Below are 144179 nucleotides of genomic sequence, written 5' to 3'. Positions count from 1 at the left end.
TATACTGGAAAGGATTTTGTTTGTTTTTATAAAACCTGTGATTTCTTCATTGTAAGGAGCTGCTGGTGAGAAATTTCCTCTACCAACTGAGATCAGCAGTGACTCTATAACTTAGTCATAGACAGTTGCCTGGGATATTGAGAGGTTCAATGACTTGCTCAGAATTACATAACAAGAATGCATCAGAGATGGAGGCCTGAACCAAGGTACTGCTGACTCAGAGGCCAGTTCTCTAATCACTTGACCATGCTATCTCACTCAAAGAACAGAATGCAAGGTAATTTGAGAAAAGAAAGAATTAACAATTCGAGGACTTTATGGAGGAGATGACCCTTGAAAAAAGAGAAAAATTTTGATACATGGTTCTGCACTCTTGGCACAGGATAATGGCTTGTATAAATGCACAGAGGTGGTATAGGGAGACGATGGAATGTCAAGTTCAGGAGATAGTTCAATTTGACTGGAACATGGAGTGTGTGAAGGAAAGTAATGCAAAATAAGATAGAGGTGATGACATTAGATGGTTGCCCTGGGGCCCCAACTTAAATGAAGGATCTGGGAGAAGTTGTCTGGTGTCTACTCTCTACTCTCTCTAATCAGAGTGAGAGAGGTACCCTAAGGGTAGCTGGTATGGAGGAGGTACAAATTTCAGAGTTGATGTGAATTTTCAGGATTCTGGAAACAATGATGATGTCCTGGAAAGCAGGCAGGTGGCAAATGATTATTAATAAAAAGAGATGTCCAAAAGTTATATCCCCATAAGGATTTCATACTTGGAGAATCAATAGCCAAGTTAATTTTTATGCACAGTGCAGGGAGGCCCTATGTGTTAAAAAGAGCTGTCCTCTACCCAGGACGTAGGGGTATCATTGTGTAGTTTGAAGGGAGGCAGAATAGACATCTCTAGCCTATTCTTACCCAGTCTTCACCAGAAGAGACTTTAATTCCTGCCAGGAGGGGAAGCAAGAAGCAGGGACCGTAGGCCACTTTGCTTTCCTCAGAGAGAGGGGATACTGGGGTAGAATTATATTTATCTGCTCTCTCAAATGTTATTTGTCCAGGGGTTAAAGGTTTTAAGTTCAATGTAACTTCCTGATCACTGCTTAAGAAAGAAAAACAGAATCTGGGGTGTGTTGTTTTGTTTCAGTTTTTCTTGACTCCTGTACTTGTTTTCAGAGTTTTTGCTCAGCTCTGGTTTTTTAATCGTACTTAGATGTCCTTTATCTATTCATCTAAATGCCATTTTTTCCCTCTAGGATTATATTCGGTCTTGTGGGGTGTTGTTGTCCATCCTTTGTTTTTGAAGAGGATCAATGACATCATGGGGTGATTGATGATTTGTATGTCATCAGCCTTACTCTCTCTTCCTGAGTCATCAAAGACCAGTGGCAGGACAAATGTCAAGATGAACGGTGATGACCCAGGATGCAGTGGATGATCTTGGTGTTGTCGATGCCTGATCAATCTCTAAGGGCTCCAAAGTGCCTGCTTCAGCTGCCTTTGTGTCTATTCGAACAAATTGTTCTCCCCTGCCCATTGTGCTAGGCGAAATCTTCACATGTTTGGGGTAGACATCCCCTATTACAGGTTTGAGGCTTGTTGGCAACTCTCAAACTGGTTTAGTCCATCTGCCAAGATGGATTTGCATGCTACATTTTCCTGGAGCTGGGTGAAGGCGGACAATGAAGGCAGATGAGAAGCCCAGAAAAGGGCTCCGCAAGCCCTCATACCAGAGGTGCTAGTCCTCCTTAAGTACCCTATAAACCGATATTGTAGGATAAGTCTTGCTTGTAAGCTTTTGTATTTTACTTTTTGGAATATTATATTTCAAGTTTTTAAAAAGCCTTCTTGTCTTTTATGGCATTGCTGTATAAGTCTCTGTGATCCTGAATGTGGTTCCTTGGTATTGGAACCCTTTCTTTCTTGTTGCAGTTTTTTTTTTTCTTTTACATGGAAGCTCTGGATTTTAGCTATGATATACCTAGGAATTTTCAATTTGAAGTTTCTTTCAGGATGACTGGTAGCTTCTTTTTTATTTTTACCTTGCCTCTAATTTTAATAAATCTGAGTAGTTTTTGCTTGTTTGTTTTTTGTGATTTCTTGAAACATAGCATTCAGGTTTTTTGCTTGGTCATGGTTTTCAGGGTACCTGTTAATTTCTAAATCATCTCTCCTCAATCTATCTTCCAGGCAGCTAGGTGGTGCAATGGATAGAGCCCTGGGCTTGGAGATTAGAAAGATTCATCTTCATGAATTCATATCTAGCCTCATGTACTTAATAGCCATGTGACCTTAGGCAACTCTGTTTGCCTCAGTTTCTCATCTGTAAAATGAACTAGAATAGGAAATGGCAAACCACTACAGTATCTTTGCCAAGAAAACCCCAAATGGGGTCATGAAGAGTTAGATATTACTAAAACAAATAAAAGACAACCCTACATTTTCTTCTTTTAAAAATCTTTTATTATTTTGGCTTTGTTCTAATATTCCTTATTACCTCATGGAACATTGAGTTCAATTTGTTCCATCTATTTTTTAGGGAGTCTGCTACCTAGGTAATGTTTTCCGCCTTCCGTGGTAAGCTATTTATTATCTTTCCAATTTTTTCCTACAGAGCTCTTATTCACTTTTCATCTCTTACTTCATTTCTTCCTGGTAATCTTGTAGTCTTTGAAGCTAAGCCATTTTCTATGAGGCTCCACTAGTTGTTCTTGTGGGGTTACTTTCTTCTCCTTGGCTTACCTCTTGAGTATCTATTAACCGATAGTTTTTTGTTGTTGTTGTTGTTGTTTGCAACCTGAGTTCCAGGTCTGGGACTTTGCTGAGAATAGACCCTACCTCCTTTGACTTTCTTAGGTGGAGTGGTCAGGCCATGTTTGAAACTTTTCCTGACTTGAAGTCCTTTCTGCTACTTTCTACCACTAGCCCTGGTAAATCGGCACTTAGAGGACTGGCAGGCTTCAGGTTCCCCTAGAATGTCCCTAGAGAGAACTGGAATTTCAGGACTTTCTGGAGTGTTACTGGATCCAGCCACGCTTTCATTCCATTACTTCGTTTAAAGCCTTCCTCCCCAGCCTCCTCACCAATTGCCTTGTCTCCTCTCTCCTTCCAGAGACCGTGCCCTGAAGAACTTCCATTCTGGGGCCCTTCACTTATAATTTGTCACTGCCTCTCTTGGAAAACCCCAGCCATGCTTCACTTTACTCCCTCCTCTCAAACCACTTCCAACATATCCTCCTTAGAGATTTCCTGGTGACTGTGTGCTTAACCTGTCTTCCTCCTCTTCTCCTACCTCCTTCCAACTCTCAAATTCTGGAACCACAAACCATGAGGAAATCAACTCTGCAATTATTTCTAGATGGAGCATGTCAATCTACTCCCCTATACTCCAGCTACAGCTCCAATTCTGTAGTCCCTGTAACCTTACCAAATCAGAAGACTACTCTCTGGATACCACTCCCCAATGGGTGTTGTCTCCTCTAACAGAACATGAACTCACTGAGAGCAGGAACTGTTTTTGTTTTTTGTATTTGAATCCCCAATACTTAGCACAGTGCTTGGCATGTAGTAAGTACATAATAAATTCTTTTTCACTCATTCATTCAGGTCCCTCAGAGTACTACCCCCCAAGTCAAAAGCACTGCAGGCTTTCAGCTCATCGGAGTGTACCAGTCAGGGACTTCTGGGCTTCTGGTCCCTCTGGTATATCCCTAGTCAGATTGTTAAGGACTTCAGGTCCTACTGGAATATTCCTGGCAGGTTTTACATCTGTGTGAACTGATTCTGGCTTCTTCAGCATGACTCCTCTCCCAGTGTTCAAATGTTCCTGATTATCTTTTTGTATAGTGCTGAGCTGTATGGAGGTGCTCTTTAGATTTCATGATCACTCTTAAATCATTATTCAATCTTTGCTGGAGTCCATATGGGAGAGCTGGGTTCCTCTGTGACTTCGCAAAACACCATCTTAATCAAAAATCCCTTAATTTGATTTTTCAAATGATTCCTGTCTTGTAAAGAATGTGTTGATCAGCTGACACAAATATTCCAGTAAGCTTGGTAGTAATTTATTAGGCTATCAGTTTCTATTCTTTTAAATCAGTCTCTTACAAGTTTGTGAACCAAGGAAATTAAAATTTTGTGCCTACAAAATAGGTGCTTTATTCTTTCAGACTAAACACTGGAGGGGAGTAGAAAAGGACAGTTTTTCTGAAGTGTCAGTAGTAGACCTCCCCATCTGTTTTCACTGTTTCAGATATTATTTTGAAAAGCATTGGGTACATAATCTACATCCTTATTCTCTAGAATATCTGAATTCAGAATATCTGAATTCTTGTAGGGTGATTATTGCCTGTAGCAATGCAAATCACAACAAACCTATATCTGCCCACCCTATGCAATTTTTCTCCATATCCTTCTTAAATAGACTCAGGGATTCTACCCGATGCAGTGAGGGCTACTCTTGAGTTCCAGTTTGGGGATATCAATGAAGTGTGTGTGGTCTTCCTCACTCCCACCACTTGGACAGCCCAACTTTTTTATCATACATTTATTTGATGATATGCTATCTTTTATAATGCTTATCCTTTGTAATTCCTATATTGCAATGTATTGTAGCCTGCTTATGGCCACAATGTACTTCTTCATTGCCTTTTGGGTGACAGTCAACTTACACGTTTTACTGACATATAACATTACCAGAAGAATATTTACATTATGTTTTGTTCTTTATTGCTGTTTCTGCTTTTATAAACTTATTTGGGGCTATGAAGTTAGAGTTCAGATGTGGTACCTCCACTGTCCTTGATAATGACACATTTTTTAAATTAATTTATTTTGATGATAATGAGACGTTTGTAATACAAGTCTTTGCAAGTCTCTTCCATATCTATTCTCTTTGTGGTCCTTTTTCCAGTTTTGTCTTTAAATGTTCTCAGTTCTGCTACTTTCTCACTATTTTATGAGGCAATGCTACTTATAATCTCCCAGCATCCTCATCAATAAGATTTTACAAATCAGCTGTTTCTAAACTTGTGCTGCACCTGGTTGACATCTGTCTATGCTTGTCAAATAAGTAGATTGTTTGCTGACCATAGCAGTTTTTAGGCTTTGGGGTTTCCTTATTATGGAGCACAATTCTTCTCACCAAAGAGTATTTTCTATTATTTTCAGGCAAATGAACAAACTACTATTTTCAGGAATGAAACTGATCAGAACAGAAGGGTATTTTAAGTCATTAATGAAAAGGTATATATTGAAAAGACATTTGTCTCAATTTGGGACTGTCATTTTTGCTAGCTTTAAAGAAGAAAATTAAGTCCTTGGTATTTTATAGACAATTGTCCCTACTACCAAAATAAAGGAAAGTACATAGCCATTCATATGAATATGTTTTGGGGCTCATGGTCCAAAAGAGGTCATATTTCTCAGGAGTTTCTGCATTTTAACATTTTAAAAAATGTTTTAAGCAAAAGGAATGACCCTCTAATTATGAAATTTCAGTCATCATGAACTGATAGGGGGAGTTCAGTTTGGAAGCCAAGAGTCTTCCCTGAAGTCATACAATTTAGGTATCCGCCTTCTCCACCTATTTGTAGGCTTGGCCTCTGTCAAAATAATACTGTTGCTTAGTAAGCAGTACTGCCAAATATTCAATGTGAGGTCAGAAGGGAGAAGGATTATGACAAATAGCAATGGATATGGAATTCTGATTTTCAAAGGTTTATCAATCACTAGAATCATGTACCAAGACACACATTGTGGTTTGGCTGGAACACAGAGTTCGTGAAAGGGAACATTTCTAACCTATAACATCCCATGCTTTTCTCTGACAATATTTTTCATAGTAATTGCTCAAAAACACTTCTGAAATGGAGCCAAAAAAGGGAGAGTGAGTGAGTTTGAATTTGTGACTTTTTCCTACATATCTTTAAAGATATAGAATGTAAACAAATAAATGAAAAAGCATTTATTAATTCCTTACTATGTGTCAAACACTATGTTAAGTAATGGGAATAGAAACAGAAATTGAGTTAGTCTCTGTTCTCAAAGAACTCACATGCTAATTGGGGGAAATAATATACATAAAAGGGTTCAGTTGCCCCACAGATGGAAAGGCTTGGGGAGTCCTCAGAATACATTGTTAAGTCAGATAGTAGTGTCTACAGGTTTGGAGGGTGTTAGGAACAGATGGTAAGGCCTAGTGGTTCTCCAACATCCCAAAAGTATTGTATTTGGTGACTGCTCAACCAAATGATAACTAATGGGAAGGGAGAATTGACTGGATGATCAATGAAGCCAGGGCTCTGGGTTCCCTCAGCATCCAGCTGGGAAGGGGAATGGGAAAGGAAGTATTGGCAGATTGGGAGGGAGGGAGGAGGCTCCCTAGGATCTTCTACTGCTGTGTCCTCCAGAACCAGATGAAATCTGGTGCGGGGAATAGGGAATGCTCTTCACCTCATCTGCTCTTCTGGGCCTAATATCTGGATATAGATGGGGGTTCTTTTTAACCTGGTGTTACTAGTTTGGCTGTCTCTGATCCAGATCAAGCTGAAAGTACAAACTTCCACTTTTTGCCTAGTAAGTTTGCCATAATTCATTCATTCAGCTTGATTCTCTACTCATGAATCATATACTGAAAGAACAAGGCCACAAATGAAATTCTGAAATGCAGTTAACCTACTGAACTTGGAATATTCTCTTTATTACCATATTGCATTGGAAAGGACATCAAACTGGTGCCTATGACCAAGACATGCTTCAGGCCCAAGTGCTGGGAATTCCTGGAGACAGCTACCTAAAGACAACAGATTTAGTAGTGGCTGTATGGAATGCATGGAGCAAGGAGTCAGCTTCCATTTTGGCTGATGGCTTACAGAGGACATTCTCTTCCCTTTTTTGAAAATAGGGATACTTGCAGTTCCCCAGTCCTATAGACCCCCTCCCATTCTCCATGATCTTTCAAAGATCATTGTCGGTGACTCAGATATCATATCTGCCAGGTATTTTAGTACCTGAAGATGTACAGCAGTTCATTTGAGTCTGATGACTTGAAATCTTCAAACCCACCTTTACCACTTCCTATGTTAAGTTACATATGTTTGTATATAGGTACGTATGTAATAATAATAATAATAACAATAATAGCATTTATATAGTGCCTACAAGGTGCCAGGCACCATGTTATCTCATTTGATCCTCACAACAATTCTATAAGGTAGGTGCTATTATTATTCCCATTTTACAGCCAAGGAAACAGAGGCAGACAAAGGTTAAAGGACTTGCCCAGAATCATACGGCTGGTAAGCCCCTGCGGCCACATTTGAACTCGGGTCTTCTTGACTCCAGGCCTAGCACTCTATCCACTGTGCTACCTAGCTATATGTAACCCTTGCCCCAAAGCCAGTTGGCATGTGACTCTTTCCTTATTGGTAGAGAAGAAGGTCTTTCTTTGTATGACTGGAGGAGTGAAGTTGGCGAGAGCTTGAGAGATCTCCAACCTTCACCAGTTTCCTTTGAGTCTGCCTTAGGGACTCTTCAAGGCCAGTATCCTTTGTGACTCATCAAGCTTTGGGAATTTCTGGCTTCTAGTTTCAAGAGAGTAGATGAAAGATGCCACCCCCACTTCAGGTTGCTGAAGAAAAAGACTCTGGGAACACATGAGAGGAGCTGGTAGTCTTCATTATATCCCTATTCCTAGCTTGTTACACAAGAGACTGCGGGGTGTTTCCCCTTGGGTAGATCTGGCACCCTCTCGGTTGAGCAGAGTTACTTTACTCCCAATGGGAGATCTCCTTCACTCTATATTATCTAGTATATATTATCCTGGAAAAGGAAATGGTAAACTACTCCAGTATCTTTGCCAAGAAAACCCCAAAATAGGGTGATAAACAATCAGAAACTCCTGAAACAACTCAACAACAAAAATATATTCTCCTATGTATAACTTCTCTGGTTTTCTGTTTTGCTACTGATTTGGATAAATGGGTTTCTTTGCTATTCTTTGTGTGTGGTCATTGTAGAACTAGTATTTGCTGGGAAAGGGGTTAAGCCTTGGACACAAAGCTTGGGGTCATTCTTCCCTCCAATAATAAGAATGACAAAGCAATCAGAAGTTAGAATGAACCTGATCATACTTCCTAGATTAATAGTATTTGATGGAACAAACAGATATAATTCTAATCTGATACCTCCTCTCCCTCTGAAGAGACAAGAGTGGTGGCCTCTGGCCCCAACCTTCTGCTTCCCCTGCTAGCAGGAATGAAAGTCTTCTTTGGAGAAGAGTGGGGGAAGAAGACACTACACATGTCTATTCTGACTTCCTTTGAGTCACATGATAGACCTTTCTACACATGAGGCACTATTTTGAGTTCTTAGCATTTGACTTTGGGAGAGGGGCTATGCATACATATACACATCATATATACATATATACTTCATATACATACATGGGTGTATAGTACTGTATCATATCATATAGTTGTTGTTCAATCATGCAGTCATGTTTGACTCTTCATGACACATGGACCATAGCACACTAGGCCCTTCTATCATCTAATATCTCTTGAAATCTGTCCAAGTTCATGTTCATTGTTTCCACGATGCTATCTATTCATCTCATCCTCTGCTGTCCTCTTTTCCTTTTGCCTTCAATCTTTCCCAACATCAGGATCTTTTCTAATGAGTCCTATCTTCTCATTATGCATGTGGCCGAAGTATTTAAGCTTCAACTTCAGTATTTAACCTTCCAGTGAATAGCCTGAATTGATTTCTGTAAGTATTGACTGATTTGACTTCCTTGCTGTCCAAGGGACTCTCAAAAGCCTTCTCCAGCACCACAATTCGAAAGTATTGATTCCGTAGTGCTTAGCTTTCCATAAAGTCCAATTCTCACAGCCATACATTGTTACTGGTAAAACCATAGCTTCCACTATGTGGACCTTTCTCAGCAAGGTAATGCCTCTGCTTTTTAGTTTGCTGTCCAGATTTACCATGGTTTTCCTTCCAAGGAGCAAGCATCTTTTAATTTCATGGTTGCAGTTGCTGTCTGCTGTGACAAAAGCTGATACGGCTTCCATTTCTTCTCCCTCTGTTTGCCAGGAAGTGATGGGATCAGTTGCCAAGATCTTAGGTTTTTTTGATGTTAAGCTTCAAGCCAGCTTTTACGCTCTCTTCTTTAAAAAGTCTCACTAAGAGGCTTCTTAATTCCTTTTCACTTTCTGCCATCAAACTGGTATCATCTGCACATTTGAAATTGTTGATATTTCTCCCAGCAACTTTAATTCTGGCTTTTGATTTGTCCAGGCTGTCATTTCTCATGATATACTCTGCATATAAGTTAAAAAAATAAAGTACTGCTTTTCCAATCTTAAACCAACCAGTTCTATGTTTGGTTCACACACGTACGCATTTCTCTCTCTCTCTCTGTATATGTGTGTGTGTGTGTGTGTGTGTGTGTGTGTGAAGAGTTAGGGTCATCCCTTTTATATAAATCTTCATTTACTTGTTAATTGGAGGGTATAGAAGAAAAGGGAAGAGTAGCATGAAAGCACCAACAAAAAAGGAAATCTGGGCAGTACATATATATAATAATGTGCCTCCCATCCTAGGGGCAAGTTAGCTTGTCCCTTGTCTTCCTTAAGGGGCTTATTTTTAATATGCCCAGGGGCTTTTGATTTACTTCAGGTTACTAACCCCTCTCAAGTTACAATTTCCTCTGAAATCTACTTGCGCTCTCTTGGGAAGACTTTTACAAATTGCCACTAAAATGTGACTATCAGTAGAAGTCATCACCTCCACCATTTCCACTTGAATCAAGCTAAAGGGGATGTACCTCTTGCTTTCCCTGGATTCTCACATTCCCCAAACCTATACCTCCACTGCTAACATTAACCATGTGTAACCCATTGCTCATTTCACCCACTTAAAATCATCATGTGAGAGACTTGATCATTCCCTAAGGAGTTTATATAAAAGGAAGATACAATCTCAGCACCAGCTAGTGATTCTGAGAGTCTAGAAGCAGAGGTTGGAGCAATCATAGAGTCCCTATATGCCTCTGAGGAGCAAAGGTAAGACAGCTCCAGCAGAGAAGGGCAATATTGAAGAGGGTCATCTGCTGGACAGACATTTCAGTGAACAAAACCTGGGCTGTGATGGAAGTCCTGAGAAATAGTTGTCTTTTCCCCCAACTTTTCCTGATGTCTATTTATTCACAGACAATATAATATATTGAAACATTTCCAATTTTCTGCCTCTAGAATTTTTAAAAATTTATTTATTTTTAGTTTTCAACATTCACTTCCATAAGATTTTGAGTTCTGAATTTTCTCCCTATCTCTCCCCTCCTCCACCCCAAGATGGCATGCAATTTGATATAGGCTCTACATATACATTCATATTGAACCTATTTTCACATTGGTCATGTTGTAAAGAAGAATTAGAACCAATGGGAGAAAACACGAGAAAGAAGAAACAAACAAAAAAAAGAAAAAAAAGAGAGCAAATAATATGCTTTGGTCTGTATTTAGACTACATAGTTCTCTTTCTGGATGTGGACAGCATTTTCCATCATGAGTCCTTGGAGTTGTCTTGGATTCTTGCATTGCTAAGAAGATGTAAGTCTATCAAAGTTAGTCATTGCACATTACAATGTTCTCCTGGTTCTGTTCAATTCTCTCAGCATCAGTCATTCAAATCTTTCCAGGTCTTTCTGAAGTCTCCGTGTTCATCATTTCTTATAGCACAATAGTATTCCGTTACATTCATATACCACAGTTTGTTCAATCATTCCCCAACTGATGGGCATCACCTCATTTTCCAATTCTTTGCCATGACAAAAAAAGCTCCTACAAATATTTTTGTACATGTGGGTCATTTCCCCATTTTTATGATCCCTTTGGGATACAGACCTAGAAGCTGGGTCAAAGGGTATGCACATTTTTATATCCTTTTGGGCACAGTTTCAAACTGCTCTCCAAAATAGTTGAATCAGTTCACAACTCCAACAACAATGCATTAATGTTCCAATTTTCCCATATCTTCTCCAGCATTTATCATTTTGCTATTTTGTCATGTTGGCCAATCTGATAGGTGTGATGTGGTATCTCAGAGTTGTTTTGATTTGCATTTCTCTAATCAATAGTGATTCAGAGTTGGCCTCTACAATTTTACCTCAATCGCAGAGGCTAGGGGTTAACTGGTGAGAGATATAAAAGTTAAGTTAGGCAAACAGCCCAACCTCTGCCTAAATGTTAGAAATTTTCCTAACTAGGTGCTTGGAGTGATTGTGACTGAACTCATCTTTTTTTTTTTTTTGACTAAAACTCCCTAAAGCTGAAGGAGAAGGAACCACGTGGACTGTAAGGACTACTTTGTTACTCCCTAGGCTTAAAACAAGGTAATTATTTTAAGAGAATGTTAAAATTTTAACAAGGATCTGAGGCCACAAATCTTCTTTATATAAAAGTTGCAGTGAGAGGACAGAACAGGGAGGTAGGGATATAGTTCTTGGATATACAAAACCAGTAGTGAGTGATACTAACTACAGAAGAAAGTGACTTTTCTTGATTTAGGCATCTTCCTTCATAGGGCAGATAACAAGGAAAATAAAACCCTGGAAGAATGGGAGAAGGTTGAAGGCAATTAATAGAATAGGCCAAAGAGATGGGGAAGAGGTCTCACCAATTATCATTCTCATCATATCAGCAATTTTCTTCTTCAGGTCCCACTTTTGTTCGCTCACCATTTATGCTTTGGAAAGTGACCAGCATTGCAAAACAAGGCTGGATTTATTGTTTTGTTAATTATCCAGACTTAAGAAAGTGATAGTAAAAATATTAATAATTCAGATTAAATTTAAAAGTGTGTTGTACTTTTTTATGAGAGCTAGTTATTAAACATTTACCAGAACACCCCTCTCTCCACCTTAGTTTAGGCCCTTGTCACTTTTCACCAGGTCTCTTGAAATAGGATCCTAATTGGTCTTCCTGCCTCAAATCTCTCCCTTTTTCAATCCATCCTTCTACATAGTAACAAGGTTTTTTTGTTTTATTTTGTTTCGTTTTTTAAAAAGTCTAAAGCATAGAACTAACCACGTCACTCCCTCCTCAAAAAATTCCAGGTGCCTGTAGAATAAAACATAAACTCCTCAATTTGACAGAGAAAGTCATTTACTACCCATGCTTATTGCATCTACTCTATTTCAGGCAATCAACAATCCAGCCAAACTTGCACTACTTGCTGTTCTTCCTACATACCATTCCAACTCCTATCCCCATTCCTTTGCTAGGCTGTCTTCCATTCTCTTCTTTGGAGGTCCTGCTCCCTTTAAAGTTCAACTCACTTGCCACCTCCTGGTGCCTTTTTGCATAGATTTTCTATTTAGTTATATGATTTTTGTTAACATTTGCCACTAACATGTTCCTTTCTATTATTCTTCTGCAAAGAGCATATTTCATTTTGCTCTTATCAAAGACACAGAATTTTAACTGCTTCCTTATCATCTGATAGTTGGGAAGAAAAACGATTCTCCTCAGAGATTACTTAAGTTTTCAACCTCTCTGATTCAGAGGGAAAGTTTCTTTTTACCCCATAAAACGTGTATTTTGTGACTATAGATTACATTGTAGACCTAACTGTGGAATGCAGAATAGCCACAAGGTGGCACTACAACCTAGAGAATAAAAAGTCATACACTGGCGACTCAATTTGACAAACTCTGCTATTACAATACTTCAGTACTTGAATCTGTGATCTCACTGATTTGAGTCCACTCTACAGGAGTGCAGATTGCAGCCTTTCCTCTTCTTTTCAACCTGTGTAAATCTTGTTCGCTTCTTACCTTAGGATATCCTACTTTAATAAATATCCTACTTTAGGATCTAACTCTTCTTTTCTGGTCACGTATATCTTTAATATCTTTTCTGTCTCTTGTGTGAGATTTGTAATTGGTAATATGCTATAACCTATTTACACCCACAATATATCTCTCCATTGCCCTTCTGGCAATATGATTTTGATTTTGGAGGCAATTATTGTATTCAAGGATTCAAAATCATAGCATCAATGAAAGAATATTGGTGTTAAAAAGATAAGCTTTTTTTTTTTGAGGAGAAAAACACCATGCAATGCCTCATACAAAATATATTTTGCTCTCTTCGTACTCATTTTTGGACTCAAATTATAGGTGGTGCAGTGGAGAGGGCACCAGGTCTGGAATCAAAAAGAAATTAATTCAAATCTGGCCTCAGATACTTACTAGCTATGTGACCCTGGGCAAGTCCCTTAACCCTGTTTGCCTCCTCATCTGTAAAATGGGCTGGAGAAGGAAATGGCAAACCACACTAGTATCTTTTCCAAGAAAACCCCATATGGGATCATGCAGAGTCAGACAGGACTGAACGACAACATGTTGCCTGCTCAATGCATATGACTTGCAAAAATGTGCCTATATCTTTCTAAATACTGGACCTTCATCAAGGATATCTTTAATCATTTCATATTTCTAAGAGACAGCAGTAGTCTAAGGCAGAATTCCAAAACACAAACAATCCTAAAGAGTCTAATAGTTGAATTGTGAACATAAATTAATATAAATTACTTGGGATTACATAGAAATATGGCTATGAGTCTCCCTGGCTAACAAAAAAACACTTGTAACAAATATGCATAGGCAAAGCAAATCTCTTCACTGTTTATTTCCAAAAATATGTCTCATTCTGCATTTTGCGTCTTAACACTTACCAGCTGTGTGACCCTGGGACTAAAAAAAAAAACTGTTCTTCTCAGCTTTTTTTTTCCCCTTCACTGTCCTTTTTATATTCTTATAAGGCACAATGGGGAATGCAATGTTAGAATCCAAACATGTTGGCACTACATCATTGGTTCAGTAAATATAGAAATTTTGATATATATTTTCCTCAAATATTTTTGAATGATTTGGTTTACTACGATGCCTTAACAAAGTTATTGTAAAACCCCTTTCCCAAAGCCCATTGGTATGAGACTGTCTTATTGGTAGAGATGAATGTCATGCCTGCATGAAGGTTAGGGTGGAGTTGTCAAGAGTAAGAGAGCTTCAGTTCTTGTCCAGTCTTCTTTGGGGCTCTTCAAATTTCAAGTTACTCTGGGTGCTTCTGGCTTCCAGTTTCAAGACAGAAGATGGAAAAGGCCAATCCCACTTAGGGTTACTAAAGGAAAAGACTCTAGAAAGACATGAGAGGAGCTGACATTCTTCATCATGTCCCTATTGCTAACTTGTTATGCTACAGACTGTGGAGAATTTTCCCTTGGATAAGATTTAGCACTCCCTTGGTTGAGCTGAGTTTCCTCACTCAGAGAGCTCCTTCACTCTATATTGTCTGGTATATATTTTTCTATGTATATCTTCTGTGATTTCCATTTTGCTATAATTTGGATAGATGGGTTTCTTTGCTTTTTTCTATGTGTGTTCATTGTGGAACTGGTATTTGGTGTAAACCTTGGATACAGGGATTGGAAGCCTGCTTCCCCCTCCAATAATGATGCAGAGATCAGAAGTTAGATTGAACCAGGTCATATCCCCTGGACTAGTTATATTTAAGGAAGTAGAGAGATATAACTCAAGCCTGGCACCCCCTCTCTATAAGCAGAGGGGTGGCCTCTGGCCCCAACTTCCTACTCCTCCTCCTGCCTGCCTTCTAAGGCAAATATTAAAGTCTCCCTTAGAATAGGGTAGAGGGAAGAAGAGGCTAGAGATGTTCATTTTGCTTTCCTTTGAGGAATGTCACATGATACCCCATTGCTATATGTGGGGGGATAGGGCCCCTCAGTATATGTGGTTTTCACTGTGTGTGAGCCATTCTACACTTGCAAACAATTTCTACCTTTCCTCATTGTTTTATGAGATGATACCACTTGTAATCTTCCACAATCTCCTTTATAAGATTTTACAGATAAGTCTTATATTTTAATCCGCTGATGCCCTTGGCAATCATATCAAATGTTTGCTGACTGAACATTGGTTGACTTACATAGATTAACTTTCTGTGGGACATGGTGATAGTCTATGTCCATGTATTTTTTTTTAAAACTGATCTTCATTTTTTTAACATTAACAACTTGTTTAAATAGCATAGTTTAGAATTATCTCAATTTTACTCCACATCTCATTTTTATTCTTTCTTATAATACAGTATCACTTCCAACCTTTGCTCTAATAAATTGGTGGTCTTCACAAACAGATAATTCAGAAATAGTTCTCTGACTGTTAAGATAAAATAAATTTCAAGAAAGGATCTACTTTTTCTTCTCCTTTTTGAAAATCAGGTCATTTGCCCATCTTGCCAATTTTTAAATCTTTCCCATTTGCCAAGATTTTTCAAAGATCATAGATAAACAGTTCAATAATCTTTCAGTACTCTAGATTTAGTTCCCTGGATGGGCCTTGGGATTTGAACTCAGTGAGCACATTTTGTCATTATCTTACTATCTCCTACATATCTTGGTTTCAATTCCTTGTTAATTGTTTTTGTTTTATTTTTCCCATCCTGTAGATCAAAGGAGTAAACCTCAAATAGAAATAAGGCCACTAAGTATAAAGGAAACCTGAAGGCCACATAATGCCTTAGAAAACCACATATTAACATTATTTATGATCTATTGTATTTTTATTTATTTCATCAAATATTTCTCAATTGCATTTTAATCTGACTCCCCAGTGCAGTTTTACCACATAGAGCAAAGACAAAATTGATGAAGAGTTCAGGAAATAGGTCACAGAAGCATGACAATAATACTAATAGGGGATGTCAGTTGTTGAGACATTTGCTGTATGTTTCAGGATAAAATGAGACAATATTTGTATATTTGCTACTATGATCAAAGGATTATAAAACCGTGAACATAACCTTTGAGCCAGGAATACCACTACCAGGTCTGTAACCCCAAGAGATTAAAGAAAAAAGGAAAAGCACCCACACGTACAAAAATATTAATAGCAGCTCTTTTTGTGGTGGCAAAGAATTGGAAATTGAAGGGATACCCATCAATTAGGGAATGGTTGAACAAGTTGTGGTATTTGATTTGGATGGAATACTCTTTTGCTGTAAGAAATGGTAAAGGGGATATGAACTGATGCAATGAAGCAACCATAACCAGGAGAACATTGTACACAGTAACAGCAATAGTGTAACAATGATTAGTTGTCAAAGACTTATCTACCCTGATCCAGACAATGTGCCAAAACAATCCCAAACGACTCATGAAGAAAAATGCTATCCCTTTTCAGAGAGAGAACTGATGAACTGTGAGTACAAATGGAATCATATTTTTTTCCACTTTATGTTTCTTGCTTCCCCCCCCCAACATGGTTAATATGGAAATATGTTTTGCATGATTTCACACATATAATGGGCATCAAATTGCTTGCCTTCTCAATGGGTTGGGGAGGGGCTGAACAAAGGGAGAGAATTTGGAACTCAAAATTTAAAAATAAATGTAAAATTTAAAAAATAATCTAAATTGGAGGTAAGGAAAGCCTAAACTAGGGTGGTAGTTGTGTGACTAAAGAGAAAAGGTATAATGGAAAGATGTTATGGAGGTAGAAACGACAAAATTTGACAAGTGACTAGATATATGGGGTAAGTGAGAGTGAGGACTCTGAGAAGACATTGAGATTATGAACTTGGGTGACTGGGAGGATAGCACAGGAAAGAGATAGCTTTAGGAAGTGTGTCCCCTCTGAGTTGAAAAGAAAGTCAGCCTTGACTATGGGAAGTTGAGCTTTGGAGAAGAACACGCCCAGGGAATCCAGATGAGCAACCTGTCCCAGAAGAGACACCAAACCCTGGGGAGAATCATGAGGACATCATTAAAAGGGAAAACACACCACAGCCTTGCAGTGTCTCAGATGTGAGTTACATTGACCACATGAGTTCCTTAAATATCTGCTAGGGTTCTCTAGGTGTGTGCCCATTATTCTCTAATTATGGAAGAATGTCCATGTTTATGGGGGAATATTTTGTAGCCATTGTTCATAGGATACCTTCTCAGCAAATGACTTTGTTTTGAGCTAATTGTGTTTATTGGATGACTAAGCATCCAATTAAGAGGTAAAATTTTAGGAATTTAGACCTGCTGAATATTTTAAACACTAGATTGTAACTCCCTTCTTGGTAACCAAACTATAAACTTGAATTGGAGGGAATATCCCAGAAAGAACACCACACCAATGATTTGGATAAAGGTATAGATGTCATGGTTATCAAATTTACCTGTGACACAAAGCTGAAGGAGAGAACTAATATATGAAAAGACAGAGTGAGGATCCAAAAATTGCTTGACAATCTATACCAGGGGTTCTTAACCTTTTATACTTGTGATGGTCCTCTTTGCCCACCTAGTGAAGCTTGTGAACCCCTTCTCAGAATGTTTTTAAATGCATAGAATAAAATACACAGGGTTAAAAAGGAAACCAATTATATTAAAATATAGTTATCAAAATATGTTTTAAAGAAAGTTATGGATTCCAGGACGAGAACCTCTGGTTTAGACAATAGGGCTGAATCTAGAGAAATGTGATTCAAAAACTCCAGTGGTTCCATAAATCTAAGACGAGTGAAAAACGGTTAAATAGTTATTTGTCTGATAAAAGATCTAAAATTTTTAGTAGACTGCAAGCTCAATATGAATCAGAAATGGAATATAGCAGTCAAAAATGCTAATGAAATATGGCTTAGGTGAGAGGAAGCTTGGTATGGGGAAGAAAATGCTGAATTTGGAGTCAGAAGACTTGAATGTGAATCCCCCCCACCTCAGCCCCCATATACTTTTTGGCTGTTGTGACCCTAGATGAGTCCTTTCAATATACTGGGCCTCAGTTTCCTCATCTCTAAAGTAAAAAGGTTCAGTTCTAAATCTATCATCTAAGGATCTTGGACTGCAAAGATATAGCTTCCAGGAAAAGGAATGTGATAATCACTCAGTATTCTGACCTGGTAATACCACATATGGAGAACTGTGTTGAGTTAAGTAAACAAATGTTAATTAATAAATATTTGACTGTCTCACTGACTGAGTTATAGGAACCATATTTCAGGAATGAAACTGATAAACCTAAAAATGTTCAGAGAAGAACAACTGTGATTGCAAAGGGCTTTGGGACTAGTCCGTATTACATGGGGATCTGACCTCCTTGACATTCTTCCAAAACAACATTCTATTTGCTATTTTTATACCTTTGCACAAACTGTCCACCATAACCTCTGTCTCATCTCTATCTCATAGAATCCCGAGTTTTCTTTGAAGTTCAGTTCACATGAAGTCTTTTCTGATCACCCCCATTGCTAGTGCCCTCCCTCAGGAAATTACCTTCTATACACGGTTATTTTTACTTTTCTATATTCGGGGTTTCTTGATAGAGATACTGAAGTGATTTGCCATTTTCTTCTACAGCTCATTTTATAAGTGAGGAAATAGACAAACAAGATTAAATGACTTGCTCAGGGTCACACAGCTAGTAAATGTCTAAGGCCAGATTTGAACTCAGGAAGATGAGTCTTCCTAATTTCAGGCCTGGCACCCTATCCACTGTGCCACCCAGCTGCCCAGTTGGATGAATAGAGGTATGTTTATTCTGGAGAATAGAAGACTAAGGTGTGGGGGAGGAATGAACATGAAAGTTGGGTTCAAGTATTTGAATGGTTGTCATGGAAAAATGAGGAGACAAATTTAGGCTTTATGTCAGGAAAAAGCTTTCTAACAATTAGAGCTGTCCAAAAACGGAATTGGGCTGCCTTGGGAGATAAGTGGGCTACCTTTCACTGCACATTTTCTTTTCTTTTCTTTTCTTTTCTTTTCTTTATTTTTTAAATTTTTTTTCTTTATTTTGATTTATCAATAATCACTTCCATATGCTTTTGAGTTTAAAATTTTTCTCCCCCTTCTTCCCCACCACCCTCCCCAAGACGGTGCACATAGGCTATACGTTTACATTCATATTAAACATATTTTCACATTAGTGATGTTGTAAGTAGAAATTAAAACCGATTCACTGCATATTTTCAAGCAGAGGTTAGATGTCTACTTGTCACGTATGTTATAGAAGAGATTTTCAGTTCTGGATTCCACTACATGGTTACAAATGTTCAATGCAACTCTAAAATTCTATGATCGTGGGATCATGGAAAAAGTAGATCTAATTGAGTATTCCAGTAAGATCAGTGAATGAGAAAGTAAGACCGTGGTGAGACTGTTTCAGTGTTTGAATATCAGACTCTGGCGAAAGAGCTGGTATTCATGTGCATTGAATATTTAGAAAATTCACAAGAGTGCTTTCTGGACTGATACTGGCACGAGAGTAATGTACAATAATGGTGGTACAACAGATAATCACTGAGTTTATAGGGTTGCAAAGTCTTTAGCAGTGCATTTAACCCTAATATGAGAGAGAGTAAAGGGAGGGGAGGCAATTACATAAATACCTCCTTGTGTAATGAAATGCTAGTGAAAAAGAACAGTGATAAAAAGCTAAAGATCAGATTTTTGCCTTATTCAACATACATGAGGCACTAGTAAGTCAGCGCAACTCCCTTAGAGTGGGCTCTTTCTAGATTTTCTGGAATTAGGGAAGGATGAACTGCTGCGGCCTCTGTGTATAAGAGGGACCTACCCCCTTTCTCACCTGGATCAGAATGAAGATGAGAACACATGAATCTATAACTGCTTCTGTTTCTGTTATGTCCACTCTTTCCTGCTTTTATACAAAGTTGGAGACGGATACAAGTTTATGAGCCTGGAATGGTCATGAGAGTGAGTCAGAGATCCATGCTGAGACAACAATGAGCAAAATCTCAAGGAACCTGCCTGTGTTTGTACAGTCCAGCAGTGCCAGAGATACAGACTCATCCACCCATCCACCATGCCATGTTTGAAAGTGAACTTGGTGGAGTGACTGCTATGTGGAAATTGGGTTGTTTGTGCCCATTTCCACCCCAACACCCACACTAAGGTTGTATAGGGGAAAATATGGCCCCAGGTCTTGGGGGAAAGTGTTTGTAACTCTATTGTTGCTATATTTTCAAAGTAAATACCCCTTTATAAAAGCTAATTGATGTTAATTGGTTACATGGAACTGGGGCACTAGTCATTGGTGGGTAACAGTGAGAGGAGCACTGTGGAATGGGAACTTAAGCCAATAGCGCTTGCAAAAGAAATCCACAGTCCCTGTGAGGGCACTCCTAAACCCTCAGTGAGGTGGCAGGGAGATGTTATCTTCCTTACTCTGGATATGTGAGTTCAGAGTAATCACTATAATGAAGGTAAATGTTATCTCCCACCTATGTCTTCTCCCCTTCAGAGTAGGTACTGGTTTTCTCTTTCTTTGTAACACCACTGATTAGCACAGTACCTGGCACATAGTAGGTACTTAATAAATGCTTTTTGATTTGATTTGACATCTTTGCTCCAGTTCAAATTTACCTAATCCTAAAAATGATCCTTTAATGGTATCATCTCTAACCATTTTGCCATCTTGTTCACTCTCCTCTGAACATACTTTAGTTTCCCAATCTCCCTCCTAAAATGCAATACTTAAATGAATCCTTTGGATGCACCACATGGCTGTAAGTCACTTCATCTTTCATCAGATTTCTCTTCTGTAAAATGGGAATAGTGATACTTATATGACATGCTTGGCAGTTTCATATGTGTATAAATTTTAAATGCTATAAAATATGAGTAATTATTATCTTTCTATTTATACTAAGAAGGTATTCTGTCCTTTTCTTGATTTATCTCTTGTCATCAGTGCAACTTTTTAAAAAGACCTTTAGGGGAAGTTAGGTGGCTTAGTGGATAGAGCACTGGCCCTAAAGTCAGGAGGACTTGAGTTCAAATCTGGCCTCAGACCAAACACTTGACACTTACTAGCTGTGTGACCCTGGGCAAGTCACTTAACTCCAATTGCCTTAAAAATAAATAAAAGGACCTTTTTATTGGCTTTTAGAATTTATTGCAAGACTCAGTTCATACTGGGCTTTAACTGAAACTAAATATTTTTCTTAAATTTTTTTATTAATTTATTTTGATTTATCAATAATCACTTCCATATGCTTTTGAGGTTAAAATTTTTCTCCCCCTTCCTCCCCACTACCCTCCCCAAGATGGCACACAATCTGATATAAGCTATACATTTACATACATATTAAACATTTTTTCACATTAGTGATGTAAGTAAAAATTAAAACCAATAGGAGGAACCATCAGAAAGAGGAAACAAAACTCAACAGGAGAGACAAAAAATAGCAATTCTTTCTTTGGATGTGGATAGTATTTTCCATCACAAGGCCTCTGGAGATGTCTTAGATCCTTGTATTGCCGGGAAGGCAATTAAGTTTATCAATATTAGTCATCACACAACATGGCTGTTATTGTGTACAATATTCTCTTGGTTCTGCTCACTTCACTCAGCATCAGATCATACAAGTCTTTCCAGGTTTTTCTGAAGTCAGCCTGTTCATCATTTCTTATAGCACAATAGTATTCCATCACATTCATATACCACACCTTGCTCAGCCATTCCCCAATTGATGGGCATCCTCTCAATTTCCAATTCTTTGCCACCACAAAAAGAGCTGCTATGAATATTTTTGTACATGTGGGTCCTTTTCCCATTTGTGTGATCTCTTTGGGATATAGCCCTAGAAGTGTTATTGCTGGGTCAAAGGGTATGCACATTTTTATAGCCTTTTGGGCATAGTTCCAAATTGCTCTCCAAAATGGTTGGATCATTTCACAACTCCACCAGCAAAGCATTAGTGTTCCAATTTTCTCACATCTTCAACATTTATCATTTTCCTGTTTTGTCATGTTGGTCATTCTGATAGGTGTGATGTGGTACCTCAGAGTTGTTTTGATTTGCATTTCTCTAATCAATAGTGATTTAGAGCAATTTTTCATATGACTATAGATGGCTTTAATTTCTTCATCTGAGAACTGCCTGTTCATATCCTTTGACCATTTATCAATTGGGGAATGGCTTGTATTCTTATAAATTTGACTTAATTCTCTATATATTTTAGAAATGAGGCCCTTATCAGAGAGACTGGCTGTAAAAATTCTTTCCCAATTTTCTACCTTCCTTCTAATCTTAGTTGTATTGGCTTTGTTTGTGCAAAAACTTTTCAATTTAATGTAATCAAAATTATCCATTTTGCTTCTCATAATGTTCTCCATCTCCTGTTTGGTCATGAATTCTTCTGTTCTCTATGGATTTCACAGGTAAACTATTCCTTGCTCTCCCAGTTTGCTTATAGTATCAGCCTCTATATCTAAATCATGAACCCATTTTGACTTTATTTTGGTATATGGTGTGAGATTTTGATCTATGCCTAGTTTCTGCCATACTCTTTTCCAGTTTTCCCAGCAGTTTTTTTCAAAGAGTGGGTTCTTATCCCAGAAGCTGGGGTCTTTGGGTTTATCAAATAATAGATTACTATAGTCATTGACTACTGTTCTTGCATATTTAACCTATTCCACTGATCCACCACTCTATTTCTTAGCCAGTACCAAGTAGTTTTGATGATTGATGCTTTATAATACAATTTAAGATCAGGAATGGCTAGGCCACCTTCCCCTGCATTTCTTTTCATTAGTTCTCTTGATATTCTGGACCTTTTGTGAAACTAAATATTTTTACAGGCACAACTACTCTTGTTTCTTCCAGAGTCAGTATGACATTGTGGACATTGTGGTTGGTCTTAGAGTCAGGAAAACTTTGGTTCAAATCTCATCTTGGACATTTTGGCAAATTACTTAACTTTGCTTAACCTCAATTTTATTTTTTATTTCTTTTTTAAAATAAGATTTTATTTATATTTTCTGTTTATTACATCACCGTAGTGTTCCATGTTTTTGTCCCCATTTACTTCCCTGAGAGCTATTCCATATGATAAATAGTGTTTTTTTTAGTATGGAAAAAAAGTCAGTGCAATTGATTAATACATTGAAAAAGTTCAAAAACATGTGCAATGTGCTACATCTGTGGACCTCCCACCTCCAAGAAGGGGTAAGTTAGGAATGTTTTCTCCTATGTATTCATTCAAGTCCCATTTGATCTTTGTAAATTTTACATTTATTTTTTATTTTCTTTGGTGTTGCTGTTCTTTCCATTTACATTGTTGTAGTTACTGTGTATATTGTTTTCTTGGCTCTGCTTACTTCACTCTGCAGCAGTTCATATAGATATTTCCATGCTTCTCTGTATTAATCACAATGATCCCTTCTTTTTTTTTTTTATTTTTCACAATGATCATTTCTTACGGCACAGTAGTAGTATTGTATTACATTTGCGGACCACAATTTGTTTAGCCATTCCCCAATTGATGAGTATCTACTTTGTTTCCATTTCTGAGCTCTCACAAAAAGTGTTACTATAAATATTTTGGAGTATATGTGGATTTTTTTTTCTTATTGATCGCTTCTTTGGGGTATAAGTCCAGTAATGGAGTCTTTGGTTCAAAGGGTATGGACATTTTAGTCACTTTGTTTGCATAACTCCAAATTGCTTTCCAAAATGGTTGTACCACTTCACAGCTTCTCCAACAGTGTATTAGTGTACCTCTTTTCCCACAACCCCTCCAATATTGACAGTAGCCATTTTTAAAAATATTTTTGCTAATTTTCAGGATATAAGATAAAACCTCAGGGTGGTTTTGATTTGCATTTCTCTTATTATAAGTGATTTGGAGCATTTTTTCATGTGGTGAATATTTTGTAGTTCTTTTAAGAATTGTTTGTTCACATCCTTTGACCATTTATCTTTTGGGGAATGGCTATTAGTCATAAATGTGTGTATACATGCATATATATGTATATGTAATTGTTTATATATCTTGAATACCAACCTCTTATCAGAGAAATTTGTTATAAAGATTTTCCCCCCATTTTCCCTTCTTATCCTAGATGCATTAATATTGTCTGCACAGAAGCTTTTTGTTTTCTAGTAATCAAAATGATCTAATTTATCTTTTGTAATTGCATTTATCTCTTGTTTAGTTAAGAATACACATCTTATTCATATATGTGAGAAATATATGATCTATTTCTCTTCTACTTTATTAATCTTTCAAATTAAGGTTGTGTAGCCATTGAGAATGTATCATGGTGTGTGGTATAAGGTGTTGGTATAAACTTAATTCTGACAGCTTTCCAGTTTTCTAGAAATTTTTATCAAGCAGGATTTTTCTCTAGGCAACTTATGTTTTCCACTTTATCAAATACTAGATTATTGAGTTCTATTATTTCCGAATCTCCCTTGTCTAATCTGTTTCATTGATCTATCTCTTTAATTTATGTAGATGATTTTGAGGATTATTGCTTCATGATAAAGTTTGAGGTGTGAAAGTACTATTACCCTTTTGCCTTTATTCCTTTTATTTATATCCCATAGTATTCTGGAGCTTTTGTTTTTCCAAATGAATTTCATTATCATTTTATCAAACTCTGTAAAGTAACTTTTTAATAATTTGATTGGTATATTAAAAGTGTACATTAATTTTGGTAGCATTGTCATTTTTATTACATTGGTGTGGCCTAGCCAAGAGCATTAAATATTCCTTTAGCTGTTTAGGTCATTTTTTAATGAGTGTTTTTTGTTTTTTTTTAATTAATAAATTTATTTATTTTTAGTTTTCAACATTTACTTCCACAAGATTCTGAGTTCCAAATTTTCACCCCATCTCACCCCTCCCCCCACCCCAAGATGGCATGCATTCTGAATACCCCTTCCCCTAGTCTGCCTTCCCTTCTATTTCTTCCTCCCTTCTCTTATCCCCTTCCCCTTCTATTTTCCTGTAGGGCAGGATAGATTTCTATAGCCCATTTCCTGTATTTCTTATTTCCCAGTTGCATGTGAAAACATTTTTTTAAAACATGTGTTTTTAAAACTTTGGGTTCCAAATTTTCTCCCTTCCTCTCTCTTCACCCACCCTCATTGAAAAGGCAAGCAACTCAATACAGGCTATACATGTGGAGTTATGCAAAACACTTCCATAGTAGATATGCTGTGAAAAACTAACTCTATTTCCCTTAATCCTACCCCCCCCATTTATTCTATTGTTTCTTTTGACTCTGTTCCTCCTCAGAAGTATTTGCTTCTGATTACCACCTTTCCCAATCTGCCATTCTCTCTATCATCCCCCTACTCTCTTGTCCCCTTCCTCTCCTATTTTACTGTAGTGTAAGACAGATTTCCATACCCCACTGAGTGTGTATGTTATTCCCTCCTTAAGTCAAATCCTATGAGGATAAGATTCACTCATTCCCTCCCACCTTCCCCCCACTGTAAGAGCCTTTTCTTTTCTGTTTTTTTTTTGTGAGATAATTTATCCTGTTCTACCTCTCCCTTTCTCCTTCTCCTACTATAATCCTCTTTCACCCCTTAATTTTATTCTCCAGATATGACCCTTTCATCTTCAACTCACCCTGTGCCTTCTCTCTCTCTCTCTCTCTCTATCTATCTATCTAGCTATACATACATATAATTTTTTCCCTCCAACTACCCTAATACTGACAAAGGTCTCATGAGTTACAAATATCATCTTTCCATGCAGGAATGTAAACAGTTCAACCTTAATCAGTCTGTTATGATTTCTCTTTCCTGTTTACCTCTTCATGTTCCACTTGAGTCTTGTATTAGAAAGTTAAATTTTCTATTCAGCTCTGGTCTTTTCATCAAGAATGCTTGAAAGTCCTCTATTTCACTGAATGAACATTTTTTCCCCTGAAGAATTATTCTCAGTTTTGCTGGGTAGGTGATTCTTGGTTGTAATCCTATCTCCTTTGCCCTCCGGAATATTATATTCCATGCCCTGAGGTCCCTTAATGTAGAAGCTGCTAAATCTTGTGTTGTCCTGATTGTGTTTCCACAATACTTGAATTATTTCTTTCTGGCTGCTTGTAATATTTTCTCCTTTGCCTGGGAACTCTGGAATTTGGCTACAATATTCCTAGGAGTTTTCCTTTGGGAATCTCTTTCAGGAGGAGATTGGTGGATTCTTTCAATTTCTATTTTGCCCTCTGGTTCTAAAATATCAGGGCAGTTTTCCTTGACAATTTCTTGAAAGATGATGTCTAGGCTCATTTTTTGATCATGGCTTTCAGACAGTCCAATAATTTTCAAATTCTCTCTCCTGGATCTATTTTCCAGGTCAGTTGTTTTTCCAATGAGATATTTCACATTGTTTTCTAATTTTTCATTCTTTTGGATTTGTTTTACAGTGTCTTGATTTCTCATAAAGTCACTAGCTTCCAATTGCTCTATTCTTATTTTTAAGGAAGTATTCTCTTCAGTAAGCTTTTGGACTTCCTTTTCCATTTGGTCAATTTTGCTTTTTAGAGCATTCTTCTCCTCATTGGCTTTTTGGACCTCTTTTGCCATTTGGGTTAGGCTATTTTTTAAGGTGTTATTTTCTTCAGTATTTTTTTGGGTCTCCTTTAGTAAGCTGTTAACTTGCTTTTCATGATTTTCTTGCATCACTCTCATTTCTCTTCCCAGTTTTTCCTCTACTTCACTTACTTGCTTCTCAAAATCTCTTTTGAGCTCTTTCAAGGCCTGGGACTGATTCATATTTTTCTTGGAGGCTTTGGATGTAGGAGCTTTGGCTTTGTTTTCTTCTTCTGGTTGTATGTTTTGATTTTCTTTGTCACCGAAGTAAGATAATATAGTCTGACTCTTTTTGCACTGCTTACTCATGACCCCAGTCAATTACTTGAGTTTTAAACTCTTTGTTAAGGTAAGAGTCTGCTTCCAATGTGGAGAATGTACTGTCCCAAGCTTCGGGGGTTTATACAGCTGTTTTCAGAGATACTTCTAGGGACCTGAAAATTTTCAGTTCTTCCAAGGTGCTATGATAAGGGGCGAGGTGTTTCCTCTCCACCACCACAACAAGCTCCACCACCTCCTTGCCCCAGGATTGCCCCTCAGAACTGTGACCCAGATCCAAGCACCGGTAAAGCAAGAGATTCCTGCTCAGGACTGGCAAAGAGATCCTTGCAATCCCCCTCTGATCAGCCACTCAATTCCACCTCAGTCTGTGGGCTGGAAGCTCAGGAGGCAGCCGCTGCCCTGGGGGTGGCTGAGACCCAGCTTCTTCTCTCACCGCAGTCACAGACTTTTCCCACTGACCTAATTTGTCTTTGGCATTCGTGGATTGAGAAGTCTGGAAACTGCCACTGCTCCAGGTTCGCTGCGGCCTGCGCACCCATGCCAAACTGTGCTCCTCTCCCCACCTGGCGCGATATACCTTTCCAATCATCCATCCAGGTTGTCTTGGGCTGGAAATTTGTTTTACTCTGGTTTTTTTTGTGGGTTCTGCTGCTTTAGAATTTGTTTAGAGCCATTTTTTATAGGTATTTGGAGGGGTTTGAGGGAGAGCTCAAGCAAGTCACTGCTTTCCCTCCACCATCTTGGCTCTGCCCTCAAAAAATGTAATGAGTGTTTTGTAATAATCTATACAAATCTTTTGTGTGCTTTAGAAAGTTGATCTCCAGATATTTTATGCATTTTGTAATTATTTGGATTTCTCTTTTTATGATTACTTCTTGTATTTTGTTATTATACACAAATGCTGTTGATTTTTGAGAGTTTATTTTGTACCCTGCAACTTTGCTTAAGCTGTTGTCTCAAGTACTACCATTGCTGATTCTCCAGGGTTTTCCAAGAAACCATCATATCATCAGCAAACAAGGATAGTTTTATTTCCTCTTTAACTATTAATATTACTTTAATTCTCTTCTCTTGCTTCATTGCTACTGCTAGCATTTTCATAACTATGTCAAATAATAGTGGTGAGAGTGGGCATCTTTGTACATCACTCCTGAATTTATTGGAAAAAGCTCTAGTGTATCCCCATTGCTTATGATACTTTTTTTTGGTTTTAGATAGATCCTTTTTATCTTCCATGCCTATCCTTTTGTAGAGTTTTTAGAATAAAAGTTTTGTACTTTGTCAAAGGCTTTTTCTGTATCTATTGAGATGTTAATGTAGTTTTGCATGTTTTGGGTTTCACATTTGATCATAATAAATGATTTCTTGAATAAATCATTGTTTGATAGGATTTTGTTTAAAATTTTTAAATTTATGTTCAATAATGATATTGGCCTATAGTTTTGTTTCTGTGTTGTTGTTTTTTTTTCTCCTGGTTTAGGTACTAGGACTTTATTTATCTCATAAAAGGATTCTGGTAGGATACTTTCTTTTGCAAATTTTAAGAATAATTTGTGAAGTATTGGTACTAACTATGCTTTAAAAGTTTGATAGAATTCTCCTAGGAATCCATAAAGTCTAGGATCTTTTTTTCTTCAGTAGTTCCTTTACAGCTAGATTTCCTTTTCTGGCATCAGAATATTTAAGATCTCTATCTGGTCTTCTGATAGTTTCGGTATTTTGTATTTTTGAAGGTATTTCTTTGTTTTCAGTTTTGTTAACATATAACTATGTAATATGTTCTGATTATTCTTCTTATTTCTTCTGGCTTTCCTGTGATTTCACCCTGCTCATTAGCTATTTTATTAATTTGATTTTCTTTTTAATCAGATAAGGCAAGGATTTATCAGTGAGTCTTTTTAAAAAACAACTTTTAAATAAAACAGCTTTTATATTTATTTGTCACTCCTAAGAGTTTTTTATTTCCAATTTATCTATTTTCTCTCTAATTTTTGATTTCTCCTCTTTTGTGCTTATTTTAGGTTTATTTGCTAATTGTCTAAATTTTTAAAAATGTTATTCAATTCAATAATTTTCTCTTTCTACTTTGTAAATGTGTGATTATAAGGATATGATTTCCCCCTCACCCTGAGGACTATTTTAGCTGCATCTTAGAAACTGGGTACAGTGCCAGGCCTGGAGTCAGGAAGACCTGAGTTCAAATCCAGCCTCAGACACTTACTAGCTATGTGACCCTGGGCAAGTCCTTTAACCCTGTTTGCCTCAATTTCCCCATCTGTAAAAATGAGCTGGAGAATGAAATGGCAAACCACTCCATTATTTTTGCCTAGAAAAACCCCAATGGGGTCATGAAGAGTTGGATACAACTGAACAACAACAATAACAAAATGCCATTGTTTCATCATTACCATTTTTTACATCATCATTTCCTGTTACTATTGTGAAGTCTCCTGTCTGTGTTATACTATCTATGCCTTCTTGAAGCTTAGATAATGTTTCCTTTATGAATTTGGATGCTAAGGCATTTGGAGCATACACATTTATTGCTGATACTGATTTGTTGTCTATGGTTCCTTTCAACATAATTTAGTTTCCTTGTTTGTCCCTTTTTATGTTTTTGAATGTTTGTTTTTGCTTTGTCTGATAGCATGATGGCAACTCCTGATTTTTCAGATTCTCATGAGGCACAGTTTTCCCCCATTTCTCAGTTTTATTTTGTGTATGTCTTTCTTTTTAAATGTGTTTCTTGTAAGCAACAGATTGTAAGGTTTATTTTCTTATCCCATCTGACACTTTTTTCATTTTATTGGAATGTTTAATCCATTCACATTTAAAGTTATTGGAGTTGGGTTTATATTTTCCTCCATCTGTCTCTAAAATTGTTTTTTAAGTTATGATTTTTTTGTCCTCTTCTGCTGTAACACAGTATTATGTTCCTTCAATTATTTTACTTTCATCTTTTTTTGTTCTTTCTTTTTGTCCTGTTCCCATTGGCTTTCTTCTACTATCCCCCACCTTCTCTTCTCCTTTGTTACTGTATTTCCTTTATGGTTCTGTTTATTTGTTCTTCTCTCCTGCTTTTATCTGTGTATATATTTCTTCATTCTCTTTTTCCTTTCAGTTAGAATCAAGTAGATCCCCCCTCCTCCTTTTCAGCTAATCCTGCTCATTTGCTTTTTTATTTCATTTTTTGTACCTCTTTCCAAAAATGATTTCTCTCACTCTCTTCATTATCTGTCTTCTCTTTCTATTTACTCTATCCTCACTCTCTGATTCATGATCCCTATAATCATCTGGTCTCTCTCTTTTGTTGGTATTCTTTATACAAAGCTTCCAAAGGCTCTGCCTTTTAGGTATTTAATGCTACTGCCTTGTAGGGCTTAATAATCTCATTGATTTCCTTTTCCCATTGTGCCTCACTCTTAGAACAATGCCAATTATTTCAGGTCATTGCCCAATGATAGTGCCACCCCACTCCCCAACTTCCACTTATCTATAGCCTCTCTAGTTAGCATTTATTTTCTTTATTTGCCTAGAAATCTCCAACCTGTGTCCATGCTCTCCCATTCCTCTAGGTTTCAGTTGCCACCAGGGGTTCCAACTTCTCCCTCCCAGGAAAAGTAGACTTTTCAGGCACCAAATCCCCCAGGTCTCATCCAGTGTAAGATCCTCATCTCCCTTCACCAATAGGAGCATTCATCAGTAGCACCCCCTCCTACGTCCAAAGCAAGTCCTCCTTCCTTTCTTTTTTCCCCATCTTTCTCCACTCCTCCTCACTCACTTACTCCCCTGTAGGAGTGAGACCATAGAAGTCCCCTTTCCCTCATTGCCAGCCTTTGACTTCACCCTGGCACATTAATCACTCCTCTCTAACTCCCTGTTGTCTTCCCCCCTTTCATGTTCCCTCCCATATTATAATGTAGTCCCACAAAAGAAACATTCATTTATAGACAGGGTGCTGTCAGGTTCTATCCATAATGCCTTTTCTCTGCATTTTTACAGATTTCTGCCTTGTGTACCTTTAGAAAGATGTCTCTTACTGGTCTTTCTGTTGTCACCCCATTGCTGTTGCTATCTGCATTTATTCATTATTATAATTCTGTTGTTTGAGGTATTGAAAAAGCAAATAATCACTTCAGTTCTGGTTTTCTTTCTAAAATATTTAAATTATTATTGAATATCCTTCTTTTGCCCCTCTTTTTTTTAAGTGAGGCAATCAGTGTTAAGTGACTTGTCCAGGATCTCACAGCTAGTAAGTGTCATGTCTGAGGTCAGATTTGAACTCAGATCCTCCTGACTCCAAAGCTTTATCCATTGCGCTACCTAACTGTCCTGCCCTTCATTTTTAAGCTCAGATTTGCAGGTCATCCTTGGTTGCATCTTGAGCTCAAATGCTCTTTGGAACACATTAGTCCATTCTCTCTTCCTTTTTAGACTGGATGTGGAATAGTGTTGTATTACTTGAAGGTCCTTTCCTTCATATTTGATAGTCTTTCTCCTAATGGCTTGCAGAACTTGTTTCTGACTTCAATTGTTAAATTTAACCACTATGTGTCTTAGTTTGCAGCCTTGGGTTTTTTTTCCTGGAGGTGATCTATGAATTTATTTCATTTGGGATTCATTTTTTGGGTTCTGAAGTTCTGGGTAGTTCTCTTCTATTATGTCTTTCATTATGGTGTTAATATTTTTTGTCCTGTTATGTTCTTCTGGGAGACCTATGCTCCTTAGGTTGCCTCTATGCATCCTGTCTTCTTGATGTTGGTAATTTTTTTTTTGTTTATTTAGTATTTTATTTTTCCCCAGTTACATGTAAAAACAATTTTTAACTTTCGTTTTTAAAACTTTGAGTTCCAAATTCTCTTCCTTCCTCCCTCCCTACCCCACCCCCCTTGAGAAGGCAAGCTATACATGTGGTCATATGCACCGTCTTCAAAATCCATGTTTTGCTGGCATAGTGAGCTTAGTTTTTAATGTATTTGTTTTTTGCATTTTTTCTTAGAGGTCATCCTTTACTTCTGTGAATTTGTACTCCTATTTTTTTGTTTCTTTGGTGAGGTTTGCCATTGGAGATTCAAGTTTTTCTATTTTGTTCATTATTTTTGCTGTGCAAGATGTAAATTTGGCTCTCATGATTCTCATTTCTCTTTTAACCATTCAAGAACAATATGTTGTGGTTCCATATTCTTTTCAAATTCCACAGGACCTGAGTTCAGCTGGAGCCATTTCTGACCACCCAAAAGTCAGTTGGGGCAGAAACCTAGGCTTATGAACTAAACTGTCCAATAAGGGAAGAGACTGAAATGCTTTGAAATTCAATCCCCAAGGAAGCTACAGTCAGAGAGTAGGGAGTTGGTAAGTAAGTGATAAGGAAAATAAGAGGGAGAAAAATACTGAAACTACTAAAGTTTCCAAGAAGAAGAAATCTCAAAAACGTTGAAGACACACCCAAAAAAAGTCAACAGGAAAAGCAGGAACAGAAGGAAATATGACCTTTCGATCTAATAAACAAGTTCAAGCATATATGAACGAATACTGTAAAATAAAGTAAAATGATCCAACACTTGATGAGACTGACTTTTGGGTGGTCAGAAATGGCTCCAGCTGAATGCTATTCTATTTTCCACAGGCTTGATGGAGTGTTGCACACCTCAGCCCAAGCAATGTCCTATTCTTGTCCCACTCCTTCTCTTCCTTAGGTCTTTGGTGTGGCACCAACAGTTCAGAGCCTGCTTTCTCCAGCACTGGCAGTTCAGTGCAGTCTGCAGTCTGGTGCTTCCAGATCACAGCCCCTGGACAGCTTTTGCTCCTGAAGGGCTATGACCAAATTGGCTGTCAACGCCTGAGAAAACTTTTGCAGCCTGGAGCCAGGGTCTCTGTGGCTGTGGGAAGAAGGGGAAATAAGGTGCAAAGGTGGATTTTAATGTAAACCTGTGTTGTGTCCTTCAGCCTGCTAGCATGGTCTTGCTGCTGGTAGTAGAAGAGGTGGGAGAGGGGTGCTGAGAGAGCTCAAGGTCAATGAGCATCAGTTCCTGGGGTTAGGGTGTGGGGTTGTTTTTTTTCTTTTAATCTTCTTTTGGATTCTGGGCATCCCAGACTATGGAAATAGCTGAAGTGGCTTTATTTTTGGTGCATGATTTCTGTTTGGGGGATATTTGAGAGGTTGTAGGGATAGGAGAAAATGTCTGGTCTGCCATCTAGTTGGTCATGTTTGAATAGCTCAACCTCAATTTTCTTATCTGTAAACTGTGGAGTATAATTACTATATGGCACTAACTTTGTTGGAACATTATAATGATCAAATGAGATAATATAGTTAAAGCACTTAGCAAGCCTTCAAGTGCTATAAAAATATCTATTATTATTCCAACTTCGTGCCCCATCTGTTTCATCTTGGCTAGAATCTTATAAAGGATCATAAATAATTATTTTCACTGAATTTAATTCTTTGCCTTTAAAAATGTGGATTAAGTACAACATAAGAAAGTTAGGGTCATGCTCTGTGGATTGTTACTTATGGAGTGTGACTTGTCATTACTAATTTTCTCTGTTGGTGTTTTTTCATCATCTTAAAGTATTTTCAAGAACAAAAATCAAAGCAGCTCTAATTATTACCATTATTCTTCCAAAAATCATTCAGAGAATGGAACAAAAGTCTTAAATTAATCCTATCAAACCTTATAAGTTCCAAAACTAGATTTGGTTCAATTTGAGACAAGGTTCACAGTTGTTTTTTTGTTCCCATAGTTTCCCTTGACAACTGCTAAAATGCAGTTGTGTGGGAAACAGTAAATTTGTTAAGAAAATGAAATTTCTGTGGTATTGAAACATAAGTATAAAGACCTCTTAAAGGGCCCCAAATCCAAGCAATATTTGAATGATTACAAAACAAATCCATAGAAAATGTTCATAATGGTTATTGTTATAATATTCATTGCTATACTGGAGTAAAAAAAGTACTATTGGGCTAAGAGATCGGTAGATCTGTCATTTTCAAGTTGAAAAGTCTTAAAACTCATCCAGGTAAAAAGTGAATGTTCTGTATCTTGGAAAAGTAGAATTATTAATTCCCTAGTGGTAAAAACAAACAAACAAACAAACAAAAAAAACAAACCAAGTCAAATCAAAACATGTTGTTCCTGCCAAAGGGCAGTCCAGGAAACATCACACCTCAAAGCCATAGCATACTGATTTGCTTTGCATTTCCTCATTATTTTTATCATATGTGTGAAGCTTATCTAAAGAGTTTTAGCTTGAACAGAAAATTATGTATATAACGTCGATGCTTTCTGATGGCACAATTTTGAATTCTGTGAAATACTATTTATCAAATCCCTGTAATAAGCTAGTAATATTAAATGAGAAGGAAGATAGTCATTTGAACTTTTAAGTTCCTGTTTTTAGTAACTTGAATTTTAATACCTGTTCTCTCATTACTTAAACAGACAGGTTTCAGAACTGAGGAAACCTGATCAAAGGGTATGTTGGAAGGGGGAATTAAATTTTTCTCACAATTTGTGGATCATACAACCCCTAAAAAAATTATTAAGGCTTAGGTTTTGGCTCCTGTCTAGGTCTCTCCAAAAAAGGAAGTCAAAAAGATACCCAGTACATACTCTAAATCAGTTATAGGACAAGTATTTACTTCCTATACACAAAAACGCTAACACAAAGGGCTTTTATGGGTTCAAATGGACAGAATAATCTTTAAAAGATTCAATAACTTATAACTACTGCTATAATCTCTCCAAAAGCTGATATTGAAACTTTGTCAGAACATCAAGCAGTGTGTGGGCCTACCAAGGAGACATTCCATATTGAACTTGGGTTGTGCACCACCATCCAAATAATTCTCAGTTTGTGTTTTCTTTTGGTGGCTATTTTCTTGGATAAAGAAATTCCCCATGATACCAGTCAGCTCCAAATGATGGACCCAGTAGATTTCTGAATATCTTGAACTTACAAAGTCACCTTCAAAATCAGACATCTCAAAACTGATGTTCTGTCACCTACAGAGGAAAGGAAAAATAAAACTGGAAATGGAAGCCAGGGGTCCAGGAAAAAGTTAACCTAATTTATGTGAGAATGGCCATGGGGACTAGGGAAGCTAGCTGGCACAGTGGATAGAGTGCCAGCCCTGGAGTCGGGAAGATTTGGGTTCAAATCTGACCTCAGACACTTAACAGCTATGTCACCCTGGGCAAGTCACTTAACCCTCTTTGCCTCTGTTTCCTCATCTGTAAAATGACCTAGAGAAGGAAATAGAAAACAATTCCAGTATCTTTGCCAAAAAAACCCCACATGGGGTCACAAAGAGTTGGACGGGACTCAACAACAACAACAATAAGGCCATGGGGTATGGGATAGGGGAAGAATGTGGCCCATCCTTCTACCTCTTAAGAGAAAATCTAGTCCTAGAGAGTACCAGGTTGAGCATGACCAACAGGTGTCAAGCCCATGGGTAAATGGGATGTCTACCCCAAGCATGTGAAGACTTGCCCTAGTGGAATGTACAGATGAGAACAATCTGTTCCACCAGCCATGAAGGCAGCTAAAGCTTAGAGCTTGCCTCAGACATAGAAGATGCCAAGGTTGTCCGCTGCATCCCCAGCCATCACATCATCTTGATTTTTGTATTGCCACTGGACTTTGATGACTCTGGAAGAGAGAATAAGGCTGACAACTCTGCACAACTCTACCTCACTTAAATCCAATTCAGGCATCACTGTGATATCACTGGTTCTCTTCAAAAACAAACAAGAAGTCACATAGCCCAGACTGATACAGGGAAGAAGAAATAAGAGAGGGAGCCAAAACCTGGCTCTTCTTTTTTAAGCCCCACAGCCCCTCTCCTGAGGCCATGAGGTAGAGGAATGTGGTGTAAATGATTTCAGGACAATCCAGGATTTGCTGTATCATACCAAAGCACCAACAACTGAGTTAAGTTTACCCTGTGTAATACTTCTAATTTACAATCTTGGTTGAAAAAATTTTTTTCTTGTTATCTAACTTCTTCGAATCCCATTTTCCTATGCAAAATGAGGATTATCTGGTCCTGAGATCTCAGAGGACTATTCCCCCAAAGAGGCAAGGAGGGTGGGTAACCTTTGCCAGCTTTCCCAAAGGTCTTGTCAGCAAAAGGAAATGAGGGAAAAAGGCAGTTGGCACTGCTGACAGAACCCTTTTTCCTCTTCATAGTGTTGATCAAGCTTCCTGATCCCTTGCTAACTCCCTGGTTTCCTGATTCCTAGCTTCCATCCTGATTCTTTTGTTTCCATCCTTCATCTTGACTGTTGCTCATTTCATTTTGACCCAGTTTGTCACTTAGTATCTGCTCCATTGTTTCCTCTGTTTTGGCATACTGACTTCCTCCCCAGTCATCGCATTCCCTAGCTGCTGACAGCTCATACTGGTTTGATCTGCTGTTTTTCCTTGCCCTCCACCTCACAATCCCTACTAGGTCTCTTAACCCCTCTACTTCCACTGCAGAAGGACTTGACCAGGAGAATATATAGTGCATATATTCTACTTTCTTTGCAGTATTTTTGTGAGAATTAAGGAAACAATATAAATTTAGTACTTTGAAGAATAGAAAGCAGTTGTTTAGTCGTGGCTGACTCTTCTAGACCTTTTGTGGGGTTTTCTTGGTAAAGATCCTGGAGTGGTTTGCCATTTCCTTCTCCAGCTCACTTTAACTGAGGCAAACAGGCCTAAGTGACTTACCCAGAGTCACACAGCTATTAAGTATCCGAGACCGGATTTGAACTCAGGAAGATGATTCTGCCTGACTCCATGCCTGGCACTCTATCCACTGTGCCCCTTAGCTTCCATAGAAAGCAGTATGCAAATGCAAAATATAGTAAGGCCTACCTTATTCAGAGCTCAGTCATCCAGCAATATAACTGATAGAAAACTATCTAGAAGCCAGGAATAAGAAAAAAGGCCTTTACATAGTTAAAGTTGATGTCTGAGCATAAGAAAATTCAAATAGTTACACCTGTGAGCCCCAGGGAGCAATTCCAAAGCTGAATGAATTAAATCCCAAGGTAGCCACACTATGGTTGGCTAGGGTGGATAATGAGATGGGACTTAAAGTTAATAGGAAGTAATATCCTGATAGCAGGGGAAGAAACGGAAAAATAGTGGAAAGTATAGGCATAAATTTTTTTTTAAGTATCTATAATTATTTAATGTGGGGATAAATAATAACTCATTTGTATGAGACGTTAAGCTTTCCAAACTGCTTTTTCTTCTCAATAATCCTATGAGGTTTTTGATTGGTACAACTATCACTATCTGCATTATAAATCTGAAAACCAAGTCTATGAAGGGGTAGGAGATTTGCCATGGTTACACAGCTAGTCAGTGTCTGAGGTAGGAGCTGAATTCAGCTTTCTTGACTCCAAGTCTTTTCACTGTTTCCCATTGCCTGATAAACCTCAATAGGATCTGTAAGAATCATTGTATAACAGAATAGCATGGAAATTAATACTCATCATGTTGACCTGAATTATCAAGATTAAATTATTTTAAATATATTTAGATTAAGAAGACAGGAGAATACATAATATATTTTAGAGATATTTTAAGCAAAATGGTTAAAACAATTGAAATAATCTAAAACTTAGTGCTTAAAGGAATATATCTTTAGATATTCAGAAGCTCAATTATCCAGAATAGTTCACTATCTGAGGACTATAGATTGCTAGCCTTTTAGTGTGTTATCAACTAATTATTATGTCAATAGGAAGAATAGGTTTTATGTGGAAGGCAATGACATAACTTTGAATGGAAATACATATGTATACATATACATATACATACAAACATATATAGTCACATATATATGTTATCTATGTCCCAGATCTCATGGAACTTATGATTTGGTAAGAGTCAAGAATCACACATGAAATTACCTAACAACGTAAGATAATATTTCAAGGCCAAATGAATGACATAGTTAAGTATTATAAGAATTCAGAGGAGTGAGAAGTTAGTGGTCAGGGCACTTCATGGAGAAGGTCTGATTTGAGTTAGTCATTGAAGTTTACTGAGAAACAAATTGGAAGAGATGAGGGAGAGGTGGCAATTCTGAAGGTGTAATATTTACTTAACTGTTTTTCTTGGTTATAGGGGGTAGTCTCAGTGAGGGGCTGGGCATATTGGGCAACGACTCTGGGGTAAAACAAGGTATCAGTAACAGAGGAGAAAAAAAGTAGGTCAGGGTTGAGCACAATGTAAACTGGAACAAAGATAAAATGAAGTCAAAGGTGAACTGCTATTGACATTCTGTGTTTCAGCCATTTTTTCATGGCTTCCATTGGCTGTTATAGATCAGACCCTCCAAGTACTGAAAACAATTGTCATTATCATAATTTCATATTTCATTTTTCATTAACTTTCTTCTATCAACAAAAATCTATTTTCTCTCTCACCACCCTCTCCCCACATTGGGGGAAAAAATCCCAAATCCTTAATCATCTCCCATTTCTATGGCACTTAAATGCTGGCAAAGTGCTATCTTACAATAAACTTGGAAATAATCTAGACTAACTTGGCCTTGACAAATGAGGAAACATTGAAATTTATTGAGCAGGGAAATGAGTTCAGGTCAAGGGAGAGATAGTTTTGGTGTATGAAGGGAATTTTGATTTTCATATTAATCGAAGATATATATAATGAATATACTAATAATTTAGACTTCTCAGAATTGCCTCTTCCAACTTGCGAGTTAGAAGCTTACAATGCAGCTTGAAATGATCAATCAAACCCTTGACAACACTTTCACAATCATTGAATTCTTGTGCCTGTGTACTTTAAGTGAAGTGAATCAAAGATTATAGAACTTTCCCATCATAGAACCACCAAGTAATGACCCCCAAGGACATGAAACAATACTGTTCCCACAGGACTCTAAAACACTTGTACTGTGGACTCATGGGCTTGTCATGGGAAATCACTCAGGTTCTGGAAACGATTGTTTGTAATCTACCTTCCCCTCTCCCTTCCTACTTGCGATTTATGTATATAATATCTGCTTTCACTACAGCAAGGTGGAATTCTGATCAGGAGAATTCCCAACTTGCAAATCTGTTCCTCCTAATGAAGCTAATTAAACTGCTACTTGATTACTGGCACTTTACCTCTGGCCTGCTTTGTTTCATCATTCCTAGGTTAAGAGACTGGCTCAGTAAAATTCTGTTAACAGGTGATAATAATTTTTATTGTATATGACTGACAAAGAAGTTTCTTCATAAAAACCTATGATGTAAGTAGTCTAAGAATTATTACCTTTATTTTATAAATAGTAAAACTGAGAAACAAATAGGCAGTGATTTACTACAGTTTACTGTTACATGGGGCATAGCCACGATTGGAGCTGACATGTTCTGATTTCAAAGCTGGCATATTTCTTTCTACACAAATTTCCTCTTATGAAAGAGGTTTACTCTTTCTCTGAGACTGTAGGATCAGAGGAGATTCACTAAAAATACTGAGAGGTTGAACAGCATCTTTTTCAAACCTTCTCTTCTTTCTCTAAATGTCCCACCCTTCAGATTGTCTCAAATTTTATCAAGAAAACAGAGGCCCTTTGTCATTCATTCCCTCTTTGTCCATCTCACAATCCATTGACATCACTCCTTATTCTCTGCTCCTTTATTCCAGTATCTGATTAAGAAGTGCCCACATCAACCTTTTTACCTATACACTTGATCCGGTCCCTTTCTGTTTTCTCCAGCCAGTTATCTCCAATTTGGATTCCATTTAGTCTTTTCTCTTTGAACTCTTCCCTTACATAGGTTCCTTCCCTAATGACCTTAAAACATAGACAAATCTCTCCTATCCTTAAAAAACAAACAAAACGAAAACTTTCCATACACTGTACCCTGTACCACTCCTTCAAACTATCATCCTATATCTCTCCTTTCCTTCTCAACCAACCCCCTTGCAACCTGTTTGGTATTTAAAGTCATTCACAAACTTTTTTTTTTTTTTTAGCAACATGAAGAGTCAGACATGACTGCAATGACTGAACAGCAACAACAAAAATATTTTATTTCATCTACGCATACTGTGGTCTAGCCAAACTGGCCTTCTTGCCATTCCTCATATACAGAACTCCATCTTCTATGTCGTCTCCCATAGAATGCCCTCCCTCCTGACCTTCATTTCTCAAAATCACTATTTTCCTTTAAGATTCAGTTGAGCCTTACATGAAGCCTGTCCTGATGCCCCCCTGCTCCCAATGTCTTCCCTTCCAATCACCTTTTATCTCATTGGTATATATTTTATGCATATCTCTCTATGTAAATGTTATGTTCCCTGATAAATTACAAGCTCTTTGTCAGCTGGGACTGTTTTTACTTTTGTCATTGTATCTTCAGAACCTGGCACAAAGTAGGCCCTTAATAAAAGCTGGTTAATTGATTGAGGGAGGCAAGTAAGAGCCCCTTGAGTTCATGAACTGCTTCCTTTTTGTCTTTGAATCAACCACATGTTGTACACAGTAGGTGCTTATAAACGTTTGTTTCAAATCAGATGGCCTCAATTTTCTCAGTAAAGTTTATATAACACTAAGTGAGATCATCTATCTGCTAGGCAAGGAAAATGGGAAGAATTTGAGGTTTGATGTGAGAAGAGGTTTGGAATAGCTGTTTTGTTGTATAAAAGAGGGTCAATAAGAAAAAAGGAGAAAAGATTATCCTGCTGCTGCATGAGCCCAGTTAGGAAAGCACTCAATTACCATTTAAAAGTTTCCTTAAACAGCATTTGACTGCTTGGGAGTAGGAACAGAGGATGCAGATGGTAGAAACTATCTGGGGTGGAAGACTTAGCAAAGTGGAAAGGCTGGAAAGCCAAGGGAGCAATTGATTTGAGTGGAATAGAGGTTTGACTCTCAGGTCAAGTTTCAGAAGGGCTAGAAGATGGTTCATAGAATAGGAGAGAATTAAGCAACCAACAGAAAATAAAAAATAGATGCATGAGGGAAGGATTGAGAGCGGTGAAAAGATCAGAACAGACAAGGGAATCCCAGTAAGATTTTGGAGCAGTTTCATGTGATAACTGAAGTGTTACTATAATGGGGTCAGCTGAGGTAGAGGTCATAGGTGTTGAGGAGTTCAAGAAACTGAGGCCAGGGTATTCAATGTCATTAATGAAATTTTCAACGATTATGGCAGGCGAATGGATAGAGACAATTGTGAACCAGGTGCCAAAGTCAGAGACAAAAATTAGGAGAGGGAAGGATGGTCAGATTGAATGAACTTCAAAGGAGAGGTTATCAAGTGATGATGGCATAGCATCATCAGTACATATGAAATATATTTACTTTAACTCTGAGTCCTGTGAGATAAGGCGAGCATGAAAAGGGTTACAGTACTAGGGCTGCTAAAGATGTGGAATCCACAGGCAAAGTCAGGGTTCAATTTGTTTAAGGAGGTGGTTTAAGTATAGGAAGATGAAGGGACAATGTATTAGGTTTAGATTAAGGGAAACTCAAAAATTGGTTGATTCTATTTGCTTCCATTTCCATAAGACACTTGAAGACTAAAAGCCATCAGGATTGGCCCCTATCAAAATTGTTGATCAAAGTATTTTTTCTTTTAAAACCCTAGGTTTCCCTTTCTTGTACCGTTTAAACCCTACTTTGTGATAAATACTCCTGACTTCTTCAGACACTCAGTAACCTATACTATTTCAGGAAATCCTACTCTCAGGAAAGATATCAGTCAAGTGGTTAATACCAAATTCTTCATACATAGGGCAAATTTAAGTGAAAATTTAGCTTCTCTTTGGGCTTTTTCCTTCCTAGTTTTTATCTTCAAGTGGGGCTGGGAAGATCAATGGTAGGAGCCTATAGGATCCTGTAGTCAAAGAAGCTTCTAATACCTTAAAAAAAATTTGTTTTTAAACTGACTTTCTAGTTCTGGACATTGATTCTCCCTATCTAAGATTTAAGAAGTCTGCTCATCCTACTTCCATCCACAGCTTCATTCCTAATCACTAACTTCTTCCCAGTTTAACTATCACCTAATCATTCCAAAGTGGCCTTTGTAAACTCTATTCTATTGAATGCAAACTCTACTTTATCCTCAAACTTTTCAACCAACAGTACTACATCCTTTTTGCTTTAACAGAAACCTGGCTCTTCCCTGGAAAACTTCACTATTGTTCTTTCATTCTTTTACTTCCAGGGACTGACAAGTTTAGGAGGGTGAGTCCTGACACTCCTTACTCACATCTTTTATGCTTCAGTGACTTTCCTATTCAATCAGTTTGTGCAAACCTATTCTTATCCTTATTGTTGTCAGTATTCCCCTCCTCTCTCCTCCTCCCAATGTTTAGCACGTGTTTAGTGTTTTTTTTTCACTGTATTTCTTTCACTAATATCACTCTCAGGGATTTCAACATTCATGTTGCTGATGCCTTTAGTAACCTGATATTTTAATTCTTCTGTGCCCTCACTCTGATGACCTCCTCCTCCTCCATATCACTTCAGCCTTCAGGACAGGGAAGAAAGAAGGAAAAAAGGAGGAAGGGAAGGAAAAAAAAACATTTATGTGATTACTTTGTGCTATGCACTGTGATGTGTTTTACAAATATCTCATTTTATCCTCACAACCCTGTAAGGCAGGTGTTATCTCCATTTTACTGTTGAGGAAACTGAGGCTGACAGCGATTAAGTGACTTGCCCAGGATCACACAGGTAGTAAATGTCTGAGACTGTATTTGAACTCAGTCTTCCTGAGTCCAATTCCAGAGCTTTATCCTCTGCTTCACCTACTTGTGGACAAGACTACAATTTAGATAGATAACAGGATAAACTGGAACTGCAGCACCTCCAAGATCCAGAACTTTGCAGTTCCACTCTCTAGCCACACCTCCCTCTCCTATTTTTCCTGGCCTCTCACTTAGCCTTTATTTTGACCTTCAGTTTCTGGACCCTTCCCTATTCTTGAAATCCATCCCACACGTGGCCCTCACTTGTTTTTAGGTTGGCTTTGACTCCATAGGTATGTCTTTTATGTCTTTATTAGTTATTATTCTTTTGTCCCCCTTACCTTCTGTTACTCCCAATCTGTGAATCTTACATGCTCATACATTTTTAACCCCAGTGGTTTTCACAGTACCAGTCATGTAGCAAGTGCTTAATAAATGCTTCCTGATTTAAAAAAAAAAATCTGTAATGCCTAAACAAGATAACACTGAATATATCTATTTATCTATAATTCTATATTAACCGTGGGAATGAAATTCAATCTTTAAATTCTGCTTATGTCAAAAAGATAATTGAATTTGTAGATCTCATTTTTACCTTTAGTACTTTGTCAAGATTCACCACTCAGTCCTATTGTATATATCTTTTCCTCATGCTACTGAGGTGATTCCAGGGACTAAAAATTACTTCGTAAAAGTGTGGCTGTGGTGGCTGCCACTGCACTGACACCAATATAGATAATAATATGCAGGGTATATATATTCCTTTATGGGGGAACTTTTATAAGTTCCTGCTTTTCTATAAAGGCAGGAACAATGATTACCAGAGTACTAAGTTCCTAGGGATGGTAAGATTTAATGTTAAACCATTGCTTGTAAAGTATCTTTAGGTTTCAGCATGAGATGGCAGATTATGTAGGCCCCTCCAAGAACCCAATCCCCGTAGACTAGGGTTTAATATTTATCAATATATTTATCTATAGATATAGCGAGATATATGCATACATTTTTTAACAAGCATTTTTCTCTACCTAAGTTATTGAGCAAAACCAACGAGAAATAAAACCTTCACAACAAATATGCATAGTCCAGAAAAACAAACTTCTACGTTAGACATGTCCAAAAACCGTATTAGACCAGGGATTCTTTGTATTTGTTGGGACAAGGATCCCTTCGGCAATGTGGTGAAACCTACAGACAGCTTCTCAGAAAATTCTTTTTAAACACCAGAAGATCCAGTGACGCTGGCCTCCTTGCTGGTCCTGGAACAGTTGCTAACATTTACATAGCTAAAGCGCTTTACAAATACTACTTGATTACACAAGACTGTATGTTCCTGATTCCATGCGTTTTCACTGATTTCCTCATATTTGGAATTCTTTGCTCCTTTAACCCACCTTCTAGCTTCTCTGACAAGTCCCAGCTAAAATTACACCTTCTACAAGAAGTCTTTTTCCGATTTTCCCTTAGTTTGTTAGTGCTTTCCTCGTGGGATTGCAAGAAATTTATCTGGTAGATACTTGTTTGTGCATAGCTGTTTGCATATTGAGCTCCTTGGGATAGGGACTATCTTTTGCCTTTCTATCTCCAGTGTTTTGTATGCCACTGTCCCTGGCATACTGTAAGATTTAATGCTTGTTTCCTGAATGCCTGTTTAGAGATGAATGACGAAAAAAAAAGATGTAACTTTTTTCCCCCTCAAGACCAGAGACCCCCAGGAATCTATCCACGGACACTAAGAACCCGCCGCCTTAGACTGCGGGCACTTTACCTATACCCATTTCCATTCCCTCAGGGACAAATGCCTTTTACTGGCAGCCTCCCCCTAAAAGCACGCCCGAGAATTCGGCTGACCAGCCCCAAGGGCGCCCCAGCCTCTCCCGGGCCCGGGGGGGTGTCCGGGGCTGAGACCTCCGGCAGTGGCCGGCGGAGCCGCCGCAGCCCCGGGGTGGAGACAAGAGGTAAGGTCAAGGCCACTCTAAGGTCACGGAACAAACACAGCGGCCTGAGCCCCGGGAAGGGCGAGAACCCGCAGGGCTCGAGTCTTGTCAAGAGGGCGTTTATGACGGCGAGGAAGCGAAGGGAGGACGCGCGGCGCTCGACCCGGCGGTCACAGCAGGCAGGAAACCTACGCCGGCCGGTCACCGACGGCCTCCCTCCTCCCGCCGCTCCTGCCCCGGAAGCCGGCAGGGCTCTCCCTCGGCGGAGGAGCGCCTCTCTTCAGGTTTCCACGCCCGGACAACGGTCAAGAGATCGCAAAGAGTCCCCATGGGCGGCTATGGGTAGAGGAGACCGAGCACTCGAGCCCGGCGGGCGGGGAAGGGTGGGGGTTGGGGCGGGCCAGCGGAGTTGAGCGTGTTTGCAACCAATTGGCATTCCGAGCGCAGCGCGCGCCGCGGTTGGTTCCGGTTCCACTTCCCCACTCTGCCCTCCCATCCCGCCCCTCCCCTCAGGCCCCGCCCCTCAGTCAGGCTCCCTTCTTTTCCCCCACCCCCTTCACCCTACGGGTCAGCCCCTCCCCCCGCCCCCTTCCAGCTCGTTCCATTTAATTGTTGAATTGTCAGCGCCGCCCGCCCGCTCGCGGCCGAAAGGGGGCGGAGTTAGAGCTTTGAACTTTTCCGCTGCGTGTGCCGGAGGGAGGTAAGGAGGGAGTGGGGGAGGGGAGGGCTGGGTGCGAGGAGGCCGCTCGAGCCGGCCGCAGCATCGGAGCTACATTTCGTCCCCCGGTCCCCGGCGAAGAGGCCGTCGTCGCATCCGAGCTGACGTGGGGGGTTACGTGGAGTCGCCGCAGCTGCTGCAGTCGGCGGGGTTGCTGGGCGGCGGCGCCGGCGCCGCTCAGGGGCTTCGGGTCTCCGTCTCCACCTCCTCCCGCCCGTAATCAGTGACGAGGCCCGCTACGTAAATCCCTTCGCGGCGGGTAAGTAGTGCGTCTGCCCCACGACCTAGAGAGCCGGGAGCCGCCGACGTTGGAGCGGGAGGAGCAGGAGCCGGAGGAGGAGGAGCGGACCCGGGGCTGCGCTGCGCGGTCCTGCCGGGGGGTGGGGAGCAGGAGGAAGGGAGGAGGGTGAAGTGGAGGGGGCGGGGGACGGGCCGCGCCGCGGAGCCTGCCCGCTCTCTCCTCTCTCTCCTCTCTCCTCGCCCGCCGGTCTGCCTGCCTCCCTCCGGGCCGCGCCGGAGGAAGCGGACCCCGGCTAACCGGGGGGGCGGGCGGCCGGCCGGCCCCAACCGCGCATTCTCTCCCGTTCTCGGGCCCCGCCGCCGGGGCAGCGCCCCCTCCGGCTCCCCGCGGACCGAGGCTCCTGGATGTTCCTCCACCCACCTCCCGCGGGCACGAAGACCCGGGCCCTGCGCCTCCCGCTCGCCTCTCCTCCCGGACTGACCGCGGCCCCGCGCTGCCCGGTCTGGACTCTGCAACTCGGACGGACGCGATCAGTAGCCTCGGCCCCTCGCCCACTCCCCGCCGGCCGCCTGCGTGCCTTGGAGCCTGACCTGCTGGACTTGGCGGAGCCCGGAGCCGCGGGGCTGGTGGTCGAGTGCCGGGTGTAGGAGGCCGGGACCCGGCGGACTGCCCGGTGACCTCGGCCCCGCGGGCGTCGGCCTTAATGCCCAAATAAGAGACGTCGCGGGCCGCCTCCTTCCGAAATGAAGGATCGCCCCCGAGGAAGCCGCCCGGTGTAACGGACCGAGGGCAGGGGTTAAGACGGCCGCGCAAGCATTGGCCGATGGAGCTACCTTTTCCAACACTCAGTTTCTTAATCTGTAAAATGGGCACAATGCAGCACTTAACCTTAAAGGGTTGTCAGAGTACTCAGACCCTAACAGCTTTTTGGAGCTCCACTACCATGGTAGTTGGGCCTTATACTTTCTATGACCAGTTAGGTCCTAAAAACTTTTATCGTAAATGACATTTCTATAAAGGTAATTTAATCCCTTTTCAAGAAGATATGAAGAGGCTGTTTAGTTAATTAGTGGCTTGTGAAGGATAAATAAAACCTATGAAGGTTGATTTCTTAGGTGGTTAATTTTTACTGCTTGTGTGGACATTTAGAGGGTATTTAGTGATCAGTTACTAGTTGAGATGTGGGCAAGCATGTCTCAAACATTCCTTCTATTTTTGCTTGATCCCTAAATTTGAAATCTGTTTAGAAATAATGTAGTTTAGCAAAATTTAATGTCAGTTACTTTGTTAAATGCTAAAGCTAAGGAGAGAGTTGTGTTAAAAGTAGAAATAGGTTTCCAAAAAATTGCTGAATGTTTGGCTTTGTGGCCAGCTGGAGTGATGTCAGGATTTCTTAGCATTTCTAAGCAAATCTTTTAACATAGCAAAACTAAAGTTTATTTTTTTCCGTTTACACTTACTCGTTGGGATGGAATGGTGGTGTTTCCCTCCTTTTTTTAATGATCCAAGGTAGAAAATGATCCAGCATGAAAAAATGTATTAGAATTAAACGTTCTATAGTGCATTTTGTTACTAATTCTTATCCTGTTTTATTGAAGCAACTATCTCAACCTTTATCCTTTGATATTATTGAAACTTAATTCCCCAGAGAACAAAGAATAATTGTAAACTGTGCTCAGTTTGAAAGAGATTATTCCAGTTAATGTGGGATGAGATGATATTAACGTTGCAAATCTTAAGACAGTATGTATCAGTGACCTAGATTCAGTTGCTAATGTATGCTTTAATATCTTGTCATCTCCCCCTCCCCCCAAACCCCAGTTTTCCTTTCCAACCTTATTGAACACTTAAGTGTGTTACCTTAAGTGCTTATTTTGACTCATGGCCACTTAGAACACTTGTTAATTTTTCTTTTCATTTTTGATCTAACAATTCTCTTCCATCATGATCTGCCAAGCATTTGTATTTGATGCCTGCAGAAATGGGCAGAGTGATTTTTAACCATATCACAAAACAAGTTTTTTCTATTAAATGCTGTAATAAAAACACTTGAAAATGCTCGGAAAAATGCATTATTGGCACGCTTAAAACAAGACATTTTTCGCAAAACAGCCTGTTTTGGGCTTGATGGTGTTGTGTATTAGTATAAATACTATACTAATATAAATAAATATAAATAATATAAATAAATATAAATGAATATTTAAAGACAGAGTGGCTTGTGCAGTTATTCTGCTGGAATATCAGAAGATATTCTCAAGGGTCTGACTTTTTTTAAGTACTATCAACATTGTTAATTTTTGAATATTTACACCTGCACCTACTTTGTATATATAGTATAATGTGATTTCCATTGGTATTTTTTTTAGCTCAGTTTTGTGAGTATTAAGATTGTAACTACTCTGTACTTATTCACATATATATTTGTATATATGTTTACTGTTTAATTGTTATAAGTTCAGGAGCAATTTTTTTTATTTTAAAAATTAAAAATTTTAAATTTGGTATTGTTACTGTGGGGCCTATGAATTTTTGACTTGTCATTTTTGAAAGTCATTAATGACTTTCTAGAGTTTCTTTCTAGAATTTCTAGGCAGTAGATTAAGTCATAGTTACCTTGGGAGAGTTATTACATAAATATTAATAAAATAAATGAAAACTTAGAATTGTGACCTTTCCTAGAACAGCATACAATAGATTTTTTTTTTCAGGTTTTAAAATATCCTACAGTACTATTTCATACATGTCATGTGATTGACTCACAAAAGTTTTAATGGGGACTGCTGAGATTATGATGTCTCTGAGACAACTCCTACAAAGAGGAAGGTGAGATTAGACTAGAAAGATTTATCAAAGGAATTTGCCAAGGTAAAATACTGTCTTGGGAGTTACTGATTTCTTGCTATTTTGATGTCAGACCAGTTGAGAAGTAGGAAAGATTTATTTCATGTTTTGATAAAAGTTTATGCCTGCTTACACAGTGGAATTGGGGGGACTAATACTTGAGTATAATGAAAGTTTTAATGAGGTTTTTTGGGTCTTTTTGTACTGTTTGTGGACCTTTTCATGGTCTCTTACCAGAGAGAAAAGTAACCAGGAAAGTGATATGTTTGAGTGGTTTTATAAGTGATATTCAGTTCTGACATTTTAATGTGTATGTGCCCATTTTTAAAAAATAAACTGATTTTATTAACCATATTTATAGTGAATTATTTTAGTATTTGTTAAGCTATAAAAATGGCATGGTTTCTGTTAGAAATTATTCTAAATATGTCCAAATCTTTCAGTTGTATTTTATTTCTTTACATACCATTGATAATTTGTATGCTAACCTTTCCTAGGAAAAAACTTCCAAGTGGGAAAGTCCAACACTAAATAAGATGGGAAATTTCTAGTTCTGGTTCTCTTTGCTGGCTTGAATTGTGGGGGAAAAAAAGCCATGTATTCAACACAGTTGGAAAAAAACATGATACACTTGTGCTATATATGAAATTTTGTGCTTTTGCTCTAGTTAAAGCCAACCAAAAGCTTATTGTTTCTGCAAAGTGATTTAATGTACACCCTGGAATCCTTAAGCCAAAGCTACTGGCTGCTCAAATATATTTACTGTTAGTGGACAGGAATAACATGAATAAATAAGGTACACAGAAAATTTCTCAAGCTTTATTCTAGTTAGCTTCAGCCTTCCTCATCTCACTGTTTTCCAGTATAGTTAAAAATTTTATTGTAGGCAGTAGAGGTTCATCTGAACAGTTATATACAGAACAATTTTTTGTAACTCATTCTTTTAAATACAATAAGAGAAATTAATACATAAGAATTCTGTGAATTCTCTTAAAACAAACACTTATTCAAGCTCTCCCTTTACCCTTTCCCAAATAAATTATTTTCTTGTGCCTCTGAGTTCCACTTTCTTTTAATTATCACATTTAGGTGCTCATAAGCGAGATAACAGACAAAAGGCAGGAGTCAGGTAGAAAAGACCTTTCCGACTAGGGTCTGGATAATCTTAAACAGTCATTTTTGACTCCAGTCACCAAAATTACGTTTGTATAAATATTAATGTTGACTAGTCTATAATAAAGGAATTAGTTGGAATGATATAAAATCTCCCCTTACACTCATCACTCTGTGCTTTTAATTATGATTTGGATTCAGAATATTAACTTCATTACAAAGTGTGTTCAGGAACTGATTTCTATGCAAAATTGTGATACTTAAATGATTTTTTGAAAACCTGATTAATCTTAAACTTGGATCTCCTATTAACACACAGCTCTTAACCTTGGTTGCTATATTTTTCCTTCTCTTATTCCAAAAGCTCACCAATCTTTTGTCTCTGGGACTGTCAGGTGGCCGTTCTAAACATTCTATTCAGTCCTTGTAGATCTGGGATTGTTTTTTTAATGCTTCTGAATTCTTAGAGCCCTACTTATCTCCTCCCCCTATTCACATCTTTCCTCCCTAGGTCCTTAAAATGACACTTGTCTGTGACTCATCTGCTTGGTTCCTATTAGTTTATGGATTCTTCTCATTTCTTTAACTTGGTCTTTTTGGGTATTAGTTTGTCTTTTGTATCTTAATTTGACTTGTTTTTGTCTGTAAGAACTGTGTTCTCTTGTACTGTATATCTTGATAACCAAAAATTTTGCCGTTATTTGTTTTGTTTTCTCCTTTCAGAAGGAAAAATATGGTCTGTTCCACTTGAAGTATTGTTGTTTTCTCTCTGAAGTGTATTCAGTACTTCTGTCTGAAGTATATTCAATGTTCAGAAAATTCATGCTGCCTAAAATGTTTAATGATCACAACTCAGATATACCTTGTAGTGCCCCAAATTACCTATGTTTATCTTTTGGCAGAGGAAAGATAAAGTGGAACCTTTCAACAGTTTAACTTTGAAAAGTATAAAGTTGTTACCACTTTCTCCAGGAAAAGGGTCAGGCATACTTTGCCTTTGTGGAGGATGAGGTCAGAGAGGGGGTAGAAGGAGATAACTAATGGAAGCTGTCTGTTTCAATATCTGTGATACAAGTCATTCCAGGAAGAAGTAAAAGTAAACAATTTAATTTTATGATGCCTTCATAATGACTTGTAATTGTACAAATACCTAAAAGGCACCAAGTTAAGAGTGCCTGAAACACAAAGAATAAGTGAATGGAAGCTCAAAATAAATTTGTGAAAATTAGTCTTAGTGGTTGCATGGTAAAATCATGTCTCCTTGTCTCATTAGATCTTTAACTTTTCAAGGAAAGTTCAGAATTTCAAAACAATGTAGTTTCTAAGTAGATTTTCAGATTACTTGATTGGGTTTTTTTTAATTGTCCAAGAATCCTCATGTCACACAGTATCTGACTTTACTACTCTGAGTAGAATTCAGATAAAACCAAAATGATTCAGCTCTCCATCAGGATAATTGGAGGTTGCCTCCAAGTGATTGAATGGCTCAGCATATAAGGCTCTCAACTGAGTAATAGAGCAAATTTTAATCATGATCAAAAGAAAGTTTGTTCTATTTGTTCATGTGAAACATGACGTTTGCCCTCCACCCCCATGCTCCCAACCTCAAGGTGTTCAATTAATTTTTTAATGTGAAAGGCTGAGTAGTCTGTAGTGGAAAGGTCTCAGGAACTGGACTGGGAAACCTGGGTTCAAATCCCAGCTCAAGCACTTATTAGCTGTGTGCCCATGGACAATTTTAATTTCTTTGAGCTTCAGTTTCCTCATCAATAAAATGAGGATAATACTTAAACTGTCTACCTCATTCAGTTGTGAGGAAAGTGCTTTATAAGCCTTAAAGCATTAGAAACGAGTGATTATCATATACAATTCTTGATGAGATAAATTATTTAATAATACCTTTTTTTTATGTTATAAAGGAACTATTTCTGTCCTTCAGTTTTAAAAATTATTATTTGTGCTTCTGTCCCCAGCCCAAAAACCTGTAAGAACATTCTTTTTAAAAGAAAGGCATTGGGATGTTAACACAGGAGAAAATGAGAACAACTTCCTATCACTTCCTCACTTTTGTTATCTTTCAGTTTTCCTCATCTACCCTTCTGACTCTTTTTTTCTTTATCCCTCTAAGATTACAGTGACTAATAGAAAAATAAAATGGGAGAGGAAAAAATTCCCTCATCTTTATAGCTGGAAAAATATCTTCATTTTACTGTAGGTGTCCATCTTTTTCTGTGATGTCATCATTGTTAATGTTGCCTATCTTGGATTAGAAGCTCTTAATGAACAATGCACAGGTCATTAAGAATACGTGTACATTATGTTTTTCTAAAGGGACTGATAACAGTGACAGAGAACAAAAACTTGAAGATACTGGTAATATTAATCTGCTCTTACTATACTGTTCAACAGTGTTACGAGTTACCAATAAATTCTATTAACTCTGGATTTCCAGCTTCTTCTGGTCATCAAAGTAGTCCAAAGTATAGGTGAGAAATTTAAATTGAGGGGTCATAATGCAATTTGAGATTAAAATACACATACATTCTGCCTTTTACTCCAACCCTTTCTCCTCTAGCCTCTGTCTAGTTTATCATCAGGACCTAATGATGCAAATTCCTAAATGCCAGTTCTAGTTTTCTTAAAACTGTGTATTTAATGTATTGCATTGGCAATAGGAAAAAAAAAACAGCTTTGCTAGGGCTGGTTTTTGCTATTTTGATTTGGTTACCTGTGCTTTGTCACCTTTATGGTGTGAAAATATGCCCTAACTAATACAAAAAAAGTGAACCCTCCCCATTTATAAAACTTAATAGTGTAGTTTCCTATTAAAGGAGACAGTTAATCTTTAGACTCTCCCTCCCTCCTTGATGAATAGCATGAATTGTATAATGAATTTGGGCAATGTAAACGGATGGACAGTTTGCATAATTTAGCCCTAAACTTAGAAATACTTTTTTTTTTTATCATCTGGAGACGTAGCTGTGCCAGAGTCAATCATGAAAGACGATAAAAAACTGTTTTCTATTCTTTCATTTTCACGTTTTTGCCTGCTTAAGGGACTTTCAAAGGAAGGGGTGTGTTTTCTTATGAGAGCATTCCAAGCTAAAATTATTGAGGATGGCTTAGATTTAAGAAGGGATTTCTAGGAAAATTAAGATACTTCTTAAATGAGAAAATTTGAATAAAATCATGTCTTCTCTGAACAGTGTTATTTAAGATTTATCTTCAGCCTTGATTTTGTGATTTAGTTGTTTTTCAGTTGTGTCAAACTCTGTGATCCTTTTTTGGGGGGGATTTCTTGGTAGACATCCTGTACTGGTTTGCTGTTTCCTTCTCCCCCTCATTTTGCAGACGAAGAACTGAGGCAAACAGCATTAAGTGACTTGCCCAGGGCCAGACAGTGAGTAAGTATCTGAGGCTGAACAAGAGGGTTAACCTCTCTGGCCCCCAGTTTGCTCATCTGTAAAATGGGGGTAATAATAGAACCCACTTCATGGGGTTGTTGTGAAGATCAGATTAGATATCATGTAAAGCATTTTGCAAACCTTAAACTGCTATATAAAATGCTAATGTTCATTAAAATTCGGTCAGTCATTTTTCCTTTCTGTAAATTCTTTACAGTTTTTTATGTATTCTATATCAGTTATAAACAGCTGAATATTTTTTTCAGGCAGTCTTAAAGTCACTTAAAAATAAAGGAAACTTCATATGGCAGGCAGCGTTATATAATGCAAAGATGTCTGGATTTGGAATCCAAGGACTTGGATTCCCAGGTTCAGGTCCCATCTTGGGCAAATCATCTGATCTCTTGGTCCTCAGTTTTTTTATCTGTGGTGAGGAGGTTGGATGAGATTACCTTTAGGTTTCTTTCTAACTCTAAATTTATAGTTCTGCATAAAGCATGTCTTTTGGACAAATGTAATTTATGTCAAAGATAAATCGTTTCTAAAATAATATTTTAAGGTAAGTATTATAGAAGCCATTCTATGCTGCCCTTGTTTTTCAATGAAAGCATCCAAATTGTATATCCATATTTCAGAAAAAAACTTTATGAATTGTGGTCATTTTATGTTTTAAATTGTTCTTGACTGTTTGTCTAGATGAGGGGTTCCCAAACTGGGGTATAAAAAACTTATCAAGGGAATAGTTTTTATTTCTGAAAAATTAATCTTTTACTTTGTTTTTCACGTGTGCAATGGTAAACTTGGAAGGCATTGAGGACTATGGGACCAGAAAAAGGGTAGGAACCCTGGATCTTTTGAAATAGAACTATTCATCATTACACATAATGAAACTACTTAAATTTAGGACTTGAAGTAATTTACAAATGACCAGAGAAATGATAGAGTATGTATTTTTTTTTTCTCCTTCATTTCTGGAACATTTACCTTAATGCAGCCTATACTCAATTTTTTTCTTTTTAAAGAGATCTCATTTGTCGGGTGCAACCTATATTAGGGGATGATTGGAATGCTATAAATTACTTTTCAAAAATGAAATATATTAGTTTCCAGAAATGACTTTATGTTGAAACAATGAACATAGATAAAAATATTTTTATCCTGTAGAACTTCATCAATGTTTAGAGTCTTCTTCAGAACTAAGGTTTCAGTGTAGAACAGGGAATATGGTTTGTATAATCATACTGGTTTATTTTTCATGAGTATTTTGAATAATAGGTAATTCCCTAGTGTATAGAAAAGATGTGTATGTTTTATTTACTTTGAAGGGTAGAGTTCTATATAGAAGTATCACTTTTTTCCCCTGTAGACAACATTAAAAGAGATATATGATAGAGATATATTACCATCTAAATATCACTGTGTCTCTCTCTAAAGTAGCTGTAGTAATAGTTGTTTGATGCCTGCAATGAAAGAATAGACTAAGTATTTTTTAAGTGCAAAATTAATATCTGTTCCCTAGGTTAGACATTGTTTAAAAGCAAATCTTTGTTTAAAGAATATTACTTAAAGGGACAGCTAAGTGGTGCAGTGGATAGAACACCAGTGCTGGAGTCAGAAGGACCTGATTTCAAATGTGGCCTCAGATACTTCCTGGGGCAAGTCACTTTACCCCAATTGCCTCCAAAATAAAAAAGAATATTGCTTATATATAATTGTAATGAAAAATTAGCTGTTGTGCCAAAGAAAATGGATTTACATACTGGTGGTGAGTTGAATTTCTACCTGGATTCTTTAGGATCAGACTTAGTGTAAAAGTTAAATAAAAGCTGAGAAAAATGTTGAGCATCAAAATAACTACATTTCACCAGGGAAACACTTTTTTTCCTCCAAGGGAGGATTTTGAGAATAACTTTGGGGGGAAGCTGGTCTCTCTTTTCCTTGAGGTTTCTGTTATCATCTGTTAACCCCTGTGGTTGTAGTTGACTCAAAGATAGCACCTTATGTGTTAATTTGACTGACAAGTGCTTAGCACAGTTGGTTGATAAGAAACTTTTTGTGTCTTTTCCCAAGGGCAGGGACTATGTTTGTATTTGTGTTTGTATCCCTAGGGCTTAACACAGTACCTGGCACATAGTAAGCACATAGGACAACTGTGTAAGACAGCCCTTGTCCTCAGGAAGCTTATAATTATTTTGGGAAGGACAAAAACCATCAAATAGTGACGTAAGAAAGCACCATTAATTGTCAAAATGAGTAGTCCAAAGGTATTTCCTTTTCTTATTCTGTGATAGTTAGCATCCCTGTTTAATAATGGGTGGCAGTGTCATCATCACCTATTATTCTCACTACAGCATGGTGTGACTGCATCCATCATTCCTTTGTCAGCCTTAAAGATAGATAAATTTTGCCAGTTTCATTGTTGGTGAACATGAACATCTTGGTGGTATGACATTAGCAATTTGGCAGTAAGAAAAGGGGAACTAATGAAGGTAATATTGGTTCTCAGCTGTTTTCCCACTGATTTCACAGGCAAAAACAATTCTGTCCTTTAGCATTAGAATTAATAAGACATCCCCAGGTAGGCTTGCATGTCCAAGTGCCGATTCTCTTTTCCTGAATTTGTTGTCCTAGTCATGCACTTGTACATATAAAGATGTCCACATGTAATTTTAAAAGGCAGTCCTTTAGAAATTTGGGATTAATGGCATTTTGTTTTATAACTAAATTGGTTAAAACAACCTTCCTTTAGGTTGAAAGATGTCTTTAAACCTTTCACAAAATATATAATGTGTGTGGAGCACTACTAGGCAGAGTGTGAGAGAGATAGTAAGTATAGATGAGACTTGGAAGTTGAGTGGGGTTCCATTGTCAGCAAAATTGGAGCTTCATAGAATTTTAATCAAGTATTGTTGGCTCTTGGACTAAGGTGTTGTTAATACATATATTTGATATTGATAAGGGACAACTAAGAATAGAACTGAGGACAATGAATATCACACTTTTTATATTTCAGACAGTAACTTTTAAGCTTTATTCTGTAATTTTAGAAGTCCATTGATATGGTAAAAACTTCATTGTGACACATAAAACAGAAAATTAAGTTTTTAAAAAGCAGATTGAATAATTAGAATTTTTACCTTGCTGCTTTTATCTTATGTCATTTTAATTGTATGAAAATTAGAATTATCTCCTTCCTGCTCTTATTTTGACAACAAAGTCTTAAATTTGTTTTGATGGAAAATTTGTAATATCCCAAATTCAAAAGTATAATTTTACTGCAGGATAAATAGAAGAAGAAAGCTGGGAAGGAGCAAAGCATTGTTTACAAATGTCTTAATAATGAGCAAATGTGGCAGGAAAAAATATACTAAGACAAGTAGAAGGTAGGTAAATTTATGTTTATCTGGTTTTTTAAAAAGTTTTACTTTGAAAAAGTTAAAGTTAGAATGACAGACAAATAGAAGTTATTTGCTCTCTTCAGTCTTTAACTATGTTAGAAATAAACATAAACTGTGTATTCATTCACTCAGCAGATAATTTATTGAAGTACTTTGTGTAAAGCACTGTCCACACACACACACACACACACACACACACACACACACACACACACACACAAATGGAGCATGTGGCAAATAGTCTCAGTTGGGCTGAGTAGCTGGATCAGAGAGATAGAAATTGTATTCATATTAAACTCTCTTCTGCTTTCTTATAAATAGTGCCATGAACCTTTCTAGATGATTCAGGGTCATTTTTACTGTAATCTTCTGTAATATAAAATGCCCTTAAGGATTGTTGCTATATTGATGCCATAAATACTTCTAGCCTGCTGTGGTTTTGTTAGTTTTATCTGTTTTTTATAGTTTTTCTGTCTCTTTCATTCTTGTAGGTCTTACTCTTTGCAACTGACATTGTATCTGCCTGTAGAGCAAATAGCCTTTCCTAGTTTTGAATTGGCTGTGGGCTTGGAAACAAGATAATCAAGGTTTTTTGAATAATGATTGATGTAAGAGTAAATAGGCTCTGAGCCCAAGCCCGGTGGGTGCCTGTAGTGCATGAACTTCCTTATATCTGATTCTAGTGGTTAGAAGGCCTTTTTTTTCTCTTAGTTTTCATCTGAGTTTTGGATAGGTAAATTTGCCATATTTAAGTTCCAGATAGGTAAAGTGTATATAGTATATAAAACGTATATAGAATAGTTTAGTCATGTAGTGATCAGAAGGGGCTTCTTCAAAAGAGAGGAGTTTTGAGCTGGGTCTTAAAGAACAGCGCTGCTTGTTTGAAGAAAGCAGAACACTTGAGGTAGAAGAATTAGTATGATTAAAGGCAAAAAGGTAAGAATTATAAATCCATATTGGATGGTGAGAGGCAAATAGATTGGTTTGGCCTAGAAGTAAAGGGGCCAGAATGAGGAATAACAAAGTGTGAGCCTGGAAAATGAATGTGATTAGGTGTTTTCTGTATAAGGAGCAGTAAACTAAGAATGTTTAATTTAGAGTAGTAAATAATGGTAGGAGGTTATTGAAAGTTATTATGAAAGTGATATGATCACTTTTCTTTTGAGAAATAATTGTTTCAGCAGCTATGTTTAGGATGTACTAGAAAATGGAATATGGGCAGATTAATAAATAGGAAGCAGATGTGATGAGGTTAGAAAACTTGGAAGTCAGGTGTTGACAGATATGGAAAAGAAATGGCTAGTCTGAGAAGCATTGTTGGAGGATGACTATTTAAGATAATTTTTATTTCAATCAAAGTTGTGAATGATCCACTTAAATTTTATATCTCTTTTTAGACTATTTTGGTGAAAAATATATTATTGTGGTAGTAATAAATGGGAAAGGGGGTAAAAGATCAGGAAGATAAATTTAAAATGGTCATTTTAAAAATGAATTGTTACATATTTCATTTAGTGAGCATACCATTTAAAAGATTTCATATTTTCACTTTTTAGTTTTAAAGTAGAATTATCACAGGATTACTTAGTCTTCTAGATAAAAATTCAGGGTGATAACTTATTTATTTAAATTAAATTTGAAAGGAAACTGAAAATATTTTTAAAATATCCCTATAAAAATAGATCAGTTTCTTAGAAATGACTAAACCTCTCTTACATGGCTTCAGCTTCACATGGATAAAATTACACAGTAGATTTATTTATCATTAACTGCATGACTAAAAGTTAAATTACTCTTGTTATAATACTATGTTATAGACATATGCAGTTTGAATAAATGATGAAAAGATTATTTTCATAGAATAGCGATAGCTTTAATTTCTTCATCTGTAAAGTGAGGAGAGTTGGGCTATATATCATTATGTCCCTTCAAGTTCCAAATATATGATGTTATCTTTCCATGCCAGTATCAGCTTTATGATTACAAAGGACTTTCCCATCTACCTTTTGAAAACTTTTGATGGAAGTTTTATTATAGATAATTAAGGAATAAGCCAAAAATTTAAATCATTCAGCTATAGGTGATCATAAGAGAACAATGTTTTTTTAAATCTGCATTCTTTGGGCAATGTCAATAGAATAACTTGCCTGGAATTTAGAGATTGAGAATTTGTGCTGTATGTTACATTCTGTAGGACGAAGCATTCACTTTGAAAGTAAAAAAAATTCTAAAAATGAAATTATGTCAGAGTCAAACATAAATAGTGATTCTTGAGATAGATGCCTAATAGTTTTCATTTTTTTGTTTTCTTTTTAGACAAATGACCATGGAAACGGTTGAATCTCAGCAGGATGGAAGTATAATAGATTCTGTAACAGACAGTGATTCTACTCATGTGCAGACTCAGACTGGTCAAAATTCTATTCCAACCCTAGCTCAGGTAAATTAAAATAGAAGTAATAGACAGAAACTAATAATAAAGTTGAAAATATATAGAAATAAGAGCTGTGGCTCTATACTTGTGGAGGTGGTCTTTAATGTCTTATGTTCTTGGATGGTAATTATTCTTGGATAGTAATTATTTATAATGCATATGTTGAAGGGAATATTGATATTTTAATGAACATATAATAACAAAAAATAAAACCCCAAAAGAAGAAAAAAAGCAAGAAAAAACATATAAACCTCATGAAACATTCAAAAAGAATGGTTGGTATAGGGTTGTCATGATAACCATTATGTAACAGTAAAATTGAGTTATTTGGACAGAATGCTTGACTTTCTTTTTTAACTGCTATTAGTTACTTTTATTTTCTTTGACTATTGGTATTTGAACATAAATATAAATTTCAACATAAAATATGTGGGTGTGGTTATTTAGTACTTTAAAAATCCTGAAGGAGTATTTTTTGGAAGTTGAGGTGGGTTTTTAGGGAAGGTGGGTTGAGGACTGTGAGGAGTGGACTGTTGTACTACAGGTGCTAAGCCTCGCCGGTAGGAATCAGTCAAGTATTTATTGAGCACCTGCTCTGAGCTAGAGACTGTTGGCTGTACACTGAGAATAGTTACAAAGACAAAAAGGAAACGTATCTGTCCTCATGGAATTTGTGATCCACCAGGGGGAGTGAACAAGTTCACAATAGAGTGTCCAAAAAGTCTTGGTATAATTTAAAACTATTAAACTTTATTTTTTTTATTCACAACACAAGTACTCCAAAACAAGATTTTCATATATGAAGTAGAACACAAATAGAAGAGTGTGTGTGTGTAATTAAATGTTACTTTCAAAAGTGGCTAGTCTTCTCTTTCCTTACTTTCAAAATTGTCTGTGTCTACTTCTGTTTTCTGCACACTTTAAAAAATATGGTAATGCCCAATTTGCTTCTTTTTTTTTTTAATGGCATGAGTAATACTTCCCCAATTTCAAAGCCCTTCCCAGTTAAAAACAGGAGGAAAAAAAACCTCAAATCTTTGTAACAAAGAAACAGTGAAGTTATGAGCATAGTCAAACAAAATGGCAACTGTGTCCAAAAAAGGTCACTTTAAGTCCCTCACTTGTTAGTCATTCTAGGTACTCTGGAGATAGGGATGGTAGTTGCTTCGATGAAAATTCTTAAGTGTTATTCAGTTTTATTGGCCTTGTATAGATTGTTCTCCTGGTGTGCTTACTTCACTCAGTATCAGTTTGTACCTCCCAGGATTCTTTGAAGTCACTTAAGGCACATATTTCTTAAGGCACAATAATATTCCCTTACATTTATACACCACAATTTAGCCATCTCCCCCATTTCCAGTTGTCTTATTTCTCCCCCCTCCCATTTTTTCCTTTTAAGTACCATCCCGTACTTGAGGATTAGGACATTTGTTTTGCTTGTGACTATTCATTCCCAGTATTCTTCTTTATACTACCCCCCCACTTTTGCAGATTTTCCTGTTGTTTAATTTATTTCTGTTCCAAATTCTATGTAGGTGATTCAAACTTACATTGTCTAATTCAGATGGGGAGAGGGTCATTTGATGCCCATCACCCCAACTCTTCTTCCGTGTTTGTTATGAGGAAAAGTAATTTCCACTGCTCCTTCTTCCTTTCCATATTAGTGTATTCCTTTTATTCTTCCTTCCCTTTTCCCTTTTAAAAGCATCAGAACAAAACTAATCTCCACCTCACCCCCACTCTTATTGTTTTTTTCTTATTTAAAACCCTGTCTATCTTTTGAAGATATTACATTTTTAAAGGGATACTTAACTTATTTTCTCCCTGTTAGAATATTAATCCTTCATCATTGTACAGCCCTTTCCAATTGCTCAAATAAGTTTACCTTTCTAGTTTTTACTTGACCCTTGTGTTTGTATTTCGAGGTCCAACTCAGCTCTGGTCTTTTCATCAGGAAATCTTGAAAGTTCTCTATTCCATTAAAGGTCTATTTTTGTCCCTATAAGACTATACTCAGCTTTTTGCAGGCAAGTTGGTAGTAAAACTATATTTTTTGCCTTTTAGAACGTTGTATTCTGAGATCTCTTATCTATAGTAAAAGCTTTCAGGTCTTATGTGATCCTGACAATGATTGATCTAATAAGATTCAGCCCGATGTTCTAGCCTGTCAAGATTTTTTTGATCTTTTATTGCATCCTGTGTTCACTATCCCTCCAAACTTTGTCTTATTTTTAGATTTTATGAATAATACTATCTATGCCATTGTCTAAGTCATTGATAAAAATGTTAGGTAGCAAAGGGCTCAGATCCCTGGGATATTTCACTGGAGACTTCCTGCCCTGTTGCTTTTGAAGTGTTAACAATTACTCTTTGAATCTGTCCATACAACCAATTCTGAATCCATCAGTTTATTGTTTAATCAGTATATATATGTCTTCTTCTCAGACAATAGTATTATATGTTTTATAAAAAATCTAGGTAAACTATATTCACTGCACTCCTCTCATCTACTAATTTAGTAGTATTTTCATAGCCGGAAATGAGTTTAGTCTGGTATGACCTGTTCTTGATGAATCCCTGCTGGCTCTTTGGATTTAAGCATTCCTTTCTAAATGTTCATCAACCATCTCTTTGATAATCCATACTAAGATATTCTCAGGAGTCAGTCAAGCTCATTGGCCTATAGTTTGCAGACTGTGTTCTTTTCTCTTTTTTGAGAATTGACTGGTATTTAATAAATGTTGATTGTTGGATTGATTGAGTTAAACAAGATTTATTGTGGCCAGATCTGGAAATCAAAGATAGTGTGGTTTAAAAAAGTTATTGCTGTAAGGTAATTTTCTTTTATGAGAAAGACTTAGAAAATGCCCAGAAAAAATATTCAAAACTTTTAACTGAATCATTTATTTCATACCTAAATTATTCAAAATATAAATTAGCCATTTAATATCTAAATTATTAATTTAAAATCCAGGAAGTCTCAGAGGTTTGGCTATAAATAGGTTTTTAAAAATTATCAGTCAGCAAGCTCTTATTAAGCACATGCTCTGTTCCAGGCACTGTGCTAAATATACAAAGAAAAGAAGCTAGCATTCGCTATTATTAAGGAGTTTATAGTCTCTTAAAATTACATGTAGGTGTTGAGTGAGAACTTGGTGCTTTAAAAAATATGCACATCCTTATTTACATATTTCTCAATAAACCAACAAACTCCTTTTTTCTCTACCTAAATACTTTGTTATGTTAGTTCGTCTGAAATAGATTTTAATAATAAGTTTCACCAAGTCAAATTTAAAATTCATTTCTTTTTTAGTAGGTATATCAAAATTACTTAAAACAGTAAATGTAAATGGTCTTAATTCTCTTATGGTATGCTTCTGTATATAAACCCCATTTATATATTGTTCATAGTGAACCTATTTAATGTAAAAAGATAACGTTTGATTTAAAAACAGGTTGGTGTAAAATTTTCCAATAATGTGTTCAAAAAAAAGTAGAAATAGCAATAATAATTGAGAAAGTAGAAATTTAAGTAGAAATCACTCAAAGACATATGAGGAAAAGTAAAGGTAACATGAATAACATGTTAATGATTCTCAGTTTATGTAATTAAACCTTCTGAGTGTAATAGTGATAGTGCTGTATATATAAATTGCTTTCACATACATTCTGTTTTGATTATTTCAGCCAAGAAGGTAGGTATGCCAGGTAGTGTTATCCATATCTTTTTGATGAGGAAACTGATTTGCCCCAAGCATCACAGTTAATAAGTGACCAAGTTGTGATATGAATCCAGGTTTCCTGATTCCAAGTCTCATGCTCTCTAAAATGTTATTTTGATTTATAGAAGTGGATCTGTTAAGAGATTGCTTTTTCAATAAGAGAATGGCATATTAGCAATATTGAATAGAAAAGTCAAGGTGAAATCTTTTTAGGTTTGAGGAAACTTGAACATATTTGTTAGGTACGATCTTGTGTAGATTGAGAGATTGTATATGCGTGAGAAAGAAAAGATGATTGCTGGAGGAAGTTCCTAGATGAGGCAAGAAAGAAGGTAAAGGTAGAGGGATTAATTAGGGATATGTGTTTCTCAGAGACCCAAGAGAGGAGAAAGGCAAAATGAGTGATTTATGAGTGTACAGGTGAAATTTGAGGACTGAAAGTTGGAAGTTTGGGGCTTGTCAGATGGCTTCAGTCTTCTCAGTGAATTAGGAAGCTTACTATAAATCAAAGGGGACTTAAAAGAGGAAAAGGTTTGAAATAGGTGCTGTGGAAAATGAAATAGAGAGTCAAACAAAAAAGGATTGCTAAATAGCAATAGAATGAAAATCTGACTAAGTTGAATGGAAATAGCAGAACATACCTATTTCTGTGTTTTAGGCCTCTGTAAGTTTCTGTTTTACCATGATTTTTTTAAATGAAATTTTTCCAGATAAGGAAAACGTAGATAAATACTCAGAAGAACTAATATATTATTTTGAACAAATCTTTAAAATTTGACCTAGGTATTTACGGTCCATGGGACCATGGCACACAGTGTTGTGTAATGTAATAGTAGTCATGAGTAGGATATGATAGCAAGATTCCCTGTAGGGGAGGATTAATTTAGTGCTTTATTTACCTTTCCTTCCCCCCCTCCCGAGTTTTGGGGAAAATAAAAAATATATCTATAGAACTACAAAAAATTGGAGCCAATAAATTGGTGCCTTTTGTAAACTTATTTAGGATTTTACCTTTCCCTTGTGATAGGTTCAATAAAAATAAAGCAATATTACTCTTACTACGCTCAAATTTATCCCAAATGACTGAAGAATATGATGTTCTGCTTAACTGAGTGTTATGATATACATAATACATGGATTGTTACTTTACAGACAATTGAATGAGTCATGTACACATAATATTTATAACTATATATTTTTTTAATGACTCCAGATTTAGCATTGCCTCAAATTCATCATTATGAATATTCATTATCCTACAGTACTGCGGATCTAGAATGGGTGTAGGAAATGAGGCTAAATTTATCTTGACTCTGTTGACCTTTACTGAAAGTGATCCTAAAAAAGAATCCCTTATTTCAGATGTTTCTTTGTCATTTTCATTTCTAAAAGTGTATATAAAATTGTAGATTACTTTAACTTTACAATTTAGAGAAGCATGTTACCACAACTGCCTAGTTAATATATTTTTATTTATTCAATAAAGAACAAATGGGGGCAGTTAGGTGGCGCAGTGGATAGAGCACCAGCCCTGGAGTCAGGAGGACCTGAGTTCAAATCCGGCCTCAGACACATAACACTTACTAGCTGTGTGACCCTGAGCAAGTCACTTAACCCCATTGCCTAGCCCCCCAAAAAAAGAAGAACAAATGGCCTAAGCAAAAGATTGTCAGGTGTTTAGTTGAGTTAGAGTTTGAATAGTTTTTGAAATGATGATTGATTGTTTGCATTTCTAGTTTGAAAAGCTGTCTCTTGATACACTTGGACAAAATTTATGCTTTGGTCAATTGGTTTTATTAATAGAAAAATTTGAAGTCTCGAAGAGTTTAGGATGCTAGAGTTTAGATGAGTGTGTCAGATACATTTCTTGAGATTCTTTCCTCTCTCCCCCCCTTATTTGTTTCTTTTTGTCAGATTTGTCAGTTTTCTTCTCCATATAATGTTTGAATGTATGAGGGAGAGACATTAAAACGCGTATATTTAAAAAGATTATGCACTGGATCTAGACTATCTCTTTGTTTTGGGAAATAATAGTCATAAAGCACGGGGTATACAATTTAAGATGTTGTTATAGTAAAGTACTTTTCTCAGAATTTTTTGTTACTTTGTTTTTTGTAATCTAGTATTAAAAAGAGCTTTTAGGTGTGCTTACATAAAGTTAATAAGAGCTCTACTGTTCCAACCTGCATCTCAAAGTGGCTTTTTTACATAGAACCCAAAGTTTGAAACTAGAACCCTATCACATTTTGCCAGAAAATTAATATGAAGATACTCCTTCTGTTTGTGGATTCTAACACCCTCATGCCTTTATGATCCTTCAAAGTGGATCCACCCAACATATCAGAAGAAGCCTTCCACCATTTGTTTTAATAGCTGGTTTGTACCAGTAAGTCACTCAAACTGCCTGTTTTCCTTTGCTCTCGTTATATGACTGCTCTGTCTTCTTTTCCAGTCTTTCATATTCTTGATTTCTTTTAAGCCATTTCTCACATATGAGTTATTATTTATAATATCCGATACCCTACTTAGGCTCACCATGTATCATTCTCTTGACCTTTGTCTCACCTGAAATTAAGCTCTTTCATAGTGGCATATTACCATGGGAATACTGATATTAGAGGTGAGTTCTTTATGTCACCAGTCATTGATGAGCATCGAAAGCATTGGTTAACTTTCCAAATTTGATAAACTGATCTCCTTTGCCTATTCAGTTCTGGGTTCATCGACTGTCCTTATTGCCCATCTAAGATGTGTATTTTTAATGGACAAACTCAGTGGACTATCATATCTGGCTATATCCCACAATTTGGGCAGTATGAATTTTTCATCTACTTGTTTTCCTATTGTGGATGGACTAAGATTTTGAATTACTATGACTTAGGAAATTTTCAAATGTTCTAGGAGTTGATGTCATTAGTATGATGTCATCTGTGCACAAAAGAACATTTGGAGAAACTGACTACCTCCATTTCTTTTGCTTGGATTTTGCTCAGTATCCTCCATGACTCTAGCATCATCTTAGATGAACATCTTGCTTTTTTATACCTTTCTTAATGCCCATAATAAGCAGACCATTGAATGAAGGGCTTATAATCTTTCCTCAACCTACCTTTCAGTCTTATTATACATTACTTCCATTTACGTTGTGGTCCAACCAAATTGACCTTATTACTGTTCCTTATACACAGAACTCCTGCTCCCACCTTTGTGCTGGCCATCCTTCATGCCTGGAAAATATTTCTTCCTCACCTTAGCCTCTTAGGAATCCCTTATTTCCTTTTGAACTCTGCTCAGGTAGCACTTTCTATATGAAACCTTTTCTAATTGCAACTGCCTCCCCACAAGTTGTTAGTGCCTTTTCTCATCCAGCTACCTTGCATACACCTAATATATATATATATATATATACGATCCTTGAAGGCAGAGATTGCTTTTTTGTCTTTGCATCCTCATCATCAAGCATAGGTCTGACATGTAGTAGGTGCTTCATAGAAATGCTTGTTGATGGGTTGCATATTATAGCATCTTCAGAATCTTAGAGCTGGAAGGGACTTCAAAGGCCATCTAATCTAAGCTGTATCCCATGCATGGTGTCTCCTGATCATCCAGCATCATTTCAGACTTCTGATGAGGGGGAATACCCCATCATCTCTCTGAGGAGATCATCTTACTTTTTAGGTAGATGTAATATCACCTCACAGTAATCAGTGGTACTCAGTGCTATGTGCCAGGCCACCATCTGTCTTTTTACAACTTCTAATTTCTCCTTGTACTTCCCTTTTATATATGAGCAAAACAAGTCTAAGCCTTTTCCCACATGATATCCCTTGAAATACTCAGATCCAGTTAAATTCAGCAAGTGCCTATTAAGTGCTAAGACAGTTATCATGTCTGTTTCCCCCACCATCAGCAAGATTTTATTTTCTCTATACCTCGCAGTCAACTGTGTGACTGTAAAGATCTGATTTGCTGTAAAAGACCATCTGTTAAAGCCTGCTTGTTTAATTACTACCTTGGTTTTCTTCAAGGAGACCCTCAGTTTGCATAGATTTTTCTCATCTTTATAAGAAGGGAAGCATTATGTGGCAGTAGTGGCAGACTTCTTCTCTAGTGGCTTTTTCTGATAAAACTATTCTCTCTGTTCTTTTGTACTATTTTGGAATCTTTCCCTTTTTGAAGTATTTTGAAAAAAATCAATCTTTAAAAGTCTTTAAAATTGTTATATTTAACACTAATTTCTTATTAACGTATTTAGATCAAGTCCAACCACTCTTGCAAGTGCACTGACACCTTTTCATACAATACTCCAGGTACAGTCCTTGGTATTGTCCTTTTGTTGGTTTTACCTGCAGATGTTCTTAGGATGATCTGGTGTAATTCATGAGACCATAGAATTTAGAGGTCATTTAATTCGACCCCCTCATTTTAGAGATGAAGAAACAAACCCAGCAAGGTGAAGGAACCTGCCCAAGGTCACAGCCGGTGAGTAGCAGTCCTGGGATTTCAGCCCCGTCCTCTGACTTAAAATCCAGTCCTCTTTTTGCTGCATTATACTTGATGGTGACCTATGCCAAGGAGAGATTATCTCTGTTAAGTTCCTCAAAGCAAATGTTATAGATAGTAGTTACATCATATCAAACCACAATGCTCAGTTAAATGATTTAGTACTTGGTTATAATTCAGGATTTCAGTAGCTCTTGAACTTTATTTTGCTTTAGGGTTAGAGATGCCACTTTACTGCCACTTAGTTGCTCTAGAACTGACCTTATGATTTCTGTTGTTGGTGAAAGACCAAGGTACTTTCCTGTGGGATTCTTGTGAGGGAAAAGGCATATGGAACTTAGATTGATTTAACAGGTGCCTTTTCTCTGGTGTACTTTGGAAAGCATTCCAAAAGCTACCTCAAAGGTAGCAGGCAAGAGGTAAAAATATTCCTAGAAATAGTGGCATCCATTCTGATAGGGGACAAAAGAGAATGGGACAGAAGAAGATCGGGGTAGATTAACAGGGTGTAGAGATATGGGTGATAGGGTTCTTTGAGAGATGCTTATGTGATAAAAGAAAGCTATAAACTACAGTGGAGTTGTTTGCTCCTAATTAGAACAGAAGTTGAATCAGGTGACCTTGGTGAAGTGACCTGTGGCTCTCTAGTCTATAGAGTGGGCATTCAGAGAGTAGAAAGAAAAAGGGTTAATTTATACTTGTTTCATAAGAAGAATTCAACTGAAGAAATGTCATATACTGGTTAAAAATTCTTTTTTATGTGCTCTTGAGTTATGTGTGTTACTTAGGATTTCCAGTCAACATTTTGCCATACTTTGAAGGTTCTCTTAGTCCTACAAACTCTAACACATTATTTGGAATTTAGTGTTAATGACCTAAATTGAAATACTAGTATTATTATTGCTGTTATTACTATTATTCTTTTAGAGTTTTTACCCTTTTAAAATGTAGATTTTTAGAATGCCACATTCATAGTTTGTAATAACATTGCTTTATGAACCTCTGTTATTGATAAAAGTCAAATTGTTTCATAGAATTGTGCTTTAATAAGTTAGAGCAGGGGTATCAAACTTAAATAGAAATGAGAGGTCACTAAACCATACATAGGATTCATTGTGGGCTACATATTGACTTAGAAAACCATACATTAACATTATCTGTGTTCTATTGTATTTTTAGTCATTTTGTTAAATATTTCCCAATTACATTTTAATCTGGTTCCTGCTCCTGGGCTACTGACTGAGTGTTTGATACCTCAGAGTTAGTGAATAGTAGACATCTGGGAGTAGTACTTTGGATTTTCATTAGATGTTTTAATATTTTGGAGGTTCTTTTATATATGAAGATAGTATAGAACTGAAGCAAAAATATAAGTATTTTTTAAAAGTTAAACTGCATTTTCTTTTGCCACATATCACTTATGTTTATAAGATGACTCTGAAAATTTTTGTGGAAAAATTCAGGCTTTTGAATTTCAGATTCCTTAGCTTATTGGAGGAAAAAAGGACGAAGTGGTAAAAAGTCTCTACAGCACCATCTTAGTATAATTAGATTTGGAGTCAGAGAACTTGAATTTAAATTCTGCTAATCTCACTATATTTTGGAACCATGGGCAAACCATCATTTTTTGCATTTGAAAAATGTTGGGGGTTGGACTTTGAGGTCCATTTCAGTTCTGATTTCTGTGATCCTCTAACCTTTAGAACTGCTTAAATTGCAAACCAGGGGAATAAGAAAGGTAATCTTTATCTCATAACAATTATGCAGGAGATTTTTTTTTTAAAAACCTCTCAAACCAGAAACCTTATTTACATACTTTAAATTGTAGGTTTTCAAACAGATTTTAAAACAAAATCTTGTATAGATTTTTACAGTCACTCATTGTTTGAGTCATAAAGATTTTAGGAAGACAGTTATTTTTTTAAAAATGGAAAGTTAGCAATGTATGGTAGAATGTTCACTGTTATATTAAGTCCTGGTTTTCCAAAAGTAAATTTAGATTATTTTGTGGGTCATCACTTCAATTTAATATTTTTCTGGAGTGAATACTTCATTATGTCTTAGTTTCTTCTTCAGAAGTTGGGTGAGTGGGAGAAATGAGATGAGATTAAACTCAAAATCTTTTTGTTGTTGTTGTTGTTGTTGTTGTTGAATTAGTTGGTCTGCCATTTCTTCCAGTAACAGAAAAAGGGCTAAGCTTTTAAGTACTAATACATATTCCTATGAAGTGGTGTAATGAAGTAAAGAATAATGGACTAGAGTTGGGAGGTCTTTTTTTTTTTAAGCATTCTAGTTTTTTCTAAGAATACTAGAATAGTCATTCTGATATTAGTTGTCAGGAATTTCATTGAAGGATTTGGATGGAAACCGATATGCTAATTATTAAAACTAGAAACTTTAAAACTGTGTTTTTCTGAAATAAACTTTTACTGATGTCTTTTGTTTTTTAATATTGTCATAGTTTTCTACAGTATCTTTCGTCTCAGAGAGTCATCCTCTATAACTAATAATATTTTTTAAGGCAAAAAAAGAAGAGGAAAAAATCAACACAATCAATAAATTGAATAAAGTCCAAAAACATGTGCAACATTCGTGTGTTTGTGTGGTTGTGGGGGTGTGTTGGTTCTTTCCATTTATTTTATTGTTGTCATTATGTATTTTGTTTTCTTAGCTCCGTGTGCTTCACTTTGAATCAATTCGGCAGTTCTTTCTATGCTTTTCTCTCTTGAGCACATTTATCATTTCTTTGAGCACAGTGGGAGAAGGGGAAGGGAATACACATTTCTATAGTGCCTTCTGTATGCTAGGCACTGTGCCAAGAGCTTTTTACAAATATGACCTCGTTTGATCCTCATAACAACCATACAGGGCAGGTGCTATTATTATCCGTATTTTTCAGTTAAGAAAATTAAGGCAAACAGATTGAGTGACTTGCTCAGGATCATAAAACTATTAAGTATCTGAGGTCAGTTTTGAACTTACCTTCCTGAATTCAGGCTTAGCTCTCTCTATCCACTCAACTACTAGCTACCACAGTAATATTTCACGACCACAATTTGTTTACCCATTTCCCAATTGATTTGCATCTACTTTGTTTCTATTTCTTTTCTATTACAAAAAGTGCTGGCTACTCTAAATATTTTGTTGTATGTGATGACTTTTTTTTTTTATCATTGGTTTCCTCGTGGTATAAGCCCAGTAATGGAATCTCTGGGTTCAAGAATATGGACATTTTAGTAATTTTATTTGCATAATGACAAATTGTTTTCCAAAATGGTTGTATCAATTCACAGCTCCACCAAGAGTATATCAGTGCTCTTCCTTCCCACAAGCCCCTTCAACATTGACTGTTGCTGTTCTTTGTCATCTTTGCCAGTTTGCAGAGTGTGAGGAGAAACCTCCATGGTGTTTTTATTTTCATTTCTCTTACTATTAGTGATGTGAAGCATTCTTTCTTGTGGTAGTTAACCATTCTTTTGAGAATTTTTTTCATATCCTTTGACCATTTTTCTATTGGGGAATGGCTATTGATCTTATATATTTGTTGTTTATATATCTTTGCTACCAAACTCTTATTGGAGAAATTTGATACAGAAATTTTTTTTTTTTCCATTCAACTGCTTCTCTTTTTATCCTCGGCACATTAATTTTGGGCAGCAGCTTTTTAGTTTGATGCAATTAAAATAATCTGTATTATCTTCTGTAATTGCCTTATGCTTTTTGTTTTATTAAGAAAATACCTCCAACCCATAACTGTGAGAAATATGTGATCTGCTTCTCTTCTAATTTTTTTTATAGTATGATCTTTAATATTAAGATCATATTTATTTAGAATGTATTGTGGAATGTGGTGTGAGATAGAACTAGGTTCTAACTTGTTTTAGGGGGAGGTGGAGAATGAGATATAGTAAAGAAGAAGTGATAACCAACATACATATTTTTGAAATATGTGTTTGAACTGGTGATTAGAGATTACATAGACTAAAGACTTAAGAAATAAGGTCTAGAAGGATTCTGGGAGTTCTTTTTCTAAGAAAGTTGATAGGATCATAGAATTTGAGTAAGAAGTGACTTCAGAGGTCATTTAGTACAACTCTCTAATTTTACAGATGATGAAACTGAGGCCTAGAATGGTTAAGGGACTTGTTCAGTGTTACACACCTATTAAGTGACAAAGCTGGTATTCAAACCCAGGTTTTCTGACTCCAAATTCTAAGGTTTTTTTTTGTGTCACACTGTGAAAGTTGACTGAAGTTTCCAGAAGAGTAGAGATTGAAAGTCAGTAGAGATGTTTTCTTCTGTATTTTATTGTCAGATAAAGTATGCATATAAATATTTAGGTCTATTAAATCCAATTGATAAAAATTTGGATAGCTTCTCTCTTTAAGGCCATTTGGTTATTTTAATACTGGGTAGAATCTATATTAGATAATAGGTGAAGAAATTAAGTGGGATCACAGCAGTTCAGTTCATCTGTTTGCTCTGTAGAAGCTCTTGTAACGGGTAAGAATTAGCGTAGTATGACTAAGGCTTTTCATTTATTAGCCATTTTTAACCAGGCTGCTCCCTACCCTTTGGCATGTACGATGCTGATTTATTATTAGAAACAATCTGTTTTGTTTCTTTTTCTCTCCTTTACTCCAGACTCTGATGAAGTGATCTTTCTTGCCAAAGCAAGATTCTGTTCATGTGTTCTCTTTATACATACATCTTTTTCTTTTTGACTTCAGTTTCTTTCTGATCTTCAATCTCCGTCAAGTGGTCCCTTTCCTGCTGCCTATAAACACTCCCAAGTCTCTCCCATCCTGAAAAATCCCTCATCAGACTTCACCATCCCCTTATAATTCTTTATTTCTCAGCTAAACTGCTTGAAAAAATCTTTCTGTACTTATTGCCTTCACTTCCTCTCTTCACTCACTTCTTTGGATGTAGGAGCTTTGACTTTGTTATCTTCTTCTAGTTGTATGTTTTGATCTTCTTTGTCACCAAAGAAAGATTCTATGGTCTGACATCTTTTGCAAAGTTTGCTCATGATCCCAGCCAATTTCTTGAGTTTTAAACTCTTTGTTACGGTAGGGGTCTGCTTCCAGTGTGGAGAATGTACTGTCCCAAGCTTCGAGGATTTTATGCAGCTGTTTTCAGAGATACTTCTAGGAACCTGTAGGTTTTCAGTTCTTCCAAGGTGGTATGATCAAGGACGAGGTGTTTACTCCTTTCCTGGCCTGTGCTCTGGTCTATGAGTGACTACAAACACTTTTCTCCCTTGGAACTGTAAGAAGGATTCCCTCTCCACCACCACTACAAGCTCCATCATGCCAGCACTCCTCGCCCCAGGACTTCCACCCAGAACAGTGATCCAGATCCAAGCACAGGCAAAGCAAGAGAATCCTGCCTCAGCACCAGCAAAGAGATCCTTGCAATCCCCCTCTGATCAGCCACTTGATTCCCTTTCGGTCTGTGGGCCAGAAGCTCCAGAAGCAGCCGGGGCTACATCGAGCTTCTCTCTCACCTCAGTCACAGACTTTTCCTACTGACCTTCTAAGTTGTTGCTGGCGTTGTGGGTTGAAAAGTCTGGAAACTGCCACAGGTGCCTATGATTCAGTCCTCTGAGGCCTGCTCCAGGTTCACTGAGGCCTGATCTTTGCCTGCACACCCATGCTGAACTGCGTTTCTCTCCCAGCCTGGTGCGATAGACCTTTCTAATCAACCATCCAGGTTGTCTTGGGCTGGAAATTTGTTTCACGCTGTCTTTTTGTGGGTTCTGCTGCTCTAGAATTCTTCACAGGTATTTGGAGGGGTTTGGGAGTCGCTGCTTTTACTCTGCCACCTTGGCTCTACCCCTCACTCCTTAACAATTTGTGGTCTGCCCTCTAGTCTCAACACTTAACTGAAACTAGTCTCTGAATTTATCAATGATGTCTTAATGGCCAAATCTAATGGCCTTCTCTCAATCCCAATTTTTCTTGACTTCTTTTCAGCATTTGATACTGTTGAGTGCCCTTTTCTTCTGAGTACTTCTCTACCCTATGGGTTTTCTTGAGACTGTTCTTGGTTTTTTCCTCCTAGTAGATGACTATTCTTTCTTTCTGTCTCCTTTGCTGAGTTGTTATCACCATCATATCACTTTGGAGTGTATCTCAAGACTTTGTTCTGGACCCATTTTCTTCTCTTTCTGTACTCTCTCACTTGGTAACCTCATCATCAACTCACATGGGTTTATCATCACTATTCTGATAATTCTCAGATCTATATCTTTAACCCTGACCTCTTTCTAATTTCTGTTGCATGTCATGAACTGCCTGCATTGGATGTTTCAAATTCTATGTCCTGTAGACGTTTCAGACTTAACATAATCGAGATACAATTTATTGTCTTTGCCCCCAAAACTATCGTCCCACTAACCTTTATTATTTCTGTCAGTCATTTCTCCTTAACCCTATATATTCAATAACTTAGCCGATCTTGCTGATTCTGTCCTTATAGTATCTCTTACCTCCATTACCTTCTCTCCATTCACACATGTACCACTTTAATCACCTTAGTTCAGACCCCTTATCACCTCCCTGTCTAGGTACTGCAAAGGCCTCCTAACTGGTCCTCCTATCTTGCTACTCCGTTCCATCCTCTACACTACTTTGAAAGTAATTTTTATTAAGCACAGCTCTGATCACATGACTTCCCTATTGAAAAAATATCCAGTGGCTTCCTATTGCCTTAAGGATGAAATATAAACTATTTGGCTTTTAAAGCCCTACAACAACTTGGCTGCAACTCATCCTTGCAGCTTCACTGGCCATTACTCCCACTTCCAGCCAAATTGGCCTTATTTGTATGTCACACTTAACACTCTATCTCCCAACTCTGTGCTTTTGTTTTGGCTGTCCTCCGTGTCCAAGAAGGAGCGCACTTCCAAAGCTCCATATCTTAAGATTTCCTCTCTTCCTTGAAGATGCAGCTCCTTATAGTAAACTACTTTGTATTTATTCATTTTATGTTTATGCTGTATATATTTTTACATATACTTGTCTTTCCCATTATAATGTAATTTCTAATTTACATTTGAGTAGAGGTATCATTTTTTTATATTTGTATCTCACTTGCCTAGCACAGTACATGACACATTTAAAATGGGTGTTTTCATGAGTACTTGTTAGTTTAAATCCTGAGTTTTCTTTAAGATTTGACTCAAACTTCATCTACCACACCACAACCTTCCTGAATTCTCCCAATGCTTCCATTCCTCACTGGTGATGTTCTGCCAAAATTATTTGACTCTATTACATATATATATTTTTATATTATTTCTGTACATGTATCTTTTTTCCACTGGATAGGTTATAAGGTCTTTGAGAGAAGGGACGGAGGGCAAACATATCTTTCTACCTCTATTTTCTAGTACAACACCTGGGACATAATAGGTACTTAATATTTCTTGGTGGGTTTTTATTTTATTATATCTGTCATGATAAATCCTGTAGAAAATAATAAGTGATATTTTTAGAGACAATTTTTTCCTCCATTCCCTTCTGTTCTTACACACACACACACACACACACACACACGTATACCCTATCCTCTCTCCCCTCTACCCCCATTCCCAAAATCAAGTTCAGGCTTCCAAGGTATTTCTTAAACTCTTGTAACCTTAAAGCAAATGATTCTTTCTGCTGCTGTTTTTTATGTATGTGTATTTTTTTTAATCTTGCGGGTTGAATTTTTTTTCAAAGTTGTAATTATACCATTTTACTTCTATAACATTAAGAAGAGTGATTTTCTGGAGCATTATTTTTGTTTATGCATCCAGTTTTAAATAGATGTTTTGAAAACCTTTTATGATTCCCTTCATAATGTTATTATCATATAAATATAAAGATTAGGTTAAAAAACCCACAAGTTAATCAGATATTTTAAAATTAACATTCTCGGTTATGTAGTTGCTGAATTAATTTGCATTTCCATATCCTCCCATCTTTGTGGATATGCTCTTGCTCAGTAGCAACTGTTTCTGAGGGTAGACAGGAAGACCTCTGTGAAACAACCTAGTCTGTTGTGTAATTTGTATTCCTGTTCTGGTAACAAAAAAACGTTTTTGTGGGAGCAGAGTGAAGATACTGGATAAAATGAGGATTACTTCAATGTTTCCTTCCTCTTGACCTTTTCTTTTCCCATAGAAGCACAAATGATATATTTCTCCCCCAAATTTTAATATGGTGAAAGTGAATGTTTTTGTATCTAATTTATTGCTTCCACTTGTAATAATTTTGCTCTGAGTCATCCTCAAAATTGAGGCAGATTTTGGATGCCTGTTTTTAGTACTGGAATTATGATAGCTTTTCTTAGTTAAAAGCTCCACCTGTTAATGGAATCTCATTATTTCTACTTGAAATTAAATTGGAGATTATAGACATTTGATTCCTTGGTCACAGGGTTATTATAACAGTTTAGTTCACAGTGACATTTTTTACTTTATTAGCTCCCTTAAAGTAGAGGGCTCTGTGACGTTTGAAGGTCCATTGTGACATCACAAATCCATCTTCAGGGAACCTAGCAACAGATTGGATATAGTCTGTTAGGTCTAAATCAAGTGCTGTGTTACAACATTGTGAGGTTTCTCCCAGTTACAAGTGTCATTAATAAGATTTTTAAAATTGCAAAGCCAAGTAAGGCTGTAAATCGCATCATCTAATTTATTTCTTCAGATTAACTGTCTATAGTGGGGTTTTCAGTGGATGTGGTGGCATCAGCATAATCTGTGTTTCAGGCATCACACACAGGAGGACTGCTCTTTAGGGGATCTAGAAAAAAAGGTAAACTACAAGCCCATTATGGGTTAAACAGATCACTTTATACAACTTTTGGGCAACATCTTTATTGTAAATAAAGACATACAAACTAACAAGGTTTTTATTCGTGAATATAATTTAAGTTACTAAAAATCCTGCATTTAATATTCATTTTGATGTGACTTTCTGGAGAGCGGTGAATATACATAAATGTATTGAACTGTTCAAAGCTAAGATTTTTTTTTTACTTATAAAAATCTTGGAATGCATATTTGGTATTTGAATATTTATGCATATTCTTTAGATTCAGACATAATAATCTCTTTTTATTAAGATATCACTTTCCTCAACTCCTAAGCATGAAATTCCAATTCAGTTTTTCATTAGTCAAAAGCTGCTTATTTTTAATTTTAATGACTTAGCTTTTAACATTATTCCAAGTTCCTAGAAGAGGACCATTTGAAAGGAGTGTCATATTTTTCTTTCTACATTTTAATGGGATCTTCAGAGAAGACTATATCAGAGAAGCTCTTTCTTAGAGCAGAATCTCTGGTATTAATGTAGGAACAATCTTTTGAATTTCTTCGCAGTAATACACTATTAAAATAGCATTTTGCTATCATTATTCTTTTTAGGAAAAGCTCCCTTTAACAATAGATTTCCCAGGGAGCTTCTTTAAGTTAAAAATCTGCTTCCTACCCTGATCTTTCCTGTGAATTTTAATTCTGTAACAGCTCCTCTATTGGACTTTTCACCACTATTATTTAACTCATTTTTCAAAATTGAATCAATAATTCCTTCTTAGTCCCCCCTCTTAGTCCTTTTTATTATTGCCCAGTTTTTTCAATGGAATCATTATTCATTATTGCTATCACCATTGTAATTTATTCTCCCTCATACCCTAAATTATTGCAGTAATCTCCTATTTGGCCTCCTTACCCCCAGTCTTGTCAACTTCCAGTTCGTTGTACATGCTAATAGCAGATTATTGTTGTTGTTCAGTTGTGTTCAACTCTTCGTGACCCCGTGGGCTATGGTCACTCCATACTCTTTGTGTTTTCTTGGCAAAGATACTGGAGTGCTTTGCCATTTCCTTCTCCAGTGGATTAAGGCAAACAGAAGTTAAGTGACTTGCCTAGGGTCACACAACTAGTGGGTGTCTGAGGCTGGATATGAACATAGATCTTAACTTTAGGCCTACTGCTCTATCCACTGAGCTACCTAGCTGCCTCTGATAAATCAGTCTTCTTAAATATTTGTTGTTTTTTTTTTTAAATCACATCATTCTTTTCCTCAGGAGCTCTCCGTGCTACCCCAGTGCTTATAAGATAAAGGGACAGAACAAATACTATATTTAGCTTGACACTGAGTATATATCATAGTCTGGCTCAGATTCTACTATGTCCCATTACATTCTCTAAAACGAATGTTTACATTGGGCTAGCGTCCTCACTGTCCTGTGATCATCCTATGTGGATTCCCCCTTTAGTGCCCTAATTCATTCTTCTCTCTATAGACCTTTTCCCCTCTACCAACCTTAATCTTACTCATCCTTTAGGGTCCAAATCAAGGCCAAATTATGAAGCCTTCTTTGACCATTCTAGCCCTCTACTTTGAACTCCTTAACCGTTTGGAACACAAAATTTTGCTCTTAATATAATGTATTCATTCAGGCACCCCAACTGAACTGTAATCTCCTGTCTCATCCTTTTTTCTGTATTACAGTATAGTACAGTGCTGAGTATATTCTAGGGGCTGGATAAATATTTGTGGGATTGGTAGGGAATTTGCTTTTTGCAAGTAACCTATTATGAATACCTTAGTGTTTTTTTTGTTTTTTGTTTTTTTTTGCCTGACTTGTGATTTCATCTGTGTAGGGGGAGCTTTGGTAAGAGACTTCCTTTTCTAAAATATGTACTTTCTCTGCAGTTTTATAGTCTTAGGACACTGAAAGGGTCATGCAGTAGTGTTCATCAAAAGCTGAACTTGATCTCAGTCTTTTTGATTCTGAGGCTTAACATCTATCCATTAGAAGACTTTTTACCTTGAGCATATGAAGTATAAAGAGATTTTCATTAATTTTTTCATTTTTATCAAGTTGGATATGCTTGTGTCCTGGTTGATCTATTTACTGTCAGTATGATTTATGATGGTGTATCATTTATGATATGCAGAACATTTTCACATATGTCCTTTTATTTCGTTGTCATAACAGCCCAGTGAGGTAGAAAGATGAGTCCATTTTACTGTCCTCTTTGTACAGGTTCAGAGAGGAATGCCCAAGGGTCACACAGCTAATATGTGTGACAGCTGGAATTTGAATGTGTCCAATGTCAGATTCCAATGTCCTTTTCCTGACACTGTTCTGCTACTTTATATCCCCTGAAATAAGATCACAAAGTTTCCTGCAGCTCCAGGGACACAGTGCCAGGCACCTGGTTTTCTGTAACATCTTGAAGGCTGTAGGATTTGGTCGCTGCTCTTCGAAAATTACGTGTCGAGATGAATGCTAAGTTACTCAGTAGCGAGGGAAGAGAGGCACAGCTTGCTGTTTTCTGGGTATGTCTATCACTAAGATGATTAGGTTGTTTCTATATCTTACATTTTTATGGAAGGAATCTTTGTGATTAAGAGATTCAGTAATTTTAAATTTCCTTTAGCAATAATGTTCTTTAGCTGATGGAAATTTTTGTTGAGAGGACCTTAGCAGGTAGTGAAAATGGAGACAGTTTTTCTTCTCAGTGTGGTCTGAGCTTTGTACAAAGCATTTGAGTTAAATGGGGTAGCAAGGGATGGGAAGGAAGAAGGACCCTGTTATTAATGGGTTAAAAACCCTCTGCAAGTACGTGGGGTTATTGGTATTCCTTTTGGTGTGCATTAACTTGTGATTTTAATATATAGATGTGGCAGTACTGAGTCTGCAAGGCGTTGTCCTATGATCATAAGGACATCAGAATGTCATCAACTTGAGATTTTAAGTAACATTTGTTAGAATAAAATGGCTTCCCAAATTTAATTTTCACTTAGTTTCCTCACTCTTAAAATATTACAGATAAAAGGTAAAAATAGTCACATGAGAATTTAACCAAAGCATTGATCTTTTCCAAAGGAGGCTTGGTTTCTGTAGTGTTGAGGTGGTTTAACTGCCTTAGAATCCTTTGCTGGAAACATTCTCAGCCCACCTCAGCATGGGAACTGAAAGTGAGGGTCATAGATTTTTTTTTAATATCTATAACATCAGAGAACAACTGTTCTAGGATAATAGTAATCTCCTAATGGTAAATATAGCAGCTGGTTTGTCATTCCTTGATAGCTAAAAAAAGAAAATAAACCAGCCTTCGTGAGGAACAGTGCCTGTTTTTTGGCCGTTGTTACTCTTGTTTTGTTTTTATTGTGACAGTTGTGTAATACTGAATGATCATTTTTGCAGGTTTCTGTAGCTGGATCAGGCACCGGAAGAGGCTCTTCAGCTGTAACTCTAGTGCAGTTGCCTTCAGGTCAAACTGTGCATGTCCAGGGAGTGATTCAGACACCACAGCCGTCGGTTATCCAGTCACCACAGATACAGACTGTCCAGGTTAGCTTAGGCTCCAAAAAAACCATTGCCTAACTTGTGTTTGTCTTCTCTGTAGAGCCACTCTTATTAAAATCTGTTCTTAGATGTTCCAGAGGAATTTCTGTGACACTTCTGTCATGCTTTGGTAGTTTAGTGTACTGATTTAGGAATTGGGGTCTGTTCTTAGGACTTAATTTGCAAAATGATGTCAAATGAGGCAGCTAAATGGAACAGTGGCTAGAACTCTGGACTTGGAGTCAGGAAGACCTAAGTTCAAAAGCAGCCTCAGACACTTACTAGCTGTCTGAACCCAGGGCAAGTCACTTAACCCCTGCCTCAGTTTCCTTATTTATAAAAATGGATATAATAGCACCTGCCTCTTAGGGTTGTTGTGAGGATCAAATGAGGTAATATTTGTACAGCTCTTGAAAACCTTAAAGTGTTATAAAAATGCTAGCTGTTATTAAATTAGTCAGCTAACTTATTTCTCTCTAGGGAAAAAAATCAGACTTATAAATTAATCAGTGGTACATGCTTTGAGAATCCCTCATGAAATACATTTGGTAAATATATTGGGATGATGGTGTTAGGGTCGCGGTGGTTTTTAGGAGTGTCATGTTGTTACGAGGAGACAATTGATTTTGAAATTAGCATTTATATTCTTCACAAAAATGATAGCTCAGTTCACTTTGCTATATATTCTTGAGTTTTTACTCTCTTAAATACTTGGATTTCTTTGTAATATAGTTTTAATCTTGTGATACTTTCTAGTAAACGTTTATTCAAGTAGATCTTAAATCATCTGTTGTGGCTAAAATTTCATATTTTTATGATGTAAATTCCATACAAAGGTTAGGAATGCATATTCAAGTGTATTTGTATATTCAGTTTACTCATTTTCTTTTCATTCCTTTTGGTGAAAAATTTTTTTTCTTTCTTCAAATACTGACCTTGACCATAAGAAGGAATCATGACTTGGCATTTTTTATTCATATCTGTTCTTGAAAGCTTGGGTCCAGCAGCATAATGAATATATATTTTAAATTTTTTTATATTACTTTTATTTCCAAACATATTCCTTCTCATCCTCTACCCCATGAGCCATCTCTTCAGCAGCATAATATTTTAAATTGTAGGTATCGTCCTTTAAAACTTTTGTGTATTGTACCTTTTGTGTATTGTACATCTTTTCTTATGCTGTTCAAATTGTTTAAGAAAATATGGCCCAAATCTATGCTCTGTATGTTAGTAGATGATTTACAGACAAGTGTTAAAACTTTCTTGACTCCTAAATCTAGACTTTTCATCTTCTCTTTAGATTCTTAACTTAATAAGGCATGTCATTCTTTGTCCCAAGTTTTTACATGACTGAAGTTAAATGAAAGCATGAAGCCTTGAGTATACTGGGAATTTAGTCATATTGAGCAAATGAATGAATTTTCCTTGTATGAAAGTGAATGTATAGAGCTTTTTAAAGAAAATAACTGAACTTATGATTTCATCCGAGTAACGCAGCTCCCTTCATGGAAGCTACCTCTACTGGTAGAGCTTAGCTCCTGCCCTGAAATTTTGTCTTAGAGTGTTATGTGGGCCATTCAGAGGTTGAGTGACTTGACTGTGGTCATAAAACTAATATATATCAGATATAGGCCTTGAACCCAGTTCTTCCAGAGTCCAAGGCCAGCCTTCGTCTCACTGTCATACTGCCTTAAAATTTTTGCTAAGATCTAAGAGAGAAATTTTTCTGTTTGTATATATGTCTCTGTGTGTGTGTGTGTGTGTGTGTGTGTGTGTGTGTACTGTGATTATATAATAACCCTTTATCAGAATAAGTTATTTTCATGCCTTTTGTTGTCTTTTGTTTTTTGCACTGTAGTCATTTTTGGAAACACCCTTTCTTCCCACTTCAACATTCTCTTATATCAAAGAAAAATAGTCAAAAGAAACATAATATAGTAATTACATCTGAGAGTGTGTTTGTGTATAATATTCTGCCTTAGTTGTTTGTCACCTCTATTACCAGGTTGAAGAGTGGTATTTTTCGTTATTTGCTCTTCAGCATACTGGGTTCTTTAATTGTTAAAAGTTGGGCTTTGTTTTAGTGGGTGGTTTTTTCCATTTAAATTGTTGTCAGTATTTATTTTGTTACCGTCTACTCATTTCACTCTCTATCAGTTTATACAAACTCAGTTTTTTGTAGTTGTCATTTTCTTTCCTGCATAATAATATTTCTTTGTATTCATAAATGAGTTTTTTTGGACAAATCCCCAGTTGATAAGGACTTATTTTTTTCCCCAGTTCTTTTACTATAAAAAAAGTTGAAGATATGACTATTTTGATATGGTATTATATATCAGACTTTTGTTTCTGTCTTTGGCCTCCCATAGATATGTATCTGTATATGTATATATGTATATATATGTGTGTGTATGTGTGTGTGTGTGTGTGTATGGGACGCGCGCGCACACACACACACACACACACACACACACGCATATGCCCAGTATTGGGACCACTGGGTCAAAGAATATGAACATTGTAATTATTTTTTTTACATAATCTCAAATTCATAATCCAAAATGGTTTAACAGATAATAGCTCTACTAATGCATATTTTTGTGCCTATTTTCCCTCAGTCACTTCAGCAATGATTCGTTCCCCCTTTTTTTGGTCATCTTTGCCAGTTTGCAAGTTATGGAGTAAAATCTTGGAGTTTTAATTTGCATTTAAAGGAATTTGAAGTATGTTTTCCATATGATCATTTATAGTTTGCATTTTTTCTTTTGAAGAAAGAAAATGGTTGGACCTCTTATCCATTGGCGAATGGTTCTTGGTGTTATATTTGTGTCCATTCCCTTTGTATCTTGAATATCAGACATCAATTATGTTAATTTTTTCCCACTCAGCATTTTCTCACTTTATTCTATCTTCGTTCTTATTTTTTGTAATCAAAATTATCTACCATGTTTTTAATTTAAAAAAATTTAAAATATTTTATTTTTCCCTAATTACATGCAAAAATAACTTTTAGCATTTATTCTTTTTTTGTTTTTTTTTTTAATTTTGAGTTCTAAATTCTATCCCTCTCTCTCCCTTTCACCTTCCCTGAGATGGTAAACAACCTGATATAGGTTATATATGTGCAGTCATGTAAAACATTTCCATATTAGTCATTTTGTGTAAGAGCACTCAAGCAAAAAAAAGAAAAAGAAAGAAAATGAAAAATAGTATGCTTCGATCTGTATTCAGACGACATCAGTTCTTTCTCTCGAGGTAAATAGCATTTTTCATCATGAGTCCTATGGGATTGTCTTAGATTGTTGTATTGCTGAGAATTGCCAAGTCATTCACAGTCCTTCATCATATGATGTTGGTGTTACAGTGTACAGTGTTCTGGTTCTGCTCACTTCACTTTGTATCAGTTCACACCATGTCTTTTATGATCATCTCTAGCTCTTCTTCAGTTAAAGGTTTTCCCCTTAACTGTAGTTGTGAAAGGCATCTCCTTTCGTTCTCTAATTTTTTGTTTTGTGATGTAGGCTTTTGTGTTCAGGTAGTGTATCCATTTGATTCTTACTGTGTTGTATGCTATTCTAAATTTAACTTCTGCTAAGCTACTTTCCTATTTTCCCAGTAGTTCTTGTTTGTTCCATTGATGTACTTTTATGTGTTTTTAATCAGAGTTTTGGTCACTGTTGGTCTTTTCTTTCTTATAAACTTTATTCTAAGTTGTGGGTTTGTGTTTTGACTGGATTTTTCAGGGAGACCCCACACCATTGCAATAGTAGGTTTTCTGGGATTCCGAATCATTTCCAAGTCTGAGTATACCTATTAAGAAATAGTTAAGTTTAATCCCTTAAAAATTTTCATTTGTTCTAGGCTGTCCTAGATTAATCTGCTTACCTTTTCAGAATTTAAAGATTTGTGAGTGGTACTGGTACTTTTGGCTATTAGTATGTATTAGGGAGTTACTGGCAGATTCTGATACTCAATCAGAGCTGCTAGAATAATAGAAGCTTTTTAAGCAAAACACTTTTTGAAACTTTACACCATGATAGACATATGTTTTTCTAGATGGCATTTAGCCCTTCATTTTTATCTTGTGAATATGCTTCTTTTGCTGTCTTGAGTTTTAGGACAAAGTTGTTGAGATAGTTATGGTCACCCCCAATACAGAGACATTAAGAAATATGTATTATATTAGAAGTGTGGATTATTTCTTAATTTCATCAGTATATTTAAGTTATACTACCTTATCTTGATAGGAACACATGAATAATTGTGTCAGAGCTCCCTTCTCATGGCAGAATATTATAAATGACTCTGGAAGGACATTATTATTATATATGTGGGTGTTTATACGTGTGTGTATGCATATGTATATGTGCTCTTACACACATACACATGTGCTATCCTAAGAAACTCTAGTACTACTGGTACTATACTATCTGCTGGAAAATCAAATTTTCCTCAAAGTCGGACTATTAAAGTACTTTATCAGGTTATAAGTCTATATACCGACATACATACACTTGCATAAATGACTGATACTTTGGTTAATCAGGGTTTTTTGTTCATATCAAGTTTTAGCATTATTAGGCTTAGTGCATTATACCTATTGTTATTGTACTGAATTTACCATTGTGATTGATGTTAATAAATACTCACATTTCTGTGATTGTTGGTAAATTGTAAGTTGTTTAGGACAGGGAGCATGTAGCTCTTTTGTCTTTGAATTCCCATTACCTAACTCAATGCTTTCAGCATACTAAGTGCTTATTAATGATTTAATTGAATTAGTTAATTCAAGTTAATAATATTTTACATATGTTCTCATTTAATCATCAAAATGGTCTGCTATAATTTATATGGTTCAGTGTTCAGAGTGATTGAGAGTTAATGTTGTTTTAGAAATGTAAATTTAAAATTTTCCCGGGTTTCCTTCATATTTGTTAATTGTATTTAATGTTATTAGATCTTAAAAGTGAAACAATACTACTTTTTTAAAAAGAGATAAACAAATTTTTATGTTCCACATATTTGAGGCTTCCCAGTTTGATACTGGAATCTAATTTGGGAGGAATCTTAGAGAATATTTACACCGATTTATTTTATGAAGAAGTTATGGTTTTTTAGAAATATGCTATGATTTTTCAGAGGCACACAGCTAATTAGACATTCCACATTTCCTCCTGTGTGTCTTTTGTTTCACTGGCCTTTTTCTTCTTCCATACTGTCATTGCAAAAGGATAATATCTTTATGCCAGGGCCAGATTGAATGTGTCTTTGAATACCACTCAGTCTTTCTAATCTTAACCTCTTTGGACTGGTACATAACACATCCTTTGTTTAGCCAAAAGGGTATATTTGCTGCCCCTAAAGCATGCCATGAAAATCGCAATCTCCTCTATGTTTTTTTTTTTAATAATATTCCCTCCAATACGAAATGCCACCTCACCCCCCCCTCCTTTCTCCACTTTACTTAAATCCTATGAAACCTTCAAAGAGTACTTGGAGTAAGCAGTGTAACATGACAGCCAAAGAAGCTGACATGATCTTCAGCCTAAGAAGGCCATAGTGTGCGCAGCAAGGGAAATGATAGTTCCACTGTCCTACTCTTTCCTGGTCAGACCCCATCTAGCTGTTGTGGCACTTAAAATTAAATGTGTTCTAAGAAGGACATTAACAAGTTAGAGTGTATCCAGAGGAGGGTGACCAGATGATGACATGGCAAGAAAGTATGCCATATGAAGATCACAAGAAGGACCTGGGTAATTTTTAGCCTGGAGAAGAGAAAACTCACAATTGCAATGATAGTTGCCTTCAAAGATTTTCTTTTCAAATTTTCTTTTTTTAAAATTAGAAATTTCACAATCAACATGTGAATTTCCATATAGAAGAGAACAGAAAAAAAGAATAGTATATGAAATGTGGATCTTAATTACATGGAAATTGCTTCTTTTAAATAAGTGTGTTAAATTTTAACACGTTTATACCAACTCTGTCTTGCTTATCTGTGTTTCCTTCTGGACTTCTTTCTGCTCTCTTCTTTTTTTTATGTTATATTGACATTCTTTTTAAAATTTTCATCACCTGACCTACCCATTCCTTCCCACAGTTATTCCCCTTCTGAAAAATCCTTCATTTTTTAGCAAAAATGAAGGACAGTCAAGCTAAACAAATTCACACATAAGTAATGTCTAACAACAAATGTCTCATTCTGTCTTCATGAATTTGAATGGTGTTCATGTAGAGTAGAGATTATTTTCATTTTGATTGCCCCAGAGGGTAGTGGGGTGGATGTTATAAAAGCAAATTTGGTCTCAAGGTCTGGAAAGCTTGCTGAGAATAAAAGTTGTCCAGAAATGAAATGGTTGCTTCAAGTAGAGGATTTGACCTTACTGGAAATCATTAAGTGGAGGCTGGTTGACCACTTGCTAAGCGTGGTGTAGAAAGAATTTTTATTCAGGTACAGGCAGGACTAAATGACTTCTAAGATTTCTCCGAACAGTAAGAATCCTTGATTCTTTGACTCAGAATTCTCCACCTTCTACATAGAACCTTCCCAGATTATTCCAGATCTGCAGTGATTTGGCTTCCTCTCAGATCTGTAGTGTTTATCTTCTGTGCTATTTATTTGGCACATAATTATATATACTGCTCTCTTGTTTTAAGTATTTCATGTGTTTATGTATTTTTTCTAGCTAGATTATAAGTTCCCTGAGGGCTTGGACTATGTGTACTTGTTTGTATCTGCCACAATACATAATGTAGTGTTTTATATGTAATATTCTTCAATAAATATGTATTGGTTGAATGAATTAATTAGGAGGCCTTTTATTTTATGATGAATTTTTAGAAACTCTTGTATTCTAGGTAGCAGCAATTGCAGAAACAGATGAATCTGCAGAAGCAGAGGGTGTAATTGATTCTCATAAACGTAGAGAAATCCTTTCAAGAAGACCTTCATATCGGTGAGTTTGTTAAAATTTCCATTGCAATGTAATTGTTGTATAATATTATATAATTAGCCATCAACACCTTAATTTTAAGCTTTTGTTTTTGCTTTTAGTTTTATTTCTTAAAAGCATGTTTTAGAGAAGTTAAAGTGATCATTTATACTCTGCAAATTGTGTTTTAGAAAAATACTTAATGAACTTTCATCTGATGTGCCTGGTGTTCCCAAGATTGAAGAAGAAAAATCTGAGGAAGAAGGAACACCACCTAATATCGCTACCATGGCAGTGCCAACTAGCATATATCAGACTAGCACGGGGCAATACAGTATGTATACTAAGATATAATATGATATAATTTTATTTTTAAGTCCTCTATAGTTACTTTAAAGAAGTATATACCGTGCTGAATTAAAATAATTTTGCTTTTCAGCATTCATTGTTTTAGTTTTTAATACATCAATTATTCCCACCTGTGTGTTTTACAGAATTAAAAAAAGGATGTTAAATAAAATGAGATTTGTATTGAAAGCCATTTACACATTGAAAAAGTCCACTTTTATTAATAATCAAAATAAAAGAATTAAAAAGAAAAGAATTGGGTAATAGTGTATATGGCAAGGCTTTTACAAACCTTTTCAGATATATTTTCATTCATTTCTGCTGAGAATTTTTGCTTTGTTATTGTTTGTGGTTATTTTACTGTAATGTATATTAAAGTTAAAAGCAAATGAATAGAGCTAAAGTCTGTACTTTACTGTTGTTAACTCATTATGAAAAGTACCTATTAATATGAAAAGATTATATTTGTATTTTTTAAAATGTTTTTAAGTGTATTTCCATTTCTGTTCCTCTCTTTGTTCATTTATATGGTAGCTCTGCCAAAATGAGGATGGGAAAAATATTTAGCTTTTAAAACTACAATAATAAGGCAGACAATTTAACTGAAATCATGAAACTGATACTTATATGTGCATTACTCTTATACATGTTAATGTATTGTAAATATTTATGTTCCTTGCTGTAATTAAGGCACTAGTTGTTACTCCCAATAAAGAGCAAGTTTGCTACGTAAATACTTTTGTAAAAGAGGATCTGTGTTGCAGGTGACGGAGGATATTTGAAATTTAAATATTCTGTTGGTCAAATCTGGGACTAAATTTCGAATGTCGTCTCTCCAAAATCCTTACAAGGTTGAACATCTAGGATGAAAAATCTTATTATTACATTCACAGACTTTAATCTGGGCAAGTAGGAAATCACCTTTGAGATTTAGAAAGACTTTGTCAGTTTAATGTGCTTTAGGCTATTTTTCCAGTTGTGCTGATGGTTTTACACTAAGTCATCTACACAATTTGCTTTGCTCCTTTGGTGACAGGTATTGTGTATTTATAATACAGCTAGTATTGGATGAGACTTGGAAGAACTGGGTTTTAGTGTGGCTCTGTGACCTTGGACAAGTCACTTAATCTAAGGGAGATTGATGCCATGTTGGTACCAAATGTAGGCTTCATTGCAAAAATCAGATGCTTTTGAAAAAGAGTACATAAACATACACAGAAAAAGAAGATTGTTTATAGACTGCACTCAGTTTTTACACAAGCTAGATTTAGGGGAAAAGTGGCTTTAATGTCAGTATAAAAATGTTTGCTATTCCACTTTACTAAGTCATTTATCATAAGGTTAAAAAGATAATTTGTGTGAAAATGCTATGGGAAAACAGGAAGGAAGCATATAAATGAAAAGTAATGCTATTAATGTAGGACATTTAAAAAAAATGTAGGGATAGCATCAGAGTCTCATGCACATTTATTAGACTTTTGCTTCTGCCCAAATAAGGACATTTCAGGGCAGTTTTGGATCCAGCTCTTTGTGCAGCCAGTGGTCAAGTATTAAACTGAATTGGAGATAGTGTAAAGGGTAATAGCATATCTTCCACTTGAGAAAATTGTAAAGGTAGATAAGGGCTTCTTTTGTTTAGTTCTGTAGATGTTCATTTCTTTGTTTTAAGAAAGATCTACTCTTACAGTTTTCTGTATTTGAGCCATCTCTACGCTAGAACTGAAAGAACTAGTTTCTAGTTTGTCTCTAATGTAATATTATTAATCATTTTGAACACCAAATCCTGGTTGTTTTGTAGATTCAGTCTTCTGATAATACTTGACCTTTGTTAATTCAAGAGTGTGATTGGAAAGGTGCTCTGTGTCTCTGTAAATTCATATCCCTAGACCCAGTCGTTACTACTGACTAGTAAAATGTAATCTGCAGAACCTTCTAAACTTACTTTACCTTTATTTAGAAGATAAATATATAAATATATGTCTTTATATTAATTGTAATGCTTACTTTAAAGCATAATTTTATGGTCACTAACACTTTTGTTTTCAAGTCTATGCACGCACAGTTAAATAGTGTTAATTGCTGGTGTCAACAAAGGTCAAGTGAAGGAATTTGCCTCCACTGTAACAGCCAGCTAGTTTCCGTCTAGAGTACTTCTTGAAGGCTTTTCCGAATCTTTTGTTGCAAAAACTTGTAGTTGTTGTTTGTTTCTTTAATTTTCATCTCTGATTTCTGCTAATCTTCCTGTTATGTATATTTCCTTTAATAAATTAAAAACAACTTAATCTGTCATTGGTATTTGAAGGGTTGATTAATTCTAAAAAGCAAAAAGTACTAATATAAAAGTTGAAGAAATTAAATCTTTTATAAATACGTTCCAAATAGATGATGGTCATCAGCTTACACTGGAATGTGCACCTACATATCAATAGAGCTTCTAGGAATAGAATCTGAAAGTTAGTTATTTGCTATAGGTTTGCTGTACTTTTATAACATGTCTTTCCCTATCGGAAAAAATGAGAAATGAATATTGAATTAGAATAGTCCCTGGTGTTAGGGGGAAATCGAGATAAAAGTAAGAAGAGATCCATTAATGCCGTATGCGCATGATCTGAATTCAGTAAGTCTTCATGTATTTCAGCATAGTCATATTGATGGTTTTGTTGCATGACAGTTGTCATTTTTGTACAAGTGGAATTATTTTATCTCAGAAGAAACCATTTGAAGGAATTATATAAATGGTCTCCATTTTAGTCCTAGAAATATAAATATGTTAGTTATTGAATGAGATATTACACATATTCCATGAAATCTCCCTTTAAAATTTTTACTACATAAATGAGAGAGAATTTCTCCCAAAAGTACAGTAATGGAAACTTATTGTTAATTTAGCATAATGTTGAAATATTGATAAAGTTGCTTACTATATAAAAGTTTCCTTTAAAAACTATGAATTTTCCTATCAAACATGAGATCATTTTACTTGATAGTATAGACTTATTGATTATTTCCCTACCCCTAGATTCCAGAGTATCAGTTATTCCCTACTCCAGACATATTTTCTGATCATTTTTCTTGCCTTAAAATCTTCTTGCTCCTGTTGCATTGGAAATTTTGCTAATATCTGATTTTATTATCTCAACCTTTGTGAGCTTATATTTAAAATTAAGTGAATCAGTCTATAAAAAATGAATTACAGACTGATAAGAGGGATTAATAGTCTTCTTAAGATTTCAGAGTTGTTGGGAAAGTCATAGGTCTCTGCTGAGTCTATTCTTTATAGAAGGAATTTGGTTTACACTAATGGAGTCCAAGTTTCAATTCAACTGCGATAATAGATGAAAGAGTTTTTAAACCTAAAGTACTATGTACAATGTCAACTATTATTATTAAATGAGCATAGTTACATTTACTACAGTTATTAACTTTTGTGTTTTGTGCCTTTGACTTTGGAATCGTACATAGACTATATTTTCAGAGGTATAGACCAGATGCTTTAATGTACATTGTAAAAAAAAAAATGTATTTTTATCAGGAATGGTCTTATATATTCCACAAGTCTCACTTTGTGTGACTCTTCCTATTGAATCTACTCTTTATTTCCATGTGGTTAGCTGTGTTGTGAAACTTACTGTTCATTCCCAATTCTGTCAATGAATTTTGTGACCTTGGGCAAATCATGAGTAAAATGCAATAGTAATGCCTATCTTAATTATCTCAAATTTACCCACATTTTTATAAATGTGATCTGTGTGATATTTGGTTCCCTTTTTTGTTTAACCACCCTTTGGCTGTTGTATTTTTTAAGGCACATATATTCCATAGCTCTTTTTTTTTCCCCCAGCCAAAGACAAGGTTTATTGCCATATTGGGCAGACTCTTAAAGAATCTGAATATTTGTGACCCTTGTATTGACAAGCGGGCCAGAGTGAATCTCATCGGTTGGCTAGATTTTAAGAATCTGAGCCCATAGCTCTTCTTTTGTTCCAAGTTTTTCTGTGGAAATTTAAAACTGAGCATTTGTTGTGAGAATCTGTTGTTCTTTTCTAATCCGTTAACATTTTATCAATGAGGATACATTGTTGTTGTCTGTTACCTGTTTTTTCACAACCTATATAATTAAGGTAACTTTAAGAATAGATAATATATATCTGCATTGACTGAAACTGACTGAAACAACAAAAGCACTGTAATAAAGACCCTTGGGAGATAAAAGATTCAGATAATCTCCTAGAAGACAGGAGCTCTAGCTTACAGTGTAGTAGAGGAATAAAACAAATATACAATGAGAAGCTAGTTCATTAAAGGCTTAAAACAAAGGTTATATGGATTGTGATTACTGGTTATTAGAGAAGACTTCACTTGGCTGATTAGGAGGTAGTTTATGAATTGGCCTTTTAAAGATGGAAAAGAATTAAGTAGTTGAAAAGGGGAAAGTAAAACATTCCAGGTATTGAGCATGAGCAAAGAATGTTAGTTTAGTTTGTGAAGCACATGGCCAGTGTAGAGAGCAGAGAATAATACTATTTGGTTATAGCATAGAGTACATCAAAAGGGTTAACGTGAGATAAGGTAGGAAATGGTGAGGGTGGTCCAAGTTTGTGGAATGTCTTGAAGGTGAAATGACTTAATTTGAATTTCCTTCAGGCAGTAGGAAGCCAATGAAGATTTTTGACCAGAGGTGAACATGCCTGAAGCTAAGCTTCAAGAAGATTAGACTGTATGAAGAATAAATTGGAGGGGGTAGAGAGAAGAGAAACAGGAAGATCTATTAAGAGGATATTGAAATAATTCAAGTTGTTGGTACTGGGTATAAGGAATGAATGTTAGATATATTTCTGTGTCAGAATTGCCTGGACTTGGTAACTGATTGGATGTGAGAAGTGAGAGAGGTAAGAAGAATCAAAGGTAACATGGAATGAAATATAGAAGAGGATGATGACAGAAATAGTGAAGTCAGTATGGAAATTCATGTGTCTTTGCGTGGTTAGAATCTAGCTTCTATTTGACCAAGTCACTTCAAGTCATAGGGCAAATCATTCATCTTCCCAGATTGACTCCTTATCAGGTTTATATTACAGTTCTGCTATTACCTGTGTGAACTCTAGTCAAGTAACTTATATTCTCTAGGCCTTACATCTGTGTAATCAGGATTCTTACCTTTTTTAGTATCATGGACCCCGTTTTTATTTTAAATTCATAATTGGAGGAAATGCTAAATTTTCTGTTACTGGTTAATGAAAATAAAAATGTGATACATAGTTTTTCCCAATCCAAATCCATACCCTCTCCCCTGAAATATATCCATGGACCTCTTAGGTGAGGGGTGGAAGGAATCTGTGGACCTCTAGATGAACTCTCAAATCCATTCCAGGTCCAAATCTTATGATGTTAAAGACAAACTTTTTTCCTAACCATTCTTCCTGCCACCTCTCACAGGCCCTCTCTTTTACTTACTCTTACCTTTATCTTCATATGTTGCTGATTATACAGTGCTTTTCATTGTTCACAGAAGTGTGTTTAGGTAATTTTTGAGTATATTTGAACTATTTCAGATTGTGGAAATTCCCTGTTCTTCTAGAAGACTAGCTTTTAGGATATGATTTTTTTGTTGTTGTTGTTGTTAAGTTTAGTGCTACCACCACCATCATCAAAAGCATATATTAAGTGCCAGATTGCACTTGGTAAGTTCTACAGGACACAGAGCAGGGTAGAATTGTCAATAGTTCTGTCCCCGATAAGAGGATACTGAGGCTCCTGGAGGTTGACTGACTTACCTAAGGTAATAACAGTAGTAAGTAGCAGACCCAGGATTCAAACTCGTGTCTTCTGAGTCATTGATTTTTCTGTTACACCATGCTGTCTTACCTGGGTGCCAAGTGTTGTGCAAACAGCTGTGTCCTGCCTTGCAGAGATTTTTGTCGTTGTTCACTAATTTCAGTTGTCTGACTCTTTGTAAGCCCATTTGGCTTTTCTTGGCAAAGACACTGGAGAGATTTGTCATTTCCTTTTCTATATCATTTTTACAGGTGAGAAACTGAGGCAAACAGGGTTAAGTAACTTGCCCAGGGTGACACAGCTAGTTAGTGTCTGAGGCCAGATTTGAACTTAGGAAGATGAGTCTTCCTGACTTCAGGCCTAGTGCTCTCTCCACTATACCCCCTAGCTGCCCCTTCCCCCTTGCAGAGATACAATAACATTAATATATTGATCACACAGATCTCTATTTTGTATTCATTCTGCGATCACCTATAGAGAATGAATGATATTGATGTAATTGGAAGGGTCAAGCAGTTCAGGTTTAGTAGAGTGAACTGAGCTTTCTGGGTTTAGAGAAGCTACTAACTCTTGTTCAGATGTGGTGCGGTGAGAGTAGCAGTAAGGCTAGAGAGTTGATGCTCTAAAATCTTCTTGTGCACTCTATAAATACACTCTTTTACTCCAAGGTGAAAAAAAGGTGAGTATTAATTATTTGTGCATGAGATTAAATAGATAGATAGACAGATAGCTATCACCTTGGGTTTGCACTCAGTATTTTAGAGATATCCCAGAAATAGCTTAAGTAGCCTTCTCTAACTTTCTTTTCTGGCCTGTGGAGTTCTTTGAGAGGACAGATAAGCATCTGAAAAAAGGAGAACCATTGGACATTTAGTTTCTCAAAACATTTTTTTGGCAAAATTCTGTATCCAAGGCTGTTAAAAAGAGACAGCATGGGATTGTGGAAAAAGTATTGTTGCATTTGGAATTAGGAGAGTTGGCTTCTACTCTCATCTTTAAAGACAAGTTATTGGGGCAGCTAGGTGGCACAGTAGACAGAGCTCCGGCTTTGGAGTCAGGAGGACCTGAGTTCAAATGCGACCTCAGACACTTGACACTTAGTAGCTGTATGACCCTGGGCAAGTCACTTAACCCCGATTGCCTCACTGAAAAAAGAAAAAAAAGACAAGTTATTTTACTTCCAGGTGTTGTACAGGATGATCTTTCTAGTACTTTCTACTTTTTAAAGTTTTTTATAATCTCTAGTGTTATTAGACAGTACCGTGAAGGAAGAAATAGCAGTTAATAAGGAGAATCAAGAAAGACCTAAATTCGAATACATCACCAGCTGTGGGATTTTTTTTTTTGGTTGTCACATAACCTCTGGAAGTTTTCGTTTACTAATTTTAAAAAGAGTCCTTTCTAGTTTAAAACGTTTGTGATCTATGATATGTGGTGGTACCTTGGAGAAGAATGCTTGTGGCATTGACAAGTTCAGATTTAATAGCAGGCACAATTTCACATACTTTAGAAATTTCAGTTAAATTTGTTAATATAGTAAGGTGTTGTTGGTTTTGATAGTGCATTTTAAACCAACCACTCTTCTATCTATTACCTCATAATTATTAAATTAAATTATTAAAGTAGTTTGGAAATAAAAGAATATGAATATATATTTAATTCAGAGGTCCTAAAATTAGAGAAATCATGTATAATGACTGTTTATTTTTACTATGGAGAGGAGCAATTACATGATGAATTATGCTTTTGTTTAAACTGCTACTGCAAAAGTCATGTTAAGTTCAGTTCTTATGCCTTTATTACAAGTATTTTAGGAAAACGCTGACTAAGCCTTTTTATTGATGTGAAGTGGGAAACACATTAATTTTTATTTACCCATAGTCATTAGTGGCCATTAATCAAAGTAGAATTTTACTTATGCAAATGATATGCTAACACATTAAAAGTGTGTTAATAATACTCCTGGTTCATGAATTTGTTATTAACCTTTCTCTGCTCCTGTTAACGAGCAGTGCTTGCCATCTCTCCTTGAGTGATCTAATTTACATAAGTTTTCTCATGATATTAAAAAATCACACATTATTATTTCCCATCTTTCTTAGATGTTTGAAAAATATGGATGTATTTTACAGCAAAAGCTAAAATTTCAAACTTTAAAAAGTTTCATAGTACTTGTTGGTACTAAAATGAATACAATCTTTGGCTTATTGGTTAATGGAGTATCAATGTAAAGAGATCATAAAAGAATATATATTAGAGTGTCTTGGGCCATGGGCTCCTTGAGGAGGACATTTAATATTGAATTTGGGGAGGAATATTAAAATTGTTCAGGCATTGCCTTTATCATTCCCCACTTCCCCCTTCGCTAGTTTAGTAATTATTTGGCATATCTATTTTGTGTGTTGAATTTTCTTTATTTTCTAAATTGCATGCTAATAACATGGTCATGTTTGTTAATTTACTGTTAAGTGCCACTTTGTAGTATTTATGGGATTCATCCTTCTAGTACTTTACTTTTCTCCAAAATTGGGAGAGTAAATCTCTGCTTCATTGTAGATCATGAATTTTTGTACTTGTATGATCTTCAGTAGTTGCCACACAGTAGGGGCTACCTTGGCAAAGGAAGTTGGAATAAATGGGAAGACAGGTCATTGAACTCACAGGTTAGGTGTTTGGAATATTATAAGTTAAATTATAAACCTTTATAGAGAGAATATGTAGTTTCTTCTTATGCCAGATAAAAAATAGGTAAACAGAACCAACAAATGAAATAATACTGTTGAGCTGTCCTTAATATTTGTTTATAACAGAGGGATCTGATAGGTAAATGAAAGAAAAAAATTCCTAAGAAACTAATTCTTTATATACTTTTCTTCTTGGAAATAGTGTACCAAGGAAGTACTGATTTGAAAATCATTGGGAATAAATGAGATTAGTGAAAAAAGAAGGAAGGAGATATGTGTTACTTATTTTCAAGCTTGTTGTTAACAATTACTTGCACAGAGTACAGCAGTTTAATTGGAAGTTTGTTATAATCTAGGTGTTTGGAAGAAGGCACGTGAAGTCATAACAACCTTAGTAGTAATCTCAGGAAAAAGAGAAAGGTCTAAATTCTCTAAAGGATAAAAGTATACAGTGTAGTCTTACTTTCATTATGTTTTTGAGATTTTGGAATTAAGTTGTTTACAGTCTATATTAATTGATTGACCCCATGATGTGTTAAACTAATCAAATTTAAAATATTTTAATATTAGCATATTACTTAATTATTTTCTATATTTGTATTCTTATAAAAGTTTTTTTTCTGCTATTTGTGAATAGTGAAGAGCTCACATGTTGCTTACTGTTGATTATTTGTTTTCTATATCTTTGGTAAATATAACTTTTTTTTATCATGCATACATGAAATGCTAATTCCAAAAATGATAATTAAAAATAATTAATCCATTTATACTTTTCAAATCTTTATCCTACCCTAGCTTCTAAAAAAATTGAATCTGTTTGTTGTTAAATTGAATGCATTTCACTTAAGTCCTGATGTCATATAAAAAGTCAGAATTTGAATTGTAGAAGAGTATATGTAATGTTTGTATTAGTAAACCTTGATCATCCAGAACTTTTTACATTGCACTTTGAGAAGAAGAGGAAATCACAAAACAAACTCTTGTCAGGAATTTAGGGGGAAAACAAAACTTCTGCTTACATTCTGGCGTCAGTACACATTTAGTCCAACCTCCTACCCCTTCTATTCTGTAGTCTTTTACACTGAGAAGCGATGTTCAGAATGATGATCATGAAGCACTAAAAGGCCCTGAATCATCAAGGAATATCCAGTATAGTCTGCTTATAAAGGTAGGAAAAGTGGACTAAAGTGTTTTGGAATGATTTTCAACAAGGATTGAAACAAAAAGACTTAATTTGAACATTCATTGATCAAAAGTACAAACACACTGCCCAAGTATTCTGGTTAATCAGACTTTTATGAAGTTCCAATTCAACATTGAACCCACTGTCCTAAGATTGATATTTAATTCATCTTTCATGCTGAGTATATTCAGTGACATTTTGTTAATCATTTTATAAGAATTTCTTTAGCTTCTCTCATTTTATCTGAATTACACCCAGTGGTTCCTAAAATTTAGGAAACTTTCCCCAAAACTCTTTATTTGTCATTATGTAATTACTGGAACCTTTGGTTGAAAAATTTATCTAGATGTTTATTTGGAATTCTGCTCCCTGCCCCCCAATCCCTGTATATGAATTTCTAACTAAAAAGTCATTTATTTAGCCTCTACTAAGAATGGAAGTTTGAAATTGACCCACAACTGTGCTGAATGTGTTGTTTTAAATAGCATTGTTACATTATTTTACTTACATTGAATTCCATGTATTTGTTGTCATATTATTTTTCTAGCATTTTATTTTGGTCTTCATTGTAAAGTCTAGTTGGCTATTTTAAGTTTTTAATTAAAGGACCTCCCCTCCTCCCTCTCCCCCAAAAAAAGATGCTTTATTACACTTAAGTCCATACCTTAGTCTTAAAACATGGATTTTAATCCTAATGCTCCGCCCCCCAACCCTCTCCAAAAAAAATGTCAACAATGTATTTTAATTTGGTGCTTGAAGAAGACTGATACTGTTTTGTCTTTTTAACATTAGAATATTACTAAAAATGTAACTATAAACCCTAGTATTTTTAAGAAGATGATATTTTGTCTGAAATATTACATTCTCCAGTCAGGCATAGGAGGTATAAAACTGTTTAGAGCCTGTCTTTGAAATATTTGAAGATTTAAAAAAGAGCTATGTATCCTATAGTACTCTTTAAAATGAGAGAATTAAAGTTTTATTTTCCTTTTATGATGACTCAAATGGAATGAAGCACAAATTCATTACTCAGTAGTAGAAACATTCAGATAAAAAATTTCCCAGTTTCTAGTAACATATACACTTAACAGAAAAAAATAGTGGTTTTCTGCAATTAAAAATGCCTCAGTGAAATTAGAAGATCCAAAAGCTATAAGGGAACCCTTGGTGGTCATTTTGGACCATTCTTAAAGACTCTAACCTTTACTCAAATAGTTGTAGACAAATGGAGAAAAAAAGCATGGTGGCAGCAAATTCAGTGGGTACCGTGAAATATTTTGGCTATAGGCCTCTTTCAAGTGTCTTGTGAAAGAGTAATTGACCAGCAAGATGGTGGATTAATTACTTGATCTAACGCTTCTTTAAGCCCAAACTTTCCCTCACCCCACCTCCAAAAGAGGCATTATAAAATTAGTGCTTTAAGGGCTATTTAAGAGAAATATCTCTTGCCTAACTTGATGATCCTCACCTTTCACCAAGAGAATGCTACAATAAAGCAGAGAATTCATGGTGATTGGAGAAATAGAAAGCCACCTGAGAATAAAAATTTCCAAGTGTGTGTTTTCCATTACAGGATTATTAAGTATGATTTTTCACAGTTTCTAATGTTTCTTTTCTTTTTTCTGTTAAGTTGCTATAGCCCAAGGTGGAACAATCCAGATTTCTAATCCAGGATCTGATGGTGTTCAGGGACTACAGACATTAACAATGACAAATTCAGGAGCTCCTCCACCAGGTGCTACAATTGTACAGTATGCAGCACAATCAGCTGATGGCACACAGCAGTTCTTTGTACCAGGCAGCCAGGTTGTTGTCCAAGGTATATTTTATTACTGCAATAAGTTTAGATAGTTTTAAATGATTCACACCATTTTGTGGTGGGGTGGCTTTTCAAATGATATTAGTAGTTTTTATTGGCCACTTAGCAAGGAAGAAAGCTGAGAAAGATATAATGTCTTAGTACATCAAACAGCCATTTACATAAATTGCTTAATTCCCACTAAGTAGGAAAATTTTGTGAACATTTAGAAAAATTAAAGTTAATGTAAAGTTATGATAAAACAGCATCCAAATTCTGTTGAGTTACTCCATTAAATAAATATCCATAATTCCTGGGTCACGAATATATTATGTAATGGATTTCTAAAAGTTCCTGTTCTCTGAGGGATAAGAACTTGATCTTTGTTGTATGTCTTTTAGGACAAATTTAGCCTAATCATAGTCAAATGGTTGAGGTGGACTTTTTTCCCCTGGCCATGGTGCTGCTGTCAAATTGCCACCAGATAATTTCAATACAAATCCAAGTCCTTAATGTACCAGTTGTACCTAAAGTACCAATTTTCTCTCTGCTGAGTTTGGTACTCAAGAGGGCCAGCCTGAAGAAAGGAAGACCTGAATTTAAGCCCTGCCTCTGCTACATCTTAGCTTTGTGACTGTGGGCAAGTCAACCCTTCAGGGTCTCTAAGACTATTAAGTTGCAGATGAATTGCAAGTCTGCTTCAGTGGAGGGAGTTTCCACATGGGGAGTTCCCTAAACCAATGAAATCACAGGTCTAGCTTAGACCTTCCCAATTCCCTTCTCCTTTCCCCCCCACACCCTGTGGCACTTATAAATAAAGTGAACCCATAATTATGCAGTAATTCCATGCTATTACAGTGACCAGACAGCTTGATAGACTTCCAGTTATGAATTATTTTAATCATTTTGTTCAGTTAAATGAGTTACATTCTTAAGGGCATTCAACATTAATTAGTTAGCTAAGAGGGCTATATATGTTATTTTATGTGAAGGAATACAACTTTTTAAGATTCTGAGTTTCATTTCTCTTGAACGGTGTGTTTACTCATTGTATATGTTTATGGCACTGGTTTTGAAGGTTATCAAGCTGAGCTCTTTAGTCTGTTACTTTTACAATAATAGAAAACAGCAGCTTACACCAGACACGTAACATGAAAATACTTGCTTTTCCCTTTTATATGCTTTGCCTCTCATATAGCTAATCTAGAACATACAGTATTTGAAGAACTGTTACTAATGTTCATTTGTGTGAAAAATACACCTAATACTTACTTCATAGATAGCACATCCCTAATCCTTGGTCAGAATTTTTTCCTAATGTAAAAGAAAATTTGTTTTATTTGACTCAGTGTAAATTTTATATAGAGTGAAGTTATAATTTCTAATGTGGTGAACAATAATTTCTTCCCTACTGCAATCTCTCATTCTGTGTCTTAGCTTTTTAAGAAAGCAATAAACTTTTTTCTGGACAAAGTGCAAAACTGATAAGAGGAAAGGCTATGCTTGACTATTGTAAATATGGAGGCATTAAAATGATACAGCTTAATTATGTCAGATTGAAAGTCAGTTTTGTACTTCTGCCAACATTAGTGTCAAGAGACTTCTAGCTATGTTGTCACTTTTCCAGCCAGTCCTGCTATTCTGTCAGTTGATGGTGATGATGATAATGATGATGATAACTAAGATTTACGTAGCCCTTAAAGGATTGCAATGCGCTTTACTTATTTTCTCTCATTTGATCCTCACAACCCTGTTGTTGTCCCCATTTTACAGATAAGAAAACTGAGGCTGAAAGAGGTTAAGTGACTTGTCCAGGATCATACAGCTAGTAAGTGTCCGAGGCAGGATTCGATTTCAGGTTCTCCTGAACACAAGGCCAACACACTATCCACTATGCTTGGTCCAGACTGGAACCAGGTTCCTGGGGAATCGGTTTTAAACTATTCCTTAGAAGAACACAGTAATAGCATTATTTTTAGTAAAAAACAAAAGCCCACCAAAAAGTAGTAAATTTTTAATAAGAGTATTGGGGTAGGCATTAGGAAACTTGAAATCTAGTGCTGACTCTGCTACCTATTTTCTGACTTTGAAGGAAAGTATTTTTTTTTTTTTACCACTTTAAGCCTTGGTTTCCTCATCTGTAAAATGAGAAGACTGCATGAGATGATTCTAAAGCCCCTAAAATTGGGTGACTCTACATCAGACCTACTCCTATATCCTAGAGACTTTAGGATCTTCCCAGTGATTCAGGTCTACTCAGGGTGGAAGCAGAGGCGTAATGTGGTCATTACCTGGGGAGTGCAAAATGGACTTAACTTTGCTATATTCATTTAGTCTTTCGGATCTTCATCAAAATTCCCAGGGAAACTTCAGGTACCTGGTATTTAATTCAGAGCACTAAGCATTCATTCAGGGATACGTGTGTCATTTTTGTCCTAACACCAACTTGATCACTTTTAGAAACTCAGTTTACTTTTTAAAATTTGTTTCCTCATTTGTGGAATGGTGAAAATGATGCTTTCCTTGAAGAATGTTATATTTTAGTATTATCGTGATAGCAAAATATATATCTTTGAGCTCTTAAGAAATAAGACTGGTGTAGACCCATTGTTGGTAGAATGAGAATTTTTATTTTGATTTGGTTTTCCACAAGTGGAGATTAGTTGCACTTAACCATCTATATCTGACCTTACCATCTCATATTCATTCACTGAACATAAATTTATTAAACACCTACTATGTGCTAGGTATTGTTCTAGGAGCTGGAGATATAAATACAAAAATGAAATAGTCCCCAATCTCAACGAGCTTACAGTGATCTTTTTTTTTTTTTTTTTTTGCAAGGCAATTGGGGTTAAGTGACTTGCCAGGGTCACACAGCTAGTAAGTGTCAAGTGTTTGGTCTGAGACTGGTTTTGAACTCGGGTCCTCCTGACTTCAGGGCCAGTGTTCTATCCACTGCGCCACCTACCTGCCCCACAGTAATCTTTAATAGCTTAAAATACCCTAAGGTTTTCCCTGTATTAAGGGAAAACACAATGAACTCCAAGATAAGTAAATTCTAAAATACCAAGTAAGGTCAAAGAAATTGCATTGAAAGGGAAGTAGCAGGGGCCAGAGGGTAGGGGGGAAAAGGGGAGATATACAGACATGGCCCTTGACCTGAGCCTTCAGGGGAACAGAGAAGGTTATGAGGGAAAGGTCAGGAAGGAGATGCATTCCATATCGGGAGGGGGTTAAGCATGTGAATGAGCTTGGAGGCGGGAGAGGGAGTGTGCTTGTGATGGAGAGCAGTGTGCTGCTATTAATAACTTTGGAGAGGTAGGTTAGAGCCACGTTGTAAAGGGCTTTAAATGCCAAATGGAGGAGTGTGTATTTTATCCTAGAAGCAATTGGAAGCCACTGGCACACCTTCAGCAGAGAAGTGACATGATGGCGAGACCTGTGTTTTAAGAATATCAATTTGACAGCTACATGGAGGATGGATTGGAGACCGGAGAGGTTGGAGGCAGGGAGACCAATTAGGAGGCTATTAAAATAGTCCAGGTGAGAGGAGATGAGGGTCTGAACTGGCAGAGTGGAGACAAGAGTGACGTGTCTTGGTTGGCATTGTGGGAAATAATTGATGGTTGGGGGGGGGGAAGCATTTATACAAATATAAACATATGATATATAAATTTTTTTGTTACTTGTCCATACTTGTGTTCTCTTAGTACAACCATCTCTTGGTGAGCACGCTCCCCCTGTTATTGAAGATTGGCAACTGTGCTGCAGTTTTGAGTCTTTTCAGAGTTGCCCGGGGCAGTGAGAGATTAAGTGACTTGCCCAGGGTTATGCAGCTGATGTGTGTCAGAGACAGCACCTGAAGCCAGGTCTTCTTGACTTTTTGAGGCCAGCATTCTATCCTCTATGCTGGGCTTCCTTTCAGTCAGTATATTGTGATTTTACTAATAGAACAGTCAATCAGCAAGCTTTTATTAAGTACCTCCTATTTGTCTGCTTCTGTGCTATCCCCCTACCCCAAACCCCTGAGAAACAAATACAAATGCAAAGAATGAGACAGTCCCTGCTTTCAGGGACCTTAAATGCTGTCAGGGCAGGAAACATGGACATATATAAGATATATACAAAGTAAATGGAGAAGTAGAATTTTGCAGTGTTTTAATTGTGGTGAAGTATTTTGATATTTAAGCTAAAATTTGATAACCATAATTATCACTATTATCTATGCTCAGAATCCCTAATGTAATTTCAGGTGAGGCAGGATGAAACATACCTATAGAATTCCTATAGCAGTGATATTTAATCTTAAAGATACTCTCTGATGATTCATTGTTGCATATTTGAGTTCTTAGCTTCTCCAAGAACTATGCCTGTTAGAAATGCAGGGTCAAAGAGGTACTACCGAACTGGTATAGCTCTACAGTATGGGCCTGGCAAAGCATTTCATTCTTCCCTGTCGTCTAAGGAACAACTTAGCTAAATTCTGAGGAGCCAGGTTGGCCGTAGAAACTCCAAAGAACTAGCATCTGCACAAAAGGGGTTATGTTTTCTGTCAGTCAAGGGTGTACGCATGCCAAGGATGTCATGGATCTAGAGTACTAAAATATAATATTGAATATTCTGGCACGACAAATGACTTAAAAATAAGAAAGCAGTTAACATATTCCACCAATAAAGTCAGCAGATAGTCTCTCATGCCAGCAAAGAAAGCTCTGACTAATTAATGTTATGTCAAAAAATGTTCCCTTTGCAGTATAGAAAATCACAATATCTCTTGTTCTTTTTTTTATTCCTTTTTCTTAAACTTTTCATTCCTCCAAACTTTAAATCTATAAGTTAGAGTTAGTCAGTACACCAACTAAGAAAAACAAATGTATTTTTAGGTTTCATAAAAGTTTATATCAAAATCTTCAGCAAAGAAAAATATAGAAATAACAATAAAATGGTTTTAATTCTTAAAGTTAGTGTGGCTGACATTTTCTTTGAATTTATTTTATTTGAATTGTTAGAGCCAGTTTTATTAGTAGATTTTGGAAGAAAGTGGGAGTCAGTCTCATTAGCAAGAGCTTTCATTAGGCTTCTTTTGCAATGAACTATTCAGTGACAAAGTAAATTGATGACGTTGATAAGCCAGTGATGTCATTGTGATATCAGTCCTCCTGTTTGTCATCCTGTACATGCTGCTAGTTTGGAACATTTTCTGTTGAACTGTGTTAGAGGAACAAGACAGTTCTGTAAGCCGAAGCTAGCTGATCATGGCTGTAACTGGAGAGGACACAGGTAGGAATTTTACATGGGAGTTTTCAGAATAAATTCTGCATGGTGACCTTAAGAAAAGAAAAAATATTCAGGAATGTCTAGATATTGTTCAAGAATAAGAATTTTAGAATTGTAAGCACAAAGAAAGCTTACCTTTTCTATCTTCTAACCATTATAACATTGAAACGTAATTGTACAATGCAATTCAGAATTTCACTGCTTATTCAGGGGAGTCTTTTTTTCTTTTATGAATATTCAGTTAGTTAGAGTTCTGCTCAGCAGGAATAAACTATCCCATCACTTCATTGCAGCCTGTGTGAGTTTAGCCTAGCAACCAGTGAAGAGCATGCGCAGCTTGGAAAGTAAAAATAAGACTTGGAAATAATTACACTGAAGCAGAAGAATATAGCTCAAAACAGAGGAGAAAAATCTGTTGTTCTCATGTTCATACGCCTGTGTGTTGCTTTCCACCTCTGTTTTAAAATGGTTTGTTCCTCAGCTAATTGAGTTCAAAAGACTTACGTCATCAGATTTCCTGGAATCACGTTTCAGTAGGGAAGTGGAAAAGTTAAACTCCAAACACGATGCACATTGACGTCAGCTCCGAGTCATGCTCTGAGTTAGTCAGTTCTTTCTGCTTTGTCAAATGCTTTGGCTAGATAGAGAGTGCTAAGTGCTTAGCTCACTTTCTTCATCTGCAAGGCTGTTGTTAACCTGAATAGACAAAAAAGCTTTACTTTGTTTTCTTTCAAGGTAAGTATCTGCTTTAAAGCAGAAATGCTTCTATGAGCAAGAGAACAGGAGGTAATGTGGCAAGCTTATATGGTAAAGTAGGGAATCTTTTCTAGAAGAGAGCCCATGCACGTCCCTTCTGAGGAGGGGACTATATATAGAATAAGTCTGTCTGCTCTTAAACGGCCATATAAGAACTTACTAATACTGGGGTGCTCTCTAGTGCTCAGTAAGGGAAATACTTTGTGTTGAGTTTGGGCTTCTTCCATGTCTTTTATAGTACCACCTGCCTTTGAGAAGGTATTTATTCAATAGTTTAAAAAAATATTTTTGACATATTAATCTTGAGAAATTAACTTATTTAAACAAAAAAATCACTTGGATAAAACATTGGGTATTTGATATTGACTTTTTTAAACCCAACAATGTGACTAGAATAAGTAAATTGTGAAGGATGACCTAACTCTGATTTAATACCTCAGAGTCACTTCAGCTAGAATAGTAGGATATATACATTGTTTTAGGTTTTATAATAAATACTCAAAATATCTGAGTAGAACGTGAATAAAATTTTCTAAATTATTTTACTCTTTATTCTCAATTTTTTTTATTGAACTGTAATTTAAAGTTGTAAATCCTAGATTGAAGAAGCTTTTATTAGAAATTTAGTTTTCCTGATGTACTTGAAAACACCTGTTAGTCATGTGTATAATCATAAATCTCTTAACATGTAATGTAATTCACAGATTTAAAATGATTATTTGTTTATTTCTCAGATTAGTAATTGGTGTTGCTCTCACTGAACCCATTTAACTTCTCATGTGGGTATTATATGGGCATGACAAAATCATAGTGAAAAATTAGAAAAAATATAGTGTAAAAATACAGTAAAAGAAGAGTCACAGACATAGTATTTGGAAATATGCCTAAAAATAAATTGACCAAACTTTCATTTTTGCATTGCATAGTAGATAATCTTAAAATTTTAAGTTTCACATAATCATACTAATTGATATAATAATGATATCATTTTATGTTTACCAGGCAGTAGTAATCTGGGCAATACTGTTGTGAAGGAGACATCCTATTTCCAAAGTCAGCTTTACAAGTGAAATTTCTTATGCCTGTTTAAAAATGTCAAATTACTGAAAATTGCCAAGCAGAATTATATGTACATATATGTAAATATCAATATATATGTATATGTACTTATGTTTGTATATACATGTTCTGTGTGGTATCCATGTCATAGCTCTCAGTGATGACCTTCACTGGCCAGAGTAGATCTTCAATCTTCTTTTCCACTTTATATAGTCTTGTAGAGTTAGTTCCTTGAAGCACTAAGCAAGTGACTTGCCAATGGCTGTACCACTAGTTGGGTCCAGGACAAGATTTGAACGCAGGGCTTCAGGGCCCTGAGGCCATCTAACCACTGTGCCTCACTGTTTCTTCATATGAAACATTTTCATTAAGAAAATGTTGTTTTAGTGTTAGTAAAATTTACACATTGCATAAGACATACGAAAAATGGAGTTTTTGAAAGATGTTATTATTTTTTTTTTGTATCACAGACCCCTTTTGCAGCCTGGTGAAGCCTTTACCCTCTTCTCTGAATAATGTTTTTAAATTCACAAAATCCATAAGATTACAAAAGATGAATTATGTTGAAATATAGCTATATAGTTTTTTTTTTTAATTAAAGTCATTAATCCCTGGTTAAGACTCTCTATTTTAAGGAGTTAAGGCATATTTTCTGTTCATGCTTTGGAGTATTTTTGGAAGATATTACTGAGCTTATACTGGTATATTAAAACCATTTCTTTAGCATTCTATATAAATTTGAATAACAGTATTGATAGTGGACATTTTTCATGTTTTATTTCAATGATTGAAAGTGCTGACTTTTAAATTTTATAACTGCTTATTTAAATAAGTACCTCATGAACGTAAAGCCAAACAGATAAGAAAATGCCTTTTAATAACTTCCTGTTGGCCTTTAAAATGTTTTACAATTTTTCTTTGGTAAAATGATAAACATTTAATTGAAATATTTTCAAGTTGGATTAATTGATTAATTAAGAGTTGTCACATTATAATGACTTGGTTTGTGGGCCAAATGTCGTGGGAAACTTGGTTGGAGGAAGTTTCTATTAGAGATTTAGTAAATATTCATTTGTAGTAACAATGAATTAGTCATCTTAGAAATCTTTCAAAATGTCCCTTTTATGACCTTTCATGTTTTTCCTTTTCTCCTATAGTGCTTGTCTTATGGATTATTGTGTGTTCTGCTTATTTTACTTACCAGTTGGTCTTCTGTGACTTAAAAGTGATCTTAAGTTATAAGAAAAAATAGATGATCCATATCACAATTGTATATTTTCATTCTTTTGGGAAATTGGCTAACAGTACATTATAATAGAGCAACTTGACAATTTCCTTAAAAGAAATAGGTTTAAGTGTTAATTATCCCTTATCCTATATACCCTGAAGGGGAAATTTTTGAGAGAAACTTATTATATTCTTTACACCACAATTTGGTACATTTTCTTTTAGAGTTTACAATAAGAAACATTAGATTAAGGATCCAAGTTAAGAGTTAAGGAATTTTTTATGAAACATTGGAAAATTTGAATTTTATCTGTGACTATAGGATACCTGTCTGTCTTGCCAAGTAAGGCTATGAGAAAAGCATACAAGTGTGTGTGTGTGTGTGTGTGTGTGTGTGTGTGTGTGTGTGTTTTTATATATATATCAGGAATTGGGTGTTAGGTAACACTTGGTAATCAGAGATCATCAGCTTCTAAAATTTATTTTGGATAATCCATGCTCTCCGGGAATGGTTTGAGAAAAGAAAGACTTCAAAGAAGTCTAGTTTCTATAAAATATGGACTCTTTAGCCACTTGTACTTTCCATGGAATTTGTTGATATTGTTAAGAAAGTCTGTATATTTTCCCAAAGATCCTTTTTAAAAATTCTGAAATCACTAGGCATTTGCCAGGTTTTTTTTGCCATTTTTTTTACCTACTTGGAAGTGAGCTGTATAAAAAATATTTTTGTATACATGTTAAACATATATTTTTTTCTTTTTCATATAGATGCTCAGTCATATCAGAACAAAAACCTAACAAAAAAAGTGGTTGTTTTTTTTTTTCCCAAACCTCAAATGACTGGATTTGGGGATCATTTTTTATTCCAGACTTTTTATTTCATTGGTGTATGGAACTTCTGGGAGTAGAAAAGGGCAAATTGTCTAATTTATAGTCTCAAAGAATTGCTCAGGGTTCTAAGAAATTATGTGACTTGCCCTTAAGTACACAACTAGTAGGTGTCAGGTATAGAATTTTAATCCAGTCTGCCTGCCTCCAGTTCTTGCCCTCTATTTATTATACTATGCCTCTTTCCAATATTGACTTATTTTACAAAATATTTGATATAGTAAAATTTATCATACTAAAGTAATTTGAGCACCCTTTAGTAGTTGAAAATGACAGATGTTGGTCTTATAAGGGGATAGGGATACTATGTTAATTTAGTTTACTTACATAGGTAAGCATCTTTTCAGTGGGTGGTAGTGAAAGTTAGGACTGTTTTCAATAAAGACAACAGAGTGTACCTGAAGATTGCTTCTTTGTACTGTGGTCTATAATACAAAAAGAAATAATTCCAAATGTTACAAAGTGAAGATGACTAATGAAAATCTTGGTTGTATACTTGCATGGAGTGGTGGAAAGAGTACTAAAGTAAAGAGTAAATTTGGAGTCAGCAGACTCCCGTTTGAATTCTGTCCCTGTACCAGTGTGGTAGGACACTGGGCAAATCATTCATCCTTTCTGGGCCTGAGTTCCTTTCTGCATAAAATGAAAGAACTGGAATTGATGATCAGTTTTTCAGCTGTAACGTTCTGATTCTTTGATTTGAATATCTGGATCCCCTCAAAACAGCTTTTCTTTTAGAAGGTAAGCCCCATGAGAGTAAGGAATGTTTCACTTTTTGTATTCTTAGCACCTAGCACAGTGCCTGGCACATAGTAGGTACTTTAATTAATACACATTGCCTGATTCTCTGCCCTTAATTCTTTATTAAGTAATGTCCTAATCTTGATCATATTATTCTCCTGATGGAAGCCACCAGTCAATATTTTTTGACAGACCATTTTATTTGAAACAATATACTAGATTCTTTAGGAGTTCTCTTTATGAAGAAGATAATCAGTGTCCCCTCGGAATTTATTATCTAAATCAGCAGTGGCACAAAGGCTGAAGGGTATTGTGAGAAGGTATATTGATTAATGCCTTACAAAAATTTCTTATGGTGGCAGCTGTCTGTACGGTCTAACATCTAGAACCATCTGTTGATTGAAAAGAACAATGGATATTGTAGTACAGATCGTTTAACCATGGCACATCTTACAGTTAGAAGAATTTATTCTAAAATTCACCTGTGTTATATGAAAACTTTAACGATAAGACTTATTTGAAATAAGCACTTGAAGTTTGACTAATGCATCATTCATCTTAGGAATTGTGTGAAGAATCTAAAGAAACAAACCTATGAAAGTATATTTAAAAGAAACCAGATGTAGATGAAAACTTTTTTTTTTACATTTAAACTGTGCTAAACTGAGTTCCTCTAGTACCTTACTCTGTTCCTCATAACTCTGAGGGAGGCACATTCATTCTTTCAGTGGTCTCTTTAGGATATAGTAAAACCTTAGTTAACTGAATAGCTGGTGGTATGTAGATGTTCTAAATTGGTGAATTGGAAGGTTAATTGAAAAGCAGAAAACTTTTAAGCTATTTTGAAATAGTATCTAAAATGTATTAGCATACATTTTACCTTAATAAGTAGAACATAATGAATACATACCTTTGATTATGCAAAGTTTTTTTTCTCCCCTGGGTAGTGGTTGTCATGAAGTTTCATTGTATAGTACTTTTCCCTGAAGCTGTTATTATTTCTTTCATTTATTCATTCACTCATTGAGTATTTGTTGACTTGCGTGCTTTAAATATATCTGATGAATATAGTGGAAACTGAGTTGGATCCTTAGAATTTAGAACTGGAAGAAATCTTAGAGAGCCATTGGCCCAGTAGCATTTTTCAAATGAACAAATGACGCCCAGAAAACCTACGGGAAGTTATTTTATTTACGTTCATACATATGCATGCATATGTACACACACGTGTGTGTGTGTGTGTGTGTGTGTACATATGTACGTTAAACCTCTGATATGAACTACTTGTTTCTTTCCTAAAAATGAAGTGCGAGGTTCTTGTTTATTAATTGAAGATTCTGGTTAGCTTTCAAGTTAATTAGTGTTTTGCAGTACTAAAATAGTAATGTACTTTCTTAAGCCTTAAAACTTCAGGGAATGGTTAAAGCATTATGGAGAATAGAGAAGGTACTATATAATACTAAGATTGCATGGCGAATGGATTAACTGTCTTAATTTTCATTTGATAAAGCATGCTTCTGGGATATCATTTGTGACAAAGCTATCCTTGATTTAACAAAAGCCCCTTATTACTTGTAAAACAAGATCTGATGTTTCCATCCATTTCATTGAGGTATATGAAGCTGAAAATTGTGAGTTGTTTGCATAATATTTATAATGTTCTGTTTTATTGCAGCAGCTACTGGTGACATGCCAACTTACCAGATCCGAACTCCTACTACTGCTTTGCCACAGGGAGTCGTAATGGCAGCCTCTCCAGGAAGTTTGCATAGTCCACAGCAATTAGCGGAAGAGGCAACCCGCAAACGAGAATTAAGACTTATGAAAAATAGGTAAGAGATTTCACTGAAATTGAAACTACTACAAAAAAGCAAAAGTTTCTCTTAGAAATGTTAGAAACTTTTAAAAAACTTCTCTGGTAGAAGTTTTCTTTTTTGTTTTAAAATGTTTGGTTTTTAAAAATATCTTACTACTGCAGTAAGTATTGTGATATTTGCATAAATCTTTGTTCCACAATTCAGTGAAAATCAGATTGGCCTATATTCAGATCAGCAGGAGGTGCATTCCTGCTTGTTGCTAAGGATGATGTTCAGTTACTGCTTTCACAATCACTTTTTTTCATCATGATAACTGATGAGAAACTTTCTTTATAAAAATTTTTATTTTTAAAGATTTTATTAACATAGTTTATTTTTACATCACCTTGATTTCCCAATATGTATCTCTCCATTTTCAGAGAGCCATGCCTTGAAAAAAAGAGGGAAAAAATAACGTAGGTAAGCAAAAAGTGACAAACACATCAACTCAGTCAGTCAGATAGTCTATGTAGTGTTTCATACTCATCCCCTGTCTCTGTAGAGAAAGGAAGGAGATGATCAAATGAGCAAATATATTTTGTAAAGCACTTTGCAAATCTTAAAGTGCTACATAATTTTAGCTGTTATTATTTTCACATCTTTTAAAGGAACTTTTTAGTGTGTTCATTTTCTAAAGAACATGAATGTTTAATATTTTTATATTAATATATCAGTATAATATAAACACAGATTAATTATTTCTAGCATCAAGGTATTTAAGTGAGAAAATATTTTCTCATTTTAGTGAAACATTTGAAGAGCTTATTTGTTATGTATTGGTTTGTTCATTCTTTTCTAATTTTAAAATTTTTATTGGTTAATTTTTGAACATAATGGCATATTGAGAAGTTGACTCTTATGGAATCAAAATAACAGCCCAGGAACCTTTTGGACAGTTTTTATCATATTATGGTGCTCCTCACAGGGTGCCTAGACCATTTTAAATACAGGTATTTGTTTATACTGAGCACCTATGGGCTTGAAGGTGCAGCTTATGGCTTTGGTTTTTCTAATTAGCACCTTAGCTACAATCATAGATTGTAAAGAATTACCCTTTAGACTCAAGTTAGAAGCTCCCTTGGATATGTTTAGATTTTAGAGGAGTCAACTTAGTCAGTCTAGAAATTGTACTCCCCATTTGCTGCTCAGAGACACTTAAAAATATTTGAAACTATAATAGCAATGCTTATAGTTTTTATCACACTTCTTTTGGATTTACAGTAGTAACAGACATAAAAACATGATATATAAAAAGTTTTCACTTACATTTTGTTCGTGGTAGTTATTATTGACCAGAAGTAGCACTATTCAATATATTGATATAAAAATGATTGATATAAATTGATATACTACTAAAATAGTTGGTTGATCCCAGTCTCATTATTTTCATGTCAGAGCAAGTATTGCCACATTGGGAAACTCTGACTTTGTCAGGGAAGTAATGCCTGCCCACTAGAGTCTTAATATCATTCTGGTTCCATGAGATCCATTATTTGAACACGTTAAAAAGCCTAAAGTTTTAAATAAGCCCCATTCAAAAGTTAGTTACTTAATGAATAACCTGATTTAAAACTATTCTAGTTTTCTTCTTATGTGGGTTTTCCTCATTCATAAAAAAAAATCCCAATGTCCTTACCAGCTGTCATCCTATCTCCCTTTCCTTTAGTAACCACATTTGCAGAAAAGTCTCTTTTCATTTGTTTCCCCCTCTTCCCCTTCCCTCAACTACTTTGTAACCATTTGACTTTTCACTTCATCACTCCACTGAAATAACTTTCTCCAAAGTTATAGATAACCTCTTAATTGCCAAGTCTGATAGCCTTTTCTTACTTCTTGACATTGGAAGCATTTAATACTGTTGGTCACCCTCTCTTACGTACCCTGTTTTCTGGGTTTCCATGTTTGTTTTCTTCCACCTGTTTTCCTCCCTGTCCAAGCTCTCCACGATGTCCTTTTCTTTTGGTGGGGAACCCAAAGCTCTGTCCTAATGCTCTTCTCTCTTTTCCGTATTCCATTTTTCTTGGTGACTGCATTGGGTCCTATGGGTTTAGTCATCATCTCTGTGCTGAAGTCTACTAGATCCATGTCTCCACCCTCCGTGCTGTCTCTTGAGCTCTAGTCTCATCACCAGCTGCCATTCGGCCTCATCAAACTCTACGTCCCACAGACGTTTCAAACTCAACCTGTCCGAAACTCCTCTCTCCCTTCCAGACTCTCTCCTTCCTTGCTCTTCTTGTCCTGTCTCCCTTCTCTGTGCCTTTGCACCGGCTGTGCCTCACGCCTGGAACCCCCTTTAGCTCTTTTTCTTAGGATCTCACGTTCCCTTCAGCTCTCAGTTCTGCCTGAAATCTTTCTAGATTTCACCTCAGTTCCCAGTGCTCACCCTCACAAAACTGCTTTGTTTTGTTTTGAATACATTCTTTATATACTTATTTACGTAGATGTTTTCTTGTCTGATAAAATGTAAGCTTCTTGATGGCATGAAGTGTTTCATTTTTTTCCTTAGTGTGCCCAGCATCGAGCACTGTCCCTGGAACATGGTCAATGCTTAATAAATGCTTGTTGGTTGATTGATTTTTAAATTACATTGTCAGAATCCTGGAAGATATGAATAACATAGTTCTGTGGTCATTTGATGCACATGTTAGAAAATATTATGATTATGAGGCTATTTTGTAAATCTAATGTACAAAGCACTTAACTAGGTGCTAATAATTAAAAAAAAAGTCGCTCTCTAATAGCTTGTACAAAATATGAAAAAGGTATGACGGTACTTTATTCTGTTATCCATAGATAATTAGACAAATTGATAACCTCAATGTACAAATGAACTTATTTTATATCTCATTTTGTCATGCAAATGAACCCCACACACACACACACCATTTCCTGATTTACCCAATTCCATCTCCATTTTTGAAAAGCTCTAGTAGTTAGGACTTCTTTCTTACCTCAAGCCTAAATTTGTCTCTCTGCAACTTATACCCATTATTCCCAGTTCTGCTCTCCAGGGCCAGGCAGAGGAAATCTAATCCCTCTCCCTTGTGATTGCACAGCAAATACTTGAGAATAGCTACAATGTCCTTTCCTCCCCGACCTCCCACCCCATGTGTTCTGTTGTTTTTCTCTGTTGTCTTCTGTTCTCTTTCTCTGTTCTCTCTTTAAATAGCATCCCAAATTCCTTCAATCTGTTTTCAAAGTGGTATGAAAACATTCTTCAAGGTCTTGGTTGCTCTCCTGAATACTTTTGAGCATAGCACTTTCCTTCGTTAAATGTGGTAACCAGAACTAGGTTCTAGGGTGGCATATGGCAGGACTGTCATTTCCTTATTCTAGAATGCTGTGTCTCTATTAAAGCAGTTTAACATTATATGAACTTTCTTGGGGGCCCTTATCACAGTGGTGACTCATTAAACTTGTAGGCCACTAAAATACCCTGATTTTTTTTTTTCAGATGAACCAGCCATGCTTTCACCCATCTAAGTATATGACTTTACACTTATTCCTGTAAATTAAATTTCATCTTATACTATTCAGACCAATGTTCGAGTATTTTAATACCTTTTTGAAACCCAGATTGCTCTCCCAGTCTCTTGTTATCTGGAAATTTGATAACCATGCTATCTCTGCCTTTATCCAAATTATTTTTTAAAATGTTAAACAAACTTGGGGCCAGAGCACAGCTCCTTGAGGAACTGTTTTGGAAACCTCCTTCAGAGATGAGATTGAGCTATTGACAGACTGTTCTTTGGATCTGCCCAATTCAGTTTGTTCTAATCATACTATTGCCTAGCACTCATCTTTTCTTTGTCTTTACTAAATGAACCACGTGAGGGACTTGACCAAATTTTTTTCTTAAAATCTTGGTAGGGTATGTTAACAGCAAATTCCTCTGATCTGCCAGTCAAGTAATCCTGTCATCAAAGGGGGAGGGGCTTGGTCTGACAAGGTCACGGACAGGAAGCTCTGCTGACTTTCTGTGCTTACTGCTCCTTTTTCCTATCATCTTCATTGGCTTTCCTTTGAGAATGTGTTCTAGAATTTTGCTAGAAATTGAAAGCCCATTGACTTATAACTTTTGAGACTCCATTTTGTTTTTTTTTCAAAATGTGGCATATTTACAGCCAAAAAATTTACCTTCTGCTCTGCTTTTGGCAGAGAAGGACTTTTAGGAGGGGGTGGGAACATAAGCATAAGTGAGCCAGCTCCAGTGGGTATACAGATATGCCTCCTTTCACTGCTCACTGTACCAGGCTCTTGATCTGTTTTCTGAACCCTCATCTCTTTTGTCTTCCTGCCTAGGTGGTCTGTAGTACATATTGGGGGTAAGGAGGGACTTTGTTATTGTTGAATTGTTAATGTTGTATCTGAATCTCTGTACCTATTTGGGGTCTTCTTGGCAAAGATACTGGAGTGGTTTGCTATTTCCTTCTCTAACTCATTTTACAGATGAGGAAACTCAGGCAAACAGGGATAAGTGATTTGCCCAAGGTCACACACAGCTAGTAAGTTTCTGAGGCCAAATTTGAATTCAGATCCTCCTGACTCCAGGGCTGGCATTCTATCCACTACATCACTCAGCTACCGTGAAGGGAAACTAGGATTGCCATTACTTGCTTTGCTCAGCACTTTATACCTTTGTTTTTAGCACCCTGAAACCTTTCAGAGGTAAAAATAAACAACTCCAGTCAATAGTATGTTCCTGTCGGCCACCTATACCACTGACTAAACTTAGTTGGGAGAGAGCTTTTTTGTGTATTTGCCATGGAAGCTTGTGAATTTAAGAAAGATGAGGCGGTGTTTCCTATTTTAGTTGCCCGAAAGGTCAGCTCATTCACATCTTCATTAATTCTTGAGGTTTTCCTGAGGTATCAGATAAATCAGTCAGTCATCAACCATTTATTTATTAAGCACTTTATGTGTACCAGGCACTGTATTTCATGCTGGGATACAAGATAAAAACGCACTTATACAGAAGAGTAAATAATGGATAAGGTTTAATATCTTAATGCTCCTAGTAGTATCTGCAGTTTTGGTGGGAAAAGAATTTCATTATGGAGTTCTAAGTCTCAGTGAGGCTAGAGGAGGAGACACTTTTTATATGAGGACCTCCCCAATTAGTCCTCCTGAAGTCCTGCCCTAATAGCAGCCTCCAGCTTATGCTGACTTTCCCTATATTGTGATCAAGCTGACTCGTTTCGGGCAGCACGGCACAACAGAAGGAGCCCTGAATTTAGAGCCAGAAGATTTGGGTTCAAATATGAATTCTGCCAAATACTGTTTGTATGACGTAGGGCAAGTCTTTAAATTACATCTGTGGACTTGGGAAGGTTGCTTTCTTTAGGAGGTCTGCAGAGTATACACATGCACACACACACACACACACACACACAATACATATATAGAGACTTTTTCAGATGATGGACTTGTACTTTATCATTCAAATCTAAGAGCTCTTCAGAGCCTTTTTCCTCTTTTTCCCTTCTTGCCCTCTCCTCTCCCACCCAATTTCTGTGATTTTCCCACCAACAGTTTTTTCATACATCTACTTTTCTATTAAACTAAGGGCAATTTTTCATTTCTTCCAGTATTCTTATCCTTGCTTACTTGCTATGTGTTTCTCTTGAATAAGAGGCGGCAGCAAAGGTTCAGAGATATGTAGACATACAGTGTGTGAAAGTTGACCTAGCTATAAATAGGCATAGCAGGTGTTTTCCCTATCTAAGCATTGTTTAGATATGTACTATCTACTGGTGATATCATTTAAAAGTTTTGTGCTTGGAAATTCTGACTCTCCTAAGTATAGGATTACAAGAGTATATGCAAGAAAAAAGGAAATTTTTTTTTAAACCTGCAAAACTATATGTTGAGCTTTAAAATTCCATTATGTTCATTCACATTATTAAATTAACTTTATTTGAGATCTGTAATTGTTAAAATAATTGTACTATGAGAACTTTGACTTTCCTGAGTTAATTTCAGCCCCAGGGGGATGATAGTTGAACAATCTTTCAAAACTGGCAAATGTGTGAATAACCTAAGTTTTCTTTTAAAATTAGCAGTGTGTATCATTTATATTAATTGCATCTTTTATTAGATGAAATGCAATTTTCTCTCATTTCTTCTAACCAGTTGAGAAGACTAAAAACTTTTGACATAGTGCTTTTATTGTTTTTAGCTAGAAAGTAGGCACTGCTCTTTTTGGTGTATTTCATTGAGGGTACTAACTGCTGATTCCTCTGGAGAAACTATTTACCTGCCTGAAACAGAAATATTCACCAATTAATAATTCAGTCTTTCAATTAGATTCTTAAAGGATTATTCTTTGCGATTTACACTAAATTCAAGTTTGGAAGTAATTCTAATTATTGTTAAGCAGTTTTTATTTTATACATTTAGCACAGCTGTTCAGATATTGTTTTTAAATAAAAATAGCTCCAAAGTTGTCTTATTAAGATGGACTGAATTAGCAGTAACAGCTATGCCAGAAAGCAAGGTTATTCTAAGATGGATATACTTTTGTTACATGTTAGATTTGCAAAGGAAGAAGGTTAATATTTCAGAAAAATTTGCTATCACAGGGTTTATACTGCAAGGAGTTAAGTGTAACATTTGCTTCCCTAACCCACCCCAAAAAAGGGAATTTTGGCTGTTTTCTTTATTTTTTGGTGGCCATTGTATGTGAAAATAATCCAATTTAATCTCACTTATTCCTTTTTATTTGTTTTGTTGCTTTGGCTGCTTTTCTTCATGGATGCCTCTGGTGCTTTTAAATGAAGTATAATGGATGTTAAATGCATGTCATCGTAGAAAAAAATTTTGACCTTCCTGTGTGAGTTATTTTGGCAGCTTTCCTGTCATATTTCTGTGTTGTTTTGCTCTTCTGCCCGTCTCCTGTTTAAATTGCTTAGGGTAATGAGCCCTGTGTTTCATCCTGTGCACTCCTTATTTTCAGTAGTAGTAGTGCCCTTTTACTTGGGCATTTTTGTGACTTGTCTTATACATGTTGTCTTTTACAGCTGAAAAACTGTTTATCTTTTGATGAAGTTGAACCTGTCTGGTTTTGCCTAGATTTTAGTATTAAAACAAAACTTCCACCAGTGGTGCTTTATTAAAGTTTTCTGAAGATTATTTCTTCTAAGCATTTTTGGTCAAGTAAAATTCAATTCAGGATGATAGAATTATGATATTCCTGGTAGATAAAAATAATCAGGAGAATTGAAAGGAAATGTAAATGTCACATATAGAAATGCAGTTGGCAATGTGGTCTTATTGTTTTGTGTGATGGAAAAGCAATTCATTGATGTCATCACTGTGATTATGGAACATATGTCCTTATGAAAACTCAGTTTTCTGGGCAAATTGAATGTAGTTGTTTGTTTGTATTACAGTCATTTATAAAAGGCATGTGCTTGGTTGTAATTGTTGTACAGCTTTGTATGGATTGGCACCAGGTTTGAGTGGCTGTTGAATCTGGGGGGCAGAAGAACAGTTCATTGAGCCATTCTTGGTTGTGCTGGGAGTTGTTCCTGTAGTCATTTGCCTTGTGTTGGTTCCAGGGAAGCTGCTCGGGAGTGTCGCAGGAAGAAGAAGGAGTATGTCAAATGTCTTGAAAATCGTGTGGCTGTTCTTGAAAATCAAAACAAGACTCTCATTGAGGAACTCAAGGCCCTCAAAGATCTTTATTGCCATAAAGCAGAGTAACTGTCTTTGACTTGGACCTTGTTTACTGTGAACTCTAATCAAGGCATGAGATGCAGCAATTCTACAAATTGCCAGGTGGACTTGTGGAAGGGACACTTGTGACCCTTGGGAATCCAGTTTGGCTTAGTATTTGAAACTGAATTGGGAGTGTTGTTCCAAAATTTGGAATGCAACCATGATCACACAGTTATACTGAGCTTTCTTCAATCTGTTTGCCAATAGCATGCAAATGGTTTTTTGTTTGCCCTTTTTGCTTCTGCTTTTTGCAGGGAAGCTGCTAAAGAATGTCGACGTCGAAAGAAAGAATATGTAAAATGTCTGGAGAGTCGTGTTGCAGTGCTGGAAGTTCAGAACAAGAAGCTCATAGAGGAACTTGAAACCTTGAAAGACATTTGCTCTCCCAAAACAGATTAGTAGAAATATTTTACGCTATGAACTGATTACAACATGTACAGTTGCTTTTGAAGGCAATACAATATATAGCCGGCAAGAATTATGGCTTTTTTCCTTTGTATCATTCATCTTATACTATAATTTCAAACATTCCTGAAATGCTTTACTGTACTTTGTTGACTCTTAGCTGTAACTTCAGTTTTTTTTTAAAGAGACAAACTGTAAAAAATGTATGTAACAAATTCTTAAAATGCAATATTTGTAAGACTTGTTCCATTGCCACATATTTGCAGTTTCCACTCTTTGTGTCACTAGTAGTGTCCTACACAATAAAATATTTTGCAGGTCTTTTAAAAATCATTTTAGGAAAGGATGATCAGAGATAATACATCCAACAGTACAATAAAATTAAAACACCAAAAATACCTCAGGAAGTAGTTGATAGAAAGTATGTTCTGATTATATACTTATATGAGAATAGTAGCTCATAAATGAATTTATGGCATTTTTCAGATTTTTTTATATTAGTTGCTTTGTGAAGAAAATATTTTATTGCTCTCCATGAATGCCATGGTTGAAGATAGTTTTTAATAGAACCATGTTGGTTACACTTTGTAGTGTTTGGTGCTCATTTAAATATCTGAAACACTTATTACAGTTTTTAATCTACAGTGTAATATAAAAGATCTTGCAGAAGTTTTTAGTGTCAGTTTTATGTTACATAATCAGCACTTATCTTACAACACATTTTCAACTTCTGGAAGTAGTTAAGTGCTTCTTGCTAAAATCGAACATCTGCACCTCAAAGTGTATTGACCTATTTCTACATGATTCCATGATCTTCACCCTGAGGCTGTTTGAGCTGTCTCATCTGATCCAGACCTGTGGAGCTTATACACAGAAGAGAAGATCTGTGGTGAAGAATTATATGTGTGTGTGTGTGTGTGTGTGTGTGTGTGTATGAGTGCATGTGTGTACACATATGTATGTATGTATGTGTATGTGTGTCTGTGTGCTGTGGAATAGGCCTTTCCTTGGAGAGGATAAAAAAGGTTTGGAGATTTCTTGTTAATGTGCCTGTTACCTCAATATTTGCTATCAGTTGAGGCAGCCCTAAAGAAGCAGTTTTCATTGTTATTCTAAGGCAATTTGAATTCAAGAAACATTTGTATTTCAATGGATTCAAGCTAGATGCAGCAAGATTTACAAATTCAATATATCAAGACTATGTTTGTAATAACAGGTTGTATGTGTCTACATTTCACCTACTACCCAGTTTTATTAAAATAATTGTTTTTAGTGAATAGCCATTTCAGATTATAGGACTAAATCCCTACCTGTCACTATATATCATCTCCTCAAGTAAAAAGTAAAGTTTTCCCATGATAAAGAATCTTTTTTTACAAATGACCAATTTTGTCTGCATTTGTATTTTAAATCGCAATGGCTATGGCAGCTTTCCCTTGGTTAAACAATCACCCCAATTTTAGTTCATAGAATCACTTCATAGAAGTGATTAATACATACTCAGAAAGAGAGAAAGAGTACCTTTCCTTGACTATTACTGCTCTTCTGCTTTTTTCAGACATTTCTCCCCATGTTGTATATTTCCAGATATACTTCCAAGAAGTAGGAGAATTAAGATGTCATTCATGTATTCTCTAGAAAAACTTGTTCTTTCCCTTTTATAGTCTTTTTTCCCCCACTTCACCATGTCATCTTATGAAACTTTTTGTCTTTTCCCTTGCAGAAAAATAAGGTGAGGAAAGAAGACAAGCAGAAGAAAAGAGGAAAGAAAAGAAAAGACGAAGTTTCAGGTGAAGAAAAGGAGAGTATTTTACATTCATTCATTAATTGAACATTACTAAGTGTCTACTATGTGTCCATAATTGGGGTAGGCACTCATAGGACTACAGAAAAAGTAGAAGACTCTTTCATAGAACTGGAAAGAGATGATCTAATAAGAAGAAAACAAGTCCTCTCTAATTGAATTTTGGATCATTTAAGTTGGTATTAATATAAGGAACGTTTCATTTTTTTTTATATATATATAAAGGGAAGTGCCTGTAGGATTTAATTTGAATTAATGAAGAAAGACAGAAGAGGAACATTTAAGGTAGAAACCTGAACATGGGTAAATCCAGAGATGTAAGTGAGAATGGCATACAGATGGGTCATATTGGCATAATGGGTCTGTGTTGAGCAATAGTGATAGAGAAGTTTGTATGGTGGGTGCCTATTGATTTAGAGTCTTGAATTTCATGCTAATGAGTTAAAATTTGTTTAACAAACAATAGCAAAAAGTCTGTAAACAAGGATAGTGATGAGGTAATGCTTTAGGTAAATCTGGCAGCAGTATTGATTTAAGGAGATAAATCAGAATATTGCAGTCATCTAGTTATAAGGTTGTGAAGGTCCCAAACTGTGATTATAGCAGAATGTGGCTGTGTAATAGAGAAGGGAGAATGAATTTGAATAATATTTCTAAGTAGAATGAATAGGGATGAGGGATAACTGATAAGTGAGGGCAAAAGATAGAGAAAAGTCAATGATGATTTGAAGATTTAAGGAAGGGGAGGACTAAGGTGGGGTGGAGTGAGGGGAAGAGATATAAACTGGTACAGACAGAAATAGGACAACTGGAAAGAGAATCCAAATTAGAAGAGGGGAAGTATGTTTTAGTTTTAAATATATTGAGTTTGAGGAGACAGCAAGATAAACATAACGTGGAAGAATGTCCAATAGGTATCTAGAAATGTAGTTCTGAAATTCAGATATGATGGAAAGGGTTATCAAATTGGATTTCTGTACCACAGAGGTGATGTTGAGGCTCTTAAAGTGAATGAATTCTCCAACCTGAGAATAGATGGAAAAAAGCAGAACACAAAGAATTGAGTTAAGGGTGTTGTCCACACTTAAAGGTCAGTGGCAGGAAAATGACTCAACGAAGCCGTCAGAGCAGGAGGTTGATTTCACAACCTTCTTCTTTGCAGAAAGCATCCTCTTTTTTTGTCCCTTTTTTAATTGGTCAATCATTAGGCAGATTTAAAAACCTACTATATATTACCATCATTCTACTGGGTGCTGAAAGGGACACAAAAACAAGTATGATATACTTCCTGCCTTTTAAGAGTATATAATCTAGCTGTAAAAGAGAATAGCCTTGAAGAGGTGCAAGGAAATAAGACTGTATCTAGCGAATAGTGTGTTTTATGAGCTGGTAAGAGTGAGAGAGAGACTGAGGAGCTGCATAATCAGAGAAAGTTTCACAGAGGAGGTAGCTGGTAATCTGAATCTTGAGGAACAGGTAAAATTTTAATTAAGAGTATTCCAGGTAGTTTGTAAACATTAAAATACCTGAGCAAGTCATAACAGCTTTTGCCAAGACCTGAATTTGCTTAAATCTGTAAAGAAGCTCAAGTAAACTCAAGAGAGTGCTTTATGAACCCATAAAGAACCCATGCTTTTTCTTGCCTCAGCTGTGACATGTTCATTTTTGTATTGCATGCTTAGAATTTTTCTATAAAATTTTAAAATATGTTCAGAGAAGGCTTTTAGAATATTCCTGCATTTGAGAAGTTTTGTGTGTATCATTGTAACCAAAAACATTCTTAATACAACATTGTTTTGTGGATCTGTTTTATCATGAGATATAGAAATGCCCTCGCTATGACAAGACACTTCAGACATAATCTTTTCGGGGTAATGCCTGCTATATAAAATCATGCTTAAATCTTATTTAAGGAATAAAAAAAATCAGTTGCAAAGCTAATTAACATACTTGGTGCTTAGAATAGGTTTTATTTAAAATAAAATGCCACTCGTGTTAATTCTGAGCCAGTCCTAACTTGGAAAAGCTTTGAAATCAAACAGCCAAAATGATTCTTGAATTTCTTCAAGGAAAGAAAAAAAGTAAAACACTGACCTGCCATGTGTTATTGGGCAATTGTTTTCCCTCTACCATTGGCATTAAGTACTGTTGACTTTTAACTCAGGCTTTCCTCTTTCCTATGTAAATAACCCATGTTCAAGGTTATTTGGTTTGAAGTTAGTAGTAGGAGACTTGACCCTGCTCTGAAACAATAGCAGTGCCATTAGCTCCTTCCTGTAGTAGAATAAAGACAAAAATATAATAACCCTGAGCCAAAAAGTCATCACACTCTTTCTCTTTTGTGCTTTCTAATGAAATTCAATAGACATTGACTGCTTTGTGCCAGAAACCGTGCTCAGTACTGGATGTACTCCTGTCCTCCGAAGCTTGCATTCTGCTTAGAGGAAACAACACACATGACATAAATTTACATACACCCTACAAGGAAATACAAAATAAATATTAATTTGCTGGTGGGGGAACACTAAAAACTGGAGGAATTGGGAAAGGCCTCATGTAGGCAGTGGCTTGAAGAATGAACCTTGATGATGGGACATAGGAATTCCAAGAGGTGGAGGTTCAGGCATAGGGGAAATGCAATGTCTTACACAGGGAGTAATAACCAGTAGGCAAGTTAGGCCAGAAAATAGAATATATGTGGGGGGAGTCTTGTGAAATGAATCAGAGAATGTAGTTTGGAGCCTGACTGTAGACTTTAAATGCCAAACAGAGATTTTTGTTTTATTGTAGAGGCAACAGAATGCCACTGAAGATTCTTGAGGAGCGCAATGACATGGTCAGACCTAGGCTTTAGTAACACCAATGACGTAGTTGTGTATTGAAGGAGGGGAGAAACTGGAGGCAAGGACAATAATAAAAACTGTTGTAATAATTGTTACGAGGTGCTGAGACCTCAGACACGTTCTGGCTCCGTGATCCTGGAAAAGACTGGACCTTTGTACAGCACCCACCTCATGGGCTTGTTGTGAGGATTAAACAAGGTAATAATTACCTAGAACTTAGCACAGTACCTGCCACAGAGCAGGCACTTCATACATAGCAGACAAAGCCTTTTGAAATAGAAATATAGAATTATCAAGTCAAAAAAGACATTAGAGATTAAGTCCAACACTCTAATCTTATAAATGATGCTTGGAGAAATTGAATGCCTGCTGGCAGATCTGGACCTAGAAACGAGGACCACTGACCCCAATTCCCTCTTTCAACCATACCTGGCTCCTTTGATTTTGATTTTATGTTGTCACTTTCAGCTAAAGTAATCAATTTCTTGGTTCAACTTTAGGGTAGGCTAGGTGTATATGTTATGGAAAAGGTCTATATCCTTCCTGATGGATAATTCTGCAATTTATTGAAAACCATATAAAGCTCATTGCCTCACCACAGTCTTGTCATCCAGAATTTCATCTGGTTTCCGTGAGAGTATTCAGTCTTCAGGCATTATTCCACCTGAAAAACAGGAATTAAATAATATTGTTGCCATAGTACTTTGCCCTGGCTTTAGGAAAGGTATCTCACCTACAGTAGAAGAGTTTTCTCAGTGAATACCTTCCAGTAAAAATCACCTGTCTTTCACTTTTAGAGGTTATAGACTCATGATTCAGGCTATATAAGTATTAAGTCATGATAATAAAGGCTCAATCTTTCACCATGAGTTCTTTCCGTAATCATTTTCATGAATTATGTGATATGAAGATATGCCTAATCAATAAGCCATCACTTAATGTCATAGAAGCACTTGATTGGCAGAGCCCCAGGCATCTAATCCCTCAATCTTATATAAGCATTCAGGGAGCATGTACTTTGTGGTAAGTCATGTGGGAGAGGCAAGAACTAAGACACAGTCACTACCTGGGGTCTAAGGAAATCTAGTTTCACTGCTAAGAGCCAAATTTCTTAGGTAAGTGATTAGTCACTGAAGACCTCAAGTATAGTGCAGTTTCTTCTCCACCCCCACCCCTCTAAACAGCCCCCAGGGTCCTACACTGACTCCTGAGACAAGGATTTTCACATCTAGCTTGGATTGTCAGGGCTCCTTCAGTCTTCAGGGCTTCTTGGCAGGTTTAAAATGAAAGCCCTCAATGCTGCAATTGTTTTGTTATTGTTTTTTTCAATCACCCCTCCTCCTGGCCTGGGTTTCATTTAGCCTGGAAGAAGGGACAGATCTCTAACTCTTCTCCTGCCCTGCTGTTCCTGTGATTAGCCCGTACTACTTTAGTTTTTCGCTTCAGCTAACTAGAGGGAAATATACAGAGGGGCAGCTAAATGGCGAAGTGGATAGAGCACCAGCCCTGGAATCAGGAGGACCTGAGTTCAAATTCGGCCTCGCACACATAATACTTCCTAGCTGTGTGACTCTGGGCAAGTGACTTAACCCCAATTGCCTCAGTAACAAAAAACAAACAAACAAGCAAACAAAAAAAGAAAGAAATATACAGGTTTGGGTTTTTTTTTTTTAAAAAAAACGGGAAAGTTTAGAAAGCCTTAAAAGTTAAACTAGTTTAATATGCCTAGATTGCTCTCCTTTTTCCCTGACCAAACCCATTCAGTAAAGATTTTTCTTTTTGAGTTATTCCCCAGCTCTTTTAAAGCTCAGTGCTAGACCAAGTACTCAGGTTTGTAGCTTGAGAGAGATTTAGTTTATCAAGTCAGCTAAATTTCTCATGCCTTCTGGAAACTATTTCTCAACTTTATTTGCACATTCCAGGCTCCTGAATTACAAAAGGCACTAATCTGACTCCACAAAGATTTCTCCCATGTGTTTCTGGTTATCCTGCTAAGACTTTGCAGAAGTCTTCCTTGCCCCTTTCTAAGGTATTTTAATGGCATCCATTCAACTTAAGATACCACCCTCATTCCTGAACGTAGAGACATCCTTGATCCTTTCTCATTCTGAGTTTATAATCCTATAGTTCCACCCTTTAAAAATCTCTCTCATAGGTTTTATATTACCCCATGAGGACATTATCCTTCTTACCTAGTTGAAGTCTTAATTCACCCTGAAACCACAGGGGAGGGGAAGAGAAAACTTCTTAAAGCAAATTTACTAGCTCATCATAACAGTTTCTGACCTTCTGATGAAGTTTGCCTTTTCTACCTATTTCCATAAGCTTGCATCTGGGCCACCTTTCTTTCTGAAATGACCAGTGACTGAGAGCAAAAGGTAGCTAAAATGATCTTTTCCTTAAATCTGCTTTGCACATATTTTGTTCCATAAAAGAGCTCCCCTAAAGACTGACCTATGGTTCCTGTTGCACTAAGTTCTTTTTTCCAGGGTGAGGCCTGCCTCCAATTCATTGGTAGAAGAGAGCTAAATGACCATGGTTCTGTTTCCCAGCTTATCTTTTGCTGATATGAGCCCAAAATGTTTTTCTAAATCCTATTTAATGTTCATCAACAAAAAGAAAAAGAATCCCTACCCTCTTAAAACAGCATTATAGGCAATAATTTGAGCAAAATGTATGCCCACACACATTTGTTAGTATGGGAAAATCCTACAAGTATACTTAAGTACTTAGACAGCCCTGTCAAACTGAATATTCCTTCCACCAATACAAATCACAGTCCATCCCTCTCATCTTGTCTGTTCTCCCATAGATTTATCATAGATGGTATACCTATTGTGGAATAGGCCTTCCTCTAAGACTTTTTTTTTAAATTTTATTTTAAATTCCAAATTCTCTGCCTCTCCCATGCATTGAGAAAGCAAGAAATATAAAACCCATTACAAAATGTATGGTCATGCAGAACAAGTTTTCATGTTAGCTATGTCCAAAAAAAAAAAAATGCTTCAATCTACACTCAGTTCATGAGCTCTCTTTCTGGAGGTGGATAGCATGTTTCATCATCAGTCTTTTGGAATTGTAGTAGATCATTGTGTTGGTCAGAATTACCAGGTCTTTTAAAGTTATCTTTACAATATTGCTGTTGCTATATCAATTGTTCTTCTGGTTCTGCTTGCTTCATTTTGCATCAGTTTATATCTTCTGAGTTTTTCTGAAATCGGATTCTTCATCATTTCTTACATGACAATAGTGTTCCATCACATTCACATACTTGTTCAGCCATTCCCCAATTGATGGTTATCCTCTCAGTTTTCTTCGCCACCACAAAAAAGAGATGCTATAAATATATTTGTACGTATGGGTCCCCCTCCTCCATTTCCCTCTTCCTCTGTCCTCCTCTCTCTGCCTCTCCTTCATCCTGAGGTATAGACTCCATGTCTCTTTTCATTTTATGGGAAACTATGAAGCACCCAAGCTGTTGTCAATCCTTATTCTCACTATAAGATTGGCTCACTTTCTTTATTGTCATACATTTTCCAACTAATTTATACACATGGAAAATCCTCTGCCTATTGATTTGTTTTAAAAAAGAATCATTACTTGTAGATGAACTGATTGTTGGTAAAGGCACTATACAAAGTACCTTTAAATCAGACATAGTGACTCCCAAAGGAAACCTCTTCTATTATTATCAATGGTGTTATAGCTTGTTCCTATAATTTGTTAGAATGTGATAGTAATGAGACCATAATCATTGGTTTGACAACTTAGCCTAACAATTATCTTTGTCCTGCTCCATTCTGTGACTATAGATGATATCCTTAATACTGGTTAGCCCTCCTAAAGATCCTTGTTTTCCGTTTTGGATGAGGTAAGTGAATGTGAATAGATCAGTGTAAATCCACTATAATGCTACTTTTAAAAAGTTCAAAATTTATGCTAGTACTGACTGTGGGTCAGTAGCAACATTTTTGTTGGAGGGAGCACCTTATTCTTTTGCTTTTGTTCTGGAAGATCTGGTTAAAAATTTCCCTCCTAAAATCATGACCCTTCTAAACCTTAATAAACAAGGGATTATTGTTCTGAAATTTCCAGAGAATTCAGTAGCACCCCATCTTGACCTATATTACATCTTTATCCTTCAAAAGAGTTTTAAATTTCTTAATACTCAGGTCTCCTAATTATGATTGACTTTCAGAATGCTAAATCAAAGATTATATCTCTGCCCTTTTTCCTTAGGGTTGGTCCTTAATTTTATCCAGTTGGTAAAGGGAGAGTTATCCTCTCTTCTGGCATCTGTAAAACCTTGACATGAGACTTTTCAAAATGTTACCTTAGCATAGTTTCTAAATAGATTCAAAGAAATTTTTGTGGTGGTATTCTTACTGACTAAAAAGTTTACTATGAGCTTTTCAACAGGAATATTATGATGATGAATCTGATGGTATTGAAAAAAATGACATAGTAATCACTGCAGTCTTCAAAATGCTTTAGGATTCTCTACTAATTGCAGTCTGTATGTCCAGTGAAGCAACACCAAATGACTGCTACTGTGGAAGAATTTTTCACTTAGGAAATCTCTTTTTAAAAAAGGAGTCATTGGTTTTTATAAAAATAAAATTGAAATAAAATTTGATTGGAGTTTCCATAAGAAAGTATCATTATGTAAAAGAACATTGATTTGATTTGGGTTTGATCTCCAGCTGTTTAATATCAGTGGGATGACATATGGACCAGTTATTTTACTTCTCTATTTCTCATCTTTAAGTACCATACCAGCCCTAACGTAGAGTATATTGAAAAGAACCCGCTGTAGACTTGTGGGATTGGGGCTTGTGAGCTCATCAGTCCCTGATCAGTCAAAAAATCATTTATTAAGTGTCTAATAAGTGCCAGGAAATGTGCTATCTGTTAAGGCTACACAGATAAAAATGCAAACACTCCCTGCCCTTCTGTTCTATTGGAGAGACAGTTTCTTCATTTGGATGATTTGGAGGGATCAGAAAAGGTGCCATGTATGTGATGCTGTGACTTTGCAAGTTATTTTATTTGTCCTCATCTGTGAGATGGGAATGACAGTATTGCACTTTCCTACCTCTTGAGCTGCGCTTTAATTTTTATTCAGTGAGTTATTAGAGGGCATCTTGATGCTTTGGAAGGAAGACAGGATTTGGAGTCCGTACCCTGGGTTCAAGTCCCAGTTCTTCCTCTTGTTATCCAACATTGGACAAGTTATTTCACCTCTGGGCCTCAGCTTCATCTGTAAAAGGAAATTGCATTTGAGGTAGGTTAGTTCACCTCCAACATTCCTTCCAGCTCTAAATTTCTACCCAGAAGAGAATGTAAGCTCCTTGAGGGCAGGAACTGTTTATTTTTTGTCTTGATATCCCTAGAGCCTATCACAGTCCCTGACACATGATTGACATTAATAAATGCTTGTTGAATTGATATTATACTGAATCTCTAAATTCCTTTCCTTCTCTGAATCTTTTGATCTCTACCAATGGAGTAGAAAGACCCCCCCCTTTTTTGCATTTGTTTAAATCAAATTCTTTTATGATTTCCAGTGTATAGTGTTCATACTTTAGAAAATCAGGTGGTAGTCTAAAAATAAAATCTAGCATATTCATAATAAACTTCAGAAAAAAACTCATCTAAATTTTGCTATATTATATTTTATTATTAATAAATGTAACTTTCATTGTTCTAAAGATTTTTGTCCATATGAATTGATTTACTATCTCAGTTCTTTAAAGAGCCTGCTTGGTTATTATTCGGTATAAAAAGCTTGTACAATGACTTTGAACTCAAAGCTCTACCTTTTGACATTTGATAGACTTTATATTAAGCAGGCATTTGAAAGTATTTCCTAATTGTTTTTGGTTTTAGATAACTGTAGGCTTCTGAGTTTTCTGAGCAAAAGAATTTTCCATGTGAGCAGCTACACCTAATGGTTGTTGTTGGTCTCTGGAAAAATAGAAATCAAGGAAAAATCAGTAGTGATTGCCTTTGTCTGACCCCTTGTGGACACAATGGAGCCTTACAGAATCTAGTTGTGAATTTTGTTGTTTTAATGTTCTTGGGGTTTAGTCAAATATTAATTTGAGATGTCTGGAAAGAATCCTTTTCTTAAGCCTTTCTTTGAGAAAAGGTGCTAAATTATTTAGAGAAAATCAGGCCTAGTAAAATCATTTGTTTTTAAGGCAGAACGCATTTTCTCCAGACCTGCCAGTTTCATGGAAAAGAAGTTTGTGCTGAAAACCTCAGTGATTGATTAATCCATCAATAGTAAACCTACATTTGGTTGAGGAGGAGGAAGGCATAACATCATATGTTTAAGTGGTTTGTTTTTTTTTAATCAACTTATTGGGCCCCTTTACCTCCCTACCCTCCTTGCCCTCAAGTAAAGTTGATACAGGAAAAAAAGAGCACTAGGGTTAGTGTACGAAGACCTGGGTTTCAATCCTTCACTAGCTATGATAACCTTAGGCAAGTCAGTTCACTACCCAAGTCTTCCATTTCATCTCCAAGGCCTTCTTTTTTTTTTTTTTTGTTTTGTTTTTTTGGCAAGGCAATTGGGGTTAAGTGCCTTGCCCAGGGTCACACAGCTAGTGTCAAGTGTTGGGTCGACCGGATTTGAACTCAGGTCCTCCTGACTCCAGAGCCAGTGCTCTATCTACTGTGCCACCTAGCTGCCCCTTCAAGGCCTTTTACTGCTCTAAGTGTTACGACCTTTTTCCAAACTCTCAGATTTAGAACAGGATGGGATGGAAATACCAAGTGTAAGGGTTGTGTAAGGAAAACACATTGTGAGAGTTTTTTAGGATAAAAAAGCTGCAAACCTCATCCTGGTTAGTTTTTACAGTGCAGCCAGTTCCTTAACACCAAAACAAGTGAGGCAGCAGTTTACACTGTTCAGTTAATGAGTACCCCTCAATCGTACCCATTTTTTCAAACCCATCTGGAAGTCCTCAGTAAAGTCTTTTCAGAACACTTGATCGCACAGTGGTTTCTCCTTCCTCTGAACTCAGAGCTTGTATTATTCACACAATTCTTTTGGCAGTTAATTTTGGACTAATTTTAATTTATGTCTGTCTTGTTTCCCAAGCTAGATTTTAAGCCCCTGGAGGCTAGAGGGAATAGATTTATATGTCTTCAATTCTTCCATGGCATCTAATATGGTATCTTGCACGTTGGGAAGTGCTTACTAGTTACGTGCTGATTGAAAATAGGGGACACCATTCCTGCCCATGTGGGGAGCATACATACATATGGTTGGAAAAGCTCTGGACATAAAGTCAGAAGGCCTAGACTCAGAAAGGCCTAAATACTGGTACCTAAGAAATGTGTGGCTTTTTACTAATCCATAAAATGGAGGTAATAGCCTTGTGTACTACCTACCTCTCAGAGTTGTTGTAAGGAAAATGATTTGTAAACTGTAAAATGCTAATATAAACTATTACGCCATTATATCGTCACATACAATACTTGAAAGGAGGGCCTGTGTAAGTATCCTGCCTTTTGTTGCAGTTTTTATTTAGCACTGTGTCCTGTTCCTAAAAGGCACTTAATAAATATTGGTTGAAGTGACTTAGAGAATTTGTTAAGTTGAATCAGGTCAGGTCAGCAATCCTCATTTTTTCGTCCATAACGTCCTTATTCTAGCCCTTCAGCTTTCTTATGGTGCCACTTGCCTTTGTATTTGGTAAAATCCTTTTAAATGATACTCTTTCTAGCACGCGGGGTTTTCTCACCTCCAATTATGCCTCTTCTCTCCCCTCTCCCCCACATCTTTAACTTCCACTCTTGGACTGCCAAGCATTTTAGAACAAAAATCACAAAAATATGAGGGCTTGAGTGTAATACAAATCCATGCTATCTCAGATGTATCAGGTGAGCCTTCATGGCCACTCAAAATTCCTTTTATTTATCCCTTCTTGAATTGCTTTCATGTTCTCCCTAGAGACTGTTCCAAACCTTTTTCCATATTCTTCAAGTCCCAGTCTTAGGTGTTGCCTCCCTTTATATCAGTTGACATTATCTCATATTTTATGGAGTAAATTGAAGTCATCTGATTCAAACTCTCTGAGCTAACTTATACTCCACCTCAAAGCATTGCTGTAGTCATACCTTTATTTTCTTAAAATTTCTTTGGATTTTCATAGATTCTTTACTGCTCTTGTCTTAAATGTCCTCCTGTTCAAGGCTAACTCCTTCACCTTAGTTATTGATCTTTTCCTCACCCACATCCTCCAGGACTTGTCTCTATCACTAATATCCTCTCTCAGCTATCTTTCATCTCTGTAGTGGCTCATTCACCTTTTCCTGCAAACATGTTCCATTATGTCCAATCTCTTGACTTTTACAGCCACTTGCATCAGGCAAGTCACAAATTATTGTCAATCCTTCCTAATATTTTTCAAAACTATTGCTGTCTTTAAATTCACATTGCTTTCCATTCTGATTTCTGTGGAAGTGATTTGGGTGACTGTGAATTTGTAAAGAACAGGTTTTGAATTTAGACTGCAATAATTTATAGAAATTAGGAAAACCTTAGTGAAGTTAAAGGGAGGATTCAATCAGAGGAAGAAAAGAAGAATTAAAGGAGAAAGGGAAGGCAGGTGACAAAATAAGATAAGTAGACATCTAACTTAGAACTTTTGCATCCCGACCTCGATCTCCCCCAAAATGGCAACTACTGTCAAGGATCAGCTGATTGTGAATGTCCTAAAGGAAGACCAGGTTTCCCATAACAAGATCACTGTTGTTGGGGTTAGTGCAGTTGGCATGGCATGTGCCATCAGTATCTTAATGAAGGATTTGGCTGATGAACTTGCCCTAGTTAATGTAGACAAACTAAAGGGGTAGATGACAGATCTCCAACATGGTAGCCTTTTCCTCAAAACGCCAAAGATTGTTTCAGGCAAAGACTACAGTGTGACTGCAAACTCAGTTAGTTGTTGTTACGGCTGGAGCACGTGAAGAGGGAGAAAGTCGTCTTAATTTGGTCCAGAGCAAAGTGAATATCTTTAAATTCATAATTCCCAGTATTGTTAAATACAGCCCTAATTGCAAGCTGCTTATTGTTTCCAGTCCAGTGGATATTTTGCCCTATGTGGCGTGGAAGCTAAGTGGCTTTCCTCAGAACCGTGTTATTAGAAGTAGCTGCAGTCTGGATTCTGCTTGTTTCCGTTACCTAATAAGGGAGAGACTTGGTGTCCACTCTTCAAGTTGTTATGGGTGGGTCTCTTCCTGTGTGGAGTGGTATGAATGTTGCTGTTGGTTCTCTGAAGAATATCCTGCTTTGGGAACTGAGGCTGATTCAGGGAATTGGAAATAAACAGGTGGTTGACAGTGCTTCTGAGGTGATCAAGCTGAAGGGCAATACTTCCTGGGCCACTGGCTTGGCTGTGGCACACCTGGCAGAAAGCATTATGAAGAATCTTGGGAGATTGCATCCAATTTCCACCATGATTAAGGGCCTATATGGCATTAATGAAGATGCCTTCCTTAGTGTACCATATGTCTTGGGGCAGAACGGCAGTTCAAATGTGGTGAAGGTAAGCCTGAATCTGGAGAAGGAGGGCCGTTTAAAGAAGAGCACAGATACTCTTTGGAGAATCCAGAAGAAGCTGCAATTTCAAAGCCTTTTAATGTATTGCCATTTTACTGTAGAGAACATGACAGTGGTTAAGGGGTTATGTATGAAGCACTTTTCAAATAGGTCAAATCTTCCTCTGATTAGTGATTGAACACCAGAAATGTAAAACCTGTGAACACACTCTAGTCTCTTCTTAAAGTTAGAAGTGGGGAATAGTACAGTGTAACTACTATTTGTTAAACCCTGTTGATGTTTGTATGTGATGCTGGATGTGACTTGTACAGTCTTAGTAGTTGGTGTCAAGCAGAGCCAGTGCCCCACAGGTGTATAATTGCCTGCCTTGGATGTAGGTGCTACAGGTTCCTGTAGGTCCAGAAGACAACATTCCTAGATAGAAAACACCATATAGTAGTAATACTTTATTGATACATTGATTACCTTTGTGCTCCACTCCATTAGGGTTCTATAGCATGGCCCCATGTATCACCTTTCCAGAGGACCTGATTTTTTCTATCCAGATATATGTGTGTGTGTGTGTATATATATATATGTATATATCAATAGTTGTAAATTTCCATATTATATAAAAAGATCTATATATGTACAACAATGCATCCAATTCCTCAAGTGTCATACTAACCCTAAATACTAAATAAACAACAAAAAACTGATAAAAAAAATAAGGTAAGGAAAGGTAAGTAAGACAAATTGGTTAAGACATGGTAAGAATTTAGTATGAAATGGAAAAGGAGGTTGAGAATAGCCATCAAGTTACTAAGAAATTATAAAAAGGGAATAGATATATAAAGAGAGTAAAAGGGATTTGATTTCTAAAGGCTGTGGAGATTCTTTTGGGGGTATAGGTTGAATGAGGTGACTGCTGTGGTTTGTTCCATATCCAAAATTATGTGATTCAGGATCCTTCCCACTTCAAGCCTAGATCACTGAAAGAATTTGCAATGGATCTTCTTACCTCTAAACTTTTCTTTCTCTCTTTAAAAATTATTTTTAAACAATATTTTATTTTTTCTAATTACATGTAGACAATTTTTAACATTCATTTTAAAAATTTTGAATTCCAAATTTTCTCCTTCCTTTTCCTGTCCCCTCCCTAAAATGGTAAGCAATTTGACAATAGATTAATCATGTGCAATCATGTAAAACATCCATATTAGTCATGTTGTGAAAGTAGAAACACCAAAAGGAAAAAAAAAACACAATAGTGAAAATAGTATGCTTCAATCTGCATTCAGACTCCATCAGTTCTTTCTCTGAAGGTCGGTAGCATTTTCTCTCAGAAGTCCTTTGGGATTGTCTTGGATCATTGTATTGCTAAGGAGTCATTCATAATTGATCATCACACAATGTGACTTTTATTACATACAATATTCTCCTGGTTCTGCTAACTTCACTCAGCATCGGTACATGTAAGTCTTTCAAAGTTTTTTTCTGAAATCTGCCTCCTCCTCGTTTCCTATAGCACAGTAGTATTTCGTTACATTCATATACCATAGCTTGTTCAGGCATTCCCCAAGTGATGGGCATCCCCTCAATTTCCAATTCTTTGCCACCATAAAAAGCTGTCATAAATATTTTTGTGCATGTAGGTCCTTTCCCCTTTTTTATGATCTCTGGGATACAGACCTAGTAATGGTATTACTGGATCAAAAGGTATGCAGTCTGATTGCTCTTTGGGCATGGTTCCAAATTACTCTCCAGAGTGGTTGGATCAGTTCACAGTTCCACCAACAATGCATTAGCATCCCAATTTTTCCACATCCTCTCCCAACATTTATCATTAGTCAATCTATAGGTGTGAGGTGGTACCTCAGTTCTATTAATTTGCATTTCTCTAATCAGTAGTGATTTAGAGAATTTTTTAATATGACTATAGATAGGTTTGATTTCTTCATCCACACACTACCTGTTCATGTCTTTTAACCATTTATCATTGAGGAATGACTTGTACTCTTATAAATTTACTCCGTTTTCTTTATATTTGACAAATGAGGTATCAGAGACATTTGCAGTAAAATTATTTCCCAGCTTTCTGCTTTCCTTCTAATGTTGGTTGCATTGGTTTTGTTTGCACAAACCCTTTGTACTTTCATTTAATAAAAATATCCGTTTTACATCTTGTGATGTTCTCTGTCTCTTTTTTGGTCATAAATTCTTCCTTTCTCCATATATCTAACTGGTAAACTCTTCTTTGCTCTCCTAATTTCCTTATGGTATCACCTTATGTTGGTATATGGTATAAGATATTGGTCTGTACTAGTTCCTACCATACTGTTTTCTAGTTTTCCCAGTAGTTTTTGCCAAATAGCTCTTATCCCAGAAGCTGGGGTCTTTGGGTGTATCAAACATGAGATTACCATGGTTATTTACTACTGTCTTGTGTATCTAATCTATTCCACTGATCCACCACGCAATTTCTTAACCCATAACAGATAGTTTTGATGATTGCCACTTTTTAATATAGTTTTAGATCTGGTATGGCTAGGCCACCTTCCTTTGCATTTTTTTCATTAATTCCCTTGATCTTCATGACCTTTTGTTCTTCCACATGAATTGTGCTTTGTGAAATAGTATTTTGGTAGTTTGATTGGTATGGCACTGAATAAGTAAGTAAATTTAGGTAGAATTCTCATTTTTATTATATTGGCTCAGCTTACCCATGAGCAATTTATAATTTTCTAATTGTTTAGATCTGACTTTGTGTGTAAAGTATTTTGTAATTGTGTTCATATGGTTTCTGGGTTTGTCTTGGCCTGCAGACTGCCAAGTATTTTATCTTAGCTATGGTTATTTTAAATGGAATTTCTCCTATGTCTTAATGCTGAGCTTTGTTGGTAATATATAGAAATGCTGATGATTTATATGGGTTTATTTTATATCCTGCAACTTTATTAAAGTTGTTAATTATTTCAAGTAGTTTTTTAGTTGATTCTCTAGGATTCTCTTAAGTATACCATCATACATCTGTAAAGAGTGATAGTTTTGTTTCTTCATTGCCTATTCTAATTCCTTCAATTTCCTTTTCTTCTCGTTGCTGTGGCTAACATTTCCAGTACAATACTGAATAATATTGGTGATAATGGGCATCCTTACTTCACCCCTGATTTTATTGGAAAGGCTTCTAACTTATCCCCATTACAGAAAATGCTTACTGATGGCTTTAGATAAATACTACTTATTATTTTAAGGAAGGCTCCATTTATACCTATGTTCTATAGTGTTTGTAACAGGAATGGCTTCTGTGTTTTGTCAAAAGCTTTTTCTGCATCTATTGACGTGATCATATGATTTCTGTTAGTTTTGTTATTGATATGGTCAATTATGCTGATAGTTTTTGTAATATTGAATTAGCCCTGCATTCCTGATATAAATCCCATCTGGTCATAGTGTATTATCCTGGTGATATATTGCTGTAATCTCCTTGTTACTAGTATTTTATTTAATTTTTTTGCATCAATATTCATTAGGGAGATTGGTCTGTAGTTATCTTTCTCTATTTTGGCTCTTCTTGGTTTACGTATCAGCATCATATTTGTGTTGTGTAAGGAATGTGGTTACGACTTCTTCACCTATTTTCCCACGTAGTTTATATGTTATTGGAATTAATTGTTCTTTAACTGTTTGATAGAATTCACTTGTGAATCCATCTGGTCCTAGGGATTTTTTTCTTAGGGAGTTCACTGATGGCTTGTTCAGTTTCTTTTTCTAAATTGTTTTCTTAAAAAAGGTTATTTAAATATTCTATTTCCTCTTCTGTTAACCTGAGCAATTTATATTTTTGTAAACATTCATCATTTCACTTACATTGTCAGATTTATTTGCATGTTTTGCATTGGGCAAAATAACTCCTAATTATTGCTTTAATTTCCTCTTCATTGGTTGTAAATTCACCCTTTTCATTTTTGATACTGTTAATTTGGTTTTCTTCTTTCTTTTTAAAAATCAAATTAACCAATGGGTCACCTGTTTTATTGTTGTTGTTGTTGTTGTTTTCATAAAATTTGTGCTTAGTTTTATTTATTCAATGGTTTTCTTACTTTCAATTTTATTAATATCTCCTTTGATTTTCAGGATTTTCAATTTGATGTTTAATTGGGAATTTTTAATTTGTTCTTTTTCTAGCTTTTTTAGTTGCATACCCAGTTCACTGATCAGTTCTTTCTCTGTTTTATTGATGTAAGCATTTAGAGATACAACATTTCCCCTAAGTACTGCTTTGGCTGCATCCCATAAATTTTAGTATGTTGTCTCATTATTGTCTTCTCTTTGATGAAATTATTAATATAGAAGCTACTAAATCCTGTGTAATGCTGACTGTGACACCTCAATATTTGTATTGTTTCTTTCTGGCTCCTTGCAATATTTTTTCCTTGACCTTGGAGTTCTGGAATTTGGCCATAATATTCCTGGGAGTTTTCATTTTGGGATCTCTTTCAGGAAGTGATCAGTGGATTCTTTCAATTTCTATTTTACCCTCTGATTCCAGGATATTAGGGTAATTTTCCTTGACAATTTCTTGAAAGATGCTGTTCAGGGTCTTTTTTTTGATCATGGTTTTCAAGTAGTCCAATAATTCTTAAATTATCTCTCCTAAATCTATTTTTCAGGTCAGCTGTTTTTCCAGTGAGGTATTTTGCATTTTCTTCTACTTTTTCATTCCTTTGATTTTGTTTTATTGATTCTTGATGTCTCAGAGTTAACTTCCACTTACCCAATTCTCATTTTTAAAGAATGATTTTCTTCAGTTAGCTTTTGTACCTCCTTTTCCATTTAGCCAATTCTATTTCTTAAGGAGTTGTTTTATTCAATATGTTTTTTTATCCTTTTCCATTTGGCCAATTTTACTTTTTAAGGAGTTGTTTTCTTCAGTGACTTTTTGTACATCTTTTTCTATATTTTTTGTGCTTGCTTTACCAAGCTGTTGACTCTTTTTTCATGATTCTCTTGCATGACTCTCATTTCTTTTTCCAGTTTTCTTCTACTTCTCTCACTTGATTTTTAAAAGCCTTTTTGAGCTCTTCTAAGAGGAGTTTTTGGGCCTGAGACTAATTCATATTTCTCTTTAAGACTTCACATGTAGGTGTTTTGACATTGTTGTCCTCTTCTGAGTTTGTGTTTTGATCTTTCCTGTCCCCATACTAGCTTTCTGTGGTCAGGGCTTTTTGTTTTTTGCTCATTTTCCTGCCTATTTTATAACTTGAGCTTTACTTCTGGGGGACAGGGGACACTGTCCCAAGCTTCAGGGCTGGTGACTGGCCTGCTGCACCGAAGTCACCTGGCCTAGTCCAGCCTGCTGCACTGGGACCTCCAGACCTGCCAGGCCTGACCACTAGCCTGCTGTGTGGGGCCACAGGGCCTTTGTTGTTGATATGTGCAGGCAACTTCCTGTCTTTTTTCTGTTATCTTGGCTCTGCCTCTCCATTTCTTCCTCTTAATCTTTCCTACCAATGCTAGCTGATGAGTCTTTTTTTTAATTATAAATTTATTTATTTTTAGTTTTCAACATTCACTTCCACAAGATTTTGAGTTCCAAATTTTCTCCCCATCTCATCCCTCCCCCCACCCCAAGATGGCATGCATTCTGAGTATACCTTCTCCTAATCTGCCCTCCCTTCTATCTCCTCACCATCTCTTATCTCCTTTGCCTTCAATTTTCCTATAGGACAGGACAGATTTCTATACCCCATTTCCTATATATCTTATTTCCCAGTTGCATGCGAAAACAATTTTTTTTTTAACTTTTGTTTTTAAAACTTAGGGTTCTAAATTTTCTTCCTTCCTCCCTCCCCACCCACCCTCATTGAGAAGGCAAGCAACTCGATACCGATCGTACATGTGTAGTCATGCAAAACACTTCCATAGTAGTCCTGTTGCGAAAAACTAAGTGTATTTCCCTTTATCCTATCCTGACCCCATTTATTCTATTCTTTCTTTTGACCCTGTCCCTCCTTAGAAGTGTTTGCTTCTGATTACCCCCTCCCTCAATTTTCCCTCTCCTCTATCATCCTCCTGCTCTCTTGTCCCATTCCCCCCCTGTTTTCCTATAGGGTAAGATAGAGTTCCATACCCAATTGAGTGTGTATGTTATTCTCTCCTTAAGTTAAATCTGATGAGAATGAGATTCACTCATTCCCTCTCACCTTCCCCTGTTTCCCCTCCACTGTAAAAGCCTTTTCTTGTTTCCTTTATGTGAGATAATTTACCCCATTCTACCTCTCCCTTTCTCCTCTCCATATAATCCTCTCTCACCCCTTAATTTTATTCTCCAGATATCACCTCTTCATCTTCAACTCACCCTGTGCCCTCTGTATCTATGTATCTATATCTATATACATACATATAATTTTTCCCTTTAACTACTCTAATACTGACAAAGGACTCATGAGTTACAAATATCATCTTTCCATGAAGAATGTAAACAGTTCAACCTTAATAAGTCTCTTATGATTTCTCTTTCCTGTTTACCTCTTCATGTTTCTCTTGAGTCTTGTGTCTGAAAGTCAAATTCAAAGTCTATTCAGCTCTGGTTTTTTCATCAAGAATGCTTGAAAGACCTCTATTTCACTGAATGTCCATTTTTTCTCCTGAAGGATTATGCTCAGTTTTGCTGGGTAGATGATTCTTGGTTGTAATCCTATCTCCTTTGCCCTCCAGAATTATCATATTCTATGCCCTGTGGCCCCTTAATGTAGAAGCTGCTAAATCTTGTGTTATCCTGATTGTGTTTCCATAATACTTGAATTGTTTCTTTCTGGCTGCTTGCAATATTTTCTCCTTGACCTGGGAACTCTGGAATTTGGCTACAATATTCCTAGGAGTTTTCCTTTGGAGATCTCTTTCAGGAGGTAATCGGTAGATTCTTTCCATTTCTATTTTGCCCTCTGGTTCTAAAATATCAGGGCAGTTTTCCTTGATAATTTCTTGAAAGATGATGTCTAGGCTCTTTTTTTGATCATGGCTTTCAGATAGTCCAATAATTTTTAAATTCTCTCTCCGGGATCTATTTTCCAGGTCAGTTGTTTTTCTAGTGACTCTCTCCTGGATCTATTTTCCAGGTCATTTGTTTTTCCAATGAGATATTTCACATTATTTTCTATTTTTTCATTCTTTTGAATTTGTTTTACAGTGTCTTGATTTCTCATAAAGTCACTAGCTTCCAATTTCTCCATTCTAATTTTTAGGGAAGTATTTTCTTCAGTAAGCTTTTGGACTTCCTTTTCCATTTGGCCAATTTAGCTTTTGAAGGCATTCTTCTCCTCCTTGGCTTTTGCCATTTGGGTTAGGCTATTTTTAAGGTGTTATTTTCTTCAGTATTTTTTTGGGTCTCCTTTAGCAAGCTGTTGACTTGTTTTTCATGATTTTCTTGCATCACTCTCATTTCTCTTCCCAGTTTTTCATCTACTTCTCTTACTTGCTTCTCAAAATTTCTTTTGAGCTCTTCCATGGCCTGGGACCAATTCATATTTTTCTTGGAGGCTTTGGATGTAGGAGCTTTGACTTTGTTGTCTTCTTCTGGTTGTATGTTTTGATCTTCATTGTCACCAAAGAAAGATTCTATGGTCTGAGTCTTTTTGCACTGCTTGTTCATGATCCCAGTCAATTGCTTGAGTTATAAACTCTTTCTTAAGGTAGGGGTCTGCTTCCAGTGTGGAGAATGTACTGTCCCAAGCTTCGGGGGTTTTATGCAGCTGTTTTCAGAGATACTTCTAGGGACCTGTATATTTTCAATTCTTCCAAGGTGTTATGATCAAGGGCGAGGTGTTTAGTCCCTTCCTAGCCTGTGCTCTGGTCTGTGAGTGACCACAAGTACTCTTTCCTGTCTTGGAACTGTGAGGAGGATTCTCTACAGCCACTACAAGCTCCACCATGCCACCGCTCCTCCTCGCCCCAAGCCTGCCACCCAGAACTGTGACCCAGATCCAAGCATGGGCAAAGCAAGAGAATCCTGCATCAGCAAAGAGATCCCTACAAAGCAAAGAGAACCCTCTGATCAGCCCCTCGATTCCCCCTCAGTCTGTGGGCCAGAAGCTCGGAAGGCAGCCGCTGCCCTGGGACAATGCTTGGGGACTGGGGCTGGGACCGCACCGCGCTTCTCTCTCACCACAGTCAGACTTTTCCTACTGACCTTCTAAGTTGACTTTGGTGTTTATGGATTGAGAGGTCTGGAAACCACCACAGCTGCCTGTGATTCAGTCCTCTAAGGCCTGCTCCAGGTTTGGTGAAGCCTGTGCGCCCACACAGAACTGCATCTTTCTCCCAGCCCAGCGCCATATACCTTCCCAATCAACCATCTAGGTTGTCTTGGGCTAGAAATTTGTTTCATTCTGTCTTTTTGTGGGTTCTGCTGCTTTAGAATTTGTTTAGAGCCATTTTTTACAGATATTTGGAGGGGTTTGGGGGAGAGCTCAAGCAAGTCACTGCTTTTATTCCACTATCTTGGCTCTGCCTCCTGATGAATCCTTTTTAAAATACCATTTTGCCCACATCTCACCCTTCTCATTGACTTCCCAATGCCTACAGAATAAAGTTTAAACTCTTGTAAAATTCAAGGCCTTCCACAATCCAGTCCTGAATGATCTTTTTGAAATGTATTACTTCAATAAAAGTAATAGGTTTACTATCCAGAGAGGTCATGCACTTTGGTAACATTATTCTCTTTGCTTGGAATGATGAAATTAATCTCCCCCTCCCCCCCCAAAAAAAGAAAAAGAAAAACAAAACACCTTCACACCCTTAACCTGTTTACTGAAATGTTATTCCTTCAAGATGCCTTTGGGTCCTAAAAGCCTCCCCCATCTAATGTAATTTTAGTTATTAATCTTCTGAGGTACACCATTCTACTGTAGCACTCATTTAATACTGTATATATGGGCTTCCTTATATTTCTATCTTTTTAATACATTCAGTTGCTCCAACTAGGATATAGCTCCTCAAAAGCATCTTTGTATGCCCAGTTTCTATCACAGTGCCCTTCATCGGGCAGAGAATCCAATAAATATTAATGACGATGATATGAAGTTACAGATAGTAAAAGATTCTATTTGATCTTGGTGCAGCATCTTCAATATCTGCAACTCTAGAACAATCAGCATCTACAACAATGGCATAAATGCCTCACTTCCTATTTGTCGCTTCCTTATGCATATGCCTTTGTCTGCTTGCTTAATTATGTTCAGTATGGTAGCAAGAGACTTCCTGTTCCTGAGAACCTAGCAATAATTCTTATATCTGGAGACAGGTAACATTAATGTAAAGTATATGCTAGTAAAAAAAAAAGCCCAACCTGACCAGATTAAGAGAGCTTTCCCCTTCAAGTCAAGTCAACAAGCATTTATTGAGCACCTACTATTTGCCAGGGACACTGCTAAGAACTTAGAAATATCTCATTTGATCCTTATAACCCTGAGAGATAGGTGCTGTTATGTTACAGTTAAGGAAATTGATGCAGGCAAGAGGTTAAGTAGCTTGCCCAGGGTCACACAGCCAATAATTGTGTCTGAGACTGGATTTAAACTCGGGGTTTCCTAATGGGAATAAAGCCCAGTGTTCTATCCACGTGCCCCCTAGATGCATCAGAGGAAGACACTAAGATTTAAAGAGGACCAGGAAAGGCTTCTTGCAAAAAGTGAAACTTTTAGCTGAGACCTGAAGAGAAGATGGGTAGCCAGGTAGAGAAGAATGAGGCAGGAGAGAATTTCAGACAAAGATGACAGCTAGTGAAAATGCATGGAGTTGGGAACAGTTTCCCAATCCAAATTATACTGCGGACCAATGCCATAGCTAATATCCAACTATAGGATTCTTTACCTTTACCTCTTTTTCACCCCACAACTATTCAGAAGGTTGGATTCAGGAGCATGAAAGAAGAACAAAGCATTAAAAAGGGAGGAGTTAATTTTTTTTTCTAGTTTTTAAGAAGAACCGTTATTGGTAACACTTAAGTATCAGTAAACATTTGCCATAGACGACCATCTTTGGACTGGTAGTTGAGAAACATTACCTAAAGATTAATTGGGTTTCATGTCCTATAGCAGTCCTATGTAAATTCTGCGTTCTTTTTGTACAAATTCTTATTTTCTTTATCATGTTTTCTTTTTCTCAATTTAAATGCCACCTTGGCTGCCTCTATAGGTGTGTCTTACAGCGGTGTAAATGCATAATTTTGGCGGGGGGCTGCAGAGTTAGACTTATGATTTCATATGTGAAGGAAACTCCTTGGGAAGAAATTCACTCCACCAGTGTAAATAGGATGTTCCAAACTTTTCAGATCTTCCACAATCTCTTCCCGCGCCATCTATCCTGAGCACTGCACTTCATCCTTTAATGGAGGTCAAGGCCATTCCCCTTGAGCTCTCTCTCTTCACCTCTTGGCCCTTGACATCATCCTCCACTATGTATGTGTTCCTCTACTTCAGTCTGTGATAAAGAAATGGCCCTTCTTGTCAAGACCAAACCTACTTGTACCTCCATTATTATCTCTTGCTAGCTTTTTCACTAATTCAACTCTCTCTTGATCAGCTCTTTCCTTACAGCCTATAGATATGTCCATATGTCTCCCTAATCCTTTAAAAAAATTAAAAAATTTAAAGCTTTCTATCCTCCCTTTCTCAGCCAAACTGTTTTAAGAAGATGCCTGTGCTCAGTGCTGCCATTTTATTTCCCCTTATTTCTCAACCTTTTTGCAGTCTAGCTGATGACCTTATCACTCAACTGAGACTGCTCTCTCTGAATTGATCAGTAACCTCTTAAATGTGAAATCTGATGGCTCTTTCTCAGTTCTTATCCTTCTCAACTTCTCTGCAGTGTTTACTTTTTTTTTTAATCAAGTCAATGGAAATTCTCCTCTCCCTGCCATCTTCACCTGTCTCTACAATAGAGTGCCTCCTATATGCCCAACACTGTGCTAAGTACTCTACAATTATCTGATTTGATCTTCACAACCACCCTGGTAGGTAAGGTACTGTTATTATCCCCATTTTATAGATAAGAAAACTGAGGCTGAGGGAAGTTTAGTGACTTGCCCAGGGTCACACAGTGAGGCCAGATTTGAACCCAGGTCTTTCTGGCTCCAGGCTTGGCACGCTCTCTATCCACTGCACTGGATAAGGCACTGGCCCCGGAGTCAGGAAAACCTGAGTTCATATTTGCATTTAGATAATTAACTAGCTGTATGACCCTGGACAAGTTATTTAATATCCGCCTCAGTTTGGCCATTTATAAAATGGGGAAAATAATTCAACCTACTCCCAAGATGGTTGTGAGGATCAAATGAGATATTTGTAAAGTGCTTTGAAAACATTAAAGCTATATATAAATGCTAGCTGTCAACCTCATCGTTATGTATGACACTATTAGCTGATAGACCATTTCTCAGATTTCTAATCAAGTTGTCCTGATCTTATACTCTCTAGAGGTTCCCATCAGAAAGGAGTAACCAGCATTAATGCTGTGTGGATTGTAGTGTCACATGTGATTCTTGACTGAAAGTCTTCCCAGTAAGAGCCTGCTTAAACATCAGAGAATATTTTTTGAAAAAGACTAATTGTTTAATAATGAGACTGTTAAAATAGTCCAGATGGGAGTTGTTGGAGGGACTGAATTAGAGCAGTGACTCTGAGTGGAGAAATAAAGGGATAGAATCTTTAAGACATATCAAGTGATTGGATGTGGGGAATAAGGGAGAGGAAAAGAGTCAAAGAGGACTTTACTCTCCTCTTGGAGGGACTGGAAGGATGGCAGTGCTCCTGACAAAATAGTTACTTGATCAAAAACATGGTGTCTTGTACATGCTAGCTTGTGTTTATGCGACTGTCTCATTGGATCAAGTGAAACACCTTTCAAAAATCAAATTAATTTTATAGAATTCTGCGATCTATACTCAGTCAATTCATCTCACGAAATATAGCTCCAGGCATTGGTTCACTATTTTCAAATAAAGTGCAAAACATTTTCCCCACAACAGGAGTGTGAAGTAGGTAATGCAAATATTATCTTCATCTTAATGAATGAAGAAACAGAGAAATTAAATCTGTTGCCCCAGGATCACACAGCTATTAAGTGGCAGCTGGAATTTAAATCCAGCTGCTAAAGAAAGAAAAGGACCCATATGTACAAAATATGTAGTGTCAAAGACCTGGACAGTAAGGAGATATTAATTGGGGAATGGGTGAATA

General features: G+C 36.4%; 1 protein-coding gene and 2 pseudogenes across 20 annotated transcripts; 2 read left to right on the top strand and 1 right to left on the bottom strand.

Moving 5' to 3' along the window:
* Positions 1 to 1537, bottom strand: part of LOC114027492 — a 35124-nt pseudogene extending 33587 nt beyond the window's left edge.
* Positions 1538 to 44951: 43414 nt separating this feature from the next.
* On the top strand, positions 44952 to 118321 carry CREM (cAMP responsive element modulator). Of its 20 annotated transcripts, none has more exons than XM_027841575.1 (9): positions 44965 to 45055; positions 55957 to 56058; positions 58390 to 58513; positions 78946 to 79092; positions 85948 to 86045; positions 86213 to 86355; positions 97642 to 97830; positions 109436 to 109592; positions 117176 to 117684. In XM_027841575.1, the coding sequence occupies exons 2-9, from the start codon at positions 56015 to 56017 to the stop codon at positions 117318 to 117320; spliced, it is 1047 nt and encodes a 348-aa protein (XP_027697376.1). In that variant the 5' UTR covers positions 44965 to 45055; positions 55957 to 56014; the 3' UTR covers positions 117321 to 117684. The 20 variants fall into 20 exon arrangements, with proteins under 20 accessions (XP_027697380.1, XP_027697376.1, XP_027697377.1 ...); XM_027841576.1 differs by lacking the exon at positions 44965 to 45055 and adding an exon at positions 45229 to 45332 and having other exon boundaries at positions 117590 to 118321; XM_027841577.1 differs by lacking the exon at positions 44965 to 45055 and adding an exon at positions 45229 to 45332 and having other exon boundaries at positions 109439 to 109592.
* Positions 118322 to 131069: 12748 nt separating this feature from the next.
* On the top strand, positions 131070 to 137460 carry LOC114027491 (annotated as a pseudogene).
* The last annotated feature ends 6719 nt before the right edge of the window (positions 137461 to 144179 follow it).

Source organism: Vombatus ursinus, unplaced genomic scaffold, assembly GCF_900497805.2.
Source record: "Vombatus ursinus unplaced genomic scaffold, bare-nosed wombat genome assembly UNPS02014861.1, whole genome shotgun sequence".
In the NCBI taxonomy this organism is placed as follows: Eukaryota; Metazoa; Chordata; class Mammalia; order Diprotodontia; family Vombatidae; genus Vombatus; species Vombatus ursinus.
The sequence above is the reverse complement of the archived record's forward strand: the minus strand, read 5'-3'. Positions and strand labels throughout refer to the sequence as shown.

Excerpts from the sequence above, each read along its gene's own strand:
- CREM (XM_027841576.1), top strand. The coding sequence starts at position 56,015 with ATGAGCAAATGTGGCAGGAAAAAATATACTAAGACAAGTAGAAG. Across the intron at positions 79,093-85,947 it reads CACAGATACAGACTGTCCAG|GTAGCAGCAATTGCAGAAAC; the intron begins GTTAGCTTAGGC and ends CTTGTATTCTAG. Across the intron at positions 109,593-117,589 it reads TTAAGACTTATGAAAAATAG|GGAAGCTGCTAAAGAATGTC; the intron begins GTAAGAGATTTC and ends TGCTTTTTGCAG.